This window comes from Drosophila erecta, unplaced genomic scaffold, assembly GCF_003286155.1.
Source record: "Drosophila erecta strain 14021-0224.00,06,07 unplaced genomic scaffold, DereRS2 tig00000021-arrow-pilon, whole genome shotgun sequence".
Lineage (NCBI taxonomy): Eukaryota > Metazoa > Arthropoda > Insecta > Diptera > Drosophilidae > Drosophila > Drosophila erecta.
The window spans coordinates 23796606-23934713 of NW_020825198.1; the positions used below are offsets into that span (position 1 = coordinate 23796606).

The following is a 138108-nucleotide window of genomic DNA, read 5'->3' on the forward strand; positions in this document are numbered from 1 at the left end:
TTGTTGTCTGTGATAATTTCTTTTTGGTCATTTCTGTTCAAGATGTTCCTATAGTTACCATGAGATCTGTATAACGAAAAGTGCTTGTCGGGAACGTATCTATTAATTTATGCTGAATAAATGCCATTATTGGTAGTTCGCATAAAATTGCGTTGACTACGTCTTTCTTTACCACATTATATATTCTCTGAATGAGTGTTTCTCTGTATGAGAAATATAAGATATGTCGAGTTTTTTTACCAAACATAATAACCGTTCTAACTGAAGGAGTTCCGCTATCTAGGTGTTGGCGATCCGTTAAAATATTTACATTTTTTACCCCGTATAAGTAATTTCTAAGATTCTAAGTTGGAAAGTTAAACTCCCTATCTTTTAGAGTTCTTGATATCATGGTTAAAGGTTTTACGTCCTGTGATAGGACTGCTCCTAAACCAAAAGAAGAAGAATCTGTTGTCAAATCAAAGGCCTTCTTGTAATCTGGGTACAGCAACATCACATTTTCATAAGTAAGAATGCTGGGGTTGACTTTCGTCAAAATTGACTGGTATCTTTTTGGATTGCCCAGCGCTCACCTTGCCGTTTTCGCCCTTTAGGATGTCGCTTATAGGTCTTGCTATAGATGCAAAGTCTTTAATAAAACACCCTTTGCTAGGTTGCTAAGCTCAGGAATAATCTAACATTAAATAGTGTTTTTGGCTGTTCGTAGTTACGAATTGCGTCTACTTTCTTGGCGCATGTTGGCGCTTTCCTTGAAAAAATTTGACTTTTCACGCGAAACCCTCATCTTGGCTTCATGCAATCTATTTAAGACCCATGTTATGTGTTTGACATGATCGTTTATGTTCGAGTCAATGTCCATGCAACTAACGTAATGTTTGCCTTTGGATGGGTAAATGTCTATCATGAACTTTTCGCGGCAATGTTCTGGTTTGAGTGTGGTTTTCATTAGCATGTCTGTATTACGATGCTCCGTTTTTGCTTGATTGCAAATATTGCATTCACTTAATATATTCTTGATAAGTAGCTGGCTAGAAAATAGTAAGTCTCTCCGAAATGTCGGTTAAGTAAGTATGTAATAGTTCCTTTCCAATTGTGCTGTAGTTCATTTCGTGTTCATTAATCATTCGGCTAATGTAACTAAGCACGTGTCCCTATTCTGAGAGTTCTGCACCCAAAGCGACATCACTTGCGTCTGTGGTTATTGTAAATTTCTTTCTAAAGAATTGGGTGATATTAGCTATTTTAATTTTTTGAATTCCGAGTCAATTTCGTATTCTTTTTTAAAGACTTCGTCTTTGACTTGACAATGTCCGTAACCTTCTTAGTAAGATTTCGTAGAAGACTTTCTTCAGTTGTATTTTCAGATCGCACGTTGGAAGAGTGAGAAGAGCAAAATCTATACTTTACAGGGTGGCCACCTGGTCAAATATCAAAAGCCCACTGGAAGGACAGCAAGCTGGGCAAACCCGATCCAAAAACAGTTCTATAAGTCGTGACACTGTATTTTTGATTCCTAAATGTACACCAGTGTTTGAGTGGGAGATACCATTGAGGTACCATTGACCGTCACCCTGGTCCAGGCGCTTTAACAAATGTCAATACGCTTTGGTTGGATTATTTCGGTCGTTCATCTGCTTTTATCTAATGCATGATTAGCCAAATTATGCTCCTTTTCCTTAAGGGCATCGATATCGGCTGCCTGGACTTATAAGAACACGACCCTCTGACAGTCAATTTCTTCAACTTTGGTGCAGTGGCGACGAGAAAGCGCATTGCCGTTTCCATACTGCTAGTTGTCCTTCTGGTTAAGGAAACACAAGTGATCGGTTCGTAGCTTGAATAATCGACCACATAGGTACTGATGAAAATGTTTTATGGATGGGGACTTGGTCTCTCGGCTATTTCTACTGTGTTCTACGGTCCTAAATGATTTAATGTAATACTCCACACTCCTGACCGAGTTGATGTTGACTATGCACCGCACCCGCACCATAGTTTGAAACGGGTCTGTCAAGGATAATTACCTCTTCAGAAGTCAGCTTGACTTTTAGCTTGTCTCAGACAAGAGCGCATTGACATTCCGGTAGTTCAAGCAGTGGTCGAGCGATGGTGGCTAAGATTGGAATGAAATTCCGGTATTACGAACAGATTCTCTCAAATGATTGCACTTCCCGTTTGTTTCGAATCGGTGGCCAGTCGAAGATTTCCCATTCATTTCCGGGCACGCCATTAAATCTTTGCGGCTAATGAAATGACCCAGATTTCATTCGAAGACATTAACCCACTGATCCATTTGGTCTTTGGCCGTACGGGAGTGATATCGCAGTAAACTAGTGTGGATGTGTAAGCAAGGCCGGAAAATAGGCAATCCATAAGGCGCTCAAAGGTAGATTGCGTGGTTGACCTAACGGAACGGAATCACGATAATATCAAAATATAATTTAATAAGACCATATCTCTTAGAAAATGTTTGGCTTTGCTCACTTACTCTTCAATAAGTCAAAATATATTGATCTAGTTAATATAATTAATAAGAATAAGAATCAAGAATTAAATAAGAGCATATCTCTTAGAAAATGTTTATATCTCTCTGAGGGCCTTCCCGCGCTAAATTTAGAAATTACAACATCTTTTTAGAGGCGAGTGCGATTTCTAACTGATTTCTTACATTTTTTAACGTTTTCTTGCCAAGCTTTGAGTGATTTTCAACGTAAAGTTTAAATTTTTAAATAAAAGTTTTGGATAAATTAAAAAAAATAACATTTTTAAACTACAACGCGGTCGTGAGTGCTGTTGCTCCTTCGTTTGACGTCGCTGCCGTTTGGCTGCTGCTGTCTCTTTTCCCTACGTATATTCATATAGGAAATAGGGCTCATTTCCTATACGAATATACGTAGGCTTTAAAGGCTTACTCTTTTCTATTCTATTCTATATATTCAATAATTATACTCTATAAATACGTATAATATAAATACGTATTTGTATAAAAGGACTGCAAGCGTGTCTTTGTAAAGACTTATACTTCTAATACCATTAATTTATTTAGATTGTTATTTAAAATAACAATATAAGCTTGAGACTTTATAAGTACTTATTCTTATAATATTATTTTTCCATTAAGTATTTATACCCGTTGCTCGTAGAGTAAAAGGGTATACTAGATTCGTTGAAAAGTATGTAACAGGCAAAAGGAAACGTTTCTGGCCATATAAATTAGTATATTCTTGATCAGGATCAATGGCCATGTCCGTCTGACCATCTGTCCGTATGAACACGTCGATCTCAAGAACTACAAAGGCTAGAATGTTGAGACTAAGCACGAAGCTTCCAGATAAATAGACGCAACGCAAGTTTGTTTCCAAATGTTGTCACGCCCACTCCTACGCCCACAAACCGCCCAAAACTGTCAAGCCCACACTTTTGATAAATGTTGGATTTTTTTCGCTTTTTTATATATCTTGTAACTTTCTATAGATTTGCCAAACAAAAAATTTGCCACGCCCACTTCAACGCCCACAAATCGACCAAAACTGTCACGCCCACACTTTTAAAAAATGTTGTTTAATTTTTTTATATTGTGACGATTTGTCAGTGATCGGATTGCCAGGATTCGTCTCAGGAAATTATATTTGGTTTAGGTGTGGGTCCGAACCGGTCCCATAGGAGATGATGAGGAAATTTTACAGTAATTGGATATGGGGTCTTTATTCGTGGGTAGTTAATAGGTTTACAATAGTCTTCAAGGCGGCTGCTTTCTGCGAAATGGATCTAAATGCCGTTCGGTCCCGTGGTCGTCATGCCGTGCCGGTCGATGGGTGGCTCGCTGGAGGATGCCGGCGTGGATTCGTACCAAATTCCGAGGTGGTAGCCCAAAAACCTTCTGGGCTCCCGGAGACGGATTTCCCAATGTCTGTGAACCGGACAGAAAAGCCGTTTAGGCCTACAAGTTAGAATGGAAAGGTTGAAAGGCCTTTTCGGTCTACCCGGATGAGAATGGATGGAGAGGCCTGACCACGAGTTTCTTTACAGAATTAAGGTACTGTTGGCCGGCACTTTTGCCCGCCGATGTGCAGCCAAGCCACGCGGTGTACATACATACCGGCGCCGGTATGCCGGTATAAGTGCATACGCTATACACATATGCATACACATATTTATGCATAGGCGCTGCCGACAGAGACCGCAAGCTGCCAAGATTTCTTTTCTACGTAATCACACGTAACTGGCGCGAAGGCCTGATCTGGGAATTAGAGACGAAAGAGACAAGGAAAAGGAAGCCAGAACACGTGGAGTAAGCAGATAAAGAAGACAGAGAATTAGAGAAAAATCGCCGTGAGAACCAATATGTCGTTGATATAGAGTGCCTCATGCACTCCGACCAAGGAACCCAGAGAGAGAGAGAAACCGAATCAAACTGGTGAGGTTGCTGTTGCCTACGGCTGGAGCCGTGTAAGAAAACAATAAAGTTTAGATCAGTATATTTTTGCTAAATCTTAGCATAAACTTAATTCTAGACAGGCCTTAGAAATGTAATATAAAATATATATACATAGTTCAAGCGGAGAAGAATATTCGGAGTACGAATTGAAAAGAACCTGAAATTGAAGCAAAAGAATGGATCACGGAAATTGAAAGAACTAATTGGTAATGAAGATTGAAAGTAATTGATGAAGAATAATTGAACAAGAAGTGGGGTAGAATAATTGCTCTACATTTAAAGAAGAATAGAATAGAAGAATACAATAATGGAAGAGAAATATTGAAATTGATTAGCTTATAAATTATTATTGATTACAATTGAATATAAATATTATTCTAACTCTACTTTAGCAATGTACTACCCCTTACTAAATTAATATTACTTAAATAATATCTTATAATTTTCTAAATACGTAACACCTAGAAACATACCCATAACACATATCCTTGAGTAACCCTTGATATATAGCCGTGTAGCAGTTCATTGGGCCCAACGAGCGTCTCGGCGACAACCATGAGCAAAAGGTAACATTTCTAGAGTAAAAGTAAGAATTTCTTAGGAAGAATAATTTTATCGATATTTAATAGTCTAAAAATTATGCCTAGGGAACGAAATAAGATAAATATTGGCTTGTGTGAGCTATATTAATTTAAAACTTATAATATGATGTTGTAAATAAAAAAATAATTTGTCCTATCACATAATGCCAATGAAATATCAAGATTAATGCGGTGAATTCATTTAATGTACACCAGGTTCCACACATTTCCAACGGTCGGGAGAGTACAGAGGAACGAGTGATCACTACCATTTCAATCACTTCCCAACACAACGCGGTACCCTATTTCTCAGCTATCGTTTACTCCGTTTTGGGGAAATCGCTAAATTCATATTTTTTTGTGTTTCTTCTTTATTTTGATTATAGTAGCTTCAGTCAAGTGCACCTATCTTTTTATATAATAGTGGGCAACGGAGATTATAGGGATAGGAAAACCCCGACCTGAGCGCAGAGAGCAGCATAGTGCACGAAACCCCGATTCACTCTCCAGCCGAGGCTGTAACTGAAAACAAGCAACAGTCCTACTACTATATACAATATACATACGTAAACTTCAATTCATTATAAAAATGGCGCACAACGTGGGGCCACCGAAGTTGTAAAGGACGCGCGATTCGCTGTCAAGAACTTAGTCAATCTAACATCTAACTTCTGGCCTATATCCTGTTTTGATGATCCCGAGATCATACAGCTTAAAGTCAATGGAAGATCAACGTATTAGCACTGGTGATAGCTCTCTTCAAGAGTACAGATGTTGTAGTTACGAGATTACAAATCGGTGGTCAGCTTATGAAATAAGAGTTCTCACTTAAAATAAAACATGGGGAGAACTACCCAAGAATACCACACGATTTTATCCAATTTTTTTTGTTATTTCTAGTAACTGAGTGATGGAATGAGCAATTGCAATTCGATAATTTGGATTGATTTACCTCTCCAGATCAGGATAACTAACAAATTATTTATATGCTTTATTGCCTCATACCTGGAACATACGGTATTAGAAATAATATTTGAGATTCTAGTATCTAGTATAACGCAATAAGGCATCATAATCTATATAATTTTGAGTAGCGATAGAAGTGAATCTTGATATGGAAATTGGCATTTATGGAATGGACAGATTTTAGAAACCAGAAAAAAATAAGATCAACAAGATGGAAAGCAACGATAATAGTATAGGAAATATTCTAGTCATGTAAGGCTCGAGTAAAGCGCGTGTAAACATTCCTTTCACCATGCTTGCTTGACAAATTGGCTTAGAAGCTCTCCAGCTTGTCCTACTTGTCGCGCTTTTTGTACTTCAGAACTGCTTTCGATCGATAATGTAGATCTCCAGACCGAATTGGCTAAGGCAGAAAAGGTAGAAATGTACCTTTTGAGGCAGGTGATTCAAATGGAAAACTTCTCTCATTAGGAGGAACTGAGCCAAGACGAAGCAGAGAACAAGGCCGAGGTAATAATAGAAGACAGGGCGTAACTACTAGATCCATGCAAAGAACTGGGGTTGAACCCTTAGAAATTTCTAGACGTATACAACAACCATCCAATGGCATGGGAAGTTCGCTCATTGACAGCTCGAACTTTAGGTAACGATTTTCAACTGGTATGCGATTATTTAAACTTATTGTTATCTGGAAGGGCAAGTGATTGGTTATGGCAATTTTTATGAAAAAACGAGGAGTTCACTTGGGAAACCTTCTGTTTTGCTTTTAGGGACAAGTATGATTATGCAGGCGATGACTTATGGAGAAGAACTTCGAAACGTAAACAAGTAGAGAATCTTTCGATTCATATCAAGTATGGAAGAACTAGTAAATCGACTAGTGAGATCTTTAAAGGAACCTGACTTGGTTATGCTGTTGATAGATAATTCGAAAAGTTCCCTTGGACTTGAGTTACTTCACATAGTCTCAGTTAAGAAATTGTTGGCAGAAGTACGAAAAATTCTATAACGAAGTTCGAAATAATTCAACTAAAACCTCATTCGCATATGGCTGTAATATTTCTGAAGTTAGTCAGGAACTAGATAATGTCGGAGATTCGCAACAAATAGTATCAGCCATCAATAGTCTAAAACTGAGTTGTAAGAATTGTGATAAAGTAGGTCACCGTTGGGACGCTTGCTTTAATGTCAAGACCATATTTTACTATGAGTGTTGCACAAAGAATATCTATAAGCCGAATTGCCCGAAATGTAATTCTTCGGAAAACCACAGTAGGAAAACCACAGTCCACAGTAGGCACATCCGAGCACCAGCCGACGCCGACATTCCTGTTGGAAGAAACTTTTAAGGAAGTCGGATACGAATCGAAAAACGTAAACACCTCGATTTTACCTTTTCATGAAAGATTGTCTAATTACATGAAAATTAGAAATAAGATATTTGGAAATATAAGAACCATAGTTAAACTTTTTTGATTTCTTCATTACAGAGGAAGGATAATCGCCCACACATTTCCGTTGTCATCAACGACAAGGAGTACTGAGTCCTTGTTAGACTCAGGAGCCACCGTTAGTTGCGTAGGTCATGAGCTCGATCGCTCTTGAGCCATCCACAGGTTCGTAAGTGTTCCGGAAAAGTTAAGACAGCTAATGGCAACCTATGTCCTGTAAAAGGCATCTTAGCATGCTCCTTGACATATCGGAATATTACCGTAAACATAGACTTTTTCATTATACCCGACTTAAGTCAAGAAGTAATCTGGGAATAGACTTCTTTAGAATATTTAAACTTGCAGAAAGGCTTAAGGAAAGCATCAGCAAGCTAGATTGTGGTTTTGCAGATGAAGGTATGGAATCACCAAAGTAGCACAAACTTTCCATTAGTGAACAACGTAAGCTAAAAGCCGTGATTGATATTTTTCCCTCTTATGAAAGAGAAGGCTTGGGGCGAACAAATCTGGGCTGTTAGGCAAAAGCTCTGGCCGATCTCACCTGCACAGTAGAAAGTTACATATGTTTGCCGAGATAGATAATATGTTAGCTCTTCATATAATCGAACCTTTTAGAAGTCCTTGGAGCATCAATTGCGTTATTGTGTAAAAGGGAAGCAAGGTTCGGTTTGGACTCCCGCGAAGTCAATAAACATACGAGGAGGGACGCGTACCCTTTTACCTCAAATTGACGGGATCCTGAGTCGCTTATCTCTTGCACGTTTTATAACCGGTCTCGACATGAAACATGCTTTTTGGCAAAAAACGTTAGATGAAAAGTCCCGTCAGTATACAGCATTTACTGTTCCTAACCGTCCTCTTTTCCAATACCAGGTCATGCCATTTGGTATTACTAACGCACCACAGATATTATGCCGTCTAATGGATCATGTCATACCAGCCCATCTTCGCAACCGAGTTTTTGTATATCTGCATGACTTATTAGTCCTTTCCGATGATTTTGATCCGCACTTGGTTCTTTTGCAAGAAATAGCACTGTATTTCCTACATTAATGTAGGAAAATCTAAGTTCTGCATGAGAGAAATAAAATACCTCGGATTTTTAATTTCTGACGGACCATCAAAAATTCAGGCTATTAATGAGTTTCCACTCCCAACAATAGTGAAACAACCACCAAAGTGAAGTAAAAAGTACGTGCAGTCTTTAAAAAACATTAATCAGTCAAATAAAGTGTATTAAAAGTTGTAAAACTTATACGAACAAGGCTAAAACCAAATAGTGGAGACATATTTTCGATTCCTTCCTTCGATTCCTGAAATTTAAAGAAGTGAATAGTGTTTTTGCAAAGGCAGGTAAATAACAACATTGAAAAGTGTTATTTTGCGCAGAAACAACTGACCACGAGTTTCTTTACAGAATTAAGGTACTGTTGGCCAGCACTTTTGCACGCCTATGTGCAGCCAAGCCACGCCGTGTACAAGTTAACACGGTTAATGAGTAAACTTAAGTCGGTATAAGTTCAGGGTCGCTACCCTAGTATTTTATATGCAGATTCAGCATAAAAGCCTTAGGGGCCGTGCCTGGTTCCCAACGGTTTCCCAGTATTGGGAGATATGCAGTTTTTGCTAGTGTCAGCACTTTGCTGGACGAGCGGTCGGCTTGCCGGCCGCGAATAGCTGGAGTAAAATAGAATAAGCTCAGTTTGATTTCAATTATAATAAAGAGCACACGCTCAAGAATCCTACTCCAGCGAAGGCTGCATATTTTATATTGGTTGGCTAGCCTTAAGGGCAGTCAATAACGGAGAAAGTTCTCCCAACATATACTAAATCTATACCAAGCTGCGCAACGAAACGTTGCGCATCACGAGCAGAGAAGATCTCCGCTCCCCTCCCCGATCGAGAGGCCGACCATGTCGGACTGACGTCATCACCCCTTCCCGTCGGACTGAGGCGTGGGACAACCCAGGGAAATAACTAAAACATAATTGGCACCCAACAAAAGAAGAATTCACGACCCCCAAAAAATGTAAGTGGTCTGATCAAACATAATACAGACTCAAATACACAGGGAAAAAAATAAAAATAAAAAATCCCTACTTATTATTTAACAAAAAATTTTGTTTCAATACTGATCCCTACAAATTATTTATCAAATGATTTTAACACATTAAATTTAAATAAGTGTGACTGTAAAGGTGACTCGCATATCAAGGCAAATATTAATTAAATAAATATTTTCATACGCCAAATTACCTTCTGTCGAATTGAAATATTCGGCCTGTCCATAATTGTGCTTAGTGTTACCAGGACCTTATGAGTTTTCTAGGCCCATATAGGGAAAAAAAAGCGCGATTTAGATAGTGATAGTGAAGAGGGGGAAAAAAACAAGTACACAATGAACGCGGCCCAGATTGAAATGTTAATTCAGGCCGCCTTGACCAATCAGGAACAGAGGCTCAGAGCCGAGTTTGCTGATCAAATTAGTGCTGTTAATCAACAGTTGAAAGATTGGCGTGTAGAAGTGCCAGTGATAGAGACCTACCAAAGAGTATCTGTAAAACCGAATGCAACTCCGTGTGGTATTCCGTCAATCCCCGATTTTACCGGTATTCAGGACGAATACGTGGCATGGAGGCAATCGGCCACCGATGCTTATGAACTATTCCAAGATTATACAGGTAGTAGCGGACACTTCCAAGCCGTTACAATTATTAGTTTCTAGTTTCTAGTTTCACATATCACAGTGCTTAACTTTCACGCCATTTTGGCCAGACTAGACTGTTCCTATGCAGACTAGACATCCTTGCGCCTATTACGACAGGGTCTTGAGTCGGTCCGTCAGGGCGACCAGACCCTAATGCAATACTACGATGAGGTCGAACGAAAATTGACCCTCGTTACTAACAAAATCGTCATGACATATGATGACGAAAGAGCCACATTGCTTAATACAGAGGTTAGGGCTGATGCCCTACACGTATTTATTTCAGGTCTAAAAAAATCCCTAAGGGCTGTTGTTTTTCCAGCACAGCCCAAAGACCTGCCAGCAGCACTGGCATTAGCAAGAGAGGCAGAGGCCAGTATCGAGCGAAGTATGTTCGCGGCCACATATGCCAAGGCGATGGAGCAAAGAAATCAGAATACTGATTTCCACAAGAGCACAAAAAATTCCACAAAAATTTTGGTGCCGACCACGGCCCAGAAAAAAACCCTCACTATTTCAAAAAGCCAAACAAGAATCAAAATAACGGTTCATGGCGCAAACAGGACGACTGGGTCCCTAATCCCAAACAAAATCAGTCCCCAGAACCAATGGACATAGATCCATCGTCTTCAAAGTTTCGACTCCCCACAAACTTTAGGCAGGGAAGTAGTAAACATGCCCCTAAAAGATCAAACTCTTCTGAGAGAAAATCTGACCAAAGGCGCCTGAGGGTTTTCAAGGTCGAACAAGCCGCTAACGCGGAGGAAGATGACGATTATGAAAACGCGGCTGTAGCCGCTCTCAATGCAATTGAGGACGACAGTGACTCATTGGAGTCCAACGACCTCATTAATTTTTTAGAGGAAGGTCCCGCTTGCCCTTCATTGAACGAAGGCTGGCGGGGAGAGTTTTAAGAATCCTCATAGATACTGTCAACTCCCCATTCACTGTGAGTTCCATCTATGGTAAAGTAAAAAGAATGTGCCTAATGCACATATTTGGCCTAACGGCCCCATTCTTTTTACTTGATACCATTAGTACATTTGATGCCATAATAGGTTTCGACTTGCTATCGCAGGCCGGAGCAGCATTAGATTTTCGCAACAACGCAATCAGGTATGGAAACGTATCTGAAAAGCTAAAATACCAGGAATGCGATAATGTGAACTTCACAAATATCGATGACGTGGAAGTCCCAAGTTCAGTGAAAGCTGAATTTAAAAAAATGATCCTTAAGAGGAAACAAGTGTTTTCGCACTCTAACGAGGCGCTGCCATCGATCATTGCCACAATTCGTACGGAGTCTAACGAACCCGTATACTCCAAGCTACATCCTTATCCCATGGGAGCAGCGGATTTTGTTAACACAGAAATCAAACAGCTGTTAAAGGATGGCATTATTCGGCCTTCTAGGTCGCCATTCAACAGCCCAACATGGGTTGTAGACAAAAAAGGTACCGATGCCGTCGGCAACAAAAAAAGGGTGGTGATCGATTTCAGGAAACTGAATGAACGAACCATTGCCGATCGGTACCCTATGCCAAGTATTCCTATGATTCTAGCGAACTTAGGAAAGGCAAAATTTTTTACTACCCTAGACTTAAAATCGGGGTACCACCAGATTTATCTGGCTGAAAAAGACCGCGAAAAAACTGCTTTCTCCATAAACGGAGGAAAGTATGAATTTTGTCGTCTACCTTTTGGACTAAAGAATGCAGGAAGCATCTTCCAAAGGGCGATTGACGACGTGCTTCGCGAGAAAATCGTGAAAATTTGTTACGTCTATGTAGACGATGTGATAATTTTCTCCGAAAATGCTGCGGACCACGTCATACACATTGACACAGTTCTTAAATGCCTGTATCAAGCCAACATGAGAGCGGCCCCAGAAAAAACCAAAGAAAATGTTGAATTCTTAGGTTTTATTGTCACATCAAACGGAGCCAAAACAGATCCGGAAAAGGTAAAAACCATACAAGAGTACACTGAACCAAAAAATTTGTTCAGCCTCAGGTCTTTTCTTGGATTGGCTAGTTACTACAGAAGTTTTGTCAAAGACTTCGCTTCTAGAGCTAGACCACATAGCTCCATACTTAAGGGAGAGAATGGCACTGTTAGTAAACACATGTCAAAAAAGGCCTGCGAGATATTCTGTCATCTGAAGATGTGATACTTACTTATCCAGACTTCAAACTTCCTTTCGATTTGACAACCGATGCCTCAGCAAGCGGTATTGGTGCGGTACTATCCCAAAAGGGCAGACCAATCACAATGATATCTCACACATTAAAAGACTGCGAGGTTAATTTCGCAACAAACGAAAGGGAGTTACTAGCAATTGTATGGGCTATTGGGAAATTGCAAAATTACCTATATGGCACCAGAGAAATCCGGATTTACACGGACCACCAGCCGCTCACCTTCGCTGTGTCCGAGCGGAACACTAACGCTAAAATAAAACGATAGAAAGCATTCATCGAAGAACACAACGCCAATGTTCTAAAATGTTCTATAAGCCTGGAAAGGAAAATTTTGTGGCCACCGCCTTGTCCCGTTAGAAAATTATTGCCTTGGAAAGTGAACCCCATTCCGACGCAGCCACTGTGCATAGTGAACTGTCGCTGACCTATACGGTCGAAACCACCGATAAACCTTTGAACTGTTACAGGAATCAAATTATCCTGGAAGAATAAGGCCAGCCCTCACGGCGACATTTTATTGTTTTTGGAAACAAAAACCGACACATTATCAGCTTTTATAAGAAGGACTCGCTACTTGGATCGATTAAAGAAGTTGTAAACGTAAATGTGGTCAATGCTATTTACTGCAATCTCCCCACACTAGCATGCATCCAGCATGCCTTGGTTACGGAATTCCCAGCAACAAAGTTTTGGCATTGCAAAAACTTCGTTAATGATACCACTGATGCTAATGAGCAGAGGGAAATTATTACATGCGAGCATAACCGCGCCCACAGGGCTGCCCAGGAAAATGTTAAACAAGTCCTTCAGGACTACTATTTTCCAAATATGGCAAGACTCGCCAACGAGGTGGTTATAAATTGCAAGACATGTACCAAGGCCAAGTACAACAGGCACCCCAAGAAGCAAGAATTGGGTATCACCCCAATTCCTTCATATGCGGGCAAAATACTGCATATAGACATCTACTCCACGGATAAAAAGTTATTCTTAACCTGTGTGGATAAATTCTCAAAGTTCGCCGTAGTACAGCCATTAAATTCGAGGGCCATAGTTGACGTACGCAGCCCCATGCTACAATTGGTAAATTTTTTTCCAAATACCAAAACCATATGAGGCATCCTTCAATTCGGAGACCATAACTTCGTTATTGAAAAACCAATATGACATTGACATCGTTACTGCACCCCCGTTACACAGCAGCTCCAACGGGCAAGTGGAGCGATTCCACAGCACCCTATCGGAAATAGCTAGGTGCATTAAAATTGACAAAAAAGTTGACGACACCGTCGAGCTCATCATGAGAGCCACGGTAGAGTATAACAAAACGTTACACTCAGTCACAAATTTGCAACCTAAACATGCCTTACATTCTGCAAGCGACGCTCAGAGGCTGGCAATAAAAACCAGTATCATAAAAGCGCAACAGGCTAAGCTAGCGAGGTGTAACCCTACTAGGCAAAACAGAATTTTTGAGGTAGGTGAAAAGGTTTACCTCAGACACAATGAAAGGTTAGGAAATAAACTAACCGCACTCTACACAGAAGAGCGTGTAGAAGCAGACATGGGAACGTCTGTCCTCATTAGAGGGAGGGTGGTCCATAAGGACAACCTTAGATAAAAAATTCCCTCTTGAATTTACATCTCCCACAATTTTTATGTCTTTATTCTTGCACCTTATATTTAAGCATACTTATCTTTATTAGATGCACATTCAATTTATCCTTCCGCCTTCTTACAGGATTGCCGGAATCATATTAATTACGTTAGCTATAGTTAACGCTAGGGTTACGGACTACTCTCATGCTAATTACATCCTCATAACAGACGGTGTTGCACTGGTGTGGGAACGGAGAAATTGGCTTAGGCATTCTAGTAATTTGTCCGAATTCGAAATGATGATAGAAGAGACTAGTAGGTTGTCCGAGCTGTTTCCAGAGTCGCATATGCGAAAATTGTTAGACGTCGATACCGACCATCTCAGAAGTTTATTGTCCGTATTGAAAGTACATCATAGGATTGCCAGAAGCGTAAACTTTCTAGGCACTGCACTTAAGGTAATAGCAGGCACCCCCGATGCCGCCGATTTTGAAATGCTAAAAAAATATCCGAATCTCGATTAATAGAGTCAAATAATAGGTAAGTGGTCCTTAATACGCAAACTCAAAACAAGATTAACGAATTAACAGAAGCAGTTAACAAAATTATTCGAGCAAAACAAAATAATATGGTTGACACTCCCCACTTGTACGAGGTACTCTTGACTAGAAACAGAATATTAATAACCGAAATTCAAAATTTAATGCTTACCGTCACACTGGCTAAAGCCAATATCATAAACCCTGCCATTCTTAACCATAACGATTTGAAGTCTGTATTAATTGATCACCCCACAGAAGTCCCCGTTATAAGCCTAATAGAGGCATCTAATATTAAAGTCTTCCAGTCCGATAGTATTATCCATGTGATAATTGCATATCCTAATATTAAAGCCACTTGTAGAAAGGTTACAATTTTTCCTGTATCACACCAACACATCATTCTGCAACTAACGGAGAACATAGTTGCGGAATGCAACAACGACGTTCTGGCGGTCACCGATTGCGTATCAACAACTTACGCTTCGTACTGTAAGCTGGCTAACCACGATACCGCAAAACGCAGCCCAGCCATTTAAGCCCTATCACACTGGTAGACGACGGCGTAATAATAATCAACGAGTGCCCAGCTAAAGTCAGCACTGACGACGGTCCTGAAATAGATACCAACGGCTCACATCTAATTATGTTCGAGCGTGTGACTTTCATCAACGGCACCAAATACGCTAACCTACGTGAAGCTTTAAGGAAAACACTGGGCATGGCTGCGTCCCCATTGCTAAACATCATCGGCCACGATCCCAGGCTAAGCATACCACTTCTCCAAAGGATCAACAACGAAAATTTGGAGGTTATCCAAGGGCTTAAGGAGGAAGCGAAATCGGCTGGAACTACTGACATCTGGTTTGCAGTCGGCGTGGGAATCAGCGTCTTCATTAGCTGCTCCATCCTGCTCATCTTGGTGTTGAGGAGGAGACGAGATGCGAGGGAAATATAATACAAAAGATCGTTGACAAGTTGCAGATTAATGCATAGGCGCTGCCGACAGAGACCGCAAGCTGCCAAGATTTCTTTTCTACGTAATCACACGTAACTGGCGCGAAGGCCTGATCTGCGAATTAGAGACGAAAGAGACAAGGAAAAGGAAGCCAGAACACGTGGAGTAAGCAGATAAAGAAGACAGAGAATTAGAGAAAAATCGCCGTGAGAACCAATATGTCGTTGATATAGAGTGCCTCATGCACTCCGACCAAGGAACCCAGAGAGAGAGAGAAACCGAATCAAACCGGTGAGGTTGCTGTTGCCTACGGCTGGAGCCGTGTAAGAAAACAATAAAGTTTAAATCAGTATATTTTTGCTAAATCTTAGCATAAACTTAATTCTAGACAGGCCTTAGAAATGTAATATAAAATATATATACATAGTTCAAGCGGAGAAGAATATTCGGAGTACGAATTGAAAAGAACCTGAAATTAAAGCAAAAGAATGGATCACGGAAATTGAAAGAACTAATTGGTAATGAAGATTGAAAGTAATTGATGAAGAATAATTGAACAAGAAGTGGGGTAGAATAAATGCTCTACATTTAAAGAAGAATAGAATAGAAGAATACAATAATGAAAGAGAAATATTGAAATTGATTAGCTTATAAATTATTATTGATTACAATTGAATATAAATATTATTCTAACTCTACTTTAGCAATGTACTACCCCTTACTAAATTAATATTACTTAAATAATATCTTATAATTTTCTAAATACGTAATACCTAGAAACATACCCATAACACATATCCTTGAGTAACCCTTGATATATAGCCGTGTAGCAGTTCATTGGGCCCAACGAGCGTCTCGGCGACAACCATGAGCAAAAGGTAACATTTCTAGAGTAAAAGTAAGAATTTCTTAGGAAGAATAATTTTATCGATATTTAATAGTCTAAAAATTATGCCTAGGGAACGAAATAAGATAAATATTGGCTTGTGTGAGCTATATTAATTTAAAACTTATAATATGATGTTGTAAATAAAAAAATAATTTGTCCTATCACATAATGCCAATGAAATATCAAGATTAATGCGGTGAATTCATTTAATGTACACCAGGTTCCACACATTTCCAACGGTCGGGAGAGTACAGAGGAACGAGTGATCACTACCATCTCGATTACTTCCCAACACAACGTTCTGATATCGTTTACATCGATTTGGGGAATTCGCAAAATTCACATTTCTGTTGTGTTTCTTCATTATTTGGATTAGAGCAGTTTCAGTCAAGTGCACTTATCTTTTTATATGAATGGAGGGCAACGGAGATTATAGGGATAGGAAACCCCGACTCCATTACCGCCGAGGTGAGCGCGGATTCCCCTCCAGCCGAGGCTGTAACCGAAAACAAGCAACAGCCCTACTACTTTATACAATATACGCAAACATCAATTCATTATACGTTGTAATGCTAACAGTAAGAAGTTTTAAGAATGTAGCCCAAGTGAATTCCGTATTGTGGACTCCAAACAGTTGATTCATACTCAGAAATAGGACGGTTAGGACCACATTTTTGAAAAACCACCTTTTTGACAATAGACGAAATATTATCTGAAAATGTATGCATAGGGTCCAGAAGAACAGCAACATTATCAACCCTTGCTACTCTCTCCAACGAGCACTCACTCGTTTTTATTTTCGAAGCCATGTGTTACGGAAGGTAGTAAGCTCCAATAGGTTAGTAGTTGATCTGCGTGTTATAAAACCGTGCTGACACGGTAATATAATTGACCTACAAAAGTCCTGTAAGTGAGGAGTGATAACATTTTCATAGAGCTTTGGTATAGCCGACAATTTAGAGAAAGCTCTGTAATTCCTTGCATTCAACTTGTTACCTATTTTAGAGGGGTATCACAAAGGATTCATTCCATATATAGGGGAGCTGTAAAGCTTCCAGAGATAAGGTAAACAGTTTCAGAAGAGATCGGGAATACTTTGATACCGCGTAAGAATAAGGCTGTTCAGATTGAGGTACGGTGGAATATGTTGTTTGAAAAATCTGCGCAAATAGTTTGGATATTACCTGGTCCGATTTTACCGTGGTATTTTAGCGAGGAAGGGTAAAAAGTGGTTTTGCGCTTAGTTAAAGAACTGCGTCGGATCCTGTGCGAACTTGAACTTATAACGATTTATATAGATCTTGAGCATTAAGCAAGAAAAAATTTTGCCGATCACTTAAATAAATAAAATAAATTAATTTTATAAAATGTAAAGTCTGGATATTACATTTCTTATTTGTGTCCACTCTTTATAAAAAAAAAAAAGGTTTCTTAGAAATATACGGATAATTCATCGGAACACATTAGTTATAAAATGATTTTATTGCAGCATACCAAATATTTATGACATCCTCCATTATGTTGCAGGAGTAATCGGACAAATTGAAGCCAGATATATAACTATTAGCCCCAGAAAATAATCAATGCGAAAACAATGGTTAACTTACCTGATTTTTCTTTTATTGCTGTATGTTGAAACAAGAGCTTTTTCTTGTTGTATAAATAAGAAGTCGGATGGTTCTAGTTTAATAATATAACATTTAATGATGATTCATGGGTTTGCTCCTCACCTACAACTTGTCGCGACATTGAAAACTTTAACGCAAGATTATCCTCGTGAGTAATGACCATGTCGTTAACAGCTAGTTTGGTGCCGTCCTTGTCCAGGCTGTGCGCACTTGGAGCTCGTTAATGTACTCGTTGCTTCAGCGACTCCAGATGTTATGCTTAATGGCGCTGACCTACTTCCATCGATCCAACTTGTCCAGATTGTCGTCGATTGGTGGAAGTTCTGGTAGCGTTCAGAGTGCATTAAGAAGTGGCCAGCCGTGAGAGAGACCAGATCGTTGGGATCTGATGATAGCAGCGTCAACGTGCTAGAGTTGAGGACCGCAGCTGCTTTGGCTAACACCTCAAAAGTTAATCTTGTTTCTAGTGTCTAGTAGAGTGTGGTTGAATAGTCCCTTGTCGCTTTTGAATGCAGCTTCCCAGGCGTGGAGCTCTGGGCAGAATAAGCTTTTTTATCAAGCTTTTTGCGTAAGCTGCGTTCAAGAAATGTCCACCTCGTTGGCTCATGGGGGCTTCAGCAGTATGCTTATTAACCGATTCATAATATGGAAAGTGACGTTCAACTACTTGGAAGCAATTGTCCCACGAAGGCAAGATGGTGATCGGTGGTGCGAATGCACTATAAATGCAGGCCATTTGACTTATCGGTTTAACTGTTTAACAACAGGGTGAACTTCTCGATCCTAGACATTGTTGGGTGCTGGCCAACAACTTGATTAAATGACGTGGTGAAGTTTTAATACACGCAGTACTTGCCGACGAATGTCGGCAACGACATATCCACCTCTCCTCCTCTATTTCGAAATGAGCATTCCTAAGTGGGTAAAGCAAGTTTACGATTCCAAAACCACAAACCGCCCAAACTGCAAACGCCCACACTTTCAAAAAATGTTTTGATATTTTAAAATTTTTTTTGTTGGACTTGTAAATTTCTATTGATTTGACACAATCGTTTTTCCATGAACCCTTTACCACCCACAAACCGCCCAAAACTGTCACGTCCACACTTACAGATTTCTACAGATATTCAAGAAAATAAAGAAATTTCTCGTTCGCACTTCCACTAGCTGAGTAACGGGCATCTGATAATGGGGGTACTCGACTATATCATTCTATCTTGTTTTTTATTTGGCAATGACTTGCTTGACAAGGTGTGTAAGTGCGAGAGAGTCGATAAGATGTACGGGAAAGTTTTTGCTCACCAAACTTAGGGTGCAAGTTGCGACTGAACGAGGTTTTGCTGAAGGTGCACGTGAGGGTTGAACGATATACGGAGGCCGAGATGTCGACTGCAACTATGGCTATGGTGAGATTTGGAGGATTCATTCCAACGGTGTCCAGGCTGCACGATGATCAACAGTGGCCGCGTTGCTGTGGGGTGCTCCTGGGGGTTGATCTATAGTTGGAGGACCGAGATGTCGACTCCAACTATGTCGGTGAGACTTGAAGGATGGTGTGTCCACTCTAACGACGTCTAGGTGGTGATGATCAACAGCAGCCGCGAGTAGTGGCGGACTGATGCGGCGGGAGACGCTTGAATATAGTCGGCAGATGCGAAGAGCTGCTACAAGCTGTGTGCGCGAGTGAAAATTCTACGAAGACGCTGGGTATGCAAATTTAGCAGGGCGAAAGGTCGTGAATGCGCGTGCAAAATTTCTATGTGGTCGATGGTTAGACCGGTAGCGAACGCGATGCGCTATTTTACAAAATGTGGCAGGACAAATAGGTTTAAATGCGCGGGCGAAGTTAGAGCAAAGTTAAAGTGGCGGTTTAGTGCTAGTTTAATGACGATTCTTGATTTTCTCCTAACCCACAACTTGTCGCGGCGTAGCAAGCTTCAATAAAATTTTTTATAACTTCTTATCCTATCTTATTTTCTATCTCCCACTCCTTCGTTCATACGAGTTGGCAGCATCATTATAACAGGTGTTATATTAACTAACATTCAAAAGGTGAAAAATTTAATAAAAAACAAATTATACCAATTGGGTTTTGACCGAACACTGCACATGTGTTGATTGCCACCTTAAAAATGAATGATATGGATCTTCTATACAGAAAAGCACATTCAGGATTTGTTAGAAAGCAGAGGTCCAGTAATCGACCAAGAGAATTTTGTAATATGATTAACTTGCGACAACGATATGTCGAGCAAGCCTCCAATATATTATATATATTAGTTTGGCAAATATCTCCCTTCCGCCTTTTTGTCTTTTGAATTTCGCGGCTATGTACAAAGCGCTACAGAGCTCGTATCTGGCAATATATAATTTGAAAGGTATACATAATTTGAAAGGTCTTGACATAACCTACAAAACGACGCTATGCATGATTAGTTTGGATATTGCGTTCAACAGTTATAGACGTGTAAACATGGAGTTCACTAACGCCGAAATTCGCGCTATTTTAAAGTTTTCCTTCGTTAAAGGCAAATCCGCCAGAGAAACGTTCCGTGACATTAATGGTGTTTTGGGGGATGGTACTCTATCACTTCGAACCGCGGAGGAATGGTTTCGACGATTCAGAGCCGGTGAAAACGACACCATGGATAAGCCAGCCGGCGGAAGACCTGTGACGACAAATACCGATCAAATCATGGAATACATCGAGTTAGACCGGCATGTGGCATCTCGTGACATCGCCCAGAATATGGGAGTTAGTCACCAAACCATTTTAAACCATCTGCAGAAGGCTGGACACAAAAAAAAGCTTGATGTTTGGGTGCCGCATGATTTGACGCAAAAAAACCTTCTGGACCGAATCAACGCCTGCGATATGCTGCTGAAACGGAACGAACTCGACCCATTCTTGAAGCGGATGGTGACTGGCGACGAAAAATGGACCACATACGACAATATCAAGCGAAAACGGTCGTGGTCGAATCGTCCCAAACAGTGGCCAAGCCGGGATTGACGGCCAGGAAGGTTTTGCTGTGTGTTTGGTGGGATTGGAAGGGAATCATCCACTATAAGCTGCTCCCATATGGCCAGACACTTAATTCTACCAACTACTGCGAACAACTGGACCGCTTGAAGCAGGCGATCGACCAGAAGCGTCCAGAATTGGCCAACAGGAAGGGTGTAGTGTTCCACCAGGACAACGCCAGACCACACACTTCGTTGATGACTCGTCAGAAGCTACGGGAGCTCGGATGGGAGGTTTTATCGCACCCACCATATAGCCCGGACATAGCGCCAAGTGATTACCACCTGTTCCTGTCCATGGCGAATGCCCTTGGTGGTGTAAAGTTGAACTCAAAAGAGGCTTGTGAAAAGTGGCTGTCCGAGTTCTTCGCAAATAAGGAGGGGGGCTTCTACGAGGGAGGTATTATGAAGTTGCCATCTAGATGGAAACAGATTATCGAACAAAACGGCGCATATTTGAACTAAATCCGATCACTGTAACACTTTTTATAAGGCATTGAAAAAAGAGCAAAAAAGCGGAAGGGAGATATTTTCCAACCTATTATATTCGATTAGATTATTTGATTTTTCTTCTGTGGACCTCGTAGAACCAGGTATTTTAAAATCACGTAGAACTACCAATTGGATAGCTGAAAAATTCAGAAGACGGCGAAATTTAAAAGCACGTAATATAAACAGAGTTATCGTACAATGACAGCTTTACGCATATGAATTCTACGTTACGGGACTCGTCGAAAAATACCTAATTTGGAATGCAAAGAACAGACTATCAGAATACAAATACGCAATTACTACTCAAGCCTCTTGCATGCTGATGAGACATAGCGAGGCTATGTGTTAGTTTTTGAAGAAGAAGAATAAGTAGAAGAAGTAGAAGAGGAGGTTGGTGCAGTGTTACAAAAGCAATGTACTTGGCTTTACAAGGGTCCAGAAATAACAAAGTCTCTGACGCAATAAATTATAGATTTTCCTGAGCAAGGAATTCTCACTATTGTTTCTGGTTGCACGATAATAACCAATGAGAACATATTCTTAGCTTATTCAATAAGTAGGATTCCAAGAATTGTTTTAGAATCCATAAACACCTTCTGTCATTGTCAATAATGAAATAAATAAGGAGAAATAAGTGAAAATCATTATGAATTAAATGAACATAATTAATCGCTGGAGGCTACGGCATTAGCCATTCTTGGCTAAGCAGTTTTTCCTGCACTCTCTGAAGCATCCAAGAGCAATGTTCTCCCGTAACATATTCTTAAGGCACTAAGGTTTTTCTTTAATTGTACTTACATATTATATGATTTTTAGTCGTAAGATGAACGTTGAAGAATCCAAGAACAAAAATCCCATCCGATTTCTTTTACTTGACAACAATTCAATTTTAGCGTTCCACTAAATAGACTAAAAACTAATTAAATTTAACTATAATATGTATATATTGCTTTTTCTACCACCAAGACAAGAAAAGATTTAAAAATAACTTGCATAGACCAAAAATTTATTTCATTTCACAGGACTAATTAATTGTAGTTTGTAACTTCCATAAGAAGGATTTAGTAACATTTTAAAGTGAGCAAAAAATGTTAATAAAACCGGACTACAGAAGTATGCTAATAAAATATATATGTATGTTAAAGGTTGTTTTCATTTTAATTTTTAATAACATTTTCGTCTAAAATATTTTCGTCTAAATATTAATTATAAGACTTTCTTGTGCTTTTACATAAACATATCTTATGAATTATGTAAGCGATGTAGAGAGAAACATTTTGACAATTTATAACAACTTAATCGTGAAATTTTAACAAATTCTCCATGTCTTATGTAGTGCCTGGTCGATATAGCCATAAACACCTTGCGGCAATTACAAAAAATGCAATTTTTAATAACGAATTACTTTCAAGTTCTGATAAAGAGCACCTGTACATACATTTTCAATCAATGTTATTAAAATATATTTTTTAACTGGTAAATAATACAACGGATATTAAGCACTAACAACTACCGTTAAATAAGTAAATTTTAACTTTTTTATAAATGTACTTTTTTATTTATATTGTATATAGTATATAGGTCGGAACGAGTTGGATTGATGACTATATGATATCTGGCCAAAATCTGAATGCCTCATTTCATACGTACGGGCAGACATGCGGACCTGGCCAAATCGAATCAACTAGTTATCCTCATCCGACCTAAGAGTCGGATATACTTTTCAACGGATATATTTTTTTACTCGAAGTCTATACAATTTTATGCGAGTTAAACTTAAAACAATTAGGACCGTTCTAATTGAAAGGGTATATTAACGTTGGTTTGTAATGCTACCATCCCTTCTAATTTAATTTATGTACATATTTTTATTTTATACAAAAAACCGTTTATAACATTTACATTTCTAAATTTTGATAGGCAAAATTTGAGACTTTTTATGGTAGGTTAAAATTTAAATACACTTGAAAATATTCGAATACCATGATATGCAAAATGTAATTTATAAACTTCTGAATGGCAAGAATTTTTAAATTTATTAGCAAAAATTGTTTATGGAAGGTAAGCAACCAAGGGTGATCAAACCCGCGATCTGCATACTCGGTATTGTATGAACAAACGTTTAACGATGATTGTGCAGCTTTTTATCAGTAACTTTAAACAAAGAACGCCATCTGAATAAAAACTCAGGGAAATGGCTATACCGACTTATTATTATATTATATTATTATATCCCTTGGAGATTCATAATAAAATGCTAGTATTATGGATAAGTTTACACTAGTAAATAATATGCGTCACAATTACTATTGCATATTTTAGATTGAAACATTATATAATATATTGGTATTTTTACACAGCAGTTTCACGATTCTCATGATTCTGTTTGCTTTAAAAATTACCAGTTCCTGGTGTTTTTTGATTTGAAATCTCGAATAAAATATAATATTTGGATGATATTTGACAATATTTGGACAACAGCGAGGAGTAATTTAAGTACTTCTAAAAGGTTCTGCAAATACTGATGGCTCTTTTTCCAAAAGGTTTTTAGTTTTATATAACTTTTTGGAGCACATAGGGGGCTTAAATCATGGACAGAAAAGCCTCGGTTGCACACGTACAAATCAGAATATTTGTTGTTGAAATGTTTATGTATATTGTAGTCGCCTTATAACCTTTTTACTTTAACAGTTGATGTGCCCTTTGATTAGCAACTGCTATCCGCGCTTCATTAGATTCACCCTGGAAAGAAAAACAAGAAGCATTTTAGAAAATAATGCACTTAATAACCTTGTATATATATTTATACAGTAGAGCAACACCTTTATCTATTCCCATTGTCCCCAAAATTCGTTGCCTATGAAAATAAGACTTGAGAAAGGTATTTCGTGATTTTATCCCCCACCCATTTTTAAAGGGTCCCCAAGACTGTGAAAATCGTAAATCCCTTAATGCTTTGGCACTGTATATGGACTTTCAAAGTCTTTTATAATGATCCTTTTGCTTTATGAAAATATTTAGTTAGTTAGTTGTATTTAGCCAAATACAATCCCCTCTAAGCTGCAAAAGGCAAACAAATGCAAAAAGCGAATGCACATTGATGGCTTTGGGATAACGTGCAAGGTCAACCATTCCAGTAAACTTTTGTGTCATCGAAGTCCTTCACTCAAACAAAGATTTGCTCAAGAACGCTTGCTTGTCTGGGGTCTATATGATAAAGCATATTTTAATCTTTCTGCAGTCTTCTTTTTGCCCATTGCACACAATCTTTGGTCTGCCCGGTCATTGACAAACTCCTTCGTTCTTGGTTATGTTTGTCACCGCGGGCTGCTTCGTCTGGATCGATTTTTATCACAGCCTGCAATTTTTACTGGTCAAAAATACATCTGTATTTTATTATCTGCTTATGGGGCCCTATATACATGAACTCATTATTAGCCATATTAAATGCCAAATATGACGTAAATACGTGAACCGGTGACCGATACTTCCAACTGGAACTCTTAAAAAAATTAAGATTATCGTAATGAAACTTTTGTAGATTCCTATAACATTTTCATAGGAAACATAATAGCACCTCGTTGTCTCAGGCACCCGTCGGTAGAAGAACTATGCCGTGATCACGCCACGAGAGCTTATGTTGCCCATTATATAAATGATTATGAACATAGTTTCGCTCATAGTTCATACAGTTGGGGTCCTCAAATAAAGCGCTTTCATCGAGAAAACTTGAAACTCTGCAGAGGAATCCCCAGAATTCTTCGGGCACCAAGTCGTTGTTTTTTAAACAAAAAAAGAAATTCGGACTGAAAAATGTCCGAGGTTCAGAAAGAGCGATATGAAAAAAACCATTCAATCCCTCTCAATCGACTTCTCCTTTGATCATCATTTTCGTTGAAACTCACAATTACTTAATTCTATGGGCTTATGTAAATTGTTTTCTATTAATTTTCCCGACATTTGCTCCCTCATTTTTTTAAACGTTCAAAAGGGATTAAACATTTTGATGGTGGCTACACGACTACTGCGGTGATCAACAAAAAATCAAGCAACTGCGGTATGTCGAGCTTTTTCCCCGTGCTCGGGAATTCCGATTCGATGCACCGATGACTCTCCCAAGCTTATTGTAGGTAAATTTTGACCTTTTATTACGCGCCGAGCCTAATAAGGTATATTGACTAAGTAAATGTGCCGACGAAACCCCTCAACAAAAAAACTCAACAACTGGGGCTCAGCGCTGCGTTTAAGATGTAACTTAGGTTACAACACACTGCTGTTATTTTTTTTTACCGCTTCACAGGCTGGCTATAGACACTTTTTCCCTCACCAAAGTGATGGGTGTGGGCTCGATTGCACTCTATGGCGCCTGGATCTGAAAAGGCAGATCTAATCCGTGGGGATCGTCAGAAAAAAGTTTAAAGGAACCTATGTTAAAATGAATGCCCCTTCCCTTTTTGCCACATCTTCTACGAAAAACCCACTCCTAGATGGGAACTGTGGCAACCCTTATGATTCCTCTAGCGGCGCGACCAAGAACTAAAATCTGTCAACCCACCTCAAAAAAACAGCACTATTGGGAACTCTCGCTCAAACGCTAATTCTCCGCCACATGTAAAAGGTTCCTCCTTATATTTTTATATAGAAAATAATAATAAATAAAAGATATTAACCTACGCGACGATCTTGGCATTTAAGGATGCCAAATTGGTGATCCCGAAGCTTGAATTTTGATATTTTTACGCATAACGCCAGCCGAAACACTTTACCGATATTAAGTACGATTAATACCAGAGTTGCAGTACAACAACACAATGGTTCCAAACCCGGACAATGACACGGACCAGATTCGTGAGCTTCAAAACAGCTTGAAGCTCTGCGAAGAAACGCCTACATGTGCCCTCTCAGCTTGTCTTGGTAAAGTTGCAAGTCGAAAGCTCGTTCCGCCTTCATAACATAGATACGTTCGATTTGATATCCGTCAACTCGGAGGAACACGATCTCCGGTGGACAACAAATACCTTGCTCTCAAAACTCGACTGCTGGACAAATTTTCTTCGCCAGCACAATCAAAACTAAATCGTCTTTTGCGAGGAGGCGAGACGACTGGACTTAAGCCATCGGAGATTTTAGCATACATGCGACGCTTTGCTCTTAGAGACTCCTTCTACTACTTGTGCAATTGGATCTGACAACTCTCAGCCTTTGGGTAATTTCTTATACGCAGTCAAGCAACCTGGGACTATCAAAGACGTTGCAATTTCGTTACGCGCATTGACCCATCAGTTGAATACCTTGAAAGGCAAAATAAAGAGTATCAAGACATCAACATCGAGCCCATATTCTGGTAGATCGAATAAACTGGAATCTGGAAGCAATGGAGGCCAGACAGAAACCGATTCTGAGCTTGTTACTAACTCCAAAAATTTGGCTACAACGCTATAAAGTGCAGGGAACCATGCTCATTCAGCACGTCCGTAAACTAGTACGACTGTTGGCAAATACGCTGGTTGACGAGAGAATCCGCATCACCGGCGATTACCAGGCTAAACCAATCGAGTTTTTTAACCCATAGATTGTACTTCTACGATAAAAAATTAAGAAATCGTTTTCTCATTGACTCCGGCTCCGTTCTTTCTGTGTTAGCTCGAACACTAGTTAAACAGAATCTTAAGTCAAGCAGTGTGTGGTTGGTTGTATGCTCGATTTGGACCTCCGATGCGCAGCTTCAATTGGTATTTTAATATCGCTGACGATCCGACTGCAACAATTGGTGCCGATTTTTTAAACAATTTTAAGTTTCTTATCGATTTATCGGGTATAAGAACAAGCGCCCTTCAATATTTACAAAACCAAGTATTTGTCTGAACCGTACAAGGCCCACTTCATCTTCAGCGATTAATGCGAGAGCTTGTTACCGAGACAAAATCAAACACCGATGGAACTCTACTTCATGAACTCTACTCGATTGCTGATCGAAATAGCCCTCCTAATAGAGCGCGGAATATGTCGCCGTCCATAAACCCTTGCTCCAGCCCACTCCCTATGGTAGCCAAGAAAGATGGGGGCGCCGGGCTTGTGGAGACTGCCGAAAACAGAACGAAACTACGGTACCAGATAGAGACCAAATAGCTAACTTACAAGATTTTACAGAACACTTCCACGGAAAAAAAGTATTCTTCACATTGGATTTGGTAAAAGCCTATTACCAGATTCATATGGCTGAGCGCGACATACCGAAAACTGCAATTTGCACACCATTTGGCTTATTCGAATTCCAATACTTGCCTTTCCGGTTGAAAAAAACCGCACAAACTTTTCAAAGATTTCTGGGCAACATCTTTCGGGGCATTGAATATGTTTAATGTAACATCGACGACATTTTAAACATGTCAGATTTAATTACTCAACATCAAGAACACCTTCGCAACGTTCAAGGAATACTTCGAAGACACGGCCTTTGCGCAAACATGGACAAATGTCAACTAGCTCAATCAAAAGTACGTTTCCTTAGCTATGTATTTAATAGTAATGGGATCAAACTACCAACCGATCGCTTCCACGTTATTCATATCCACGCTCGCCATGGAACTATTAGTCAGCTCGGCAGGTTCTTGGACATTGTAAATAATTATCGTTGATGTATCCCGCAAATAATCACATATCCAAGCACCTTTGTCGGAGCTGCTTAAAAATGTAAATCAAAATGATCAACGGAAAATCGACGTTCTGTGGAACAGTCAGCTAAACACGCGTAAGTCATACGTGCAAGACTATAGTCGAGGAGAGTACGGGAGCGAGCCGTGCAGACCATGCGCAGAGATCCACACGGTGAGGATATTGAAGGACGAGAAGACAAGAAGACGTGGAGTGGTCAAATGGGATTGTGGAGCCAATGGTTGGTGTCCTGCGACAGCAGCCGTCCTAACAGACGTGCTCTTCCGGGTGTTTGCAAAGGTGGTTCTGGGAAGACCTCTGGTTCGATTTAACGGACGTCACACTGTGAACACTTTTGTTGACCGCCTGGTGCGGTAACAAAGTAAGTTTTTTTCAGTAATACTTTATGCATCAAATCAGTAAATTTTTAATCGAAGAATCTTAAAAATCACTGTTATTTAACATATCACTGGTCACCGCGAAATCAAAATGATTGAAAATACCTCTTTCAATATGCGAGCGTTTCTCATGTAACGAACCGCTACACTAAAACAAGATGTTAGCATAACAATCGAGGGCACGCGGTAATATTCGGTTGGCTGCTTGTCGGCGTTGGAGTGGGTAATGATGCCCGACACTATGAGAAGGCCTATTCTTAATGATAAATACTCTCTAATTCCTATGCAATACAAGATAAATACGGGAATTAGAAAACAAATGAAAAAAAGCAAAGCTGGTAAAAACTTTTATCCAAGTGCGCCCTTCTGCATTAACTGCCTTCGCAAGAAGTAAAAAAAATTAAAATCAAAGAGGTTGACATTTTCTAATCAGCTCATGCCTTTGCATGAGACACAATCCACTTATTATGTTTTGCATTGGAAAGAGTAAATTCTTGCCACGACCATTGTGACCAAAACACAAGACCAAACAAAAAGTTGCGAGTTAGTTTTACTCTAGCGTTGCTCGATCGATGAGTTCTCCAGAGACTGCAAATCAAGCAGAGCAAAGAGAGTGCAACGTGTGTTGTGCTTGATGTGCATTGGTGGTACTAATGCATAAGCAACAAAGTGAAATACGCACGATAGTCAAGTCTCGAATAGGTAGTTAGTATTTAAAGAAATTTTCTGGATCAAATGGTGAAAAATTGAACCATTGGCAGATCCATTCCTATTTAAGCCCCAAAAAATCAAAATGAGGTGCGGACTCGTTTTTTGAACTTGTCAGTCGGCAAGATAAAGCCGAGGGCTGAGCTATGCATTCGTGTGAGGCAGATTCGCCTCTAAAAGAAACTGATAAAAATACTCAAATACTCTGAAACTTATGAAGCAATGCGTAGCCATTCTTTGATTTATAATAAAATTCCTGAAAGTCCGCCCTATTTAATTCAGGAGCAATGAGCACTGCCCCGATAAAAAGTCATGGTTTTGCCAAAGACATTAGAATGACATTATTCTACGCTGGGCACATTGTGTAACGAGGGTGTGACGTAAAAGCTCTTATAGATTCTCGACATTGTTTGGCCTGTAAACCAACACTTCGAAGAGTCGTCTGCCAAACGAATTGCGCATGTAATAGGTATCAATGAATCTCTTAAAATAAAACCCATTTGATCAGGAGAACAAATCAGATTGGTGCTCCTCGACATTGCTGCGAGTTGGGGGTCGGTTAGTGCCTATATCCCATATGAAGCCAAATACCCGTTGTTTCTACAAAACCGCTCACAGTTTGTTACAAATATTATTATGGAATTATGCCACGCCCACCCTAAAACCCACAAACCTCCCAAAACAGCAACGCGTACACTTTTGAAATATATTTTGATACTTTTTCATTTTATTTTTAGTCTTCCCAATTTCTATCTGTATAGCAACAACATTTAGGCGACGCCGCCTTCAACGCCCAAAAACCGATTAAAACTTTCATACCCTCACTTTTGAAAATATATTTAAGAGAGACTTTGAAGAGATGCACTTGCAAGCTGATGCAACATTTTGAATTTTAAGAGTGCAGACATGCGAAGCTAAGTGAAGCATCTGGGTAAGCTTTTTACAAAAATATCTCAGCGGCAAATCGAACAGATACCAGAACACTTGGTGATTTCTTAGGCCGCCAAAACAAGTAATGTGACTAGCGCTGTTCTTGCCTCAATAACAAAACGGCTTGTGTGCGTTAGAGTGGGCGTGGCAAAAAGTTTTTGGAAAATCTATAGAAATTTGGAAACTAACTTGCTTATACTTATACTAACTAACTTATACCACGATATTTAGTTGTTATGCAATAACTTTTGTTATATCCATTACAATAGCATTAAAATTTGTTTAATATTTAAGGCTCACCAAATATAATATATATTACAGGCTGCGACTATCTTTTATATCAATTGAACACCACTTTTACCAATCTCACGAAATTATTAACTATAATAATACAGAAGGAAATATTCTGATAAAATTATTCTACATTGGCCAGAAACCTTATTTTGACCCCAAAGATTCAAATTAGTCTTCAAATTGGAAAAGTTAAGGGGAAATGTAACTAAACCAGAACTTACATTAAATCGATTGTAAGCTAATAGACAAATAGGTTTATAAAAAAGCCTTTAATGTGGCTTAAATAGTCTCTTAGAAATAAATTTAAAATTTATAAACGGTTTTTTGAGGTTGTGTATAACATTAAATTCCTAAGCTGACAGATAAGTAAAGTTTCACATCTTTAATGCTTAGAATAAAATATTTGTTGTAAATAAATGTAAACTTACCTTGCGGTTTATTCTATCAATTTGACGATTTTGATTTTCAAGTTCAGAACCCATATCCAATGCCATGTTACGGAGGTTGCCTATCATAGTGTTCACCTGGCCCATATTTTCTTCCATTTCATCTTCTCTAGCATCATTTGTTATCCTAAATAAAACATTTTGTTTTTAAGCTATGTTATTTAGTTTTATCATAAGTATTATAATATAGAATTTATTTCGAATGTTCGAAGGCGTGGTTGAGGTCATATAATGTGAGAAGTTAAAAACTCCGCGCAAATGCAGATATAAAACAAGATATAATGCTATAGTCAAGTCCCCCGACTATCAGATATCCCTTACTCAGCTAGTGGAAGTGCAAACGAGAAATTTCAAAAATTTCTGGAACATCGGTAGAAATTGGGTAAAAAATAATAAAATGAAAAATAAATTTTAAGAAATTTAAAAGTATGGGCGCTTCGGGGGCTTTAGAGTGGGCGTGGCAAAAAGTTGTTTGGCAAATCTATAGAAATTTACAAGATTTATTCAAAAATTAAAAAATATCACCCCATTTTTTAAAATTGTGCGCGTGACAGTTTTGGGCGGTTTGGGAGCTTATAAGTGGGCGTGGTAAAAAATTTGTTGGAAAATCTCTAGAAATTTACCAACTATATTCAAAAATAAAAAAATTTCAGAACATGTTTCAAAATTGTGGGTGTGACAGTTTTGGGCGGTTTGTGGGCGTAGTTGGCGAAGAAGTGGGATTGGAAAAATTTTTTTTGGCAAATCTCTAGAAATTTACAAACTAATATATTCAAAAATTAAAAAATAAAACAACATTTTTCAAAAGTGTGGGCTTGATCATTTTGGGCGGTTTGTTAGAGTGAGCGTGGCAACATTTGAAAACAAACTTGCGCTGCGTCTAAGTCTCTTTTAGCTGCGTGCTTAATCTAAAAATTCTAGCTTTTATAGTTCCTGAGATCGAGGCGTTCATACGGACAGACGGACGGACAGACGGACATGACCTGTTCTACTCGGCTATTGATCCTGATCAAGAATATATATACTTTATATGGTCGGAAACGTTTCCGTCTGTCTGTAACATACTTTTCAACGAATCTAGTATACCCTTTTGCTCTACAAGTAACGGGTATAATAATGACCTTCTTGTTGCCATTTACGCAATAAGTTACAAGCAGTTACAGTACGGGAAAGTAGAGAGTTTGGAGAACAAAAATTCAGAGGAAGAGAGTGAGGAGAAAGTGGGTTTGGAGAAGGAGAGCTTGGAGAAAAAAAGTGGTGAGAAGAAAGGAAAGAAACGGCAGTCGTTGGAGCAAGATGGCGGGAAGACAGAGAGAGTGCTAATTTCGGCAAATGGGACAGACAAATGGTAAAACCAAAGACATTACAATAACAAGATTTGTGCTGGCTTTAGAGCTGGCTCTAGGGTCTCTGCAATTTTTGTTCAAGAGCCAGAGAAAGAGCGCTTTAGAGCCAGCAGCTCTCTTGTACGCATACAGCGTCTGTCGCTGTATTCATTTCAAGTTTACAAGTTTATGGACTTTCAATCTATATTATTTTTTGATTGCTTGCCACCATATAAAAGTCTCTAATTTTGCATTGCCTTAACATTATAAATATTTTAATACATCATACAACAAGATAGAATGCTATAGTCAACAAGAGTTAACTTGAGTTTCTCATATGGACAAGTCCACAGATGTGGCACTGTTCTTATTAACCACGTGTGCAGAAAGTGGAAACAAAGTGATTTACTTTTGTGAATTCGACTCACTAATTTATTTGACGATTTGCATCGTCAAGACTGCTGTCAACTGTTAAAGCTGAAAAAATTAATATATCACCACGGAAATCAATTGACTTCGACGCTATGAAGGCAATTGCAGGTGTATGATACTCTGAACTACGCGCTAGCTTGCCAATTACTTCATGGCGAATGCCCAGCTATCTTCACCCCATGTGAATTTACAACCTGTAACACAGGAATTACGACAACATCAAGCATATCCACTACACCGTCCAGTCCATTTCGACAACAACACTGAATGGTAGTGTGTGCTCTATAACGGTCAGCCCGAGCTAAATCAATGCGGTTCACTCTAGAGGATGGCAAGAAGTACCTCACAAAGAGCTGTCTCCATTCTATCCCCCAAAGTAACCCCAAAAAGGCAGGACTCATTAGGAGGACTGTAACCGCACAAATTGTTTCCAAGCCTTGAGAGATTGCGAAGTCATCCTCCACCTCGCAAGCCGCGATTGATTGTGCAAAACTGAAGCATGCAAGCATGAATACACCTACTCCCGGCGCCCCCCACTAACTCTCACTAACACTTACTAGCCCCACCAACTTTTTGACATTCTCCAGCAAGCTGGACGCCCTCATTGGAGACTCTTCCACTATAAAAACTTTAAATTGAGGTGACTGCACTATACAGTGTAACTCCTCCGACTACAGAACGGTGGCTTGTCGAAAAGGGTATACTCTTTCACCACCACCAGCTACCAGAGGATCAGCCCTTCTGCATTGTAATGCGTAATGTTCATCGGAAGACATTATCGAATGCCTGCAGAAGGCCACCACGTTCTCCGCGTATACACCTCACGCAACAAAATAACACAACTCCGACTCAACATGAGATTCATCGATTTAATAAAGGAGGAAAGCAACAATTATGTCTGGCGTCTGCAGGCATAAATTTAGCTGGGAGAAGCCGGGAAAACAGTCCAAGCCCGTTAAATATCTCAGGAGCCAGGAATATGGGCACACCAAGGCTTACTGCACAAGGCATATGCAGGCAATGCGGTAAGAATCACCTAACCAAGGAATGTAATCTCGGAACGGCCGATTCTAAGTGCTGCAATTTTAAAGTTTGCAAAAAATATCTTCAACTCGACTTAAAAATTAAGCAGCACATAAGATCATTCCAACACCTGTACCAAGTATTACTCTAACCTTTGGCAGGCAAACTTATGCGAGCGTAGCCAGGACTAATATAATGGTCGATCAAAGACCTGCATAGCCCAAGTAAACAACCCCTCCCCTCGGTCACAAGCACAAACGATGCTCTGGACGCTATGTTGGAACTGCCCTTTACGAGATTCGACAGGATGATGTCGATAATAGAGTCCCTCATGCAAGCGATCCTTCAGATGGGCCCTGTCTTCACCGTCTCATACAAGGGGTAAATTTAAAATAGCAGTCAGGAATGCCAACGAAACCTACTTGAAGGTTAACGAGATTACTGCCTTTATAGAGCTCCATGACATCGACATCCTCATGCTGTCTGAGACGCACTTCTGTTCGCGGTCCATCTTTAGAATTCCCGGCACACAATTTGCATACTGCCAACTACTCGGATGGGAGACACCACGAAGGTTCGGCAATCCTTATTAGATCTACAATATCAACCCTCCTTTTCACTCTCAGAAGATTACCTACAATCAGTCGGCATCAAGCTGTCTGCAAGCAGAGGGTCATTCGATGTTGCCTCGGTCTACTGTCCTCCAGCCTTCAGGTGGGCTGAGGCAGACATCTTGCGCCATAGAAGCTCTGACTGAGCTTTCGTCTGACCATATCCCGCTGCTCTTTGAACTGGACGAGGAGGCTCAATAATTTTTAGGGAACCCCTAGAACGCTGTCTTTGCATGTAAATGTTGCTATTTTTGAGACACACATCTAGGATGCCGTCGTGCTGAATATGCCCATCAACACTACCGATGACCTGCATGCTTATTTTCACAGCTGACCTTACAAAAACAACAACAGCAACTTCTCAGTCTGGAAGTTAACGTGAGGAATAAGGAGGCAGCCGCTCTGCCAATCGCCCGTACAGGGACACTGGCATATGGCTCAAAACGGATGGTGAAAAAGCGAACGCATTTGCTGAGCATTTGTTCTCTACCCCCTTTCCACTGACGGACGGCTTCCACTAAGAGGAAATCGCAAACTTTTTGGATGTGCTTACTCAACCAGCCCACCCCATGAGACATACCACGCCGCAAGAAGTCAGCTTGCAGTTAAAGGCCCTCCAAATGAAAAAGACACCCGGACCGGACGAAATTTAAAATCGTGCAGCCAAATACCTTCCACGCAAAGGAGTTCTGGCCCTAGTACAAATTTATAACGCCATGCTGAGACTAGGGCACTTCCCTAAGAAATGGAAACGGGCGCGGATTGTTATGATACCCAAAGCCGGCAAACCTCCAATGCAGATAGACTCATATCGCCCAATAAGTCTGCTTCTAACCGTTTCAAAGGTCTTTGAACTCATTCTGCTGAAGCGATTGATAGAACGCAGGTATCAGGCTATATACCACAACATCCATTCGGTTTCAGGAAGTCACATGGTTGCCCGGAACAAGTTCACCACCTAGTCAATCACGTAACACACGGCTTTGAGTCCAAGTTCTTTACGGTGGAAGTCTTTCTAGACGCAGCCTTTCTTAAAGCAAGCAATTGACAAGGTATGGCACGAGGGACTCTTGTACAAAATTAAGGCCGGACATTGAAGTCTGAGCATCCAAGTGGAATACAGCTATAAACTGTGCTATGTTCGCTTGTGTGACTTTCGCCCTCCGGCCCGGCACCTGCACTGGCTTTACTTACAATGGTGGAATGATAGGCGACGTGAACTCCCACTGTTACCTGGATCGAAAATTCATTTGGAGGGCCCATGTCACAGCAGTAAAGACAAAGTGCCATCAAAAGCCACAAAAGCTGGACTGGCTACCGCGGTCAAGCAAACTTCAGCTTTCGACAAAAGTCGAAACGTCATTAAGGCGATAATGAATCCTACATGGACATATGCTATCCAAGTTTGGGGAACGGCCTCCAAACACCATCTGGAGAGGCTGAGAACTGTTCAAACACGTACTGCTCGGCGTGCGTCCGGTCTTCCCTGGGACGTCTCCAATCACCGCTATCCAAGGAATCTCCGGAAGATTGTGATTGGTGATCGGATCAACCTTCACAGTAGCCTATTCGTAGACAAGCTAGTAAATCACCCAAATTCTTTGGCGAGTAGTCTCGCGAGTCCTCTTCCCCTCCGACCATAAAAATAGTAATAGATAAATAAATGTACATAATAATATCTTGCGACGTGAAAAAAGATATGAAGTTAGTGATTCTTAAAGATGCTTATGTCCGCTGGTCCTGCCTCAAGAATTCAAAATATCTTCTCGAAGTTAATTCAATTCAAAAAATTATTCATATTTCGGAATTTATTATATTAAATACGTTAACTGAAGGATTTCTACAGTTACCACCATTTGCTTGAACGTACGCAAATATATTTTCCAGGGAATCCTGGTTAACTAGTTAAAAAGAAAAAGTGGTCCGTGTGGTCCTTAAATATATCTTAGACGAGTCCCCAAATATAGCTTCACTAGTTTGGATCAAGCCATCAAGACAATATATACTATTGCCTTGATATTTAACGTTGCTTAGGTAATCATGCTTTCTTGTACTAGTAAGTTGTATACTGGTAATCTTTACTAATAAATATACTAAAATTTTATTTTATTTTTTTGACCCTCTCTGTTTCCGTGATCATCCGACTTAAGAAGCTCACTTAGTTCTCCCCTCCATATTAACATCCACTCCATCTTTGCCAACCATGCCGCGGTTTCATTGAGCATTGCTTGCATTATTTTTCTCAAAACAGCTTTGCAATTTCTGTATTGTTTCATCTTCCTCTTATTAATAACTTATAGTATTGGGGGAGCTTCCGGGAGTCTACCTTCTTGTAGTTTGCTTATCCTGTTGGGTTTCATACGTAGATTAATTGCGCTTCGTCTTGGACTCCTTTGACCGCTTTTAAATTTTCTTTATCGCTTTGACTTTGTAATCTCAACCCCCTCTCGTTGCCGTGTCCTGCCGTAACTAGGATCTGCAAGTGTGTGAGGCTTGTCATCCATTTGTGGGCACAGTTGACATATTCCCCCGTTCGAAGCGTGGCTTTCAATGGCATTCTTAAGGGGCAGCAATCTCAGCTAATTTACTAATCGTTTCGTCAATTCTGTTTTAGTCTTTATTACGTAATTGCGGGCGACTCCATCACGAAGGATCTCAATAAAAAATTCATGTAGAAAAATTATCCACACAGACTTCTGCATGTGGCAGAATGGAATCCATCGGGAAGCTTCTATGGTAGCTCCACCATAATGGGCTTAAATAAAATACGGGTTTCCTCCTCATACGCTAAAATTGGGATCGAATTGCGCAGAGAAGAAAAAAACCATGACAACAACACTTGAAATGTCGTCGCCTGTTTCACCAATACATCGTTGACATATACAGTGGTGGACACTAATTTAGCACACTATGCATGGTCGATTTTCTTTTCTTATTTTTTCAGTTGTTAAAATGATTAGATCAGTAATATTTTATTGTGCGGGTAGGTTACTAAGTAGAGAAGAAGTACCGTTATTTTCGCCTCTCTAGCTTTTGTCTTCTTTCATTGCCATTCGTTTTTATCCAGACACCCCCCAAATTTGGCTGGACACGAATTTAGCACACTTGACAAAACAGTATATTTTTATACAGTAATAATTTTTTTTTTTATTTTAATATTATGTTGGATATCTTTTATACTTGTATACTTCATGATGTCTATGTGGCAAACTCTCCACCAAAGCTGCGAATCTCTTCTGCGGTATGGTAGACCAAGCATTTATTATTGTGCTCTATAGTTCATTTAAATTGCTGGGTGTCACAAGTCCAATCTCCTTCTCAACATCAACCCGAAAATTCTCAATAAAACGCCACTGCAACGGTAATTTATCATCCGCATAGAGGATCATAACATCAGAGATTATTTTTATAGACTTGTTGATCCATCCACAGCTTTATGGTGTATCGTGGATGATATCGCAATGATAATGATATCATATCGCAAATATGAACGACCTGATTTGTTCATCACATTCACCTGCAATCCCAAATGGACTGAGATTAAGAAACAACTTTTTGATGGTTGATCGCCTGACATTAATGTCCGAGTTTTCATCACAAAATACAATGTCTTTGGCGAAACTCCGTGTCATATGTATTCATTGGAATGACACAAACGAGGTCTTCCGCACGCACATATCTTGATTTGTTTGGAAGATTCGACCAAATGAAATTGAAAACGTCATTAGTGCTGAGATGCGTGATCCAGAGGCTGTACGATGAATTGTACGATGTCGTTGTGGGCAACATGATACACGGTCCATGTGGCAACACCAATCCAAATTCTCCATGTATAGTCACCGGCAAATGTTTAAAGCGATATCCACGAGATTTAGTAACAGAAACTGTTACTAGAAGTTATGGATATACGTCGTATCGATGACGTTCACCAGAAGACAACGGAAGAACAACAACTGTCAAAGTGAACCGTTAAGATTGGAAGGACGAAAAATTTTGTATATCATTCTGTATTTCATTAAAAAGCCATGTTTAAATACAAATTTTGGGAGGGACAACGTCTGCAGGGTCCGCTAATGAAGTAATACAAATTGATATCACCACGAGCAAAACGCCTTCACAAAACAATAAATGAAAAGATTCGAATCATCAATACTGAAAATAATATTGAAACAAGAATAAAAACAATCATATACACAAACAACCATATAACTAAAAATAATACAACCAGACATATACCAGCTTACATTCTACGCTTACGCAGCTTACGATAAGCAGGCACACCCACCTATGATTTCTAAATAAACCGACCAAACTATGAAATTTACACAAAATATAGACAAGCCCCCATTATAATTATTTTAATCAGGAGTAATAAAAAATCCTATTCCCTTTATGCTGTCTGTGTCTCACAAATAACATAACACAACTTGAAGAAACATATGACAATATTATTAAAGATAGTCGGTATTACATTATTCGAAAAATGAAAACAGGAAATGAACGGCATACGTATAACAAAACGTAACAAACGAAGACTGTTTACCTTCGTAGGCTTCACAAAATACCTTTTTGGCCTTAAAAATCGCTTTTCAATGAATCGCTTTAAATGATATAAAGCTTGTTATCGATAGGCAAACATATAAAGCTTCATAGATCTTTAATCGGTTGAGCAGGATACCAACAAGTTACAATCATGTCACAATATCATGTTCTGCATTTTTAATGTGGATATTAAATCATGATCTAGCAACAGGTTTATAATTGTAGTTTTAAATTATGTAATGCTTTAATTATGTTTTTTTCAACAAAATTGTAAGCTCTTGAGTAAGTGAGGGCGAAGTGTGTATCGCACTACAGTCACACATCTGGCAATCACTTAATAATATATCACAACTAATACCTTGAAGTTCCTATACTAAATATTTTTGGTCCTTGTAGTCGAGTCTTACAAAATACGTGAAAGTTAAAACATGACTAAAAAAAGCTGGTACTCAAGTTCATAAAAAAAATTTTGTTTCTTGTTTACCTAAAATTAGTGGCTATCACAGAATTTACCAGATGCATCATCAGAAAACAAAAAAGCGCTATATTTTAAATCCCCACGAAGCATTGCAAAAACGGAAAGTGACTCACGGTATTTGCCCTCCTCAGCCAGGAGTGCTTGGAACTTTAGGTGAAATAATTTCAGGAAAGATTTAATGTTATTGTTAATGTGACATCAGCTCGGACATGTCCAGTAAGCCTTTCAAAATTGTTCCACTATTTCGGCTTATTACCGCATAGGTGGGTTGCCGCAAAAAGACATTATTACGTTACACGCGTTTCTCGTAAAGTAAAAGCGTACACTTGATTCTTTGAAAAGTATGTAATAGGTAGGAAGAACCTACCCGTAAAGTATATTTACTCTTGATCATGATCACCACGTCTATCTGGCCATGATCGTTTGTCTGTCTGTATGTTCGTCCGACCGTCTTTTTACGTGTCTGTCCGTCCGTATGAACGTTGATATCTCGGGAGCTAGAAGGTTGAGATTAAGTATACAGATTCTAGAGAAGTACATGCAGCGCAAGTGTTTTAAAAGAACTCGACAAAATAAAAATTGGTAATAACTCTAAACAAATGACAAACATTTAAAATTTTCAGAAGTGAGGGCCTGCGAGTTATAATTTATGGGCAAAACGAAAAACAAATCTAAACATTTCTGAAAGATAAGACCGTGAAGGTTTCGGGCGGTTTGTTAAAGTGGTCGCGTAACATTTTTTTTTTGGGAATTGATAGAAATTTATAAGACTTTGTGAGGAGTCTCCCCACGAATCCGGGTGCAAGGGAGTGGCCTAACAACAGCTAAGACAGATGGAATGCGAGAGGAGTCAAGGCCGGCCTGGTAGAATGGGAAATAATGAACCTTGGACCCTGGCAAAGCGGAGAGACCGTGAAATTACGGGGTCGACAAAAGATCCGTGATTGAGAGAAATCACCCGTCGATGATTTATCGGTCAGTGAGAACGTGAAGTGAGCAAGTGAAGAACCTGTCACGGTCAGTGACAGTGGAGTCATTGGTCGGCAAAGGTGGCCCTGGGACGAGCGTAGGCTTTACGTAACGGACGATACACCTCCACCGCCATAACATCCTAAGCCCATTCGAGACGGCACGGGTAAGCTGTCAAGAACGAAGGAAGGACGACTAAGGAGCGACGCCGTGCGTCCGACGGCGCACTGGACTGTAGGAGTCCATTGTTGAAGTAGTCTGAAATAAAGCTGTTCTAATCTGATACTCTGCCTTCTCTTTGGTCGGGCAATCAAACAAATCATAATATTTGGGGGGACGAGCAAACAAACTCTCTCAGCTAGCCATTGCAATTCGTAGCGAGCAGAACTGAGAAAAGCAGTTCGTGCCTAACCGTGATTGCCAGGACAAAAGAACAAAGAATAAGATGTGAAGTTTAAATACACAGCTGGTGACGAGGAGCAGACAGCAGCAGATGAGAAGGCAACTAAATTTAAGCAATTTTGATTGTTATTAATCACGGTAGGCTAAATACAAATATTCTTAGGCCAAATCAGCTTAAGAAGGAAATTGCAAAAATTCAGCAATTTAGTAATCCCAGGAAAGCGGCCAGATACGGAACTTAAGGAGGTGTGTTCGCTGTCAACAGCCAGGGGTTTATTTATCGACGACAAATTAATCATTAGTGCAAAGGTGCCTCTGTTTAGTAGGTATCCATCTAAATTGTTTAGAGTCATTCCGGTGTCAATACATAATGAAGATCAGATGATAATTGTGCATACCACTTAATTTTAAAAAGATTCCTATCATATAATGACGGAATCTACTTAAAATCAATGCCAGACATTTTTTTTAAATTGTGGGCGTGACAGTTTGCGCGGCTTGTGGGCGTTAGAGTGGGAGTGTCAAAAAGATTTTGGCAAATCTATAAAAATGTACAAAGATGTATTCAAAGATGAAAAAATATCACATCTTACAAAAGTGTGTACGTGACAAATTTGTGCGGTTTGTGGGCGTGGCAAACAGCTTTTGAAATTTACATCATATATTCAAAACTGACAAAATATTATATTACAACATTTTACAATAGTATGGGTGTGAAAGATTTGGGCGGTTGGTGGGCGTAGGAGTGGGCGTGTTAAAAATTGTTTTGGCAAATCTATAGGAATTTACAAGATATATTAACAAAATGAAAAAATGTACCTAAAGATGTTAAAAGCGAAAAGTTAAAATAAGTTAAATTTAGACTAATTATTTTTGAAATGTAAAATTAAAATATGCGCATAGCCTGGCTGGCCCTTTGGCAGAATGTTCACACATGAACACAGATATATAGAATAGTATTTAACACGATTGAACCGCTGCAGCAATGTATTGTCAAACATTTGTCTGCGTATATTTAAAGCAAACAACGCTTGAGCATTAGATATAGATATCTGGAATGATACCACGAACTCCTGTGTGGGTTCAATTAAAGACACTAGAATACGACTAGGTCGTATAGCATTTCCTTGAGGATATGGAATGTCGTGCAGTGGAAAATACCCACACTTAAGGTCTATTCCCATGTCTGAAGAACAAATAGCGTTTGTCTAGTTAGAGATAAGATTGGAATATGTTAATTCCTTGTAAGCCACCTAAGCTAGGTAAGATCAGAAATAAAATGTACACATGTGCTTTATTTGCAGCCTCTTTACATTTTGGTCAATGGAGCCATCGAAGAAATTTAACTGCGACCAAACTCTGCAGTTTCCCCCCTATGGTAAAAGACTTAGAGAAAGGTCAGCTCCTTTAAGCATTGCTTAGTTAATATTGCAGCTAAAGGTAGTAAAAATAATTAACTCTATTTTCCCTCTATGGTAAAGAACAGAGTATATATTTAAAAATAAAATTTGAAATATCAACTTAACAAATGTAGACGTTTGCTTTATTTTTTATTTTATTACTTGTTCATATATCCCTTTTTAGATTAGTACACTTACCTGCCGATATAACCCGCTTGCGCCATCATGCCATTTCTGTCATCCATCACTCTTTGTGGTTGATTATTTACAACTTTCCCATCATCATTGCCTTTCCAGGTTCCATCATCTTCTTTGAATGATTGGCTTCTGCAAGTATCAGATTTTTTTTGTTAAAATATTTATTTAGATAATAAATTTTCTTAGTAAAAAGAAAAATAATTCTTATCAATGGGCAAACTTTTTTTTTGTTATTTTGAAGCATATTATTTAACCTTTGTAAAGAAATTGAAACATAAACGGCAAAATAGGTAGCCGTCATAGAATCAATGAAGATATTCTTATACTAGTCATAGAACCGTGCGCACTTTCCAACGAAACACATAAAATCAGAATAACAGCGGTTAAAAAAAAAATATTGGTATGTAGATATGTTTTTAAAAGGAAAACAAACATATTCAAGTCAGATCAGCTAAACTTGTTTTGGGACATCGATGGGTATAAACCTAATAACTAGATTCCGACTTAAAAATTTTAATATTTTTATACCCATCACTCGTAAAAAAAGGGTTTACCAGCAAAACTATATATCAGGTTGAAGGTAGCGTATCGAAACCTATATATATACATGTATATATATAATATATATATTCATGTCCTCGCCAGATCTAGCAATGTCCGACTGACAGGCCGTCTGTCTAATCGTCGCGATCTTTGGAACTATAAAAACTTAAAATATATATGCAATGAAGCTAAGAAAATCCTATTTTTGAATTACCAAAGATTTTCGCGGTTACTGTGTAAGATGTAAATAAAATGAAATGAACTCTTACTGGACTATGTAATTAAGAATCGCATCAGTGCTCAATTATTATAAGAATTAAAATGGTTACGAAAGATAGACATAGAATTTAAACATGCGAATATTATTGAAGTTTTATTTAGAATTATTACTACTTTTAGTGAATTATAATCCATTTTGAACTCCATGCTGACCCAAGAAAATTGGCAGGGTGGGCAAATAACACCCCCAATAACATCCTGGGGTGTTCACTGAGAGAAACTCTCTATTAATCCTTCTATTTTTTTGCATAACTACCACTAGTGACGACTGATTAGGCTCGTTCGCACGCATATAGTTTTAAATCGTACAGATATGACTGAACACCCAATTGCTGCAACCTCTTAATAACACCACGACACTCGCTGACGAGATAGAGCCGGACTAAAATGCGTGCGGGTATATCAGCAGGGAAGACCATCAGCTCATCGTTGTTCGTTACACCCCCTATTATTCCTAGGATCCTTGTGATATTTCTCTTTGCGCTCAGAGCTTCTCCTTTCAGCGCCAATCATTTATCCAATTTGAACTTGTCCTCCAGATATTTTTGGCACTGATCGATAGGCTTAATCAACACTACCGAACGGTCAATTATTCGCCTATCTCTAGGCATATAATACCCCCTGATTTGACCAAATTTTTTTTTGCCGCACATTGCTCTTGTCTATGCCTGGGCCAAAGGATCGATGAGTGTGAAGAACTGTTCGTTCTGTCGAAGATACGACCGCCTCATGTGTTTGCTAAAGCGTTTCTTTATAGATGCCCTAAAGGCCCTAAAGGCATCCAGTTGGTCGGCTTTTAGCCTCCTTCTTACCGCAATTCGCCGCCGAGTGCCATGTACTCGTGGTCTGTCCACTGAACTTCGGTGCTTTGGATGAACTTATGTGTGGTTTCCTGCCGAATACTGTTTGCCAACGCTTCTGGTTCCTCAGTCCGTCCGCCCAATCTCAGGGACTACAAAAGCTAGAATGTTGAGATTACGCATCCAGGGACATAGATTTGCCTATAAACTTTTTGCCACGCCTTTTCTAACGCCCATAAGCCGCGAAAAATTGTCACGCCCTTTTAAACATTTAAAATTTTTTTTTTTTATTTTATTATTTTTTCCTGAAATATTTTGTCCTGAAGTCAACTACACTGTGGTAAATATTATCATAAAACATCGATAAAACAGTTTAGATAATCCAGTCGAACATAAAATAATTTTTCGTCACAAAACGTAATATTAAAACTTTGGTTAGTTTACTCATAAAGTACATAACAGATCCATTGAAGATTATTGAATATGTAGACGAAAACGCTTCGAGAGTTTCGGTATTCGAAAACAGTGAAACTAATTTTAAATATTTTCAAAAGAACTACGAGTAGTTCGAAATGCACTTAAATACAAAAACCCAAGTCGGTCAATAAAATAATCAATTCAATTAAAAACGTAAAAAAAACTTTGCGCAGTTCACAAAGCATTTAAACCTAAAACTCCGATTCGGTCAATAAAATATTCAATTCGTTGAAAACAAAAAGCAGAAAGCACCTGTCCCATATTAAAGAGATTATAACAGGATTATGATGGAAATGCAAAAGGACTTGTATAAAAGGACTTGAAACACATATCTGAAGTGGAATACTTATTACAATAATACACCACGCAAAAACGCCGACAAATACATATAATTTATGGATCAATTATAAGGACCATGATGGGCCCAGCCCGAGAGAGAATTAAAAAAATATGAGCAGTAGTAGTAATAAATAAGTTAGACTTAGACCTAGATCACTCAGAGAGATTACTACTGCTACCACTGCTTTAAATAAAAACTGCATTGAGATAAAACTTCCTGATAGACTTATGGGAGTATCGTGGTGGCTGTGGTTGATACCCATATCGCGGCTGGATGCGCAAAACTCGGGTGCTGTGATCCATAGATCAGTAGAGATTTTAGGTAGATCTCACTCAGCAAGGGTGAGTGCGTGTGGGTTTATAGGATGTCGTTGTTGTAATCCCTTCAATGTGGAACTCGCCACGTAAAACAAGTTAGGAGGGATCTGAATAACCCACTGTAACCCGTCTGATATCCTGTCCAGGGGCGCATTGCCGAATTAAAACAAGCTACATGGTTCGAGGCACCGAAGTTTTTGAGCTAAGATCAGCAACATTGGCCAAAGAACTGCCGAGACAACATTGAAATCGACATGGAAACTGTGCAGCTTGAGAAAAGAAAATCAGCCTTTGCTGTACAAACGACCAGTAATCAACTACTTGAAGGAATCTACAAAATTAGTTCGTATCATCGCTGCCTACTGGTACAGGTTTATTCAGTGCTGCCGTAAGTTTACACCATTCTAATCATCTTCGTCACCGACAGCAGAATCACAGTAGGTGCTACATCGCGTCGTCCAGAATATTCAAACCAATCACTCCGCTCAAGAGATGCAATCGGTCGTGATGTGAACGCAAAGGACTTAGCGCGACAAGTCGTTTGCTCATGAATACATTGTCGTCGCTATCAACCAACTCTCGAAAAGAGCTAATGGGGCAACTGCCCAAAAATCGTATCAAGCTGTATCGGCTGTTTTCAATATGCGGAATAGACTTTTGCGGACCAATCAACGTCTACTTGCACATCCCGGATAAGTCTCCTACCAAGGCTTCGTTTGCTTCTCAGATCTCATGACGGATTATTTCATCAAGTTTCCTCGATCATATTTTGTGACAACGCTACAAACTTCGCAGGAGCTAACAACAAGCTAGAAGCTTTGAAGCAGTTTCTATTTAAGGAAAAAACTACTAATTCAATTCATATTTTTGACGCACTGAGTTCATTAACTTCCACTTCATTCAACTTGAATCATCTGCTGACGCAGACCATGCGCGCTTTAAAGCCAGAGGTGGCGCTCCTCTGCGAACAATACAAGGTTGGCCCCTGTGACAAGTGGGTTTCAGACCGAACGGGCAAAGCAGCCAAATGGGTATGCGGGAAGGTCGCAACCCAGATAGTCAAGTTCGCACAACCTGGACGAAGTTTGCACCAAATCTAGCTGTCGACAACATAGCCATTGCTCATGAAGATAATCATCCCCCTACAACGGTGGCTTCTTGGTCGTATAGTAATAGTCATAGGCAGGATCGGGCAACACCATCATGTAGCCCACGTAAGCACTGCCAAGGGAATTATCTGCCGCCCTATACGGAGTCTTGCCTTATTACCTGTCTCTTGAAAGTCAATTGTATACTTTCATGGGAGCCGATACGTTGGATTAAAACCAAATTAGTATAATTTTTTTTTAATTTTAAAATTGCGCATCTTTTGAATGTTAGCTAATATCTGTTATAATATTGCTGCCAACTCAAACGAACGTATTAGTGGCAGACAGGAAATAAGTGGGAAAAATTTAAGTTTGTTAGGCCACGAGAAGTTTGAATTGAGATATTTTCCCTCACTTATCATTAAAATTATATACTCTTAAACATGCGAAAATGTATAGTCCCCCGACTATCAAATTCCCGTTATTCAGCTGCATGCCTAATCTCAATATTCTAACTATTATAGTTCCTGAGACGTTTAAAAGGCCGGGGAAACGGATAGAGGGACGGACATGGCCATATCGAATTGGCTATTGATCTAGATTACCTGTTACAAACTTTTCAGCGAATCTAGTATCTACTCTAATCTACGAGTAACGGGTATAACTTTTTATCCCCGTCTGTCTGTCTGGTTGTCTGTCTGTTTGCCCATTGTGCTATCCATATGAACAATGTTGTGGATAAAAACAGGCAGATTCTTCTGAGCCTAAGCAGCGCATGTATTTTTTAAGTGGCCAAATCTGTCTTGTCAAAATGTTAGAAAGTATTTAATTTTTTATATAAATCTTAATGGCAGGTTTTTTATGCTAGCTCAAACTTTCAATTTCTATATTGCATATAGCGAATTAAATACTAATTAGATGCATTTAAACAAGAAACATATATTGAATTGAATTGAATCATTGAAGAAACAGAAATTGAAATATGTGTATATAGTAGGTTGTCAAATATCTCCCTTCCGTTTTTTTTGCTCTTTATTCAATGCTTTATAAAAAGTGTTACAGTGATCGGATTTAGTTCAAATATGCGCCGTTTTGTTCGATAATCTGTTTCCATCTAGACGGCAACTTCATAATACCTCCCTCGTAGAAGCCCCCCTCCTTATTTACGAAGAACTCGGACAGCCACTTTTCACAAGCCTCTTTTGAGTTCAACTTTACACCACCAAGGGCATTCGCCATGGACAGGAACAGGTGGTAATCACTTGGCGCTATGTCCGGGCTATATGGTGGATGCGATATAACCTCCCATCCGAGCTCCCGTAGCTTCTGACGAGTCATCAACGAAGTGTGTGGTCTGGCGTTGTCCTGGTGGAACACTACACCCTTCCTGTTGGCCAATTCTGGACGCTTCTGGTCGATCGCCTGCTTCAAGCGGTCCAGTTGTTCGCAGTAGATGGTAGAATTAAGCGTCTGGCCATATGGGAGCAGCTTATAGTGGATGATTCCCTTCCAATCCCACCAAACACACAGCAAAACCTTCCTGGCCGTCAATCCCGGCTTGGCCACTGTTTGGGACGATTCACCGGCCTTCGACCACGACCGTTTTCGCTTGATATTGTCGTATGTGATCCATTTTTCGTCGCCAGTCACCATCCGCTTCAAGAATGGGTCGAGTTCGTTCCGCTTCAGCAGCATATCGCAGGCGTTGATTCGGTCCAGAAGGTTTTTTTAAATGGTTTAAAATGGTTTGGTGACTAACTCCCATCTCCTGGGCGATGTCACGAGATGCCACATGCCGGTCTAACTCGATGTATTCCATGATTTGATCGGTATTTGTCGTCACAGGTCTCCTGGCTTATCCATGGTGTCGTTTTCACTGGCTCTGAATCGTCGAAACCATTCCTCCGCGGTTCGAAGTGATAGAGTACCATCCCCCAAACACCATTAATCTCACGGAACGTTTCTCTAGCGGATTTGCCTTTAACGAAGGAAAACTTTAAAATAGCGCGAATTTCGGCGTTAGTGAACTACATGTTTACACGTCTGTAACTGTTGAACGCAATATCCAAATCATGCACAGCGTCGTTTTGTAGGTTATGTGAAGACCTTTCAAATTATGTATAGTATTGCCAGATACGAGCTCTGTAGCGCTTTGTACATAGCCGCGAAATTCAAAAGACAAAAAGGCGGAGATATTTGACAACCTTATATTATATTGCATATATAAATATATATAAATATAAATAGGAATAATAATATACAAACTTATTGCACGGGAGAACACAAATGCCGCAACATTTTTCCATTCCACTTAAATTTTTTTCTGCTTCTCTCATATCTGCATTAATTTGATCCATTCCTTCTTCAATACGATCCAGTTGTTCTAAAAGAAAATATTTAAATTATAGTTATTTGTAAGATAAGAAGATAAATAAATATGTTTCAATCCTAAAAATTGAGATAATTATGCTTAATTACCGCAGCTGAGGTAGGTAAAAATGTGGAAAAATACTGTTGAAGCAGCAGATACATCATATATACAGCAACAATTATTCTAAACTAAATCGGAATCTATCTAATGATTATAAAAATAAGGAAGAAAACTAAAGTCGAGTTCCTCTATTATCAGATACCCGTTACTCAGTAAGTGGGAGTGCGACGAAAAAATTTCAAAACTCGTATTATTATACCCGTTACTTGTAGAGAAGAAGGCTATAATAGAGTCGTTGAAAGGTATGTAACAGGCAGAAGGAAACGTTTCCGACCATATAAAGTATATGTATTCTTGATCAGGATTAATTGCCGAGTCGATCTAGCCATGTCCGTCCGTCTGTCCATATGAACGCCTCGATCTCAGGTACTACAAAAGCTAGAATGTTGAGATTAAGCATGGAGCTTCCAGAGACAGACGCAGCGCAAGTCTGATTCAAAATGTTGCCACGCCCACAAACCGCCCTAAACTGTCACGCCCACACGTCTGAAAAAAGTGTATATCTTTTATATGTATATCTATAGATTTGTCTAAAAACTTTTTGCCACGCCCACTCCAACACCTACAGGCCGCACAAAATATTATATATTCCAGAAAATGTTGAAATTTCTCGTTTGCACTTCCACTAGCTGAATAACAGGTATCTGATAGACGGGGAAATCGACTATAGCATTCTCTCTTGTTCTTTATTTTAATTTTTACGAGTTTTTTATTCAATAAAATTGTAATGTGATCTATTTAAGAGGGTTGCTGATGCGAAAAGTGGAGTAGTTCATATATTTTTTTTTTTTACATGAATAGCTTTTTTTTAAAAACTTTCCTAGGTGGACAATAATTAAATGTTGTGTGGGAACGTTAACCTTAAGTTTGGGATCCCTTAGGATACATTGGTAGTTTGGGGGGAAACATTCACTTGAGGACGAGTTGTGTGTCTTGTTCAGCCAGCGGGGAAGTCGATTGAGTGTCTTCTTTGTTCTGCCAGTGGAGAGGTCGAGTTGGTATCTTTATTGTTCAGCCAGTGGTGAGGTCGAGTGTGTTCTTCTTAGGCGTCTAGTGGTTCGACTGTTGTCCAGTTTGTTGCCAAGTGGTGTGTGTGGTTTTCCAGACTGCTTGCGTACTTTGCTCTGAGCCTTTTGATCTCAACTAGTACTGGTGGGTTGCCCAGTTTCATGTGGAAAGTGCCATTCACGTGGTATGGGTGTGTGTTAGAAACAATTCGCAGGCATTTGTTCTGGCACCGCTGCACTTTCCGTGCCCCACGGCTGTATCCCTTAGGTCCAGATCAGCTTGAGAATTGCCTTGTATACCAGGAGTTTTGTGTTTTATTTAAGCTTTTAGTTTCTTAAGAGAAGTCAGAGTAGTTGTCTCAGGCCCAAATCAGCAAGGTTGCGCTTAGCAGTGAGGTGGAAACGCCAAGTGAGCCTGCGATCCAAGGTCAGTTCTAGGTACTTGGGTGTGGGTAAATTAGGGATGGTAGGGAGAGACTGGAGGGCATTCTCCTCTGCGCAGAGCGAAAGTAGATTGCGAGGATTTTTTCGCGTTCACTGCGATGTTCCAGCGTTGCAACCAAGGGTCTATTGCATCCAGTTGACTTTGGATGATGGCTGTGGCTTCTTCTGGGTCAGAGGCGGTAGCAAGGCAGGCGAAGTCGTCAGCGTATGTGGCAATGGTTAGGTTCCTGGAGGGAAAACTTGGCAAAAGGCAGCGGCCCACACCGATCCATTTGGTACACGGATCGTAAGGCGTTACGATCAAGCGAATGCTAAGTACGCCCCCACAGTGACGACTGACGAACGGTACGAGAATTAATTATTTTTCAGCAAGGAGGTAAGAGGCTTATCTTTCTAAGGCTGATCTATCCCACGACTCAAATATGGTGAGCTTTCGATAGCAACTTGGTGCCGGATGACTCTTCCTCAGACCAAGTCCTTATTCAGAATAACTGAGTAAAAAATTTTTTTTTCATACTCCCAAAAGCTGAGGTTACTTATCAACTTATGGAGCAACTCAACTTAAGCATTTACTTAGAGTAAATGGGTATAGGTGATGATACTTGATAACAGGTAAAATTAAGCGTTACCGACCTATAAAGTATATATATTTTCTTGACCAGGATCAAAACCAATTAATTCCATCGGTGTATCGAAAAAGAGTGTCCCATCTAACGAATCACACCATAACTCGTTTTCCCCTTAGGTTAGTAACGCGTTTCTGATCGTTGAGATACTATATATACAATGATTTCTTGTTTTTTATTTGTTTTAGTATCGAAATTTTTGTCACTTGAAAATGGATCAAATATTAAAGAAAAAAAAAATATTTACGAGAAATACCATTAACGGGTAAAAATTGAAAATCATCTATTTGAAAATATTTAATTTATTACTTAGCCCGGGTCAGTTTGATCAAAAATTGTGTTACAATTATAATAGGAAATATATGATAAAACTAAACCTTAATAAAGTTTTCCAAGCTACTCTCCCAATACTCTACTGCAACAATCAAAAAATCTTTTTGCTTTGCTGTAATCTAGTTCATATATTTATTAAGTTGAAAGAAAAGTTATGCAAAAAAAAAAATATGGTGCTGAACTATGATTGTTGCGTGGCGCAAGTACAAAACCACTAACAACTGTAGCCGCCCAGTATAGCCGCAATAACAACAGAACAAATACGGCTACATGAAAGGATTGGATTTTATTTTGTGTATTAAAGTCAAAACACAAATAAAAAAAAAAACAGAGACAAAATATACACGTACTCTTAATACATTTCATTGTTTTAAATAAAGCTATTTTTACTTTGCATTTTTATCTTAAACAATGGCAACCCAAAAAATCTTTTTATATATTATATAAAAAAAATTATATTTGAGATTTTGAGATGACATGCAAACATGCACTGAATTTAAAAATACATATTAAGAAATAGCAATGATTTGGCGCCGAAAGAGGAAGAAAACAAGAGACAAGCCGCGTCCGACCATCTTTATGTTAAATTATATATTTCATGAAAAATGAACAAGTCGAGTTCCCCGACTATTTAATCGGAATTAACAGGTTCTGCCTGTTACATACTTTTCAACGAATATAGTATACCCTTTTTTTAGTAGCGGGTATAAAAATGTAGATTATTGTTATTTCAAAAAAAAAGCGGAACGCTATAGTCAAATTCCCCGACTATCAGATAGTGGGGGTGCCAGCAATAAATTTGGACAGTTTTCTGGCGTATCGATAGAAATTGGAAAGAATAATAATAAAACTAAATAAACTCTCAACATTTGGGCGTAGGCGCGATATATTTGGCAGGTTTCGTGTCTTTATGCTTAATCTCAGCCTTTTGGCTATTTTAGTTCCAGAGACCGACTCGGCTAATGATCCTGATCAAGAATATGAAAAACTTTAACCGATCTTTTGAAAAGCTTCATTCTTCAAAAGCCTCATAGTATAAAGTCTCCCAGGACACAAACCATTATATGATAAAAAGTTTAAGTTATCTATAGCAAACATGTAAAACTGCGTAGATCTTTAAGGTTTGTTAGAACATGAGAAAAATGTTCATAATCAGTTATTAAGGTACTCTGTTGTTACTCCAAACAAAATCTATCAAAAATATAATTATATAACAATATTTTTTATAATATATAAATGAACACGTAAATACTTCATTGGCGCAGCCGGTAGGATACCGACTAAAAAGTTTCAGTAAATCCGTAGTCCTTTGACAACCAAGTGAAAAGGTAATTTGTAGGAGGAAATTATCCTTTAGATTGTGCATGTGAATTTCCCGCAAGAAAGAAAATCGGTAGTTTATCCAGTTAAAGTGGCTCAATGGGTATTCGCCAAAAACCTGTGTGTCCTTATTATATTAAAATACCTTATTAAGGCGCCCGCGACTAAGGTATAATATAATATACTAAGGTACACTGTAGTTCACATAAATCTCGACATACTGTAGCAGTCTGTCAGTAGCCCGCTTGAACAAAAACAAGTGTGACCGCTACATATCAAAGAACTTTTTATAAACAAATAAAGCTAAAGTGGCATTATCAGTTGATAATCTAACCCAACTCCCTCGACAAATACGCCAAGTGCCGCAGATCACTGGGGATCCAAGCAAGTTCGTTTATCAGACGAATTGAATACCTGCTCAACTTATACCCAACAAAGAGGGTTTCACAACGAGTGGTCAACTTTAAGAGATGGTCTCATCGTCGAGTTCAAAACTCAAACCACCTACAAAGGTTATTTACGCAAACTTTGTGAATAATTAGAAGGTAAGTCAATTATTATTATTATTATATTATTATTAATAGGTTATTAATAGGTTGCCACAAGCAGTGGCAAACAAAATAAAAAATACTATTCAATGCTCACTCCCTGATAGGTTGTGCGTGACTCTAGCAAGGCATGACATTTTAATTATTTAAAAATTACGACAAATCACCCAACAAGAAGGTCTTTATGAAGGACCTAATCTCTAAAAAATCAGATTATTTTTAAAAGCTTAATACAAACGCACTAACCCAAATAACACCAATACTAATATAAATAAAAACAAAAACTTCCACCCTAATTCACAATTCCTTATCCCCTTTAATCCATTCATAAATCCCACGCAGATCCAAGGACCAAATATAAAGAATCTGACCTTTTATAAATAAACTTTTCCTTCTAGACAACAACAATTCGATCAAAACAAATCAAATTTATATAAAAAATTCAAAACAGACTTAAAGACTGACCAACAGAATGACACCCGAAATTATTATTAACCCCCTTAACAACCAAGAGTGGCAAATAAGCGTTTTAGAGAAGGCAGCGGACAAACACGTATGCAGACAGATAAAAGTCAACATCAATACGAGTTAGATTACAATAACATAGCTGACCAAGATAGTAACAATGATAAATAGCTTCACGAAGATCAATTACAGTATACACAAAGCAAGTCGTATACAAATCAGCAAATTCAACAAGCCGAATTTCCAATACCAGCCTGAGAGCCACCAGTACATAGAGATCATGTTCAACAGTCACAAATATAGTCGACACTGGATCAGCGATAAACATGATGAACTCAAACTTTTTCAATCTTCAAGTTCACGATAAACAAATAGTTGTCCAAAGTATGACAGGCTACTCAAAATTAAAAAAATTTGTAAATCTTCCAGCCAATGGACGATACCATCAATCACGGAAATTCTATATTCATTCGTTTACACCATTTCATGACATTCTATTAGGAAGAAAAGTATTAATGTAAAATAGCGGTTGTAAAGAAAAAGTTATCAGTGGAAAAACATTCCTTCATAAAGAACTTGTGATAAAAATCCATCAAAAAATTTAAACTGAAATAAACTACGCATTAAAAAATCACACTAACTCAGATCACACATACCGACAGACCACTTAAACAATGAAGAAAATTATAAACTTATACAATTATTGAAAGAATTGAAAGATATCCAATATTCTGATTAGGAAAACCTTACTTTTACAAACATCATACGTCACGAAATAAAAACCGCTCACGAGAATAAAAGACCCTATTCATATGCCTTCGCTTATGAAGTAGAAATCAACAAGCAAATTGAGAAAATGCTACAACAAGGCATTCTACATGAAAGCAACTGCCCCCATTGCATTCCATGACGGATTGTTACCAAAAAAAAGAATGCCTGATAAATGCTCCAGCAACTTTCTAACGTTGTATGAACTTTGTCCTAAAAGACCTCATTAACGAACATTCCCCGTATATTTAGACGATGTTATTGTCTACTCAACATCTCTCACTGAACTTTTGGACTTACTAAAGAAGTTTTTCAGAAACTTAAGAAACAATTCAGAAACAATTTTAAGCTCCATCTAGACAAATGTAAATTTTTTAAAAAACAAACAAATTTCTTAGGAAAAAGTAAAGGCAATTGAAATATTTCCCATTCCAAAAGAACTTAAATTATTTTTAGGCCTATGCGGATTTTACCGCAAGTTCCTTCCAGACTTTGAAAATAGCAAAAATTTACCTTATTTTAAAAAAAAGGAGCTCAATTTAATAAAAAGGACGAAGCATATAATAAATCTTTCGAAAAATGAAAAACGGTTGTCATGTATGAACCCATTCACCATTCAAAACTTTCACCATATAATATATTATATTATCACATACAGAATTATAGTACAACCAAATACTGTCGTCCATATTTATATGGAGTCCCTTTTGAAGTATTAAGTGATCATAAACCCCTTGTCTGGCTAAATAATATAAAAGAACCTAATATGAAGTTACAACGTTGGCGAATTAAACTTTAATACAACATTAAATTAAAATATTTTGAAGGAAAACTAAATCATGTAGCAGACGCTTATCTTGCGTTAAAATTGAAGAAAATATGGCAAATGAAGATGAAAATATTTCAACAACACCAACAATACATAGGCCATCAGAATGTAATGAAAACTATATTCAAATCAGTGAAAACCTTTAAACCATTTTAATAGACGAATAGAATTAATAAATGACTGCAAAGGCCAAGTTGACATATCCCAATATTTCACTAAAACTAAAATGACTATAAAATACACTGAAATGACTCTACCAAAAGCAAAAGACTTTTTAATAAAATACTTATTAAACCACACTAGCGTAATTTACATTGAAAATGAGAGTGACTTTTCCATTCTTCAAAATGCAAACCATTAACCTACACAATAACCTAAAAACGTAACGCTGAATTCACTATTACTAATAATATTCACTATTACTCAACACATTAAGTTATTACACCGTAGTATCGAAAAAGTTATACGACTTTTTAAAGAAACTCGCTATTTTCCCGGCTATACCAAATTAATTAAAAATATCATTAATAATTGCGGAGTATGCCTTAACTAGAATATTTAACGACAAAGGAACACCACAGAAAATCAAAGCAGACAAAGACTCAGCGTTTATGAGCAACTCATTAAAAGTTTGGCTGAATAATGAAGGAATAGAAACTGATGTCCCCACGAGCTAAACAGAAATAGCATATGTAGAACGCCTTCACAAAACAAGAAATGAAAAGATACGAATTATCAACACTGAAAATAATAGAGAAAATAGGGAAACAAGAATAGAAACAATCTGAACCACATACAACTATATAACTAAACATAATACAACCGGACAGATACCAGCTTACATTCTTCTTTACATAGGCACACCCACCTATGATTTCCAAATGATTGAAGAAAATAAAAAATAAGAAACTAAGAAACTTAATTAAAACCGACAAAAATAAGAAATTGACAAAAAATTAAACAAGCCCAAACAACACGTTAAAAATCCCTGAAAACAACCAACGTAAAGTTATAAGCTACGGATCGGATCGTGATGAAGTTAATCTGGGAAGGCTACAGGAGGAAATGAGCTTAGCCGCGGCTGAAGCAATGTCAACCTGCTCTGAATCACAAGACAATGACAATTTAGATGACAATCCAATCCCGGCAAAAAAAAAAATGGAAAATCCTACCGTTAAATAAAATAAACAAAACCAAAAGGTAACTCAAAGGAAAACCCGACAAAGTAAAAAATACTTGAACTCGACCACCAACCAATGCATTATAGCTTAAAACAAACTTAACCTACCCACCTGTCTACCTTATAAACACAAATCAGCTATTCCACCATGGTCTTTCGACATAAAATTAATAGACACCCAATTATGCAGACTAAAAAAAGCAAACACAAACAATGATATCAACAATAAACAATTCTTACAAATCAAGGATCAACTTAAGAACAACAACTATACACTATTTTACACAGATGGTTCTCGAAACAAGGAAATAGTAGGCTTTGCAACAACTACAGAAGGCGAGACACTGAAGCAAGCAGCGCTTCCAAGCTACTGCTCAGTATTCTCAGCAGAAACCATAGCCATTTTGGAAGCAATAAAAATAGCAACAAGAAGAGGAAAAAGCTGCATCCCATTCCCTTTCCACAGTAGAAGCAATTACCAATAAAAACAACACAACATTCTACGTCTCAACGATCCGCGACTTACTCATTAAATATGCTCCTTAAGTCAAAATTCGTTGTGTCCCCTCACATCGGCATCAAAGGCAATGAGTCCGCACACACCGCAGCCAAAGAAGCAACAACTTGCCCTTTAATAACTATCCCAAACTTTAATCGCACCGATATAAATAGATACATAAAGACAAACATTATTAATGACAAATCCAATGGCATTAGAAATTCATCTCTCTGGTACCAATCAATAGCCACAAATAACGAAAACATAGCTGATTATATCTGTGATATACCCAGAAGAGATCTCTCAAAAATCATAAGACTACGCCTAAGACACAGCAGACTGATTCGTTGAAATGTATGTAACAGGCAGAAGGAAACGTTTCCGACCATGTAACGTACATTCATACATTCTTGATCAGGATCAATAGCCGAGTCGATCTGGCCATGTCCGTCAGTCCGTTTGTCCGTATCTCAGGAACTACAAAAGCTAGAATTTTGAGATTAAGCATGTAGCTTCCAGAGACATAGACGCAACGCAAGTCTGTTTCCAAATGTTGTATATAGAGCTTCATCCTGGAAAACCCTTAAACTTTGAAGGCAGAACACCGGACGTACTGGGACGGCCGACGGCAACGATTTTTATGGCCATGGGATAAGTCAAGAGTGGGAAAACTTCATGCGGAACTTTCTCTTCTGTTGTCTCTTTTGTCCACTTTCTCTTCGTACTCCGCGTGCTGATTCCGCAGACAGCTGTGAAAGTAGTGTTGGTATGCGGCCAAAGCCCCATCTTGTTTAACCGCAGGTGCGCCCAAGCACAGATGGCGCTGTATCGGCACTCGTCTGCTGTCAAACGCTATCTGCTACGTGAATCGACAAACGATCGAGTCACCTGTTGTGGCATACTTTCCCGGGCTGCTGGCATCAGCTCTTGAAAATCTCGGGTAGCAACATAAATATGCAGTCGCTAGTGACTATAGGTGTAAAAGGTCAAGGAGCAGACCAAGAGCCAAAACCACAGCTCTCGCGGTACATCTAAAACAGGGGCCCTAGCGACCGAGCAGTATAACTCCCACCGGGGAAGCACTGAGCGTCTGAGCCGTATTGGCGGTAGCAAACCCAACACCTGGCGGAAGGTATAAACACGCACACGTAGAAGGTATAAAATACACAAGGTAGTTGGAATTTTTTGTGAATAACAATATTACTTACATTCTTTCGTAGTACAAATAACAAATCTCTGTAACCCCCCAATTGTTTATCACTGTATATATATTATATTGTAAATATTGTTGTAACTAAATACTTAAGTAAATACTGTTGAAGTCCGGCTGAAAGCCCCAGCAGCTATAGCAGATATCTATTGTAGCATAAGTTTAAAACGTTTGTCTACAACATAAAAATAAAAATACATTTTATTCCTGACTCTCTGCCGCTCTAAAAGCGATCAATACCAACTTTTTTAACACATAATTAGATCTTACTGATATTTACATATTTCCACGTTAATTTAGTATATCCTATATACGAGTACCGACACGGCAGCGCTTCTTGATCGGTTTTCTCGCATGTAAACAAAAAAAAAATATTAATTTTTTTATTGTCAACTCGATCTTTTTAACTGTTTTTCGGCAACTGGCATCGGGGTCTACAGCATTGCCTGTGGGTTATTCTATTGTTCTAGATTCAATTTCTGCAACATCCTCTTAAGTTCACAAGCCTGAGTAACCACAAGTCGCATCCATTCACACTAATAACCCCCAAGCTTACCAGGCACGGGATCTTTGGGACAATTTGGAAAAAAGAATACAAGACCAGAGTACATCCTATAGGATTTTAAATGTATAGACACGCTTAAGTTATAAATTGTAAGTAAAACTACAGTTATTATCTCTTCGAGCAATGCGCCGTCAACTTACGCCTCTTTAGCCCAATACACTGTGAAATTTTCAGTCTCGACTATGCTCATTGGCCAACGTTTTGAGACATTTTTTCTGCTTGAATGTTCTGTTTAATTTCCCTCTGTTTCCCAAGAATGCAGGAAATCTTTAAAGCAGCTGGAGAGCACAGCCAAAGGTATTCCTGGTACTCAAAATTGCCATCCGATATTTCAATATGAATTAAATTCAGTGTTTTACAAGGTCCTCAGTGAGCCCTAGCGGCGCTCAAAAAATTAAAATTACTGTAACTGTTCAATCCAGAGCTCCACGGGCTGAGAGTTGGCCGAGTCGTGTGAACTTTATTCGAAGGAAAACCATCCTAATTGTCTGTGTCCCCAGTTCCAAAAACTATTAAACAGAAATTTTGTCTCAACTTTTTGGAAGGACCCTTATTTTTAAAGACAAATGCTGCACATGCAAAGGTCGCATGATACTCTCGTGCTCCGCGGCGGCCCTCCAGTAACTCAACAACTCTGTATTTGACCACCACCCAGATATTAAACGTCCAAATGTATCTTGCCGTGAATACGCAAGGAGTCTTCCAGAGCGCAGCGCTCAGAGAGGTCTGACACTTGAGCATTATATACTCGGCACGAGCCCTAATTGTCTCGGAATCCGAGGCAGCCATGTTTTAATTATATTTCCATATGTCCAATCCAAATCGAAACCTTTGAATATAGTACAAAATTTGCCCGGTAATCTCCCATCCTACACGATACTAGCAGGTAAGGTAAAGAACCTACCCTTACTATAACTATCAAATCCGTCCTTTTACCAGAGTTCGCAGAATGACGTGCTCATAGGCGTTGACATTCTCCGATGGAGAAATATTGGTCCATACAAATGTTAGGGGAAGACTTCCAATATAAAAATAAAAATACATAATTTATTATCACTTTATCTACCTACTTTATCGTTATATCCGTTCCTGAGATCGAGGCATTCATACGGACAGACGGGTGGACGGACGGACAGACGGGCAGACGTACGGACAGACGGACATGGTCAGTTCGACTCGGCTATTGATACTGATCAAGATTGCATATGTTGTCTTTTGGTATGACTTCCATTTTGCGTAGGCCTAGCCATAGAGGTTGGGTTTCCGTCCGATGTGATTCCCCTAGTGAGTAGCAGCGACGCATTTCCCAAGTGAGTGACGGCAGCGGAGTCCAACTCACGTTATAATTTTTTTCAATAATTATAATCTTAAGTATTTAAGTGTAAGTACTGCATTCACTAAGCCGGTGGTATCCAAGTTGACGTCGGTCGTATTGCGAACCTTGTAGTTCTCACCGTGCTCCATTGCACGGCAAGCGGTCAGCTTTAACGGCGGATGTCGTCGTGCTAAATCGGCACGGGGTGCAGAGCAAAGGTGGAGCCAAGCAGTTAGTGCCCCACCGTTAACTTATATATTTTGTATGAAGAAGCTAGTATTTCTGCAGAAACTGTGTGTGGACAAATCTGGGTTCGGGCGAATATGCACGATTGTAAAATGATCAGCAATCGGCAAACATCGGGTTTTTATTTTCTTCAACACTCCAAAAAAGTACATCTAAAGTAATTATAGTACTATACGTAGTATATAGTACTATACGAAAAATGTCTGCGCACAAAAATGGAATTGAAATGTATACATATACACAAAGGAAATATAATTCAAACCCGAGATCGGTTGTGCTCAACGTGTTCAGTGGCCTAAATCATTCTCATGAAAATAATGGTTTCGAGACGGTCTAAATGGCGATATTTTCAGTCCAAAGCGCAGTATTGGGCTTAAGGTTGTTAAAAAAGGTCGTGAGGGGAATACTGGAACAATGAGAGAGAGAGAGAAAGAGAGAAATGAATGAATGAGAGAAAATGAAAGCAAAATCCGCTCTCGAAATCGATCTTAGCTCCTTGCGAAAAGTGGTATAAATTAAGTGCGAAGACGAGAAATTACAGACCTTGCCTAATAAAATTATTGATTTCAGTGATTTATTGATTTGATTTAATGGTAGAGTAGAATCCGGTTATAGCGTCTTTCAAGGGACCGACGATTTTACTCGTTATACCCGGTATTTTTTTTGGCACGTCGCAATATCCGGTTGAATTATGAAAAATCTCGTCGGTATAAGAGATTTGTCGCTAAAAGCGACATTCCGTCGCAATAACCGGACTGACGCTATAAGCGGAGTCGTTATAACCGGATTCTACTGTATTTTCATTTCATATTCGACATATCCAAACATATGTAAGTATGTGTAATTTTATTTTCGGCAAATAAAATGTAATTAAATCGACCAGCTGGAATCCGATGCGAGTTTTACGACAGCATATTGTACATATTGTCTGCCGCCTTTTTAATAGAGCGTGTATACAGCGTGTATAATCTCTTGAATGTTAAACTAAACTGCTAGGATTCCGGGGTAGACAGAGACACCTTAAAATGTCACTTAAGGCCTTCCGGACTACTAGAGCTTTAGCTATCGAAGGTTAACGGAGAATAAATAGTTTAAGCAAATTTGTATGGAAGTTTTTTATGCTTGGACCTCATAGAGAATAATTATGACTGGGCCTTGGAGTTATTGACAAATTATTTGCGAGCCCTGCCTCCTGTTACATCTACGCATCTACCGGCGTTTTGATCTCTTTAATGCTGGGGCTATCAGAACGAAGAGAGAGGTGGGAAGAAGGATTACATTTTTATCATTTTTGGAACTCAATTGTCGGTTGTTAGAAAACACCTATACCACAGATACTTGCTATGTATGCACAGATACATTTAAATTCGATTGCAGCACACAATTTAATTATAATTAACACTTCCATTCTGTACCCCACTCGCTTCAAGGAAAATTGCTTTAATCTTTATTCAATTGGTTTTTTGTATGTCAATAATTATAACCAAACTTTTGTGTGTTCACAATATTTGTAAATATTTTTCTTCAAGGCATTTGTTTAATTGTTTTAAAAAAAAACCCGAAACAGTTACTATATTTATTTTAGGCTTAACTCAGCTGAAGCGACAACTTCTGTTTCAGCCGAGACAAATAATCCCAGACCAAAAATTTTAATTTATAGGCTGAGAAACAAATATTACGACTTTTTATATATTTAATGTCGCAATAATTGTTGTGACTTGGATATTTTTATTATATTGGAATTTTTAATTCACCTGCAAAAGCTCACCTGATAGCTCTTGAATAAGCCGTTTTTACAAATTTTATTTTATTTTATTATCAAGTTTAATTTACTATAAGAAAACAACTTTAAGGCTGCAGTGTATGTACATATAATATATGTATAATAAATCGTAGTATAGCTGTGAAGCTCTCATATGTATATCTAAAATTATCTTACCTCCTTGCTCATCCAACATAACAATGCTTCGCATTCCAACTTCCGCGCTCTAAATAGAAATACATTTGCATTTTGAAATCATTAGAATTTCAAACAAAAAATAAAAGTAAGATATTAACCGTTTGCCTTCAAATTAAAAAAAACACATAATTAGTATAATAAAGTATTTTTTAAATAAAACTTTCGACCCCGAACAGCAAAAGCAACGTAAGCTTACAAGAAAATATAATGTAAAAAATTTTAAGAAACATTAAGTCCCATTATAATAAAAAATAAAATATACTCAAAGCGTACATGCGGACTCACAAATATAAACCCGGCACTAAGAATCAGGGATGTATGTAAGCTAAGGTGGTTTGAGTTGACCTATTTTCATAAGAATTCCTTTATACTTATTAACTACTGGAAGTTTAAAATTTTATAAGCTGCAATATGTCTCGAATATGTAAATAAAGTACTTATACTTTATTTCAAGAAATAGATTAAAATTATGGGGTACAAATTATTACAATAAGGCATAACCTTTAAAAAGAACTTTTGTCGGAGTAAGATGTGTTTATGGCGAGCTCCTCGCAAAATCAATAAATTTTGAGTGTATTGGATTGAAAAAAGATAATTAAAGCGAAAATAACGCTCTTTGCGATAAATACTTTGTGTTTGAATTAAAATAAAACAGTTTTCGATCAAAAAAAGAAGAAATATATGTCTGAGCGACATTCGCACTCAGCACGTGAGCAAGACGAGCCCCGACTCACTCTTTAAAGAAACAATGGGTGCTTCTCCTCTAAGTCTTCACCAAATCCGCGACTATTACAAATGCAGATAAGAGCGCCCTTAACACGACGAATATAACCTCACCAATCAACTCATGTAATAACGCGTTTTTGCTCTTCTTCAACACTTTCTTAGGCACAAAACGAAATTGAACTACGCTTACCTATGATACCTCATTAACCACTACAATCACAACAACAACTGAAACAGCTCGCGTAATTTCGTCGTAGATTCGAGATGCTGGCAGAACGATGAGAAATTCACAGTGTAACCCGTTAAAAATGAAATAATAACAAGCGAGCTCCAAGTTAATACCAGTTAATCAGCTATTGGGAGTGCAAACGATCGATATTGGTATATCGATAGAAATTGGCAAACAAAAATTATAAAATGAAAATTGAAATCAAAGTGTGGGATTGTTAAATACTTTTCAACTAATCTAGCATACCATTTTACTTTTTGAACAAAGGGTATCAATACAAAGCCTCCCCTATAAACATACATAAATATTAAAAACAAAAACAGACAGCCCTAACCACTCTTTAAGGTTGACCTTGAACCAGAAGACAACCCTCTTTAAAAAACGCTTAACACCCAATTTTTTACAGTAAATGAGCCGCATGAACATATATGTAGCTCCTATAGAATGTATAAACTGTTAAGAACATGCATATCGCGTACTCCGCTCGGTGTGTGTAGTTTGTGGACATCTTCACGACTCTGCACACTGTCCAGCAAAGAAAGAAAATGTAAGAGAGAAAAAATGCGGTAACTGTGGTGGGAATCACACAGCAAACTACAGAGACTGCTCAATTTCCAAATAGCCCAAAAGCTGTATTTAAAAAAAAAATAAACACTGACACCATCGAAAACAAATCTTTTTTTTAGCGAAAATGTTTATTTATAGGAAAAACGTTCTATTACCATATCGGATACTTAATCTAATGAGAAATTAATTATACACTTATTTACAGCTATTTATATAAAGTTAAATTGCATTGGGGCAACGAGTTAATAACATTACAGGGCATTTTGTTCGTACGTGTTAAATCAAAACTCGGTCAGGCAGGTTTTGAGGCTTGTGACCTTTGAGTATTCATCCCCTTCTTGTCCGGGGATCTGTAATTCGCAGTGCCGCGTTGCCTAGTCATTTTGCCTGTTATTTTTGGCTCCCTCCTGGATTTTGTCTCCTAATTTTGTGCCCTTGATATCACGTTCAATATCAGTGTTTCTTATGTACCACGAAGCACCAGTGATTTTGCGCATAGTTTTCGACTGTGGTACTCGTTTTTTTCAGGTGGCTTTTGGTTGCAATACCGTACAGTTGGATAGCATAACATAGGCCAAGAGATTAAGTGCACTTATAGATCCTATCATTATATTTCAAGGACCGCTTGGTTCTTAGTGCCATCAGCCAGGACAATTTTGCAATCTTGGACTTCGATGCTTGCTGTACCGAGGTGACAGCAAAGAAATCCTAAGGTATTCAACTCGAACCCATCAGCACCCACAGCGTGGTCTACTCCCAATAACAAAGTAACATTTGCCAGAGCCCTAAAATCAGGAATGTTGTCTCCCATCCAAAATATGCAACACCAAGTCATACAAAACTCAAATATAAAAATATATATATCAAATATATCAATAATGTTTGCAGTTACGAAAAATATTCCTCGTAGTTTGGTAAAGAGATAAGTCCCTGCGAGACCTGCCATCTGATCATTCGCTTGTAATATTTAACCTCCCCCGGTGCGCAGTAAACGTGGAGCAACCTCACAGAGTAACCTTTAGTAAAGCCCACAACTCAAGAAAGAATCTGATATAGAGAATTCCACAGCAACACTAGAATCCACTGGCAGCTCGTATTTCAACACCAAAAATTAAGAACGTTACACTTGACCCGAATAAGACTAATGTACAAAACGAGCAACACTTTCTTAAAAAACGACGCCTACGTAGAGAATGGCAATCTTCCAGGTCTCCATCTGCAAAACAAAAGCTGAACATATTCACAAGGAAACTGCGCAATGCTCTGAAACAAGAAAAGGAATTCGCTCAACGCCGATGTATAGAACAACTATCATCAACAGGTACTAGGCCGTCACTGTGGAGAGCACAACCCACTCTTCGCCCACCGACAAAAACTGTTTAGCTTATAAGAAATTCATCAGGCGGCTGGGCCCACTCACCTAAGAAATGTATTCAGGCTCGACGAGCCTACTAGTACATTCGCGTCCAAATGAAATAACAAAAATTATTAATGCCAATCTCACCCCGAAAAAACCTCCCGGCTTGGACCTTATATCTCCGAAAATTATCATTGAGCTGCCACTTTGTACCATTACCAAATTTGGTTACTTTCCTCAACGATGGAAGAAATAATAATGATATCGTTCCTTCAGCGTACAGACCAGTCTTTCGAAAGTATTTAAAAAATGGTTGCTAATTCGACGCAATCGTCGCATCTGAGGGCCGACAACAAAATCCCAGCTTATCAATTTGCCTTTCGTGAAAGCCATGAAACTATTAAGCAAGTTATTATACCACATTCGAAAAGAATACTCAGAAGTATTTTTAGAAGTATCCCAAGTATCTCAAGTTTTTGAGTCTGAGGATTAATGGTTAAAATCAAAACCGCTCTGCCCAAAACCACAAACAAGCTTCTAAAGTCATACCTCTACGACAGAAAGTTTGCAGTCCGGTGCAACAATGCAACTTCTGCTGACCACAAAATAGAGGCAATGTTCTTTACACAGGATGTCTCCTTACAAATATACGCCTAACACTTTTGCCGACGAAACAGTTATTCTTATCCGCTCAAAACCCCCGAGCCAAGCTACAAATCAACTAGACCTGCAATTTAAAGACATTGAAAAGTGGCTCTTCTACTGGCGTATAGAATTAAACGAGTAAAAGTGCAAGCATGCAAGCATAAACGCTCCCAAGAGCAGAGGACGTAAATTATCTTGGAGTACACCATGGCGCTGGCATATTGAAGCTTAAAAAAACTAATCTAACACTAAGCAATCTACACTGAAAGCATTACGCTAGAGCATGCTTAGCCTGGACCAGAAGGTCCTACTATACAATGTACTGAAACAAATTCAGATCTACGGCTTACAGCTATGGGGGAATGCCAGCAACATTTTACAACGAGCTTTCTTCGCACCAACAGTCGATCCCGTTTCCGCAAAAAGGAAAAAAATTACAAAAAAATGGTTTGGAATACCGATTGTTAAATATAAAGTCGAAAAGATATTCGGAATCTGATAAGCCCTTGTAATCTAAGAAGAAAATAATTACCGCTTTGGCCAAGCACCACCAAGATATATAACAAGTAAAGAGACTGCTTTTTAGATTGCACATCAGACCGATCATAGGGTCATTGACAATTATTATTTATTAAACTTCGACATGTGTAGCCTTTGTGGCAAAGCAAACGAAGACGTCTAGTTAAGCCTTGGTTAGAGGCTTACCCAGGACGCGTAAATATACGTTGATTGGTTCGCAAAAGACTATTATGAATCTTGAAACGGCCGAGAGGGTAGCTGTTTTCGAGAGTAGGTCAATAAAACTTGTCGCACTTGTCCCTTGCGTTCACTATCCAGAACTGTTGTCGAATAGTTTTGGGGATGGAGATGAACTGTGATACAACGGGATTCTTAGCTGGAAGCAGGCGCCCTTAGACCTTTAGCAATTGAAAACCATCAGTGACCTGAAGAAAAAGACTAAGATTTTGCAGTTTTTCAGATGGCCCTTCCGGATCGAAAACATTTCTTGAGCGAAGTGATTGTTTTAAATATAACAGACGATGCAATGTTGAGACAGCTGCAATTCTGTTGCCGTTTTCGAAGGTGATTGGAATTCCATGAGCTTGCAGCAGAGCTAAAAAAAGCAGTACAATCAAGCGATAACCTGTAGGCAGCGATGATTCTAACTGATTTTGTGGATTCCTTCCAGTAGGTGATTACTGGTCGTTTTTACGGCCAAGACTGATTTTCTTTTCTCCAGCTGCACAGTTTCCATGTCAATGTCAAAGTGGCCTGCCTCGAAACATATCGATTGTTCAAACTGATGCAGCCTGTGGACAGGATATCAGCCGGGTTACAGTGGGTAGGTACATGCCTCCAGTGGCAATCTGACGTATTTTCTTGAATTTTAGCAATTTGATTTCAGACAAAGGTTGATAATGTGGCCGAGTGTTGGCGATTCCAATGCAGAACAATTTGACAGTCGCACCATTTTTTGATAGAGTTGTGCTAAATATAGCTTCTTGGTATAAGCAACTCTGGACTTCGATGTGATTAGCTGTACATTGGTTACACCATATAACACGAGTGTGCGAACGTAGATGCAGCATTCATACTACATACTACATAACCCAGTGTAGTTTTAGAAGCCACAGCTCCTGCAGGATGATTTTTACCATGATGATGGGAGTAGCTAGTCGCAACGGATTAATCAGTGAAGACGATACGGACAAAATCGTGCGCTTGGTAACGTGGTCTGAATCCACTCTGGGTGAGAACGAAAAAATTAATGTTTCGTGTTTGATTGCAGCGTTATCGACAACCGCTCAATAATTTCAATGTTATGGTGCTGTAACTTCTCTTTTGATTTGATGTAGCTCCTCTACCGTATGCGTATCCCTCAGGGATCAATAGAGCATTTAACAGATCCATTACAGCTTTTTATGCATGAGAAAAACTACTTTATAGAATCGGTCTTTGGAAAACTAAAGCCAAAATCTGACCTTTTTTTTAATATCTGTAAAAAAAACAATAAAGTTTCATCATATTGCAACGAAATTGACAAAAACTTTAATCAAATTAGTTTCTTCGATCAAAATGGATTTCGGCCGAAAATCTTCTAGCAAAAGTACACACACATACACTCTTTATTGCTTACTGTTTTGCACTCACATAAGCAAATACTTCTATTTTTAGATATGTATGGTCCCAATTTTACGCGAGCGGTGAGAGAGCTTATAACTCCTGCATGTATTTTACATATTCGGCCCTTACATTAGGCCTTTTTAATAGGCTACGTTCGAGAGGTAAGAATCTCCTTCTGGCGAATCATCTTTAAATAGGAGTCGTACTTCCAACCGCCCATCCGAATATATAACTCCACACAGTTTCCCTTCTACAGCGTAAGTGTATTTTTTGGAAATTCCACATGATCGATCCGCCATAGCAGTTCCATTTTTTCGTCAATTTCTTCTAATGCGATAGATGAGTACTGTTGAAGTGTTCTGTTCTCGACATTGACCAGACCAGTCCATCCAAATAGTGTTTTCTGGAGGGCGGGCAGACGATTCCGTTATTTAGCTTGGGCGACTGCTATGATATCAAAGATGGGCTCCGTGCCTAGAAGGAAGTCGATGCGGCGATACTTGAAGTTTATATCGGCAAGAGTTAAGTGGTGCGAAAGTTCCACGAGAAAATGTCAAGCTGCGATTCTGGGTGATAGGCGATGTGTGATGTCTCGCAAAAATCAAGGCGAACCTCGCATTAATTGGGTCTCGACTTGATATTCGTGGTTGCATTTTGTTAGATTTGCGTTTGTGTCTTGCTCATGCTACGGATCTGTAGGTTTCGCTTGCTTTGTGGCAGTCAAAGTCCTTGGGCGAATTTCCCGGATATGAAACTCACCTGAGGGCATGAATCCAAAAGCGCTTTTCCCATTTTGTAGGAGTATGTGTGACTGCCTTCGAAACATGAAGAACGTCTGTTTTTGAACGTAATGTATACAAGTTTTTAAGGGCAAAAGGTTGTACATGCGCTGACGAAACTTAGAGCAAAGATAAAGTGGCGGGGAAATAAGCACAATCATCACAGAAATAAGCTAAAAAAATTAACACTGGTGAAACGAAAGCTTTTTCTTGTTATACTTGTCGGATGGTGATAAATTAATAATATAAATCTGTATGAGGATTCTAGGTTTTTCTTCTCACTTACAATTTGTGGTTGCGTTGCAAACTTCAATACAATTATTCCAATCTTCTATCTATCTTATTTTATATCACTCCCACTCCTTCGTTTGTACGAGTAAGCAGCGTGCCCTTAATTAGTTTTTATACATTTTATTAATTTAAAAGTTAAGTAAGCGCAAGTCCCGCAAGATGTATATATATTTTTTTGTAGCCGTTTTTTAACCGTATTACACCCTAGAAGTGACAGGTCCCTGAACTGCAAAAAAAAAAAAAACTCCAAAACGCCAAAGGAACTGCCTTGAGGAAGTACAGACGTTACTTCATACGGGTTGAACAGCTCCACTGATCTCGACATAATATGTCCAATTTACCATATATGTTTTTATCCAATTTAAAAAAAAAAGAAAGTGTGAATACCAAGTTTAAAAAGTTTCGGTCGCAAAGCGAGATGACAACAGGCTTTAGCAACTCCCACAACTTTTAAGATAAACTTTTTAAGATCGTAAGACTTTGAAGATTCACACATCGAACAGCCAAGAATCCAAAGCAGAGGAAGGTGTTCAACTGTTTATCAGTCAGTCAGACTAAAAACAACAAAGAAAACGACAATCAACGAGTGTTAAATAGCCAATCCAAAGTCCCGAATCGTTCACATGGAAATTCTACTCCAGTAATTGCAAAAAAATTCCTCAGTCGGGTATTGACTCCCAAAATAGGGGAAATAAAAAATATTACTCCTAGGTGAAAACAACCAGCCCCTACAACTAATTACGGGAGTAGACAAAAAAAGCTCTAGTCCAGTATAAAAGAACACAGTCTCCAGAGTCTCTGAGAATGACAGTCTTGGGTGGAGACAGTCTCGGGTGGAGACAGTCTCGGGTGGAGACAGTCTCGGGTGGAGACTATAGATATCGTGTCCAGGGTGGACAGAACCAAACTCAAAACAAGTACAGTTAATGAGAAATTGGGGAATCTGATAGCGGCAGCACATCTGTCACGTTCCAGCAATAAATACAAAATAATCGTTGTTATTTTTTTTATATGTATAACGTTTTTATCTATAATGTATTGACGAAAGCATACGTATATGTATGTATAGTACCAACTTCATGTTTAGTGAAACCAAGGATCCAACGCGTCGAGGTATCATTGCCCAAGAGTAGAGTGGGTTTACCCGGACGCAGTTGCCAAATATTCTTTATATCTTTTTACATATATACACGTATATTCTCGTGCCAACATTATTTCTTTTATAGACAACATATTTTTGTAATAATTTTAACAAAAGGGTAGTAGGCATAAAACCAGTTTATTGTTAGCGTCTCTAGGCAATGTAATTTTACTGTTCATAATTCAATATTTAATAGTTAATATTTTAATTAATGAAATTAATTTCTTAGCGGGTAGTATCAGCTTTTGAGGCAGTGAGGACTGACGAACTGTACGAATCTTGTTATTCTACAGTCACTTCTTATATTTATTCTCGTTATGTTGGAGAGGTGATAGGCTTACCAAGATCCACGACCAAAATACTAAGCTAGCAAATTTGTGCCTGAACATCTGATGCCTCTCGAGGACGTGGGCAATAATATGTCGACCTAAGACAACACCAGGGTATACCGAATCCCGCATAGAATATGGTATGCATGCAGTGTTTACAGAAAATGGTTAGGATGATGGCAGCTAAGCGCCCAGGCATAAACCGATGATGATTGGGGTCAATATAAGCACGAATTAGAATGGATCCTTTTTACAAACTATGCTTTCAAAAATATTGTTGATTTTAACAAGTGGACAGTTGTTTTACATTTTTACTACCATTTTTGTGAATTGGCATCTAGTAATAGAAATACCCTTCGATAATGTTTACGAAAATAGCAGTTTTTAAGAAAGAATGAGGAAACTCCATTGATGTCGGACTTAGGGGAATCATTTAAGGACAATATCGCAACAATACTTTTTGAAGGCCTTTTGTATAGCATTGCTGTAATGCTGTCAAGAGTCGATTTGACGGCCAATGAGAAGTTGTTATAATTAGTCTCAAAGCAAGCATTCAACAGCATATAGACCTAATCTAATGATAAAAGGCAATTCCTAATAGCATACATGATAGCAGTATTCGAATTAAATTTAGAAATAAAATTAGGAGACTTTTTAAAGTGTATAACTGAATATTACAACAGAATGGCTGGTGATGTACATCACAACAAGAAATAATAAATTCCGCGAGAGCAATTGAAGGGCTTACAATAGAACAATACAACTAGTATACACTAAATCCAGTAACATGTGCGAAACATTGAAAACAATATTTATTTGGGTTGGCCGTCACTCTTATATATACCATCAATAACAATGATTTCATGTGACTGGGTTACATTGTTAGGAAGCATGGATAAGGAATGCGAATCAACCTCCATAAAACAGAGTCCAATTTAAAGTCTTTAAATTTAAAGCAGCGCCTATTTCAGAGGGTATATAAGAAACCACAACAATCAGATTTCAGACGTGCCCCATTCAGTCCCTGCCAACTTATCTAAAAAAGAGTCATTGACAAAGAGTTTGATGTTAAAGCTCTTCAGGAGTACTGATTGTGTCTCAGTTATCATGCCAGCTATGTTTTAAACATATAATTTAAGTCTACTAGTCTTTGTTCTTCTGTTAGTTGCATTGGGTGGTTGGAAAGGCTGTCCGTTCGTGATAAGAAATTGAAGCGCATTCCGGGGCAGGAAGCCCATAAGTAAAGTATGTCAAAACTTCCCACTGAGAATGTTAGTGCGAATTGAGATGGGCTGCTCCAAACCATAGTTCAAGCAGCTGTCAGCGCACTTAGATTGAATGTATTCAAGCGTAGCTGTAGGATATATGTATAAAGTCAAGGAGTATCGCCAACACTGAAAAGATTAAGAAGTAATTCAAGAAGAGAGCACTTGACTGCGCAACTGTTGGTCCCAGTTCATGTCCCAGTTCCCAGTTCGACGGTATGAAGAACAATTAGAAAGATGTAATCAAGTCAAATTAAGGAGAGTGCCGAAACAAAGAAAGCGCTGTGCGGAAGGGCATCAACTTCAAATGCATAGAAAATTCATACATGGCAGACGGCAACGCCGTATGTTGTTTTTTGTAGCGCATCGAAAATAAAGCTGTTCTCTCACTTAGGATTTGAGATAAATGGCATTTGATTCGGGAATATGACAAAAGACTATAAATTGTAGTTAAAAATAGAGCGTTAATTCGTGTCTCGAATTCGAAATCGACTCACTCTAACTGATTGTGTCCAAAAACGCATTATTTTTTGAAACTTGGAATTTAACTTTAAATAAAGACTTTTTAGCTGTTGTATTTGATCCAGTCATAAGTCATTGTTTGCGAATCATTGCTCATTACACTACTATCACACTGCCAGAGTAGATTTGGCATGTTGAGCATGTCAAGTCAAGCCGTATGAAAAGTGTGACGAAATCTCGACGAGCAACGCAAAGCTTCGAAGGCTCAAAGTTAGTTAGAAGAGGCATATTGAAATAGAAAACGCGTTGGCTCGCAACGAATGCTTCGCAGTCAATTGATACCGTAGAAAAGTGATTTTGGGAGTTCACCAAAGCCAGTCAGTTAGTTAAAGACTTGCGACACTGATCAATAAGATGATCGTCTCTTGTCCTAGTCATTAACTAAATTGTCTGGTGATTAATCATCGTTGTTTCAAGAAATTGGAAGAAGACTAGACTAATACACAAGAAAGAAGCCCCGCTATTTAAGATCGGTATACAACAACTTACTGAATTAAAGGAGTCAGCTGTAACATATCTGCTTGCTTATATCTTCTTATCCGTACTTATGCACATGTTTAAAATTGATATTCATTTGGTATCCTGGTATCCATTTTTTGATCAAAACCTACTTCGTATTTTGCAGTTAAGTCGAGTTCCGGAAAGAATTTTATTATTAACAGCTAAATTCAAAGATCGAATGGAACGTTTATATACATGAAGTCGTGCTTATTTTTTGCCTACCGGACTGTCAATTCTTCTGCATCGCTTCTCAAAATGAAACTCCTGCTAGCCAAGATACAGCGAAGGATCTTTCCAAGCGGCGCTATTGGGAAGCGTTTCTGCACATATTTCTGACAATTGAAAACTTCCTTGATTAGTTTCAGAGTTTAATCGATTGAAAATGTATCTTTGCCTATAAGAAGCTATCGACAAGTTCAACTTGGGAGTCGGGCTACTGCTGCGGTACATCCAACAGGCTTACTCAGCTAAAGAGTATGGATTTCTTAGCTAGAGCAAAAGGAGCATGCTGCTTTTTTATGCCTCAGACTTCGAGCCAATCCATCGATTTTCATATAGTTGAAACCGTGCCTCTTCCAACGGGGGGAGTATATTCAGAGCAGACCACCAGCGCCTAGTCAGGTGTCCACCTCACTTGCAGCGCTTCTGTACGCTCTTCGCACGAAACAACTATTTGCCTATGTTGTCACAGTTATAAATCTCATTTCTATTTGAAAGCCAAACTGTCGACTGAGTTTGTGCAGAAAGTCCAGTCAGGCAAACAAAACACAAATCTTCACCGCTGCCTGAATCCGGAATAAAGTAGGAAATGCAGCGCAATAAAAGCATTTAAAAAATGTTCTGATTTTTATACCCGTTACTCGAAGAGTAAATGGGTATACTAGATTCATTGAGAAGTATGTAACGGAATTATAAAAGCAAAACAAGTTGAGACATAGACGCAGCGCAAGTTTGTTAAATGATGTTGCTACGCCCACTCTACCGCTCACAAACAGCCCAAACTGTCACGCCCACACCTTTGAAAAATGTTTTGATATTTTTCATTTTGTTCGGTTTCAATATCGGTTTTCCACGGCCACTCTACCAAACTAGGGACTGCCCAGGGACTGGTACTGATGGTGACATCGTGACCGTTTTGTTATCGATTTGGATAACAAATGAATCTACTAGATTGTAATCCAGTGAAGTGGTAAGAACCTGATTTTTGTTTGGTCTGCTTGTGTGTTTGTTCCATCAAAATTATGTAGGGTTTTATTATAATAGTAATAAAAAAAAAATTCGTATTTTAAAACAAATAATATACTCGTATGTAGGCTATCTGAATATAAGTTACGTTACGTCTTCACCGTTTTTCTTCGTACCGTTGCCGCTCCCGTAGCCACGCAGGCAGAACGCACAACTTGCTTCTTCCACGAGCAAACAACCACTCTCCGGTCGTCCCGCTCTCGTAGCGATGCGCATTTGCTGCTCGTTGAACGTTGTATTTGCCAATTTGCCACCTCGGTAATTCGCTACCTTCAACTTCATATGTAGTCGTTGTCTATAGTAACTTTATTTTGTACTAGTGGGATTTGGGTAAACAGCCAAAAACCAATCCCACAATTATATAAACGTGATCGCCGGTTTACCAGCAACAACACTGTGCAGTTTGCTATTGCAATATCTATATCTAGTTCCCATGGTACACTTGAAAATTCTTGTCTGATGCCAGATCCTCATCCGCATAAGTTGAACTGTTGTGACTTAGGGAGACGTCACAGATCTCAGGTGATGGGCTCTTAGAGCATCCGCAGTACTATTCGCAACGTCCTATCTCTTGCTTCGTCACCGCAAGTCCCGCAAGACGCTACAACCTAAGCCCTATCGGACTCGCCGCGTCAACGGCGTTCATCCTTTGTCTTAATTATTTGGTGTTCATCACCTGTCTTAATTCAGTGACTTGCTTTGCTCAGAACTTGTCACCGTGATGATCTTGCTCTTTTCTGACTTTTACGACTGTAGAATTTTACTAGCTCATGTTGTTTAATCAGGTTCTGGTTATTGATGACTGTCCGGTTTCCAGCGTTTGGCCCGCTTATAAAGGCATCCTCGACGTTTCCTGACACCCTACCAATAAAACTGCTCAGCAACAGTGTACCGTCAATCATGAGCTAGAACTACATGGTTGCTTATATATGTTCAAAACTTAAAAAAACAAGGGTTTCAGCTATTCTCCATCGGTGTTGCCAATGAACATGCAGGTGTTCAGGACACTTTCCGGGCGTCCATTTCCATTTTATTGCATTGTAACACAACTGTTTATCCATTACTAATCGTTACATTAGGGAAAAGCCGCGATGTACAACAGTAATAAACCATTGGAAAGAATATATGGGCGATAGAATTTTACAGCCGCGGCCCCGTTCTGGTACGAAATGCTTAAAGCTTCATATAAGCTTGTTTTAATATATTGGAATTGGCTACGTTGGATTTGTCCATTTGAAAAGATCGTATAACTTCAATTTAGCTCTAGAAGGTTTTTGTAACTTGATAGTAGCATGAAGATCGCTATCGATAATGTTGATATTGCAATCATCAAAGAATCGCGATCTCTATTTGCGTATCTGTACTCTGCAATACCACATACTGTATAGTAAAATTAAATGTCCTTTGCATACAATGATCCTGCTAACCATTGCCACGCCGATTCCAGGCAGTTGAGGGAACGCGTCAACGGGTAGGACGGTGTGGGCCAGTTTAAAGACCTCGTTGATGATAAGAGCTTCGTAAAGGAATATGTCAGGCCACCAGAGGAATTGCAATCTTGATTGAGAGAACACCAATGGAGGGAATACCATACTATGGAGGTTAAATGTGCATTAAATTATTATTATTAAATATTTTGTTTGCTGTGCATTAGTTATATCCTAATTCGGATGTCAAATGTAACCCTTTATTTCGCAAGATCATAAATTTTATGAATAGAAACTAATTTCGGAAATCCTACTTATAAAAGGTTTTACCTAACCTAATTTAAATTTTAAATTCCTTGGGCTTATAGCGCTGTTTCTTGCTTATATTAGGCTATTGGAAAAAACGATCTTGTTACCCACTCTATAGATTTCAGATTCTTACCATTTGTTTTGGGAGAGGTTGACCTTATTTTGCTTATGAAAAATTAACAACCCTACGTTGCGATTTGTAACTGAATGTATGTATGGACCCATGTAAACTTTTTTCAAACTTATTGAAAACATATTCATCAGTTTTAACTAATCAAAATTTTCTGACCAAAGTCCACTCGCGCCGCTGTCACCGATGAAAACCTTAGTTTTAAGAATAATTTTGTAAAGCCATTGCCACGTGATTATATATTAAAGTAATGTTTTTAATATACGAGTATACCGAAGCGAAAAGCAATATTCTCGCAAGTGACTACCTAAAAGGACTTAAAAAAATTCTTTGTAAAATGGAATTATTTTCTCCAGCAATTAAAGCAGATGAACAAATTAAAATCGTCCTACGTCCTTCTAGCTCTTTTTATAAATGAAGTCGACGATTTGGTCTACCATAACCCTACAACACCAGAAGCCCAACATTAAAAACTATTTGTACGTTTTTCGGATTTTAAAAGGAAAGTACGGGGTACTGAAAGTACTGAGTAGTATAGTGAGTAGCTTAAACTTCCAAACTTTTCCTTAGTACTACCTTTTACCCACAAGATACATGATTTTTTAAACGCAGTCATGGTTGAATATGCCGGCAGCGCTTATCGGAATTAAAATACAAAAATCTATCCCTTCCAAAACTAGCAACTTAACATCTTAACATCTATGCCAGATGTTGCTATTAAATTTTCAGATGGCCAATAAATATAACTTTTGGACCGTCTGAACAATTCGTATATGAATACGAGAAGCTAATTACATCTATAACGTCTGTCTTTCCAGCATGGTATTACAAATACAGAAACTGTATATTGGTATTCGTTTGTAGTACTAACTTTCCCTACGAAATATCTTGAGCTAATAAAACAAGATAATTAACCACCTCTCAGTGAGCCCTTGGTTAAGTCGACAGCCAAGAGTGTAAGCAATGATCGCCGTTCAACTCACATTTCTAGGACTCAAGTTTTGCAAGAGAAGGTATATGTAGATACAAATAAAACACACGCCTGAAGCTGAGCCGTGACTGACTTACAGTAATTTTTAGCTGGTGACACTCAATATAAAAGTTTATCTCACGAAATGGAAAACAAATGTACTTCAACGAATTATCCGACTTAAATAAAGTATATATATACTTCTTGCGCTATCGAGCACTCTAGATAGACAGCCGCGTTTTGTTTACATTTAATTAAATCTGAAAATGAGTTTTAGTAATTCATAACTGCAATTATAACTGCAGCAATTTGCAACAAAAATTTTTAATTACAATGTCCATGTCCAATGTACATTTGAGTTCTTAATAGTTATGCACTTTGTTTTAGCCTCTGGGAACGTATATTGTCCACCAAGAAATATGGCTAAATATATTAGAATTAGTATATACTTTTTGGACAGTTTCTGTTTGCCTGTGTACTGGGCCTTAACAGAAAAATGTTCTACCGCTGCAACCAGATGTAAATATAGTTTGTTTCGTGTTATGTCATACCTAGTATAATATAATATTTGGGAAAAATGCAGTTGTATGTTAAGAACTGTGATATATTGTTCTGTTAGTTGTGGACTCACCTCCTTGATCATCAAGGGCTACAAGTGTTCGTATCCCTGCCTCCTTGCTCTGATGTGCAGCAAATTGAAATGTAAATAATTTTTAAAAGTGTATAAGTATAGATATACGTGTTAATATTGTTTATATATGAAAGAAAAAAGTATTAATAGTGCGGAGTTTTTAAAAAATAATCCATAGAATACAAAAAATTTTGTTAATATCCATAGAATATACCAAACAATATTCAAATCTTAGCTTAGTTTTTTATTTTGTCTGAAGATTATAGATATGTGTGTATCAAATGTAGAAGTCAAATGATTTCAAAGGTGATTACTATAGATACTATGATTACTATAGATAGCTGTTTATAACTCAAATATATATTCCAATATTTCTTGATTTTTTATAGAGCTGTTTTATGACCCATAAATCAATTTGATAGGACCTTAAATCCAAACAAAACCTAATAATTTATACTTGATCATTAATTGGTTATACACCCAAGTAGAAGCAACAATGTCTAGATTAATTTGCAGTTGTTTTTAGTATACAATTTTAAGAAAACTACAACCGTTTAAGCCGTTGAAACGGAGCCCCATAATAAATTTAATTAAAATAAAATACGGCATTTAAGGCGATGATCTCTTAAAAGTATTTTCCCACAATTGAGGATCCAAAAAGCTACGTATGCTGGCTACGGCAAAAGTGGGGATACTAAAAAGACAGACCATAAATTTACAAACAAAACTTAACAATAGTGAGATTCGCTAGCAAGTTTCGCAGGCCAAGCTCTAGCATCTGTACAAAAAAACTCAACTTTAGGCAGAAAGCGAGAGAAAATAGGAAACTGTAAAGAAGCTTAGATCTCTCAGAAAAATTACTTAGCGAAAGGATTCCATCCCCGGTTTTTGAATCTCCAGAATTTGATTCAAAGTGTCTGCTAAGTTTACTGCTTGAACTGAGTTGAGATTACTGCTCGCTCGTTTCTGGGTAGGGCATCCGGCGGAAAGATAGAGTAAGGAGGAGAGGACAAAAGCAGTCTAAATTTACGAACGCTGCTGAACGCCCGCCTCCCTTCGGTCTAACGAGCTATTTTTTTCTTTTACATACGTGTACACATACACATGCGCCTGTACATAGCCATAATATTAAGTAAAATCAATGAATAATTATAACGTCTAAATATAAGGTTGTCAAATATCCGCCCTTTTGTCTTTTGAATTTCGCGGCTATGTACAAAGCGCTACAGAGCTCGTATCTGGCAATACTATACATAATTTGAAAGGTCTTGACATAACCTACAAAACGACGCTATGCATGATTAGTTTGGATATTGCGTTCAACAGTTATAGACGTGTAAACATGGAGTTCACTAACGCCGAAATTCGCGCTATTTTAAAGTTTTCCTTCGTTAAAGGCAAATCCGCTAGAGAAACGTTCCGTGAGATTAATGGTGTTTTGGGGGATGGTACTCTATCACTTCGAACCGCGGAGGAATGGTTTCGACGATTCAGAGCCGGTGAAAACGACACCATGGATAAGCCAGCCGGCGGAAGACCTGTGACGACAAATACCGATCAAATCATGGAATACATCGAGTTAGACCGGCATGTGGCATCTCGTGACATTGCCCAGGAGATGGGAGTTAGTCACCAAACCATTTTAAACCATTTAAAAAAAACCTTCTGGACCGAATCAACGCCTGCGATATGCTGCTGAAGCGGAACGAACTCGACCCATTCTTGAAGCGGAGTGACTGGCGGAAGTGACTGGCGGAAGTGACTGGCGTCGAAAAATGGATCACATACGACAATATCAAGCGAAAACGGTCTTGGTCGAAGGTCGGTGAATCGTCCCAAACAGTGGCCAAGCCGGGATTGACGGCCAGGAAGGTTTTGCTGTGTGTTTGGTGGGATTGGAAGGGAATCATCCACTATGAGCTGCTCCCATATGGCCAGACGCTTAATTCTACCATCTACTGCGAACAGCTGGACCGCTTGAAGCAGGCGATCGACCAGAAGCGTCCAGAATTGGCCAACAGGAAGGGTGTAGTGTTCCACCAGGACAATGCCAGACCACACACTTCGTTGATGACTCGTCAGAAGCTACGGGAGCTCGGATGGGAGGTTTTATCGCATCCACCATATAGCCCGGACATAGCGCCTAGTGATTACCACCTGTTCCTGTCCATGGCGAATGCCCTTGGTGGTGTAAAGTTTAACTCAAAAGAGGCTTGTGAAAAGTGGCTGTCCGAGTTCTTCGCAAATAAGGAGGGGGGCTTCTACGAGGGAGGTATTATGAAGTTGCCGTCTAGATTGAAACAGATTATCGAACAAAACGGCGCATATTTGAACTAAATCCGATCACTGTAACACTTTTTATAAAGCATTGAATAAAGAGCAAAAAGAGCATTGAATAAAGAGCAAAAAAACCTATTATATTCGACCTGTGTTTACTCTAGCCTGGAAACCCCTCTTACAATGACCTCTTGTTAGCAATATACATGGGGACACTACTATACATGGTGGACCATGAGGGGAACCTGCAAGTGCAAAACTTTAGATTCGACTGTGTTTTTGAGTGTAAATAGATTAGGTTAGAACGCGGCTGCGTAAAGTTTGCAAATCGACTCGGCGAATTGCCTGAAAAAAAGACTGCGATACATATGCGCAGCATGGGCTGCGTTGCAGAATCTTAAAAAGGATTCGCAATCGAGGAAAACGAGAATTTAGAGAAGAACTAGTAGAAATGAGAAGAACTAATTCGGATTCGGAAGGGTTCGCGGGATCGAACTATGTCGCGAAGAATTTCCAGTCGGAATTCGAGGAGCGTTATATGGATGCCTATCGCATTGCGCCATCGCAGAGGACTTGGATAAACTTCCATCCGAGAATCCTCCGTCGCCACCACCAGTGGGCGGGGCCGCCGATACGGAACATGGCACAGATGTGTCAGTTCCCTAATTTACCGATGAATGTGTGTACTGGCCAGGCTACTATGACGCCTTCACAAGCCTCATACACAACAACAAGAATGTCGGTAATGTGCAACGGTTGCACTTTCTCAAAGAGTCGTTGCCAGTAGGGCGCGATAATCATATCCGACCAATGCAGCTCACGGAGACAAATTATGGACTGATGATTAAGAGGTACAATAGTACTCGCCTCGTTATTTCGCACCACATGAACGCTATCTATTTGCCCAGGCAGCAAAAGAAAAATTCAGAATTAATACGGTCTATATTAGGCACGGTCAATTAGGCAAACGCCTGACTGCATTCCACCGCGTTCAAGCAACCTTTCTGGCCTTGAACTGCTACAGGAGGGAGGATATAGTGAGCAGGGCAAAATGATGTACCAATTGCTTAATCAAATCGCATGCGCTATCACGCTGCACCAGCAATAAAAGTTTCCAAGTTTGTGGACAGCGCCATCATATACTGTTGCATTTCCCAGTGTGGGCTCATAAACAATCCTCAAGTATCCGATCTGGACTTTAGCGACGCCTCTTAGTGCACCTGCAGCCTTGGAGAACGCATCTCAGTAAAGCCTGTAGGCATCAATTTTTGGGGTGGGTCCCAGGTGACCCGTTAGACTCGTTGGAAGTACACAGTAAATTTCGTAATCTGTAGTATTCATTCAGCAAATGTTCTCAATTCGGTTCCTGTCTGCCATGTCTAAGCTTCACGACACAGGATTGGGATCATATTCAAGGGCTTTCAATGGCGCACCCCCACTACGCGCGGTCGAAGCGAGTCGATTTCATTTTAAAGTGGTCATTCATTTAAGGACGATCATGTTGCACGGCAAGCCCACAGCTCAGAATACGCACTTCGGATGGATCCTCTCTGGACGATCGGAAGGAGTGCGCTGTTGCAGACAGATCTCTGGTGCGAGTCCGTTTTCCAGAAGATTCACGTGCGGTTGCCCTTTAAAACCTACCGGGATCCAATCATGGTCCTAGGAAAATCTTATCAAATGGTGCCTAATTGGTTCCTGCAGCTGGAAAGACGTCTGTCTATCAGTCCAGAAAGGTGAAGCAAAGGCATACTTTGCGCTCGGGCAAATAGCGCCGGCGGTGGGCAATGAAAGCCACGAATAGGCACGTAGCATCTTGTGTACTCCCGCATCACGCTGTTTAAGAAGGATCTTCAGTCTACCAAACGGCGAAGCGTTTTCGATGCTTCATCAAGTACTAGCAACGGGCGATCGTTAAACGACATTCTTTGGACTGAGACGACCTTTCAGAACGACATGTCGGCAGTCATACTCAATTGGCGGAAATATCGTTTAGTTTTCAGTGAGGATATACAGAAAATCGATGTGCACCGGGAAGACGCCCAATATCAGCGGATTTTATGGCGGGCGGCGGATGGATCCATTGTTAACGCTAACATTTGGAACGGCTTCTGCACACTTCGTGGTATCAGATTCATTCAACAACTAGCGAATGATGAGCGGCGTTCATGTCCTAAGGCGAAGGATGTGTTGATGAACGAGATATACGTGGACGACATTCTTTCCGGAGGGCATACGACAGAAGAGCGGCAAGATAAACGGACTCAGGTAGAGGGTGCAATAAAATCAGCTTGCACGGAGTTGCGGATATGGTCCAGCGATTATTGTCCGCTCGATTCCGATAGAGCATCAGTGCAGTCGGACACCTTTAAACTGGGGCACTACAGGACCCGGCGCAAGTAATGTAGCCAATACATTCACTACTTCAAATTTTGAGATACCAGCCAAAATGACGATCCACTGGGTCGCATCGCGCCAGTCATCATCTCGGGAAAGTTAATTTTGAAAGAGGTAACCATGGCCAAGAAAACGCATGCAGACGGCAATCAGACGGCCCTGGATTGGGACGATGAGGTTCCTAATGCTCTTGCGGAAAGGTGGCAAGCTTGAAAGATGGAAGACTTTCGTCGCTAACAGGTTCTTCATTTTGGATCAGTCTTAAGCATGTTGGAGACATGTTGGTACTAGCGAGAACCTTGTGCAACAAGAGGACTGCCTCCGAGTGAGCTGATGGACTTCGACTTTTGGTGGCGAGGCCTGGAGTGGCTTACACGCAGTCAAGGTGACTGGCCTTCGACGGAGATCGGTCAGATCGACAGAAATAATGCCGCGCTAGAGGCAAAGGCGGACAAAGTAAGCGTTCACCACGCAGTCCCAATGCTATCGCTTATGAGCGATTTTCTAGTTTCAGCCCGGTGGTACGAGTCATAGCATATAAAATGCGGTTCAAACCCAATGCTAAACATTCAGGAGCTGGACTTTATTTGCTATCGTGCGTATCGTTCAAAGGGAGTCTTTCTCGTCTGAGCTGACCGCTGAGCTTGAGGTCTTAAGCTTATCACCGATCTTAGTAGTAGGCGTTTTACGAGTAAGGGGACAGTTACGCCATTCTGGGCTGTCACACGAAAGTCGTCATCCAAAAATCATTTCAAGTTCTCATCTAGAAATAGGGTAAAGCTAGTAATACGGTACTGGCACGTGGTGACCCGGCACGGAGGTGCGCAGCTGACTTTGGCGCACACTCGCCAACGGTTCTGGATACTGACAGGAAGACGAGCCGTTCGAACAGTTGTTCGGAAATGTGTGATGTGCTTTCGGGCCAGACCAATCACTTCGACACAGCTTCCTGGCGGCTGGTGTTGACTACACAGGCTGAAAGCTCTCTACAGTGACAACGGAACCAACTTTGTGGGCACGGACAATTTGATGGATGCTTTCTACGGCAAGTTACAGGAGTATTACGGGAAGCTCATAGCCACCAAGCTTGCTTCGCAACGGACGACATGGCACTTCAATCCACCTCAGTGAAACTGTATTGTTTTTGTTGGATTGCCCTGAAAAGTATGTAACAGGAAGGAATCGTTTCCGACCATATAAAAAATATATATATTCTTGATCGGAATTTATAGCCAAGTCGATCTAGCCATGCATATTCCAGAGACTCCACCGCAAGCGGTGAGAGAGACATTATTGCCACCATCAAAAAAATGACTGCATTGTGTAAAACCAATGTATGTTATGTATGTAACTTGTATGTTATTTTTTTTGGTGTTTGTCTTTGGTTCCCCTGTCAAAAAGCCAACCGACAGATAGTGTGTGACTCACAGCCTCGGATTAAAAACTTAAGTAAATAGTTTACAAATGGCGATTCAAGATCTAAACTACCTTTAATTTATTCGCGTGCAGTTTCGGCTTTAATCTTTTTAATAATTAAATTTTTAATTTACCAGTCCCTATTAGTTTTTCTAGTTCTATCCAAGCCTCGTACAACCTCTGTAGCCCCAACGTCACTTTTAGTAGAATACGATGGTAAACGTTAACAAACTAAAGTAGCCAAATATGCAGTATCTGTAATTGGCATACATAATACAAAAAATGTTTCAAGTACTGTTTCAAGTTTTATGGCATTTGCTGTGAATCGTTCTTTCAAAAAGGTTCATGGCCATTTATTGTAGTCACTATTGAACAGTTATATGTCAACTCGTTATGCAGATGTTTGATTTTTGATTGATTTTTTTCTATCCAAGCCTCGTACAACCTCTGTAGCCCCAACGTCACTTTTCGTAGAATACGATGGTAAGCGTTAACAAACTAAAGTAGCCAAATATGCAGTATCTGTAATTGGCATACATAATACAAAAAATGTTTCAAGTACTGTTTCAAGTTTTATGGCATTTGCTGTGAATCGTTCTTTCAAAAAGGTTCATGGCCATTTATTGTAGTCACTATTGAACAGTTATATGTCAACTCGTTATGCAGATGTTTGATTTTTGAGCTGAGCTAACCGCTATAGCTCTTGCTGTTGATATAGTAAACAAATAAAGTTTTCGTTTCCTGTTCTTGATGCTAGTGATCCCAATGCTTGAGTTGCAATCTCCTCTCGGTTTTAAAAAGCACCGTTCAGCAACGGAGAGCGAAAGCTACACTTAGGAGAAGCTAGCTGAAACTGAAAAAACGTAGTCATGGAAGAACTTTATTTTTTAGATCAAATCTTTTTTTTTCTACTTATATTTAGTGAAAGAGGGGAGGGTCGGAAAAATCTGAAAATATTAGTTAGACATGGGCAAAAAACTACATTTATAACAAATTAAAAAAAAAAACAAACACCAAACAAAAATTTGGTTTAGTTAGGTAGCGAGGTTACACTGAAATGACACAGCAAACTAACGTCTCATGTACACAAATGATTATCTTTGTGTTCGTCACACGTAATGTAAAACGATATACAAGGATAGTTGAAAATTAAGCAAGTTAATTGTTTGCTAAGTGAAGTAAAAACGGCTTTATTCATTTAAATCCAATTAAAACTAAAATACCTAAACTGTCTCTAACAAGCTGTGAGTTTTTAGCTGTCGGTAGCAGTGCCCTCATAGGAAGAGGATCGACATCGCTGCTTCCAATAGGCCACGACATCGGCTGAAGTTTTGTTGGTTGAATTGGTGCAGTTTTTCTAGATTCACATGCGCTGGTGGGAGCGGAAGCGTTTTTTAAACGGCGCGTGGAGAATATTATGCAGACGCTGGGCTTGCATATTGGAGCTCCGTGTTGTGCTTTGTTATTCTAAATGTTAGCATTATTGTTGTTACTTCTTCCTCCTCCTATTAATGCTGTTGTTGTTACACTGAGATAGTTGATGTTGTGCCTCAGTAGAATATTGCTCTTAGGTTGCTCTAGGTGAACTAAGTTTGGAACTTTTAAAAGATACATTAGAGCTGTTTTATTGGAAATTATTGTTTATTATTATCTCCCTTCCGCCTTTTTGTCTTTTGAATTTCGCGGCTATGTACAAAGCGCTACAGCTCGTATACTATACATAATTTGAAAGGTCTTGACATAACCTACAAAACGACGCTATGCATGATTAGTTTGGATATTGCGTTCAACAGTTATAGACGTGTAAACATGGAGTTCACTAACGCCGAAATTCGCGCTATTTTAAAGTTTTCCTTCGTTAAAGGCAAATCCGCTAGAGAAACGTTCCGTGAGATTAATGGTGTTTTGGGGGATGGTACTCTATCACTTCGAACCGCGGAGGAATGGTTTCGACGATTCAGAGCCGGTGAAAACGACACCATGGATAAGCCAGCCGGCGGAAGACCTGTGACGACAAATACCGATCAAATCATGGAATACATCGAGTTAGACCGGCATGTGGCATCTCGTGACATCGCCCAGGAGATGGGAGTTAGTCACCAAACCATTTTAAACCATCTGCAGAAGGCTGGATACAAAAAAAAGCTTGATGTTTGGGTGCCGCATGATTTGACGCAAAAAAACCTTCTGGACCGAATCAACGCCTGCGATATGCTGCTGAAACGGAACGAACTCGACCCATTCTTGAAGCGGATGGTGACTGGCGACGAAAAATGGATCACATACGACAATATCAAGCGAAAACGGTCGTGGTCGAAGGCCGGTGAATCGTCCCAAACAGTGGCCAAGCCGGGATTGACGGCCAGGAAGGTTTTGCTGTGTGTTTGGTGGGATTGGAAGGGAATCATCCACTATGAGCTGCTCCCATATGGCCAGACGCTTAATTCTACCATCTACTGCGAACAACTGGACCGCTTGAAGCAGGCGATCGACCAGAAGCGTTCAGAATTGGCCAAAAGGAAGGGTGTAGTGTTCCACCAGGACAACGCCAGACCACACACTTCGTTGATGACTCGTCAGAAGCTACGGGAGTTCGGATGGGAGGTTATATCGCATCCACCATATAGCCCGGACATAGCGCCAAGTGATTACCACCTGTTCCTGTCCATGGCGAATGCCCTTGGTGGTGTAAAGTTGAATTCAAAAGAGGCTTGTGAAAAGGGGCTGTCCGAGTTCTTCGCAAATAAGGAGGGTGGCTTCTACGAGGGAGGTATTATGAAGTTGCCGTCTAGATGGAAACAGATTATCGAACAAAACGGCGCATATTTGAACTAAATCCGATCACTGTAACACTTTTTATAAAGCATTGAATAAAGAGCAAAGAGGCGGAAGGGAGATTTTTGCCAAACTATTATAATATTAAAACTTTTTTTTTTGTCGGTTTCTGTTGGATAAGAGTAGTTTGGCAAATTTATAGGAATTTACAAGACTAACAATAAAAATTTTACAATTTACAATACATGAGCATACGTGTATGTATACAGTGGTCAAATGTAGCTGTATGTGTCCAAGAGATCTGCTGGCTCTAGAGCGCTCTCTGTGCTCTCTCTCTCTCTGGCTCAAGCACAAAAAGATCGTCTGAAAAAAAACGTATGACGTTACGCATCATTTTATTCTAATGTTATAGCGATCTGATTTTATTGGTCTTCTCGATACTAGAGCAGCTATCTCAGAAGATTCTGTGTACTCATACCACCAAATTTATATTAAACGTGATCACCCAGTAACAACCGGGATACCAGTAACAACACTAGCAGTTCTAGTTTCCTTGATCTTTATATGTCTCGTGTTACATTTTGATTTGATTCCCCGTTGTGGGGTTCTCCTTCGTCGGGGAAGTGCTTGGCGAGAAGGTGGTCTTAGGTAAGCGTTACCGTTCGAAGACCAGGGTGAACAGGTGCTGGTACCTCAAGGCGAACGCCGTGCTAGCCGCAACCTCTAGTTTCTTGCTCTGTCCCGGCCGGTCCCGCCAGACGCCTGTTCAGTTCCCACCACTTGCTGTCGTAGGAAGACTCCAGATAGCTAACGTCTGCGTCACAGGCAACTGCCGGGTGAAACAACAACACGGCAACCGCCTGGTTTACGTACGCAATTTCCGAAACAGTAGAGCGGGTCTGCACCCAATTGGGCCCGAATGCTCAATGACTATCGGACTCGTCGGCCCAACGCCAAAGTCTAGTGTGGTGTAGGAAGGCGTCTCAGCCTAGCCGTGCTTTGTTTTAATGGACGGCTGTAGCTCCCTTGCTGCTTGCATTTCTTCGCGTTGTTCACTCTTATTCTCGTTCTTCTTGACTTTCCCATCAAAGTCCAAAGTTTTACCGTTTGCTTGGTCCAAATTCCACGGTTTGGTACCGTTTCTTCCATTAAATCGGTACGCAGACACTCTCTGTTCTGCTGTTGTACTGCTCTAACGTGTGTCGTCTTACTCCTGCTCTCCACACTCTCTTTCTTCACACTCTATTCCTCCGGACTCTCGTTTTACAATTGATCTCCAAACTCTCTACAGATTCCGTTTCTCTAAACTGTCTTTCTGTACTACGCTTTGATATGTTGGCCTCCTTCCACATTTAACATCTTGAGTTAAAGGTCCGCACAATGTCTTTGCTAAAAAGGTCTGTAAGTATGTAACAGTTTCCTACAATATAAGGACCATATGGAGATCCCAGGAACTATAAAAACCGGAAAGCTAGAAAGCAGATTAGGCATGCAGGTTCCAGAGAAATAGACGCAGAGCAAGTTTGTTAACTGATGTTGCCACGGGCACTTTAACGCTAATAAAACCTCCCAAACCTCCCAAACTTTAAAAAATGTATTGATTGTTTTTTTTTTTTTAATTTTTTGGTAATTTTGTAAATACCTATCGATTTGCCAAAAAACTTTTTGTCAAGCCAACAAATTTTGAAACAGTTTAAAATTTTATTTTATAATTTTTTTTCCAAATTTCTACCGATTTTTCTGAAAATTTTAAAATTTCACGTTCGCACTTCCTCCAATTGAATGGAATGTAAATATGTAAGATTCAATATCTAAATATTGAACGTAAGATATTGTTTACTACACCGACAGCATTTTCTACAATAACGTTTGTCATTTTTTCCCAGTTGCACCAGTTTCGATTGAGGAAGCACAGTCCTAGAATGCAATTGAATTATAAGAAACCTCTTCTGTTCTTAGAATAGTACTTTGCGTAGGGTGTGATACGAATCAAATTCGCTTTTCATGCATTCTGTTTGGTTACTCATTTTGCGTTAGAAAAAATATCGGTAATGTTTAATTTACTTGAAGATTTTTTTTCTTTTGTGATACGTCTTGTGACTGATTAATAATTCTTGGGATTACACCTAGGGTTCCTATATTACACAATCTACATTCAATTCACATAATAATCTTGATAAGATTTCACCATTATTATTATTATTATACTAATGATTATTATGTTTGACCTTCTCCTCCTTTTAAAGTGAAGAGTATCAAAAACCGGAACAGCAGAAGTTTCGAAAGTTACTTTATATCCACGCGAATCAGAATTAATATTGTTTCGTTTGGAGACCATATAAAAGGGTAAAACTCAATATTTTTAAACTGAATATTTATTTATTTTCCGTTATAATGCATTAGATGACGACATCGACATACCTTGGTTTGATTATGTCAGTGTAAATAAAAATCAATCCATATTCAGGTATTTTCCACAGAGACGTATCGAAATAACGGAAGTAAGCGTTTCCGACCATATAAAGAATATATATTCTTGATCAGGATCAATAGCAGAGTCAATATGGCCATGCCTGTTGTCCGTCCGTCCGTCTGTCTGTCTGTCCGTCCGTATGAACGTCTCGATCTCAGGAACTATGGAATGTTGAGATTAAGCATGCAGCTACTAGAAGCATACATATATGCAGCTCTAGTTTGTCACGCCCACAAACCACCCAAAACTGCAATGCAAAAACTTTTGAAACATTTTTAAAGATTTGCCAGAAGACTTTTTTTTATTTGTTTTGCCAATTTCTATCGATCTCGGTTCCCGATCGGTTTATACCTCAACACGGATAGATTTTTATTTACCCTGACATAATCAAACCGAGGTATTTCGGTAGTAAAAGACCTCGATGTCTTCGTCTAATACGGAAAAGAAAGAAATATCCAGTTTAAAAATATAAAATCTTACCCTTTTGATATATGGTCGCCAAACGAAATCTCAATATTAAGTCTGATTTGAGCGGATATCAATAACTTTTGAAACTTCTGATGTTCCGGTTTTTGATACTCTTTACTTTAAAAGAAGGAGAAGGTCAAACATATAAATAATATCCCAATAATGTTGACTTAGAATCGTAATCATAATCATCATCATGGTGAAATTATATATTATATGATTATATGATAAGACTGATACTGATAAAATTAAAGAACAAAAATATATATAGGCAGATAACTATTTACACTAACCTGCGACGCTTTGTACCCAGCATCTACACGTAGGTGTTACTAAAGCACTGAGTCCTAATAAAGAATCTGTTTGAATCTGTTAAAATTTAATTTTCTTTTTTAAGTTTTTGTTCTCCGGTTTTTTCTTAACAGAGTAGATCAAGTTAATCAGAAACGAACATGCCACATACAGCATTTGAGGAACGTAGCTTTGGAGACTCGTCAATTGATGCTGATCAAGAATATTTATACCTTGTAGGGCAGGAAACATATTCTACATTTTTGCCACATTTTCACTAAAATGATCAATTATCTTCAATAAAAACTGTACTAATGTGAGTTTATCGCACATAATAAATCGTTCATAGTTAAAACCATGGAAAACCATGGAAAAGCGATGTTTAGAAAAAATATCAAAATAAAAAATTAAACCAGCAAAATTTTAAGCTAGTTACGAATTATTACACACACAAATTCTTACTTTTGTTCATATATAATATATATATTCATGAAACTTTTTCTTTTTTTGAGCGGTATGCAATCCCGAGGATTTTTTAATAATATTTTATATACATTTTTCATTGTGCTTTTTTCATTTCACAAAAGCTCGAAAACATTACAAATGTAATTTAAGTAATCTTATTTTTATAAACATATGGTGAACTCATGTCTGAAAAGGACCGCATGAAAACGGCAAAATTTAATTTTTGTAAAAATGTGAAGGTGTGCATAGGGGTTAATTAAATTATAATTATATGTAGTTATCAAGCGATTTATGAATTTAAATTTATTTATAAACATAGACTGAAAATTAAGACTTTAAAAACTATCCGTAATGGCCCTAACCATTAGGTAAATCGAGTCAACTATCTTTTAGTGAAATTCAAAAATAGGAAGTGACAAAAGCGGTAACTCAGGAATACATAACATATTTTAGTATGTTTGTGCCATTATTTCTTATTTCTACTATTTAAATTTAACATATTACATATATTTTTATATTTTCTTACCTCCTCACACAGAGCAAGCATACGTCGCGTACTTTCCAGGGACTGAAACGAAAAATAAATTGTTACCACTTTTACAGAAAATTTCTATACATAAAGAACGGTATAAGCATTATATTTTTATGAAACTATAAATATAATATATATTTTGTAAGTGGTTGAGTTTAAATTAAAATATTCTTTTTAGAGATATGTTTATAACGGAAGAATAAATATAGTGTTTTTTTTAATTTTGAAGACATTTCAGCATTTTTTCTACCCTTAAATTCTATTGTTTTGTAAAATTTGTATATTATTCTCCGTGACAGAAAGTTTGCACTACGAAGACAGAATGTGCACAAGTTCTCTAAACGCACAGATTGATAGATAGGCGAGCAAGGAGACAGACAGACAACGGATATGCTATGTTGTTTGAGATAATGATGTTGTTCATGTATTACAGTTAAAAGCACTCTACGTAGTATTGCCAAGGAACATCGCTGGTGTCGGTGGAGGTCTGGTGCAACCGAGGCTGCCACGACATTGACCCCGGACTACTGGTTCTTTTTCGAGCGCCTATGGATCCCCAGCTGGGATACACACCCGCTTCCAAACTATTAAGCGCAAGATAATACCAGGCGCTTCTCCAAATTTTGAGAGGAAATAAGTTAACCTCGTCAAGAAGGATGACATCAAATCGTTTCGGATTTCTCGCGGACACGCCAGCTAATTTAGAAGCTACCAGCTTAAGGAGGACAGACCGTACAGAGTCTGCATAAAAGGTCTGCAACACAGCACACTATCCAGCCAGATCAAAGAAGAGTTTACTCTATGCCATACGAGAGTGGTAATAGAACCACTTCGCAAGCGCACTGCTTCGTGCAATGCCATAGATGCCAGCAGTTTGATCACACGGCCAAATACTGCCGGAGAGCTCACATCTGTGTGAAGTGCGGTGGTGGAGCATTATGCCAAGGATTGCACTCGAGCACGAAGTGAGGAATGCACTTTCTACAACTGTGGTAAACAGCACCCTACAACTATTCGGGCTGCACAAAGTACCAGGAGTATCTACAACGCTCGAGGCCCAAAGGTGGACTTGGAAGCAAAACCGAAGGCACTGAGTGAAGCTTGCCACACTACACCACCGGAAAAAGGCCGACTGCTACCCTTCAAGGCGGCGTCTCCTATGCAGCTGTAGCAAGGCAGCACCAGCAGCAGACCCAACAGCACTGTAACAACCGGAGCCGCACCCGACAAAGGGCAACGGGAGAGCTACTACAGCACCCGATGGACACCAACAACAACATCGAAGCCAACCTCAAGTCGCTGAGTGATAGCATCAACTCCCTCCGGGCGTTCCAAGAAAAACAGATGGAGATCATTATGATTTTGCTAAGCCAGCAACAATAAACACAGCAGCAAGGGCAGATTCTTAATCTGCTCACTGCCCTCCATGCACATCAAGCCCCATAATGATGCCGCTGCGCATCGTAGCGGGGCAGCTATCATGATCAAATTATCATGGGCCTTGCCCACTACTCGCTAACACCAATAGCCACTAATAAGGTGTTACTTGCGCCGGCAGTTATCGAAAGAGCGCATGGCCCTATAAGCTTTGGAATGGTATACTGCTCCCCGAGATTTGCGTGGACTACGGAAGAGTTAAAGGACATTCTGGAAGAGTTCTGGAGTAGATTCATCGTTGCGGGCGATTGGAATGCTGCCCACTGGCTCTGGGGTGCGGGAAGGAGCATAAAAAGAGGTCTTGCCCTAGCGAATCTCGTCCTAAACTCGGAGATGAACTCGAGCAACAGGAGGACCAACGAGATACCCGTACGGCAGTAGAGGCTCTCCAGGCTACATTGATTTTGCGCTGACAAGGGGTGTGCTGGGCATGCACGCTAGCATAAGTGCGGTTGTTGAGCTTAACTCCGACCACCTGCCTCTGGTAATTACGCTGGATACGGGGGCAATATGATACCCTAAAATGGTGCGGCTAATCACTAGGCGCACTAACCTGGAAGTATTCCAATCGCAACTGGAGTCCACTCTGCCTCTCAAGAGGACGTTGATGATGCAATTGATCTGTTCACGAACAAAATAAAGACAGCAGGTAGATTGGCAACTCGCAGCATATCTCTGCAGCCCGCGGCAGATCGAATCCCAATAACGAGGGAGATCCTGCTGCTCATAGCTGAGAAGAGGCGCTAGTAATAGTAAGTCGATAGTAAAGGGTCATACACTTTTTTGATACAATCCTATAGTTACATACTATACATCCAAGTTGATTATAGCACTCGCTTATATAAAAGTTGTTTGTTATCTATTGTGAGCTTGGAATACTTCCCCATTCACGAGCTCTTCGCGTTTTTTTCTAAACGTGTGTTTTCCATTTGAGCTTCGCTTCGAGTGTCATTCCGCGGTATTTAACCTCTTTACTCCATTTATAAACACTGGAAATTATTTATTTTCCTATAGGTAAAGTTTACATGAACAGATTTGGCTTTGTGCAATCAATTACGCGATTTATAGTACACTGCAGTTAATTCCTCAATCGTTTTACCCGTTTCCAAAATGGGAGTTTCATTAGCAAATGTGACTAATATGGTACCGGGGTATATCACGAGTATAAGGTGAGTATATATTACCAGCCCTAGGACGCCGCTATGACTTGTTGGTGGTTTTCCTGGTTTTAGTACAATTATGACTTATGCCATATTTCACTGGGTACATATTCCAATCTTAGCGCGTGTAACGGCGCCTGAAGCGTTTTGACCCATATATAAATATTTGGCCTGAAAGTCTGCACTTTAAATAGTTCGTTGCCAATTATTGCACTTAGGCTGCAGCTGCATCGGAGCAACCGATAATGAGCAGCTGTAACAGAGTCGCACTCCAAGACTCAGCTTTGGAACCACGGCCATCTTCACCGGCCTGAGATCAAATTCCGGTCTCATTCTTTTCTTGGAAAATTCCGAAGCGACTACACGCGTTTTAATCGAGTGCGGGTTCAATATAACTTAACATAACATCAGCGACTTTTCTCAATTTCTAATAAGTTGGCGAAAGGCAAGGTAGGCCACAAAATGCCCATAGTTTTCTGTTGTAATTCTGTTGTATCTTTGTTTCGCGACCGTTCGAATAGGAAGTGTCCAGAGGAGCACCCCTTTCAGACCAGCGGACAAGACGGCAGAGCGCCCCCTCCGCCATTGCTGAGGAATCAACGGACTACGTGTTCCAGAAGCAGCAGCGCCGGACCCCATCGCCGATTGGGATTTTTCCCCCCGTCCAGCGGAGCACCCCTATCGCAGGGCAGCGGGCACCAGCAACACCATCGCCTAGAAAGGCGCAGCAACTAGCTCGGCAGCTAAGGAAGCAGAGCTAAGCCTCTCCGTCCGGCGGAGCACCTACTACGGCCAGCGGAGCATCGAGGGAATTTAATCTCAAAGTGTTGCCAGAAGAATAAAAAGGAGTAAATAGTACGAATGTAGTCCTTCAGTGTTCTCAGTGCAGTCGGCATAACCGTAAAGGTAGCCAAAAGTCAGATTTAAGTCCCATACTCGTGTCCGAACCCAGGCTGTTAGATTTGGATTTGTAAAATGTGGGTTTTTCGGCCCCATACAGTGATCCCTCGATAATAGAGACGAACAGTTATTAGAAGCGAGCCACACATTATTTTTATAAGCGGTCACGAGTTCCCTAATTTCGGCGAGAGCCATGCTGCCAATGCTTGTGTTTGTTAATTACACTGCGAGAAAGAATTTTGAAATTCATTAATTTGAATTACAAATCGAATTATTATTAACTGGAAAAAAAGAGAATCATTGAAATGAAATGAAATGAAATGGATTGGAATTGAACAAAACAAAAAAATTCGTAAATTAAATTAATTTTGTAAATTTAAAAGTTTTGGAAGTTAAAAAATTATATCATAGAAATGATTTAGCCGTCTCGTTAAAATTTTATTAATAATTAAGCAGTCGTGAACTAATGGCTTTAAGTTTTAGAGAAAGGTTTGAATGATTTAGCTGGCTACATGTTGTGAACCCTATTTGTTTAAATTAACCACCCATGGCGATCTTAAGTCGCATTCGTTTACAGCCATCGCTCGGGAGATCGATCTTTCGTCGCTGGAAAAATTATTTCACTGTGAGTAATAACAAACAAAGAATATAATTATTGGCTAGTATTTTGCCAAACACTTTAATTTTAACAAAAGTCACTTTGCCAATTAAACGCTAAAATAAATTGATAATTAAAATCAAGATGAATTTAGTTAAAACTACTTAAAACCGAACCAAATAAAACCGACTTCTCTTCGTTAAAAAAATAAATATTTTTGAATATAAAAATTAAACTAAATCTAGTTAGAAAACCAAGTACACGATGAACACTGAAATAAAAGCTTAGGGAATTTATAAAGAAAGTAAATTTAATGAAGATTTAGTCATGCCCACCGAAATTAAAATATTAATGTAAACTATTAATTAACCTAAGAGACACACAATTAATTATTATTTTGTATCTTTTGCTTTATATTCGGCTTATTATTGGTGATCTAAATCCTACTCTTAGGCATTGCCTAATCCAACCCATTTTGTACACATGCAGAGGTTTGTGATATTAGGAAGAAAAATTTATTATGCTATTAGACTTAATTATTATTTTTAAAATAGTATAGTATCGAAATCATGGAGTAATTATTTTTTGTTTGAACTCGGCAGATGGTTCAGCAGTCGTAAGGGGTATCAGAAGGGATCACCCGAGTGAGACTCGAAGATGGTGATCATAGGTTGGGCGGGTCTCCGATGACGTAATAACACCTACGTCTCATTACCAAATTTCCCTCCTTTTTTCTTTCTCTAACCGCTTTAACCGTCTCTTTTGGGATTTGTTTACATTTCTCTACCCGATTTGCGATATCTTTTCGTATGCCGTCGTAGCACGCTCAATTCTTGATTGATAAATAATAAGCAAATGCCAGATCAGACTGAGCAAGACCTCCACCCCCAAACGTCGACGAGCTAGAGCTGGACCCTATAGCGTGCCCCGCAAAGTCAGATCATGGTCGAAACAGTGCTTTACAAACGTTGAACGTTACACGCGGCATGTATAAGAACGAGTAATTTAAGTAAGGCTTTTCATGGATCTCTCTTGACTTGTTTTAGTTTAGGGAACCTAGCACTTTCTACTAATCCTACCCATTATTATTCTCTTTGGCGTTAAATGCTTATCCTCATTTGCCCAATCGTCTTGATTTTTTTCTGATTGGTGGCGCCTAAGCTTTCTAAGACCATTAACAGCTTTCCAAAGCAAGTAATTGGATTCTTTTCCCGATGTCAAGTTTTCTAAAATATGTTTTTTAAATGCATTGATTTTTTAAACGATTGATAGCCTTTTAACTGATTGCACTGATTACATAATGCTGAAGAGCACGAGGTTTTTGCCACATTTTTCGTGCTTTTCGTTTCTGCTGAACCATTTCTCTGATTTTCGGCAGAATTAACAGAGGTTTTGGTTTGGTAAGGACTATTATTCCCAGCTGCATCCTGTATGTGGAAAACTGTGGAAATAGATCGGCTATTTTTAAAAAATAACGAGGAAGGGAAGAGGTTGTTCTGCACTTAGTGTTAACGAAGCTAAAAAGCGGATCCTATGCGCACTGGAACTTACAACTGGAATAGTTCTTGGAAAACTGAGTACAATTTAAACGAACACTTAAATATTTAGAAAAGATAGACTAAACCGGTAAATTTAAATTTTTAATAAAGTCTGGACTTCACAACTCAACTCTTTATTAAACCAATGAGGTTCATTGGAGATAAACGGATAGTACATTGGAACATAATAGCTAAAAAAATTATTTAGTTATATTATACCTCCTCTGACGTGGGGATTGACCTAAACGCAATTAAGACTCCACCTCCCCGCCTGTAATAAACTTCAAGTTTAGTATCTTTGGCTTTAACCAAGTCCTTGTAAACATATGGGATGCATAGGAAAGGCTTTCAGTACACAATTTAGTTAGCATGCTACACAAGCCTCTTTCCTTTTCATAGGATATAGTGAGACTAGATGCTAGTTTTTAAAAGAGAAAGAAGTAGAAGAAAAGGCAGTGGTTTTTTCTCTTTCACCACCTAACTATTCGGCCAAAAATCACCAGAACATTTGGTCGAAAACAGCTTATTAGGGACAGTTATCTTCAAAGATGACATAAGCATAGCGTAAGAAAAGTTAAATTTTTCCACTTTTATGCTATCGGCTTTTGTTTTGTCTTGTATATAAGACAATACATCAGATGATTTTTGATCAGCGGAAAACCGAGCAAATAAAAATTTGTTTCATTAGTATAACCATCGTGAGGGGTTTAGGCACTGCAGATTGTGTTTCTGATTGAGTAACCAGTGCAGCGAATCGACGGACACAGTTCCCTGATTCCCTTATTATTTGTTTACATACATATACGTGTATTTTCGTTTCTTCGTAAAATGGTTGACGTAAGTATATTAGCCATTTAAAAGACATAATTTTTAGCCTCTTCCAGGCAATGCAATTTCGCTGATTAATATGAAATGTTTAGTAATTAATATTTTTATAAATAAAGTTAGATTTTCAGCGTCGAGAATCTGCCTTGTAAATGCAATTACGATAAAATAATAGGTGAACACATTTTCAAAGAGGATGCTGACTCGAAAGTGGAGTAGTTAAAAAATTATGATATAACATTTGACGGACAAGCTTGGCAAAAAGGGATCGTATTGTGCGGCTTGCGACGATCCATTTGACATACGGACGTGTGAACGGGAGGAAACGTGGACAAAAAATTGCCGTTTTACATCGTTTTACGATGTGTACGTACGAATCTAATTATTTTTCAGGCCACGACCTAAATTCGGCAAGCTTATACTGGCAGGCTGGTGCCTGAACATCGGATGACTCTTTTATTTTTAACGCGTACAATCTCGCCACAAATGCTTGTATGCGTAGTTTCGCATTTCTTGTCACATATCCTAACCATTCGATTAAAGCGTTCTGTAATGCTTCTGGGTACTCGATTCATTATTGTAAAAGTTTCAAAACCCTAACTCCAGCAAATCGATTTCGAGAAGCAAAAATACTCACTCTTTGCATTAATTACCTTATTACCATTAATTTTCATCACCTGAAACAGTATAACTCCGGGAAAACTTTCCGGCAAGTCTGGGAAACTTGGCCGCGTCTTCATCACAAGAAGAATCCCATCTTATAAAAAAGCTTGCCTCTGACTCACTTTATTATGCCGTAGTACCAAAGACACTAGAATAATAAGATGCGTAACGGCCATACATTGGTTTTGCACTATGCAGCCACTTTTTTGGTGGCGGCAATAATTGCTCTCTCCCCGCTTGCATAAAATTGAGAGTATAATAATGTAAAAATATAATATAATTCACTTGCTTGTGTGAGTGAAAACAGTAAGCAAAAAAGTGTGCATGTGTGCGCAGTTGTGCTAGAAGTCGATTTCGGTCCGAAATCAATTTTGATTCAAGAACCGAATTTGATTATTGTTTTGGTCAATTTCGTTTTAATATGATCTAAAAAATATATATAAAAAATATAAAATATATAATATATTCAATAAAATATGGACATTTTATTAAAAAGATATTTTAATATTTTTTTTTGTGGATATTTTAAAAAAGTAGCAAACGATGAGCTCTATCTATTTGTCACCTTTAAGCAAACGGATTAAGAGGAACTAAAAGAAGAAACAATAAATTTGACGCCCTTTTTATCCACCCAAAATTGCGAGGTTTTTAAAAATATCAAATTAGAATATAACAAAAACATTCAACAAAATAATATTTGCATTTTAAATACTGAAAATTGGTAATTTACATTAGTTTGGATTTTTTTTTTTAATTGTGTGCTAATATTTTGTTCAAATAAATAGAAAACTTTATATGCAACCTGTTTATTGCAAAATTGAATTCTTGAGGCAGGAACAGCGCGCCTAAGAATCCCTAACTTCAAGTACATTTTGCACGTCGCGAGCTGAAAACTCTAACGTCATATTTTCTAGTATAAAGTAATCTTTGAAATTAATTATGTACATTTATAGTTTTATATTATGATTTATAGCCTGGAGCCAGCACAAAAAAATCGTGTTCAAAAAAATCGTATGGCGTTACGCATCTTATTATTCTAGTGTCTTTGGTAGTACCCTCCTTATTGTCTTGGACGTCTGTTGTTCTTTTCGCACAGCGTTATAGTACAGATGCTATACTCGACTCTGGCTTCGAACTATGCCGTATAGCACGCCAAAGTCTAAGTCATCCGCTTAATGGGTTCTCAGTAAATGCGATCTCGAACGTGTGTATACTTACTACTATTATTATATACAATAATTCCAAATGTTGGCCCATTAAACATTGAAATTTTAAATGTAATTAAATATCTTAAGCTCGTGGATCCAGATTTCCATCTTCCGCAAGGAGTAGACTTATTGATTTGCGCCAGTTTCATTTACGAACTGCTTTGCGCCTCTAATTCTCTATATTGGCAACAAGCAAGAGCGTCACGAGTTTTCAAACAAAACCAAATATACATATATACACATATACGTATACCAAAAGAGCGTCTCGATTATTTTCATGTATATGTAGTCACTGGCATAGAATTCCATTGCTCCAAAAGATTGGGGCGTGCATTAAGGCTCCTATGAAAGCCTACGTTGCGTTTTCATTTGCTTCGCAATGAAGGCGAAGCTCATTTAGAGCTGATCAAGGACCTGTCTACAGTTGCTTCAGGCACGGTCACATTCAAAAGCTCAATGAGGAGGCCACTAAGACTTACTTTTCTCAGCAACAGCCACACTAAATCATTGTTGGATATTGGCTGCAGTAAAGTGGGTCGATCGTAATTTTAATCTTTCTGTGGGTCCTTCGGTTGTCTTTTGATGAGCTGAGAGCCCTCCTTCGCCACAGTCTCGATGTCCTATTTCCTGCATATTTCATCGTTTATCGAGCTAGAAGTTCAGTTCAGATTTCCTCTTTACCGCTGTTGAGCTAATAAGCTATTTTATTAGCTAATTTCTTACAGAATAAAAATACCATTTTTATTCAGCGATTTCGGACGAATAGGTTTATTTGTATTGTTAGATCGAGAGTCTGCATCGATGCGGCTGCATAACTTAAGTGGTAGTGCGACAGAGACGAATTTAAATAAGTAAAGATAATCGCACTGCTGATGTAAATATAAATTATGTCTCCAGTGTTGACAATAAACAAAAACATGAATTTAGTAACTGCTGACAGCTGAGAAAGTCGATAACCGGTTTTTATATGGGTGAATAAGAATCTAAGCTCGCCTCTCTCTCTTTCTTTTACTCTCTTGTACTCATGCGATTCCACTTATTTGCTCAGCAATATAGCCTGCTCATCGTCACCTAATAAATAAGCTTATTAGGTCAGCCACGTAATTTTAAGTACTGTAATTTGCTACAATTAGTATAGGGATAATAAATAGTCTATTGATAGCTCGGTTCAGGATTTTTAAACTATTTCATATTTCAAATTTTTGTCCTATTTCATAAATTTTCATCAAGCAGATTAAATAATATTGAAAAAAAGGAAGCATGGCGACTATTTTATCAAAGGTACATTGGGATCGTAAATGTAGTATCCTATAAACTGCGCGCCTCACGAATACTAGGGAATATCATCCTAAGAATGTACTTTGACATCGGCTGGCCAAGTAGGGAAACAAAGAACAATTGCACGTTTGCCGTGCAACACCAGAAGAACTTGAATAACTTCTAGCGTAATTGAGACTACAGCATTCATTCAAAAGCGCTATTTTATCTCTCTTATATCTACAGAAGGGTGTTGTTAGGACTTGAAAACTCCGCAAAAATACAGAAGGAGGGCTTGCCCGATGCCAGTTACGGAACGATTCAAAGCGTAGTAACGGCATTGTGAAACGGAAAGTTTGGAGAAACGGAATCCGTAGAGAGTTTGGAGCAATTGAATCTGTAGAAAGAGCGTTTGGGGGAAAAGAGTTTGGAAAGAGAGAATATGGAGAGCGAGAGTGAGACGGCACGAACTAGAGCGGGACAGCAGTAGAACAGTAAGCCTCGGCGTGCCAGGTTAAAGGAAGCGACGATAATAAGCTGGTCCTTGGACCAGGCAAATCGACAGATTCTCGAAATGGACTGAGTTAGTACACTTGCGAAGAACCACGGAGTTTCGAATGTGGTGTTCAAGTGGTGATATGGGGAAATCAGCAGTTTATGGTACAATAGAGGCCGAACCGCTAGTGAAGACCATGAAAGTACAGTTCGCTGGGCAAAACCAGAGGAATTGGAAAGAAAAATGGCCGAAATCATGCTGGCGGTAAATTCCAGTGTGTCAGAAACCATTGGCTACTCACCGAAATTTTTGACACAAGGCCGCGAGCCAAGGCTACAGAACACGCTATACGACAAAGAGACGCTAGGTACACGAAGGTAGACGGAGTCTCCGGTAGGAAAAGCCGAGAAGATGGAGAATTTCGAAAAAGTACGATGAAACCTGGATAAAGTTTCCCAAGACCAGGCAAGGCATTAGAATCTGCAAAGAAGGCAATGGAAGCCAAGGATTGATGATGTGGCTTGGGCCAAAGAGCACCCTTTTGTCGAAAGCGGCCGAGGGATTTTGCTGCCAAGCTAGCGTCGAGGCTCGATGGGCCGTACCAGATTGTGAATTTCGTATAGCCAGTGATCGGTTAGATCCGCCACTGGAAAGACGGAAAGGAATGCGCGGTACACATCAGCGATCTGAAGCATCAGGGTCCGGTGGAAGATGATACCAAGAACGGGGATGCGAATCCGATGGGGGAGTAAAACCAACAGGGCTCCTCCATTGGAGAAACGGAATCCGCAGAGAGTTTGGAGAAACGGAATCTGTTTGGAGGAAAAGAGTTTGGAAAGAGAGAATATGGAGATCGAGAGTGAGACGCCACGATCTAGAGCGGGACAGCGGTAGAACAGAAAGCGTACCACGGTACCAAGCTGGACTTTAGACCAGGCAAACGGTAAAACAGTAAACTTTTATCCGGGAAACTGGAGACATCAAAGAATATCGGATGAGAATAAAGGAGGCCTTTATAAGCACGTCGAGCGCTAGAAGCGGGACGCGAAGTAACGAAATCAGCAAGGAAGCTACAGCCGTAAAAGTCAGCAAGGGGCAAGATCGCTACGTCCTGACTTTCGGGATAAGACAAATCTCCGACCCAGGTAGCTGAGATCCATAAAGACAAAACACAGCTAAGTTGAGACGCCGTGTTCCCCGACTATCAGATACCCGTTACTCAGTTAGTGAAAATTTTAAAATTTTCTGGAATTTCGAATATGAAATTCCCCAAGAAATTAGGGAAAAAAATAAAAAAAAAATGAAAATAAATAAGTTCGGCCATGGCAGTTCTGGGCGGCTTGTGAGCGTAAGTGTGGGCGTGGCGAAATTCGAAAATGAAGTTGCGCTGCTTCTATGTCTTTTTTAAGCTGCATGGTTAATCTCATCTTTTTAGCTTTTATAGCTCCTGAGATCAAGACGTTCATACGGACAGACGGACATAGCCAGTTCGACTCGGTTATTAATTCTGATCAGGAATATATTTACTTTATATCATCGGAAAGGCTTCCTTCTGCCTGTTACATACTTATCAACGAATACGATTCTACTTTTTAATAAATCCAAAAACAATACGTACGAGCGCAAACAACAAAAACTAGAGTATTACCCTAGTATTACTATACGAGTAGCGGGTATATGCAGCACGAATGTATCTTTATATGAACCAATACGATTCTTAAATCTATAGAAACCCATTAACAAAAACAGGAATTTCAATTTATAAGTTGGTTTCACTCATAATATTAATTGTTATAATTTGAAGCATGGACAATTCCATAATATTAACTTATAGGGACATAACAAAGAAAAAAAGTTTTTGTTAAATTCAACAAAGATGTTGAATCTTCTCATGGAGAGCGAGTGACGTATATGGAAATACAACAAACAAGAACCTGTATATGCCGAGATACCCATGCTTTGTCAATAACAAAGTCCGAAGCCAATTATAAAAGTTAATTAAATCATTTTCCTTAGGTGAAAAAAATCATTCTAATGCTGTCGATCGACGGTATTTACCGTATTTACCGTCTTTACTGTCTTTACGCCTTTACCGTCGACAGCAGACATAAGCAATTATTAAACTTTTAAACAAGGGTACCAGCCTGTGATGTTCAAAAACAAATGTATCTAATTTTTTGCATTTTATACGTATTAAAGCGCTTACCAAATGGATAGAGTTATACGTTCTAATACAATAGAAGGGAAGACAGGAGCATTGTTTGACGAAATGGTGTTGAGCCCTTCTGGCTACTTTTATTAGAGTACATATGTATATTAGTCGTACTTACTTCATCGGCTACGCCTTGCGCATTAATTTGCAGTTCTTCTAGCTCAGTTTTTGGGACCTGAGGAGGGGCCACTTCTTCGGATGGATCCGCCGGCATTCTAAAAATAAAAATGATTACCACAAATAATTAAATTAATTTAGGGCACAGATTTTCTTACAACCTGTACAACAGCTTTTAGTTTTGTGTTTACTTTTTATTACGATTTAGGCATCAAATAGTATTATTTGTGGCTTAAATAAATGATATTAACAATAATAACACAAAAGCTAAAACACAATGCAAATTAATTGGATATTTATTTATTTATATCTAAAACGCGAAGAAATGCATTGTACGGGTGTCAAGAAATAGCTCTATTTTAGTAGAAAAGATCCTAGATCCTAAAGAATAGAATAACGGAGCAACTCAAATCGCTAATGAAGAATCATATCGGAATAAAAATAAAAAAAGCTTCTGCTCGCGGGACATATTCTGATCATAGATTTCAATCTGTGTGAAAGTGTTCGATATAATAAACTTTAGTTATATTTAAAACTAATATAATCACTAAAATGCGCACATTAGTGCCGCACATTCGCTTTGTGTATGCAATTGTTAGTACCAATATTCCATGCCAGGAATTTTCCTCGCGAATGTTCGAAAAAACAAAATATAATTTTACAGGTTTTTATCGAAGTTTCGAACACAGAATTCAACACGGACCTCTGCCGCTCGAACTTCATTGTTGTTGTATTTTTCGAAGAACTTCAGAGCAGTAGCCGAATATAAGATAGATAATAATAATAATAGTAGGGGAGAATATCAGAGTCAAGTGAAGAAAGCACTGAATAGACCTCTGAATACCCTTTAGAAAATTTGTAGAAGTTTTATATATTTTTAAGTTTTTATTTATATTTGTTGATTTAATGATTTAACATTTTGTAAACGGTCGCTATAGACAACGCTAATGAATCCGAGTTAAATTATTTGTCCAATGTAATTATAATTACTAGGAATCTTTGTGATCGGAAATACCCTGGTACGCGCCTATCAGAATTTTCGTTTTCGTTTCCCTTCTTACCATTCCCTTTGCATATGCATTCGATTGGCACGAGTCGAGTACAGTGCTTTTTTGCAAAGTTATTTAAAGTTCATTATATACATCACTTAAATAAATGGTTTGGAATTAAAAAATTTGTAAATTAGCATAGCCAATTGTGTTCCGAACTAGTTGACTTTGTGATTGATATGTATATTTGTAATTTTGCAGATATATTATTTAAATATTTTTCTTTACAGATAGCATAAGTTCGTCGGAAGGCCAGCAGCCCTCGGAGAAGGCCTGGCCCACGCAGTTACATGCGTCAATAACGCAAACAAAAAAAAAAAATCGTTATCAATTAACAAAAAAAATAAAAGAATTGTATACTGTGTATTGCAATTCTTCAAATATCAGATAAACGTTTCTCATCTATATGAGTATACTTTTTTCAAAATTTAATAAAATTTCAATATAAATAAGAAAGAAGAAAAAGCTTGCGTTGGCAATTTATAAAATTATAAAACTAGGAAAAGAACACTTTAAATTTTTATTTCCTCTGTAATATATTCTATTAATTTTTCCAACTGGTTCTATTGGAACTAGAAGATATAGTCATATGATTTCGATTACATTAAAGTAGAAATTACAAGGTGCGTTCCAAAGTAAACAGGACTTTTGGAATCTAGCTATTAGAATCTTTTGGAATGTTTTTGTCATCGGTGCGAAAATATGTAAGCTTCAAACAAAGAGCCAACATTAAATTTTGTTTTAAAATTGGAAAAACTTGTACAGAAACGTTTTAATTGATGAAACAAGTTTATAGTAATGATTGCTTATACCGAATCAACGTGCTCGAGTGGTTTTAACGTTTTCAAAGTGGTAAGGCGAATGACGCTGAACATGTGGGCCTACCAAAAACCCTTGATCACCTAAAATTCCATAGACACTGTGCGTGAATACATAAAAAATCAGCCGAAATCATCATTGAAATTCATAGAAATAGAATTAGAATTGAAACATCGATTTATCGCATTTTGACCGAACCTTTGGGCTAACAAAAGGTGTGCACGGTTTGTTACGCACAAATTGACTGCCGATCAAAAATTTCTCCGAATTCAACATTCGAAGGACATCATTAAAGAGGCACTTCCTTTACAAGATTGTGACTGGTCACGAAACGTGGTGTTTTCAATATGATCCCGAAGCGAAACGCCAGAGTGCTGAATGGAACGCGCCGGACAAGCCGAAACCCAAAAATCGCGCCTGGAGAAGTCAAAAGTGAAGACAATGCTGATTTGTTCTTATGATTCCAAGGGTATTTTCCACAAAGAATTTGTTCAACCCGGCCAAAACGTTAACACGGAATTCTACCTTGGAGTTTTGAAGCGTTTTGTGCACCGTATTCAAAGTTTTCGGCCGGTAAATCGCGAAGATGAAAGTTGGCGTTTGTTGCACGATAATGCGCCGTCTCATCGATTGACGCTTGTGGCCGATTATTTGACTAAAAATCACTTTTCAACAATCAACCACTCCCCTTATTTACCTGATATGGCAGCGTGCAACTTCTACCTTTTCGGAAAAATGCATTTGCCGTTGAAAGGAAAGCGGCTTGCAGACGTGGAGGCCATTCAAAAGGGCAACGAGCTAAAACACTCGTTCGACTTGCTTTTGGACCGCGAAGGACCGTTAAAGCAGACTATTTTGAATAAAATTAATTGATTTTGCCGATAAAACCATTTGTTTACTCTTTTTTTTAAAGTCCTGTTTACTTTGCAACGCACCTTGTATTTGTCATAAAAAAATCAAAACCAATTATATTTAAATTAGCTAGTAATTTTCGGACTGTGTCTATTGCAGTATTTATATTACATCATTATATCATAAATTACATCTTAGATTTTCTATACAAAAAATTCTATGTCCACTTCAGGTATTTGAAAGTAGTTTTAAAGTTACTGCAGAATTAATATGTAATTTTGGTTATTGTACGAAATTACCAATATAAATTACTGGTGTAATTAAATACGGCATGGCACTGAACGATTACGATTTAGTGCCAATAAGGAACTGGCCGACCGAGAGGACTGGACTGATTGCAGAATTCAAACTCCAAACTACAAATTAGACCGTCAACTGCTTATTTCAAAATTACATTTAGAAGGTAACCAGGCAAAGTAAAATATCCGAAATACAACCAGCCCATACAAAATAATCAAAATTGCCAAACAACGCACGTCATAACATAATCTTGACCAGGCCAATGACCAATAAATAATTATCTCTATGAATGTCGATTATTTTAGTTGTTTTTATGGCTTTAATTGGCATCGATACGCATATGCATATTGCATATCTGCATATCTGTGCATATTTATGTGCATAGGAACTACATAATTGCACAACTGAGATAACGCCCAAAACGTCAACATGTTTGGAAATTGTCTTCATATTTTGAAATTTTCTTATAAGTAAATTAGTAAAATTAGTAAATTAGTAATTAGTAAATTTCAATCGATTTGGCAAAAAAAAACTTTATACAGGCTTCGGCTTAAAACTTTCCCGCCCACGCTTTTGAAAAACTTTTCGATTTTTTTTATTATATTATACAAAAACATGTTGGCCTTCTAAGCGACCACAAGCTGCTCAGAACTGTCACACCCACACTTTTTTTTTTAATTGCATTTTTGTATGCTAATTTCTATCGGCTTGCCAAAAAAGTGTTTAATTTCCTACTAGTTGAGTCGAACTCGTCATGTCTGTCTGTCCGTACGTATCAACGTCGAGATGCCAGGAACTATAAAAGCTTGAAAGATAAACTTTTTGCCACGCCCACTGTAACGCCCCCAAACCGCCCAAAACTCTTACGCCCACACTTTTAAACAATTTATTTATTTTTTTTTAAATTTTTTTATTATTTCTACTCTTTACCGTTTGCACTTCCAGTAGCTGAGTAACGGGTATCTGATAGTCGGGGGCTTTTATTTAATTAAAATTTAATTAAAAATTATATTTATGTAGTTATATTTTATTTCTCTTGTCTGTTTTTTTTCTTAACCAGGATTAAGACAATCAAAATATACCCCACTGCTACTGATACGAAAATTTATACAGACCTATTGTAGTTAAATTAAAATTCCTTAATTGCCTCAGAGTTTCCACTCGAAAAAGAGTTATACAAGAACGTGTTCTAGAATAATTTCTCTTCCGACTGCGTAGCTGCTCTAATCATAGCTTAAATTTATTGGAAGTCTTTTAGACACCTAGTTTGATACGCTATAATCCTTGAAGTGATCTCTAATACTTATTTCTCTTGGATATAATCGTAAGCAACAGTCCTATAGACAAAATTTCATGATTGATATACTTGTACATAAGCATAGAAATAACCAAAGGTTTTTAAAAAAAAATTCTGTACAAGACCAGCTTTTCTTTTAAACATTCAAAAATACCATACATTTTTAAATTGATACTAGTGTTTGCCTTGTCATATTCTATCAATTTCCAATCACCACTACGTGACAACATTTTGAAATAAACACGGACTTCGTCTATATCTCTGAAATTTAAACTTACTAGCCTTTATAGTTTCTGAGATCGACGCGTTCGTACGGAGAGACGACAATGGCCATATCGACTCGGTATATTGAACCTGATCAAGTTATATACATTAGAAGTCGGAAAAGCTTCGTTCTATCTGTTACATACTTTTCAACGAATCTATTATACCCCTTACTCTATGAGAACCTATATTTATTCAAGCACGTTTTAGGACAAGATTGCTTTTCGTTTAAAGTGCAACAACTTTAAAACTTTTTGTTTCATTGTAAGCTTGTTATTCCCGTTAAATATAAATATATTCTTTTTATTTCGAAAGATTCCAAGATTATAAAAAAAATAAATAATTTGAGCACACCTAATTTTGGACAACTAGTTTTGACAAGCTTAGTTTAATGCCATGCCGTTTTCAGTCAGTGTTTTACATTGCTATGTACACAAAATAAATATAAGCATTTCCTTTTGGTAGTACCTGACTTCTTAAATAGCTGTTAGAAAAATAGAAATAAATTGTTCTTCCGTATCTTTTGATATAGAAATACACACAACTGTATAAATATTAAACACCAAATTGAAACTAAATCAGGTGGTTTAGCTGTGGTTTTTAAAGCACTTGCGCGCGCAGGGTTTATACGAATGTTTCAGTGTATGAATTATATTGTTTCCACCACGATAGAACGCTATAGTCCAGTTCCTCCACTGATATATGATTGTCGAGGTACTGACTATAGCGTTCGCTTTTTCAAGCGTGTGGGCGTGAAAGTTTTGGGCGGTTTGTGGGCTTTATAGTGGGCGTGGCTAAAAGTTTTTAGGCAATAAGGAATATTTCCTAATTTTTTTTATATACAAGACTAATACAAAAAAGAAAATACATAAAAACATGTTTCAAAAGTGTGGGTGTGACAGCTTTGGGCGGTTTGTGGGCGTAGACCTTAACAAATTATATAAAATAATGAAAAAATATCACATTTTGTGGGCATAAGAGTTTTTGGCGGTTTGTGGGCGTGGCCAAAAGTTTTTTGGCGAAAAAAATTGGAAATTTACAAGATATATTGAAAAATTAAATATCACATTTTTCAAAATTGTGGGCGTGACAGTTTTGGGCGGCTTGTGGGCGTGGCAAAAAAATATTTGTCAAATCTGTAAAAACTTACAAAATATATAAAAAAATGAAAAATATCACAACATTGTTTAAAATTGTGGCCGTGACAGTTTTGTCAAGAGAAATAATAAAATGAGAAGAAACCAAAACATTTTTCGAAAAGTTAGAGTGAGCGTGGTCAGCGTTGGCATATCGATAGAAGTAGACAAAACAAATAATAAAATGAAAAACGAAAATCAGAAAAATTTTTCCAACTTGAAGTGGGCGTGGTCAAATATTTTAAGCTCATCTACAGAAATTAGCAACAATAAAAAATTAAAAAAAATATATATATGTGTCAAACGCGTGACCGGGTCAGTTCCACTATGAGAAATTTTGCCATTTTTTCTAGCCAAAATGAATAAATCCAAAATGGAGAGAGATATTAATGCATTTATACCAAAAGCGTGTGGCACCGTCCCTAATATTTTTTTTATAGTTTATAACTCATGCTCAAACGCCCACAAACCGCCTAAAACTGTATCTCCCATACTTTCGAAAAATGTTGTGATATTTTTTCCATTTTTTTATATATTTTGTAAATTTCTATAGATTTGCCAAAATACTTTTTGACACGCCCACTCTAACTGCCATGAATCGCCAAAAACTTTCAAGCCCTCGACTATAGCATTCTATCTTGTTTTTATAGTCTTGTAAATTTCTATCGAATTGCCCTAAATCGTTTTGCCACGCCCAATAAAACGCCCATAAACCACCCAAAACTGTCATGCCCACACTTTTGAAACAATTTTTTTCATTTCCTGACAGTTTTGTGCGATTTGTGGCGCTAGAGTGGGCGTGGAAAAAAGTATTTTGGCAAATCTATAGAAATTTATAAGATATAATATATAAAAAGTGAAAAATTACAGTTTTGGTCGGTTTGTGAGCGTAGAAGTGGGCGTGGCACAAATTGGTTTCCCTAGCTGCAACTTGATAGCATGGCTACGATTGAGCTATGATTTGCATTTTATCATGCTCCCCGCCATATTCCTAATCCTCTCCAAACTTGGATAATTGGATTCCATTTAACCAATCCAGGCCATTTATGAATAATCCCTGAGCGAACCGGGATTAGGTCAAACGGCCAGACCGCCCAACAGAATTCCCAAAGGGGGGCGCCCCCATCGATAAGGCCCATCAACGACTCCCACCGCAAAGGAATATGTAATCTTTATGAATAATATTTCAACATTCTTTAATATTCCGAAAATATCGCTTCAGATATCGCATCCTTCTTGAGAAACCTTAACGATACAAAAGATACAAGACGATACAAAATTAACGAATGCAATGTTAAATTATTTGCTATTGAGTAGGAGTCATCCCAAAATAAAAATGGGAGGAAAAGATTATGAGATTTTGGTGCTTTGGTTCGAGTTCGAGAAAGTATTAAATCGTCGATATCAGCATTTATCAGCTGAAAAATCGGCAAAGCAGAAGCAAACAAAATATTGTGTTCCTCCTTTGAAGCAAGCCTCAGCAAACTTGTAGCAGATCATTTACAACAGAGCTGCAGCCCGTTTGGACGTCGAGATTGTTAAGTCTGCTTCCTTATGTCTGAATAGTCTGCGAAAAGAACATACTGTTTCAAATGCAAAGGCAAAAAGTGACGAGCCTGTGACCGCTCACACCACATTCTTCTACATGGATACACAGTTTTTCCTCATTTTACCCAAGATCAGCCTTCTACGTCTCATGTTATGCATGCCACGTATCAACTTACTTGGTATTGGCGAGTCAAATTCTCAACTCAAGAAAAAGGTACACACAGTGGTGAAGTCGAGAATAAATGGTAGTGAATTCTCTTTCAATTTTTGGTTACTCTCCGGTTACTATACTGATCAATCGGTAAACGCTAGTGATTTGGAGATCCAGAAGAACCATTAACATTAACAGACCACTTTTTCTACAAGACACAAATAAATTGATAGGTTGATAGGATGATTTTTGAATTGCTAGCTGTTCCTGACTATACAACATTACTAAATACCCCTCTTGGTTGGGTTGTCTCGGGCAGATACAAATCTTCGGTCAAGTTGTCACAAGTCACAAGTTGTGAATAGTTTCGGTTGTAGTGAAGAACCGTTTGAATCGATTGACAGCACACTACAAAAATGTTTGTCACTGGAGGAAATGACAAATCCGAGGAAAATTTTGTCGCCTGAGCACAAGTTATGTGAAGACCATTACAGACCATTACTCAGGTATTGCCATCAGGTCGGTTTGAAGTGAAGCTGCCGTTTAAGTCCGATCCTAATGGGTTGGGCAACTCGTTCGAGGTTGTCTTGAGATCCTAAAATGAAGACCATGTACTTGGAATTCATGGAAGAATTCTCCCTCTAGGTCATCTGTCGCCTACAGGCAACAAAATCCCTTCCACTCCACATTGTGTCATTCCCCATCAATACGTGTTAAGGCCCCAGAGTACTTCAACAAAGTAGCGCCCCGTGTTCGATGCTTCCTGCAAAACAGCGTCTCAGCTGGCCTTCAATGACATCCTGATGATGGGGCCGACGATTCAAAAAGAGTTATACTCCACTCTACTCCGCTTCCGGCTGCACAGATGTACCCCGACTGCCAATATAAAAAATATGTATCGTTAAGTGATGGTTCATGAAGCGTATAGGAAGTTTCAGCTCATAGTGTGGACAAGAGCCCCTCTAAGTCCGTGAGATTATACAAGCTCAACACCGTCACATATGGTACTGTACCAGCCCCATTTCTCGCTATTCGGTGCTTAAAAAGGTTGAGTGAATCTGCAAAATTTGTATTCTCTAGAGACATCCGATTTTTACGTCGATGACATGTTAACTATTGCTGCATGCGTAGAGGAGCTAAAGGCAATTAAGTCTAAAGTGTCTCATGTTCTTCTCGGATTCAGAGTCAACTAGGAATGTTGCCTAGCGGAGATGCCTTTAAGTTCAAAATTGACACTTCTGTCATGGGTCTGCGAGCGACAAAACGGAACATTCTATTAGTAAAATCGAAGCTCATTGACCCCAGCGGCTTATTCAGATCCAATTGCAGGGACTTTTGCTTAATAAGTTAGATTGGGATGAGTCAATTCCGATGCCTTGGAAACTGCTTGGAACATGCTAAATAGCACTCTGTCTTAACTGGATCAGCAATGCACGAGTTAAATGCCTTTGTCGACGTGTTTGATGCTTGATTCTATATTCGTAGTAAAACTTCCGAAGGGTTTAAATTATCGTTGTTGACTTCAAAGTAAACCAAAACGCTCCCAAGGCTTGAGTTACGTGCCGCTCACCTCCTTGCAGATCTCTGCCATAGAATCAAACCTTAGTAAAACGAATTCCCTATCGAACCAATTGTATACTGGTCGGATTCTGAAGTTACTCTTCACTGGATTCGATCTCATCCATTTTCGTTGTCGACATTTTTTTCGAACAGCTTAGCGGAGATTTAAGATAACCTGCCGCCTCAACAGTGGCTGGAGGGAGGAGTCAGGGGAGGACTGCATGGTCAGAGTCGTCGATCTAAGAAGGAGCGACGGAGCAGATTTTTGGAGGAGGATCAGTTTGTTGAATCCGTGGAGACATTCAACGGGGTCGGTGTTGGCTGAATCTATATGTTGAAGAACGAAAAATTTTCAAGTCTAGTGTAAGGTAGTTTAGGGCGAAGGCATAATAAAGCTCTCTCTCGCTCTTTGCGAATTCGACCCGCATTCGCCAACCTTCGTTAAACTAGGGTCTAAGTACGATCGTGTGAAATTTAAGTTGTGAAATCGTCAAGCGCACATGCATTCTTTTCCTCTCTCTTCGATCGCCGCCCATTAAATTAATTGTTTCTTGCCACAACGTTCAATTATTTTTATTTTTTTTTAAAACACTAATTACAAAATTAAAAATAATTGTGTTTTTTTTTAATTTTTTTTATTTGCAAAATGAAACGACGATTTAAATTTTGCGATTTCGAACAAACGATTTTATTTTGATTGTTTAAACGAAATTTGGCATCAATGCGCGCATGCGTGGGTTACGAAACAGACTGTATCTAGGACTTAAGAACGAACAGAAGAAAGATAACCAAAAGGTGCAAGCGCGAGAGAAAAAGAGAGAAAGAGCGCGAGAGAGCTTAGATAACGAAAGATTATCGCACAGCTGAGGTTCCGTAGAGTTTAATGTATGCCAAAGCTGGCATACATATTTACACTTATCAAACTTATGAGCTGCTGGCGGGTGCGAGACCCGACATATTCCCCCGACTTTCAACAGAATCCTTAAGGGGTAGCAGACGCCGCTCATTCAATGCCGTTTATAATTGGGCTACGGCCATTAAAATCCAATGAAGACTTCTTCAGTCGACCATCTATTCGAAGAAGTCCATCAGGCACGACACTTTGACGAAATTCCAGCACTGGCTTCTCTGTTAATGTATTAAGCGGCCATTGTCTCAATTGCTGATCACTTAATGCAATTTAATGCAATGATCTTAATGCAATTTATACAAAGAGTCAGAGTTTTTGCTTTTTGAAATCAACTTGCTGGTAATGAATTGGGTGTCCAGAAGCATTGCAGAAGGCACAGGTCGAAGGGCTAATGATTGGCTGGCGCATAGCTTCCCATGGCGAATTCCATATTCTCCAGCGTCCTGCATCGCTGCTCCAGAAATTGTACCATGGATTCCCACGTTGGAATTAAATTGTTGAAGACTGGGTCCTCGCCTGACTCGCTAGATCCAGCTTCTGAAGATTGGGACGATTATGCGTCGAGCCCATTCCGAAGCTTTGAAACTGAACCCCTCTGCACTGCCCTTAGCCCCAAAATCTCAGCAATGTGTGCCTGAAATACCAAACGACGATTAGAAAATATGTTTGGTAATAAATCCAATGCTATAGCATAGTTGCCATCCGATATTTTCAATGAGCGAATGATTTGCAGTCTCTAGAAAGATCGTAGATACTATAAGATTTCTACAGAGGTGGTCAAAAGTATTTACACAACGTGCTTTTTTTTCAATTGTCAACTTTGATTGCTTATTGCTGCTGCTTTTGTACTCAGAAACGAACATAACGGTATTTGTCGTGCTTCTACATCTATACAGAAGCAAACGAAAGAAGAAGTGGAAAAAATAACTGTTCATGGGCTAAAAATAGAATCATTGAACTGATGATTAACTGATTTTTAATTGATTTTTGCGTTTTTTATTGAATTTAAACGAAATATTTTATATTATTTTAATATGTGATTATGTTAAGCCAACTAATATCTAGTTACTCCGCCTTTGGCATCAATGACTGCTTGGAGCCTTGCTGGTATTGACCGGACCAAGTTGTGCGCAAACTCAAGAGGTAATTTTGACCAAATTTCCGTAATTTCGGCTATAGTTTCATCGCACTGGCGATCTCTTTCAAATGTCCTCTGACTCTTAACATAAGCCCAGACATTTTCGATAATGTTCAGATCGGCGCTTTGTGCGGGGCATGGAAGTACCGCCTGATTTATGTCTTTCAAGAACTTGGTTGGTACTCGGCCCTTGTGGCATGGAGCATTGTCCTGCTGCAAGATCCAGTCATTCGTGGAGAACAGTATATTTCCTGAGGTTAATGCGTGCTCATTTAAGATATGGAGGTATCCTGTTTGATTTAGTGTACCCTCTATCGGTACCATGTCTCCAAATCCATAGTAGCTTAAACAGCCTCAGAACATCACCGTGCCACCACCAAACCGATTGATTGGCTGGTCGGCATTACCCTTTAGTTGTTTTGGGAGATGCATAAATTGCTTGCTAAATTATCCCTGAAACTGAAACGCAACTTCATCAGTCCATAAAACATCAAACCAGAACTCGAGAGGCTTCTCTTTATACTCCAAGGCAAATGCGAGACGTTTTTCCTTGTTTCTTGGGGTAATATCAACTACTGCACGAACAACATAGGAGTTGATGTCAACTTCCTTTATTCTGCGACGCAGTGTACTATCGCTAATATGTTTTCCAATTCAATTTTTCGAAGCTGCAATAATTTTAACGGTACTTATGGTGGGATTACTTAGTACAACTCCTATAATGTGTCTGCAGTCTCTTGGGTTCAATACAACTTTTCGGTCAGTTCTCTTTTTATTTTCCAAATTTCCCAATGTGTCCATTTTTTTTTAACTAAATTGTACACAGTTTTACGTGATACGTGTACAACTCAGCTAATTTGGATGCAGAAGTACCAGCCTTAAATTTAGTGACAATCTCGGCTCGATGGTCAACTGATAGCTCCTTTGTTTTTGCCATTTTACAAATTAAATGCTTAGTTTAATCTATTAATTTAACTGTTAACAGTTAGTTTAAGTTCCAATTAAGCGATCAACATCAACTAGAACTTCACTTACTCAATGCAAATCAAAGACTAATCTTCAATTTGCACTGTGTAAATAATTTTGACGCGTAAAAATTGTGTGTAAATACTTCTGACAACAGACAAGCATCCGTTCAATGCTTCTATTTTTAGCCCATGAACAGTTATTTTTTCCACTTCTTCTTTCGTTTGCTTCTGTATAGATGTAGAAGCACGACAAATACCGTTATGTTCGTTTCTGAGTACAAAAGCAGCAGCAATAAGCGATCAAAGTTGACAATTGAAAAAAAAGCACGTTGTGTAAATACTTTTGACCACCTCTGTATATTTCTGAGGCTATCTCTGATCGTGGTAAACATAGTATAAAAATCTTGTCCGCTAAACGTTCCACTCTATTATATATTCCAGCCGCCTTGCTCCTTAAAAATTTCACCCTGTTTGCGGCAGTTTCCGCAGAATTTTTGTTTCCAGAATTTGCATCAGCCATGGCAACAGAAACAACAAAAAAACGAATGATTCGTTTCAAGCGGGAAGATGGGCGCAAAGAGAATTAGTGGTAGCTTTCGTTATTCGGCTATATACGCGCACAAGAATAACTGCTTGTGTATATATATTATATGCAATATACCAACGGAATTCCTTTTTTTGCTCAATGTCTTTAATCTTTTCTGAATATTGCAGGCAAATACTGTTGGTCGACAATGCACTGTACAATTATAATTAATTTTAAAGCTTTAAACAGCTTTGTATGATTTGCACTAAGTAATGTTTAAGCAGAAATCACGTCAGGGTCACCAAATGATGAGCTAATGAGCTTTTTTATTAGCTTTTTTTTTGCGAAATAAAAATACGATTTGTGTTTAGCGATTTCGAACAAATAGATTCCATTTTGATAGAGAAAAATTTGGCATCAATGCGCCGATGCATGTGTTACCAAAGTAAGTGCAAATTTAGGAGACGCTGTCAGCTGTAAGACCCGGCAATATGAATGTAAGAATAAAAAAAGTAGAAGTGCGAAAGAGAAATTTCGTTAGGAAATGAAAAAAAAAATTGTTAAAAAATTGAGAAAATAAAATTAAGAAATGAAAAAAGTTGTTCAAGAGTATGGGCGTGACAGCTTTTTTGTAAAAAAAAAAAGTTGGCCAATCGATAGAAATTTGAAAGACTAATACAAAAAATTTAAAAAATATGCATACATTTTTCAAAAATGTGAGCGTGGCAAAAAGTTTTTCGGCAAATCGATAGAAATTTACAAGATCATTTTATAATTTAAAAAAATGAAAAAACATTTTTCAAAAGTGGGCGTGACAGTTTTGGGCATGACTGTATCATGCTCATTGAGCAGAAGATTTACTCTATCGGCCGCTGAAACTAGGTGGCCAGAGGTACTAGAAATGCTAAGGCGCAATGTGGATCGGGATTAGATAAGATAAGAAGAGGAAAAGGCGCTTCTTTCAGGGTAAGACAACCAATATGCCACCCTTAAGGTTATAATTAATAAGAACGCACAAATATGTTATATTAATGTATAGGGGGCAGAGTGCCTAAGCGAAAGTTTGGCTTCAAAATATAAACCTTTATAAAAAAATTAGATATAGTAAAAAAAATAAAAAATTAAACCTAAGCTCACAAAGTAGTTAGTAGTAGTTAGAAGTTACCTGAATAACTAACGCGACAGCTTTAGCGAGAGAAGAACGAAGGTCGGAAAGAGAGACTCGAAGAGCGCTGCAGGTACAGTGGTACACCTATGCGCGCATGACTAGGCGCTGACGATCTGTTCCGAGCATACTCCACCCATTGGAAGAGATACGGTTCCAACTATATCGGAATCGATGGGCAGAACGGTTAGTTTCCAATGAAGACTTCTTCAGTCGACCATCTATTCGAAGAAGTCCATCAGGCACGACACTTTGACGAAATTCCAGCACTGGCTTCTCTGTTAATGTATTAAGCGGCCATTGTCTCAATTGCTGATCACTTAATGCAATTTAATGCAATGATCTTAATGCAATTTATACAAAGAGTCAGAGTTTTTGCTTTTTGAAATCAACTTGCTGGTAATGAATTGGGTGTCCAGAAGCATTGCAGAAGGCACAGGTCGAAGGGCTAATGATTGGCTGGCGCATAGCTTCCCATGGCGAATTCCATATTCTCCAGCGTCCTGCATCGCTGCTCCAGAAATTGTACCATGGATTCCCACGTTGGAATTAAATTGTTGAAGACTGGGTCCTCGCCTGACTCGCTAGATCCAGCTTCTGAAGATTGGGACGATTATGCGTCGAGCCCATTCCGAAGCTTTGAAACTGAACCCCTCTGCACTGCCCTTAGCCCCAAAATCTCAGCAATGTGTGCCTGAAATACCAAACGACGATTAGAAAATATGTTTGGTAATAAATCCAATGCTATAGCATAGTTGCGAATGAGCGAATGATTTGCAGTCTCTAGAAAGATCGTAGATACTATAAGATTTCTACAGAGGTGGTCAAAAGTATTTACACAACGTGCTTTTTTTTCAATTGTCAACTTTGATTGCTTATTGCTGCTGCTTTTGTACTCAGAAACGAACATAACGGTATTTGTCGTGCTTCTACATCTATACAGAAGCAAACGAAAGAAGAAGTGGAAAAAATAACTGTTCATGGGCTAAAAATAGAATCATTGAACTGATGATTAACTGATTTTTAATTGATTTTTGCGTTTTTTATTGAATTTAAACGAAATATTTTATATTATTTTAATATGTGATTATGTTAAGCCAACTAATATCTAGTTACTCCGCCTTTGGCATCAATGACTGCTTGGAGCCTTGCTGGTATTGACCGGACCAAGTTGTGCGCAAACTCAAGAGGTAATTTTGACCAAATTTCCGTAATTTCGGCTATAGTTTCATCGCACTGGCGATCTCTTTCAAATGTCCTCTGACTCTTAACATAAGCCCAGACATTTTCGATAATGTTCAGATCGGCGCTTTGTGCGGGGCATGGAAGTACCGCCTGATTTATGTCTTTCAAGAACTTGGTTGGTACTCGGCCCTTGTGGCATGGAGCATTGTCCTGCTGCAAGATCCAGTCATTCGTGGAGAACAGTATATTTCCTGAGGTTAATGCGTGCTCATTTAAGATATGGAGGTATCCTGTTTGATTTAGTGTACCCTCTATCGGTACCATGTCTCCAAATCCATAGTAGCTTAAACAGCCTCAGAACATCACCGTGCCACCACCAAACCGATTGATTGGCTGGTCGGCATTACCCTTTAGTTGTTTTGGGAGATGCATAAATTGCTTGCTAAATTATCCCTGAAACTGAAACGCAACTTCATCAGTCCATAAAACATCAAACCAGAACTCGAGAGGCTTCTCTTTATACTCCAAGGCAAATGCGAGACGTTTTTCCTTGTTTCTTGGGGTAATATCAACTACTGCACGAACAACATAGGAGTTGATGTCAACTTCCTTTATTCTGCGACGCAGTGTACTATCGCTAATATGTTTTCCAATTCAATTTTTCGAAGCTGCAATAATTTTAACGGTACTTATGGTGGGATTACTTAGTGCAACTCCTATAATGTGTCTGCAGTCTCTTGGGTTCAATACAACTTTTCGGTCAGTTCTCTTTTTATTTTCCAAATTTCCCAGTGTGTCCATTTTTTTTTAACTAAATTGTACACAGTTTTACGTGATACGTGTACAACTCAGCTAATTTGGATGCAGAAGTACCAGCCTTAAATTTAGTGACAATCTCGGCTCGATGGTCAACTGATAGCTCCTTTGTTTTTGCCATTTTACAAATTAAATGCTTAGTTTAATCTATTAATTTAACTGTTAACAGTTAGTTTAAGTTCCAATTAAGCGATCAACATCAACTAGAACTTCACTTACTCAATGCAAATCAAAGACTAATCTTCAATTTGCACTGTGTAAATAATTTTGACGCGTAAAAATTGTGTGTAAATACTTCTGACAACAGACAAGCATCCGTTCAATGCTTCTATTTTTAGCCCATGAACAGTTATTTTTTCCACTTCTTCTTTCGTTTGCTTCTGTATAGATGTAGAAGCACGACAAATACCGTTATGTTCGTTTCTGAGTACAAAAGCAGCAGCAATAAGCGATCAAAGTTGACAATTGAAAAAAAAGCACGTTGTGTAAATACTTTTGACCACCTCTGTATATTTCTGAGGCTATCTCTGATCGTGGTAAACATAGTATAAAAATCTTGTCCGCTAAACGTTCCACTCTATTATATATTCCAGCCGCCTTGCTCCTTAAAAATTTCACCCTGTTTGCGGCAGTTTCCGCAGAATTTTTGTTTCCAGAATTTGCATCAGCCATGGCAACAGAAACAACAAAAAAACGAATGATTCGTTTCAAGCGGGAAGATGGGCGCAAAGAGAATTAGTGGTAGCTTTCGTTATTCGGCTATATACGCGCACAAGAATAACTGCTTGTGTATATATATTATATGCAATATACCAACGGAATTCCTTTTTTTGCTCAATGTCTTTAATCTTTTCTGAATATTGCAGGCAAATACTGTTGGTCGACAATGCACTGTACAATTATAATTAATTTTAAAGCTTTAAACAGCTTTGTATGATTTGCACTAAGTAATGTTTAAGCAGAAATCACGTCAGGGTCACCAAATGATGAGCTAATGAGCTTTTTTATTAGCTTTTTTTTTGCGAAATAAAAATACGATTTGTGTTTAGCGATTTCGAACAAATAGATTCCATTTTGATAGAGAAAAATTTGGCATCAATGCGCCGATGCATGTGTTACCAAAGTAAGTGCAAATTTAGGAGACGCTGTCAGCTGTAAGACCCGGCAATATGAATGTAAGAATAAAAAAAGTAGAAGTGCGAAAGAGAAATTTCGTTAGGAAATGAAAAAAAAATTGTTAAAAAATTGAGAAAATAAAATTAAGAAATGAAAAAAGTTGTTCAAGAGTATGGGCGTGACAGCTTTTTTGTAAAAAAAAAAAGTTGGCAAATCGATAGAAATTTGAAAGACTAATACAAAAAAATTAAAAAATATGCATACATTTTTCAAAAATGTGAGCGTGGCAAAAAGTTTTTCGGCAAATCGATAGAAATTTACAAGATCATTTTATAATTTAAAAAAATGAAAAAACATTTTTCAAAAGTGGGCGTGACAGTTTTGGGCATGACTGTATCATGCTCATTGAGCAGAAGATTTACTCTATCGGCCGCTGAAACTAGGTGGCCAGAGGTACTAGAAATGCTAAGGCGCAATGTGGATCGGGATTAGATAAGATAAGAAGAGGAAAAGGCGCTTCTTTCAGGGTAAGACAACCAATATGCCACCCTTAAGGTTATAATTAATAAGAACGCACAAATATGTTATATTAATGTATAGGGGGCAGAGTGCCTAAGCGAAAGTTTGGCTTCAAAATATAAACCTTTATAAAAAAATTAGATATAGTAAAAAAAATAAAAAATTAAACCTAAGCTCACAAAGTAGTTAGTAGTAGTTAGAAGTTACCTGAATAACTAACGCGACAGCTTTAGCGAGAGAAGAACGAAGGTCGGAAAGAGAGACTCGAAGAGCGCTGCAGGTACAGTGGTACACCTATGCTCGCATGACTAGGCGCTGACGATCTGTTCCGAGCATACTCCACCCATTGGAAGAGATACGGTTCCAACTATATCGGAATCGATGGGCAGAACGGTTAGTTTCCAATGAAGACTTCTTCAGTCGACCATCTATTCGAAGAAGTCCATCAGGCACGACACTTTGACGAAATTCCAGCACTGGCTTCTCTGTTAATGTATTAAGCGGCCATTGTCTCAATTGCTGATCACTTAATGCAATTTAATGCAATGATCTTAATGCAATTTATACAAAGAGTCAGAGTTTTTGCTTTTTGAAATCAACTTGCTGGTAATGAATTGGGTGTCCAGAAGCATTGCAGAAGGCACAGGTCGAAGGGCTAATGATTGGCTGGCGCATAGCTTCCCATGGCGAATTCCATATTCTCCAGCGTCCTGCATCGCTGCTCCAGAAATTGTACCATGGATTCCCACGTTGGAATTAAATTGTTGAAGACTGGGTCCTCGCCTGACTCGCTAGATCCAGCTTCTGAAGATTGGGACGATTATGCGTCGAGCCCATTCCGAAGCTTTGAAACTGAACCCCTCTGCACTGCCCTTAGCCCCAAAATCTCAGCAATGTGTGCCTGAAATACCAAACGACGATTAGAAAATATGTTTGGTAATAAATCCAATGCTATAGCATAGTTGCGAATGAGCGAATGATTTGCAGTCTCTAGAAAGATCGTAGATACTATAAGATTTCTACAGAGGTGGTCAAAAGTATTTACACAACGTGCTTTTTTTTCAATTGTCAACTTTGATTGCTTATTGCTGCTGCTTTTGTACTCAGAAACGAACATAACGGTATTTGTCGTGCTTCTACATCTATACAGAAGCAAACGAAAGAAGAAGTGGAAAAAATAACTGTTCATGGGCTAAAAATAGAATCATTGAACTGATGATTAACTGATTTTTAATTGATTTTTGCGTTTTTTATTGAATTTAAACGAAATATTTTATATTATTTTAATATGTGATTATGTTAAGCCAACTAATATCTAGTTACTCCGCCTTTGGCATCAATGACTGCTTGGAGCCTTGCTGGTATTGACCGGACCAAGTTGTGCGCAAACTCAAGAGGTAATTTTGACCAAATTTCCGTAATTTCGGCTATAGTTTCATCGCACTGGCGATCTCTTTCAAATGTCCTCTGACTCTTAACATAAGCCCAGACATTTTCGATAATGTTCAGATCGGCGCTTTGTGCGGGGCATGGAAGTACCGCCTGATTTATGTCTTTCAAGAACTTGGTTGGTACTCGGCCCTTGTGGCATGGAGCATTGTCCTGCTGCAAGATCCAGTCATTCGTGGAGAACAGTATATTTCCTGAGGTTAATGCGTGCTCATTTAAGATATGGAGGTATCCTGTTTGATTTAGTGTACCCTCTATCGGTACCATGTCTCCAAATCCATAGTAGCTTAAACAGCCTCAGAACATCACCGTGCCACCACCAAACCGATTGATTGGCTGGTCGGCATTACCCTTTAGTTGTTTTGGGAGATGCATAAATTGCTTGCTAAATTATCCCTGAAACTGAAACGCAACTTCATCAGTCCATAAAACATCAAACCAGAACTCGAGAGGCTTCTCTTTATACTCCAAGGCAAATGCGAGACGTTTTTCCTTGTTTCTTGGGGTAATATCAACTACTGCACGAACAACATAGGAGTTGATGTCAACTTCCTTTATTCTGCGACGCAGTGTACTATCGCTAATATGTTTTCCAATTCAATTTTTCGAAGCTGCAATAATTTTAACGGTACTTATGGTGGGATTACTTAGTGCAACTCCTATAATGTGTCTGCAGTCTCTTGGGTTCAATACAACTTTTCGGTCAGTTCTCTTTTTATTTTCCAAATTTCCCAGTGTGTCCATTTTTTTTAAACTAAATTGTACACAGTTTTACGTGATACGTGTACAACTCAGCTAATTTGGATGCAGAAGTACCAGCCTTAAATTTAGTGACAATCTCGGCTCGATGGTCAACTGATAGCTCCTTTGTTTTTGCCATTTTACAAATTAAATGCTTAGTTTAATCTATTAATTTAACTGTTAACAGTTAGTTTAAGTTCCAATTAAGCGATCAACATCAACTAGAACTTCACTTACTCAATGCAAATCAAAGACTAATCTTCAATTTGCACTGTGTAAATAATTTTGACGCGTAAAAATTGTGTGTAAATACTTCTGACAACAGACAAGCATCCGTTCAATGCTTCTATTTTTAGCCCATGAACAGTTATTTTTTCCACTTCTTCTTTCGTTTGCTTCTGTATAGATGTAGAAGCACGACAAATACCGTTATGTTCGTTTCTGAGTACAAAAGCAGCAGCAATAAGCGATCAAAGTTGACAATTGAAAAAAAAGCACGTTGTGTAAATACTTTTGACCACCTCTGTATATTTCTGAAGCTATCTCTGATCGTGGTAAACATAGTATAAAAATCTTGTCCGCTAAACGTTCCACTCTATTATATATTCCAGCCGCCTTGCTCCTTAAAAATTTCACCCTGTTTGCGGCAGTTTCCGCAGAATTTTTGTTTCCAGAATTTGCATCAGCCATGGCAACAGAAACAACAAAAAAACGAATGATTCGTTTCAAGCGGGAAGATGGGCGCAAAGAGAATTAGTGGTAGCTTTCGTTATTCGGCTATATACGCGCACAAGAATAACTGCTTGTGTATATATATTATATGCAATATACCAACGGAATTCCTTTTTTTGCTCAATGTCTTTAATCTTTTCTGAATATTGCAGGCAAATACTGTTGGTCGACAATGCACTGTACAATTATAATTAATTTTAAAGCTTTAAACAGCTTTGTATGATTTGCACTAAGTAATGTTTAAGCAGAAATCACGTCAGGGTCACCAAATGATGAGCTAATGAGCTTTTTTATTAGCTTTTTTTTTGCGAAATAAAAATACGATTTGTGTTTAGCGATTTCGAACAAATAGATTCCATTTTGATAGAGAAAAATTTGGCATCAATGCGCCGATGCATGTGTTACCAAAGTAAGTGCAAATTTAGGAGACGCTGTCAGCTGTAAGACCCGGCAATATGAATGTAAGAATAAAAAAAGTAGAAGTGCGAAAGAGAAATTTCGTTAGGAAATGAAAAAAAAATTGTTAAAAAATTGAGAAAATAAAATTAAGAAATGAAAAAAGTTGTTCAAGAGTATGGGCGTGACAGCTTTTTTGTAAAAAAAAAAAGTTGGCAAATCGATAGAAATTTGAAAGACTAATACAAAAAAATTAAAAAATATGCATACATTTTTCAAAAATGTGAGCGTGGCAAAAAGTTTTTCGGCAAATCGATAGAAATTTACAAGATCATTTTATAATTTAAAAAAATGAAAAAACATTTTTCAAAAGTGGGCGTGACAGTTTTGGGCATGACTGTATCATGCTCATTGAGCAGAAGATTTACTCTATCGGCCGCTGAAACTAGGTGGCCAGAGGTACTAGAAATGCTAAGGCGCAATGTGGATCGGGATTAGATAAGATAAGAAGAGGAAAAGGCGCTTCTTTCAGGGTAAGACAACCAATATGCCACCCTTAAGGTTATAATTAATAAGAACGCACAAATATGTTATATTAATGTATAGGGGGCAGAGTGCCTAAGCGAAAGTTTGGCTTCAAAATATAAACCTTTATAAAAAAATTAGATATAGTAAAAAAAATAAAAAATTAAACCTAAGCTCACAAAGTAGTTAGTAGTAGTTAGAAGTTACCTGAATAACTAACGCGACAGCTTTAGCGAGAGAAGAACGAAGGTCGGAAAGAGAGACTCGAAGAGCGCTGCAGGTACAGTGGTACACCTATGCTCGCATGACTAGGCGCTGACGATCTGTTCCGAGCATACTCCACCCATTGGAAGAGATACGGTTCCAACTATATCGGAATCGATGGGCAGAACGGTTAGTTTCCAATGAAGACTTCTTCAGTCGACCATCTATTCGAAGAAGTCCATCAGGCACGACACTTTGACGAAATTCCAGCACTGGCTTCTCTGTTAATGTATTAAGCGGCCATTGTCTCAATTGCTGATCACTTAATGCAATTTAATGCAATGATCTTAATGCAATTTATACAAAGAGTCAGAGTTTTTGCTTTTTGAAATCAACTTGCTGGTAATGAATTGGGTGTCCAGAAGCATTGCAGAAGGCACAGGTCGAAGGGCTAATGATTGGCTGGCGCATAGCTTCCCATGGCGAATTCCATATTCTCCAGCGTCCTGCATCGCTGCTCCAGAAATTGTACCATGGATTCCCACGTTGGAATTAAATTGTTGAAGACTGGGTCCTCGCCTGACTCGCTAGATCCAGCTTCTGAAGATTGGGACGATTATGCGTCGAGCCCATTCCGAAGCTTTGAAACTGAACCCCTCTGCACTGCCCTTAGCCCCAAAATCTCAGCAATGTGTGCCTGAAATACCAAACGACGATTAGAAAATATGTTTGGTAATAAATCCAATGCTATAGCATAGTTGCCATCCGATATTTTCAATGAGCGAATGATTTGCAGTCTCTAGAAAGATCGTAGATACTATAAGATTTCTACAGAGGTGGTCAAAAGTATTTACACAACGTGCTTTTTTTTCAATTGTCAACTTTGATTGCTTATTGCTGCTGCTTTTGTACTCAGAAACGAACATAACGGTATTTGTCGTGCTTCTACATCTATACAGAAGCAAACGAAAGAAGAAGTGGAAAAAATAACTGTTCATGGGCTAAAAATAGAATCATTGAACTGATGATTAACTGATTTTTAATTGATTTTTGCGTTTTTTATTGAATTTAAACGAAATATTTTATATTATTTTAATATGTGATTATGTTAAGCCAACTAATATCTAGTTACTCCGCCTTTGGCATCAATGACTGCTTGGAGCCTTGCTGGTATTGACCGGACCAAGTTGTGCGCAAACTCAAGAGGTAATTTTGACCAAATTTCCGTAATTTCGGCTATAGTTTCATCGCACTGGCGATCTCTTTCAAATGTCCTCTGACTCTTAACATAAGCCCAGACATTTTCGATAATGTTCAGATCGGCGCTTTGTGCGGGGCATGGAAGTACCGCCTGATTTATGTCTTTCAAGAACTTGGTTGGTACTCGGCCCTTGTGGCATGGAGCATTGTCCTGCTGCAAGATCCAGTCATTCGTGGAGAACAGTATATTTCCTGAGGTTAATGCGTGCTCATTTAAGATATGGAGGTATCCTGTTTGATTTAGTGTACCCTCTATCGGTACCATGTCTCCAAATCCATAGTAGCTTAAACAGCCTCAGAACATCACCGTGCCACCACCAAACCGATTGATTGGCTGGTCGGCATTACCCTTTAGTTGTTTTGGGAGATGCATAAATTGCTTGCTAAATTATCCCTGAAACTGAAACGCAACTTCATCAGTCCATAAAACATCAAACCAGAACTCGAGAGGCTTCTCTTTATACTCCAAGGCAAATGCGAGACGTTTTTCCTTGTTTCTTGGGGTAATATCAACTACTGCACGAACAACATAGGAGTTGATGTCAACTTCCTTTATTCTGCGACGCAGTGTACTATCGCTAATATGTTTTCCAATTCAATTTTTCGAAGCTGCAATAATTTTAACGGTACTTATGGTGGGATTACTTAGTGCAACTCCTATAATGTGTCTGCAGTCTCTTGGGTTCAATACAACTTTTCGGTCAGTTCTCTTTTTATTTTCCAAATTTCCCAGTGTGTCCATTTTTTTTAAACTAAATTGTACACAGTTTTACGTGATACGTGTACAACTCAGCTAATTTGGATGCAGAAGTACCAGCCTTAAATTTAGTGACAATCTCGGCTCGATGGTCAACTGATAGCTCCTTTGTTTTTGCCATTTTACAAATTAAATGCTTAGTTTAATCTATTAATTTAACTGTTAACAGTTAGTTTAAGTTCCAATTAAGCGATCAACATCAACTAGAACTTCACTTACTCAATGCAAATCAAAGACTAATCTTCAATTTGCACTGTGTAAATAATTTTGACGCGTAAAAATTGTGTGTAAATACTTCTGACAACAGACAAGCATCCGTTCAATGCTTCTATTTTTAGCCCATGAACAGTTATTTTTTCCACTTCTTCTTTCGTTTGCTTCTGTATAGATGTAGAAGCACGACAAATACCGTTATGTTCGTTTCTGAGTACAAAAGCAGCAGCAATAAGCGATCAAAGTTGACAATTGAAAAAAAAGCACGTTGTGTAAATACTTTTGACCACCTCTGTATATTTCTGAGGCTATCTCTGATCGTGGTAAACATAGTATAAAAATCTTGTCCGCTAAACGTTCCACTCTATTATATATTCCAGCCGCCTTGCTCCTTAAAAATTTCACCCTGTTTGCGGCAGTTTCCGCAGAATTTTTGTTTCCAGAATTTGCATCAGCCATGGCAACAGAAACAACAAAAAAACGAATGATTCGTTTCAAGCGGGAAGATGGGCGCAAAGAGAATTAGTGGTAGCTTTCGTTATTCGGCTATATACGCGCACAAGAATAACTGCTTGTGTATATATATTATATGCAATATACCAACGGAATTCCTTTTTTTGCTCAATGTCTTTAATCTTTTCTGAATATTGCAGGCAAATACTGTTGGTCGACAATGCACTGTACAATTATAATTAATTTTAAAGCTTTAAACAGCTTTGTATGATTTGCACTAAGTAATGTTTAAGCAGAAATCACGTCAGGGTCACCAAATGATGAGCTAATGAGCTTTTTTATTAGCTTTTTTTTTGCGAAATAAAAATACGATTTGTGTTTAGCGATTTCGAACAAATAGATTCCATTTTGATAGAGAAAAATTTGGCATCAATGCGCCGATGCATGTGTTACCAAAGTAAGTGCAAATTTAGGAGACGCTGTCAGCTGTAAGACCCGGCAATATGAATGTAAGAATAAAAAAAGTAGAAGTGCGAAAGAGAAATTTCGTTAGGAAATGAAAAAAAAATTGTTAAAAAATTGAGAAAATAAAATTAAGAAATGAAAAAAGTTGTTCAAGAGTATGGGCGTGACAGCTTTTTTGTAAAAAAAAAAAGTTGGCAAATCGATAGAAATTTGAAAGACTAATACAAAAAAATTAAAAAATATGCATACATTTTTCAAAAATGTGAGCGTGGCAAAAAGTTTTTCGGCAAATCGATAGAAATTTACAAGATCATTTTATAATTTAAAAAAATGAAAAAACATTTTTCAAAAGTGGGCGTGACAGTTTTGGGCATGACTGTATCATGCTCATTGAGCAGAAGATTTACTCTATCGGCCGCTGAAACTAGGTGGCCAGAGGTACTAGAAATGCTAAGGCGCAATGTGGATCGGGATTAGATAAGATAAGAAGAGGAAAAGGCGCTTCTTTCAGGGTAAGACAACCAATATGCCACCCTTAAGGTTATAATTAATAAGAACGCACAAATATGTTATATTAATGTATAGGGGGCAGACTGCCTAAGCGAAAGTTTGGCTTCAAAATATAAACCTTTATAAAAAAATTAGATATAGTAAAAAAAATAAAAAATTAAACCTAAGCTCACAAAGTAGTTAGTAGTAGTTAGAAGTTACCTGAATAACTAACGCGACAGCTTTAGCGAGAGAAGAACGAAGGTCGGAAAGAGAGACTCGAAGAGCGCTGCAGGTACAGTGGTACACCTATGCGCGCATGACTAGGCGCTGACGATCTGTTCCGAGCATACTCCACCCATTGGAAGAGATACGGTTCCAACTATATCGGAATCGATGGGCAGAACGGTTAGTTTGGCGACGGATCTCTTGATTAGACCCGTAGCTGTACGGACCATAGCATGTGATGCCGTCCCCGCCGGTGTATGACTCCTGGATTCTCCCAAGCTGCCACCTCAACGGTGGAATGTTGTCCTCCTTCGTCAAAACTATGTTTTCAACCCTGATGTTAAACGCATCGACGCCGTCTCCGCCGGGAATGACTTCCTGGATGCGGTCAAGCTGCCATCTCAACACTCAACGGTAAAGGTATCGGATGCCTTGTATCGTAGTCCAAGTTTGCGTTCTGAAAACTTCCTCCGAATCGAAGCAACTCATCGAAACCGAGTATAGGCCTTAGCGAAACCAGCTTGCTTTTCTGTGGAAACGGCTAGCCCTGGCTAAGAAATCCATACAAGTGAACCTGCTGGACGCTCCTCAGAAGAAGAACAGTTCCCGAGTTTATCTCCTCCACTGAAAAATGGCCTTTTAATGGCATAGATTTGGCTCTGAAATTTGAAATGAAACGATGAATGTATGCAAATAGGAGTTAAGGAATTTGCTCATTGATGCAGTCAGACTCTCCTTCCAGGACTGCCGACTTATTCGAACATAATTTACGGATTGTAAAGTGGCCTCGCGACAGTAGTTCCTTCACCTGAGGACGGATTTCTATCACCTCCTCAACTGAGTCCCCTCCAGAGATTAAATCATCCACATAGAAATCCTACGAACAATTTTTGCTCCAACTGGAAAAGATTTCTCCTCATCACAAAAAAAAGAGCTGATGTATGGCTCCTATAGCCAAGAAGGCAGTTGGTTTGGTTCCATAAGTCACAATGTTCAATTTAAAAAAAATCAACTCATCCGTGGCGTTCTCTCGCCTAACGATAAAGTGCCAAAAGTCATCCGGGTACGAAACTCGCACGCAACGGTATATTTTGCTGATTTTGCTCGCATCCCAAGTCTTCTGGCAACAAAGATGGCTTTGACGATGTTAAGTATTCAATTTCCCAAAATCGCTTTACTATTGCGGTGTGTCATCATCACAATGATCAGCAGGGTCGTTGATGGTATTTTTTGGCTTATGGTTATACTCAACATCCCTCCAGATACTATCCAACCAAGTTTGGTATTTTGAAGAGTTGGCAACGTGCTGTCCAAATGAATTTGTCCCACAAATTTATTTTGAAAAACAGACCAGCGGCAATAAAAGGTCAATTCGATTGTGGTATCATCCATGATGTTGCATTTATATTGAAATGGGGCTGTTAATCCGTGATACTGTGAGTCACAACAGCTGCGAATGAAGCACGATAGCCTGCATCCCGTGATTCTGCCTTATCAGAAATCATGTAAGATTCTCCGATACCAGAAATCGAGGCTTGTGATCTTCTATGATTCAAATTCAGTTGTCTAGCTAGCAAGAAGTTATGAAGTTTTGCTGAGAGGCTGAAGCCAGTACTCGCAACGCATGGAAGAGAATGGCATTTTGGGGTTAATGGCACTCTTCTTCTTTAAAGCTGTGTCCCTAGTACGCGTAATGCGGTCTATCTCTTTGCAAAACGCAGCGAAACCACGTTCTGAAATAAATAAGCTACAAAAAGGGTACGATTCCCACTGGAAGCTTTGGTAGCAAAGGAAGCTTAGGCAACGTGCAACTAGAACAACACCAATTGGTGCCGCAAGTATGCTGGCTTATTGGCTACGATCGAGAACAGCGCAATACCACCAAGCAAAGGGCGTTGCGCAGTATTCCGTTTCTGGTATACGCCATGCTTGCGCCCAACTGGCTGATACCTTAATCATATGACAGTGAAACTCGTAGCGACCGGAATCTTTACCACATTGATGAGGTAATGAGTACATCGTGAATTTTAGCAGCTACCGTAAGTGATCGCAAACAGGGTGCTTCACACATCGCTTATAATAATTTTAATTTAGCCAAAAGTTCATTTAGAATCTTGAACCAGACGTCTTAAGCAGAATTCGACAACGATCGAGCACACGCAGAGTTCATACCGAGATCTAACCTCAGTTGCAGTCGTTCTGAGCGTTCATGACTGTGGGGAAAAGAAGATCATTTCAACAGCAGGATGTTGCAATCATGGATCTAGGTGTGCTCTAAGTTAGGAGTGTGAGAAGGCATGGCGAGCAGTAGGCGAGGCTCCCTCGTTATCTTAGCGAGGATAGATCAAAGATCGGCAACAAACAACCTTACCTGGAAAATCCAAATTTTGTAAACTGAGAGTTAACTGGGAGTTAAACTGTGTCGAGGCCCTAGATTAGGATACATTCACCTTTTATATATTATAATCTCCTACAGTACGTCGTTAACTCAACGTGGGAAGGCCATCATCACAGTTGCAACGACAGGGTGAGTGCATAATATGTAAGCCTGATTTTGGTTCCCTCTTAGTGAGACAATGAATAACCCAAATTTAAACATAAGAAGCAGTTATCCAGATTAGAGTTGATTCATTGCTGATCTAATTCGTGCACTTAAGCAGAAATTCTAACCATCAATTTTGTTAAGTAAATACCGATGTATTGTACGCTGAAGTCGCTATGATAAACAAGTAAAATATATTTAGAATAGTGTAATTTAAGTTATCTTTACTCTGTCATAATAAGTGACCATGGACTAGCTGTATAAGTTCAATAGTATGCCCCACGAAACCGAATGGCATGCACATTAAGTAGGTGTTGCTAAATATGTGGGTTTAAATAAGGTTTTAAAACATGAATTTATAACGCTTTGAACAAAAAAATATTTGATCTTGATATTAAGGAGTAGTAACGGAAAAAGGTCTCCTTCACAGTACGAAAGGGTAATCTATATACGTTTGGGAGTTCTCACATATACATTCGCACCAAAGGGCTCATTGATAAGGTGGGCTAAGATGCGATCTCTACGAACAACATCCTCGTAGAATCGCAGATAGGGGGCAATAGCAATTTGAAGACTCTATTCAGACGACGACCCACGTAAAATAAATATTAGGCAAGAATTTCTTATAATATATATATCGTGTTCTGGTGTTCAGGTGCCCATAGATCATGCAGACTGACATTTTCAACGAACCCCGCCACAGGCTGTTTGGCTAGCTGTTTTTTCTTCTATGAAATTCATCACGAAGGTCGTCAGTCCGAAAGAAAAGAAAATAATCAGGGAATAGCTCCGAGGACGATGTTAAAATCCTAATCAAGAGAATTCACGAAACGTATGGCACATTTCAAAATCCGAGGCTTCCTATAGATGTTGATTTGGTAGCGGTTGAAGCCCGCAATTGCGATTTGCGATGAGTTGCTTATCCTCGGATTAGCTTCGCCTTCACATCCATGAAAACTGCGGAAAATTAAAACCGATGGTCACTTGAGATCTCCGTAAAATCAAATTTTTCCAACGATGTCTGCGCCGAATCAAACGCTAAGCATAGGGAATTGATCCATCCCACTTGCGCTAGTAATTCAGCTTCTTCAAACTGATTAACCGAATCAGGGTTCAAATAGAATTTCATCGAGTTCATTTGCCGGAACAAGGATTGGGCTTTGGCTCAGTAGAAGTCCACATCACTTGGGGATTCATTTTCAGAACCGCTGGCTTAATAGAAACATAACCATTTAGGTGCGCTAGATATCATGACTAAAGATATAGAGAAGTTCTAAAAACTATGAAAAAACCTGAACGTGTATTAAGTAATCATTTCGTTAATATCTATTGGCAAGTTCAATTTTAACTAGGAGGTTCACGTAATATGAATAGCAAGTTTTGATTGAATGAGGCCCACGAGAGTTTTTTTGTTATCGATCTGTTTGTAAGTATGGGTATAAATAACCCAGATTTGTATATTGAAACCAAAAGCATACGCAAAGGCATTCGTATCCTAAAAAGCTGCGGGGCCAATCTCTTTGTCGATCCGGTATTCCATACCATCCTATGCTACGGACGGAGCAAATAAAAATGTATGTCTTCATCAAGAAATCTTGAAAATATTTTGAGACTTCTTACGTCGCAGTCATGAAGATGATATGATAAGCCATTTTAGAATACTCTCGATCATGTGAGTCTCAGTTACCAGGAATACTTGTACATATCTGCTAATAGGGAATGTTTTTTGAAAAACCACAAATTACTGAAGAAAACATTTTCTGGAATTCAATTTTATGCTTATGAAAAACACATTCGTTCTATTCAAAGGGCAAATATGGATATCCAGTTAATATCAAACAATTTTATTTCTGGCACTGAGATATCTCTTTAGAAGCTGTATATTGCTGGAGCTATCAGAAGGTAGTAATAAATGCATTTTTATAGCAAACACCAGATGTCTATTTTCCGGTCCGTGGTGAAAGTGGGAAGTATAAAGAAGAAATAAGGCTAGCATTATTAGGTATAGTCTTTTTAATATTAATACAGTTTTCTCCGTGGCGAAACGCACAGAAAGTATGTGTGAAGAAAACATGATTTTTATTCTCAGAGTGAGGACGCTATTAAAGCCAACTTTGAACAACTATACAGCCATAGATATATTAAATGGCGCGCTTAGGCAGATTGTAGACAAGAAAATACAGAAGAGGATACCGATTTTAATGAGGAATTTAGGGCGTTATCAATTCCCGAAATATCGACTGAAATTTATGTTTTAAGCATAAACAACAATGTGCGAAATTTTTATCTGGATAGAAATATCGGGATAATAATATTCCCCCCTATATATCCACTAAGAGCAAAAGAAATTTTGTCATAACTATAAACTTCGAAGAAAACATTTCTCACACATGTATTGCACAATGCATAATGTGCTCCGACAGGCAACGAATTCCGAATCTAAGGATCCACCTGAATATTAGGCTGGGTCTGCATATAGAAGTTTAAGCCCTGATTTGTTAAATACAGTGTTACGTACGCCCTATTCGTGAATTCATAAGACTTTCTATAGAGTTTCTATTGATTTGCTTAAAACTTTTTGGAAAATATTAAATTTTAATTTTATATTTTTCGTCCCCAAATTCTACCGCATTCCAGTAAATGTTGACATTTCTCGTACGCACTTGTACTAGCGAGTAACGGCTATCTGATAGTCATGGAAGTCGACTATAGCATTCTCTCTTGTTTAGACTGTTCTTATGGCTGTAGCTGCGGTAGAATCAACAGATTTCTATAACATTATGTGTTGTCAAAAAACTGATGTTTATAACGCGTTAGAAATTTTTATTATTAAGAAAAAAGAAACTATGAGTTCTTTTCTAATATTATAAATGAATTTTCCGATTGCTTTTTGGGTAACTATATAATTGTAGCTATTGGATGATCGTCGTGGATTATAAATTGTCAAAATACTGGTGTATACAACCAGACAAGGAACGAAAGAAACTAGATCGGTTGTTGTCAGGGTTTCCATTGGTCGCAAACGAGAAGAATCGTTATGGAATTCGAGACAAAAAGTGTCGGGTTCTAGATAGTTATAGTGTGTTTTTCCGGTAACAATAGACAAAGTGAGAGGCATACACATTTTTTTTGCGAAAAGTGTTATAAGTATATATAAATACGTTAAATTTTTTGCCGCGCTCATTAAATTAAGGCTTATTTATCTTTGTGATAACGGCTGCGTTGATGTGTTCATACGTTAAAAAAAAAACCCTGTGCTGACATACGAAGCAAACATTGCTTCAGTTTATGCATATGTGTTTATTTTATTTTATTATTTTTATATTATTAGTTATTTTATTAAATATATATATACCATATTTAAATACATATATAATATATTCTGCCAATTTCTATTGATATTTAAAAAAATGGAAATCGACTTCAACGTTATCTTTTCTTTTATAAACTACATGGTAGTAAATTTTTGTCTTTTTAAAGACACGCTTTAAATATTATTTATTTAGAAAAGTTGATTTAAATACTAATATTTAGGCTTAAGTCTTTTAAAGCATGTTTTTATAATTTTTTTTATTTTCCACATTTAGATTTAATCTATTCTATACTATTTTGCATTTATATAAAAAGAATTCGACCTTTTAAATTGAGAATTAGTCGAAAGTCGAGTTAAATCGTTCTTAAAGGCGTCTAGATCCTAAGATTCTCGCATGTAAATTATCTGGAAATAATCGGCGCCATTAGCTAAGATGGCTAAACCATGGAAAGACGCTGGGAGCAAGCAGCCAATACGTGTCATCGTTCAGAAAGGCGATAAAACAGATTCGCACAATGTAGTAGGAATAAAATACTGTTGTAGTCAATAAAAATGTTACGCTTAGCCCAGATCAGATTTGTTTTGTTGCAAGGGATTGGGGTTTTCCAAGCAAGTAAGCTTTCTAGATCCTATTTGGAAGAACATTGCGAGTTCCGGCAAGAGATATACCAAAATGCAAGCCATGTTCACTGGTAATTTTTTTAGGTTTTGCAATCTCGTCGCAAACTCTACCAACTCTACTTTTCATGTATGCCACCTTATGCTACTCACAAACAATATTTTTGGCGAACATGGAACATTCTCTCGTTGTAACTCAACGGAGGTCTTAGCATTTGAGCCCGTTGGTCTGGAAGGAAGTTGTTTAAATAAACGCATTTATGTATATAGCTTCTGAGTTGTAATTGCTTAAATTGAATCTTTTGTCATAAGCTGTCGAAATACTCCATTGGAATTTGCTAATAGAATTAATAAAAGCTACTAAAAGCAAAAATGTAAAAAATTAACACTTATCCATATTTGCTCTTTGCATAGAAAAGATGTGTTTTTTATAAGCATTACTTGAATTTCACTCAACTTGTTCTATTCAGTAAAATTTGTGGTTTTTTCAAACCTTCAAACCTTGCATATAATATATGTAATCCTGGTAACTCAGACCCGCATCGTCGTGAGAAAGAACATTTTAAAATATGCTAAAGTGGCTAGTCATATCACTTGCATGACTGCGAAGTAGAAGTCTTAAGCTATTTTAAAGTTTTCGTGATGAAGAGATAAATTTTAAATTGCTTCGGAAAGTGGATTCAATATTTCCGTCCGGGGCATTGAAAGTTTTGGAATACCGGATCGACAAACAGATTATCCCCACACCCTTTTAATACACGAGTGCCCGTGCTTATGCATTTCGAATTCAATATACGGAACCAAATCTGGATTTGTAAGATCACAGTGAAAAACTGATCAATGAAAGGTATTACACAAGACATAAACTCTTTATTGTTGAAGTCCACTTTCGGGGCATCTTTCAGTCACAGCATATAGTAGATATGAGGTGAACTTCTCTGTTGAAACTCAATTCGCCACCATTAGGTAGTAACGAAATGACTGCCAAAGACACTCCTGATTATTTCATTAGCTTTAAAGCTTTACATTATATATTTTCCTTTCTTTATCTTTATCCTTTATATGATTAATTCCAACTTCTAATTAAAGAATAATTTATTAGTTAGTTATTATTAGTCTATCTACATTCCTAAGTTCAGGAATAACTATGGTTGTGTAAGTTTATGAAGATGGTGTTTTAAACCATGGGAATGCTAGGTAATGATAGTTCTTCAGAATCAGCATAGAGAATTACGTCGAGAGGCTTTTGGCCCTCACCTTATTCTCAAGCAAACTTTCTTGTCTTCCAGAATTTAGTTCTTCCGCTTCTGTATTGTTGTTCCTCTGTTGTTGTTCCTTCCGCAATGGAGCATTATCCGATGTGAAGTCAGAGATCCACTGCTCGTTAACTGACAAATTGTGCTTTCTATAAGGCTGACTATTAACTAAATACCTAGAAGCATCAGGTATTTTAGCAGGCCTTATGGCTTCTGCCATGAAATATATATTCCATTCTTCGTTTGAGGTGGATCTGAATTACTTCAGACTTATTGAACGTCCCCATATTGCTTACTGGAGTAGGGATATTAAAAACTGCTCATTTAATAACACGCTGACGCCCTTTGGTCATTGGGCCGAGTTTTATAGTGCTGCGACGAGATTGCAAAACCTAAAAAAATTACCAGTGAACATGGCTTGCATTTTGGTATATCTCTTGCCGGAACTCGCAATGTTCTTCCAAATAGGATCTAGAAAGCTTACTTGCTTGGAAAACCCCAATCCCTTGCAACAAAACAAATCTGATCTGGGCTAAGCGTAACATTTTTATTGACTACTACAGTATTTTATTCCTACTACATTGTGCGAATCTGTTTTATCGCCTTTCTGAACGTTGACACGTATTGGCTGCTTGCTCCCAGCGTCTTTCCATGGTTTAGCCATCTTAGCTAATGGCGCCGATTATTTCCAGATAATTTACATGCGAGAATCTTAGGATCTAGACGCCTTTAAGAACGATTTAACTCGACTTTCGACTAATTCTCAATTTAAAAGGTCGAATTCTTTTTATATAAATGCAAAATAGTATAGAATAGATTAAATCTAAATGTGGAAAATCAAAAAAATTATAAAAACATTGCTTTAAAAGACTTAAGCCTAAATATTAGTATTTTAATCAACTTTTCTAAATAAATAATATTTAAAGCGTGTCTTTAAAAAGACAAAAATTTACTACCATGTAGTTTATATCTTATAAGAGAAAAGATAACGTTGAAGTCGATTTCCATTTTTTTAAATATCAATAGAAATTGGCAGAATATATTATATATGTATTTAAATATGGTATATATATATTTAATAAAATAACTAATAATATAAAAATAATAAAATAAAATAAACACATATGCATAAACTGAAGCAATGTTTGCTTCGTATGTCAGCACAGGGTTTTTTTTTTAACGTATGAACACATCAACGCAGCCGTTATCACAAAGATAAATAAGCCTTAATTTAATGAGCGCGGCAAAAAATTTAACGTATTTATATATACTTATAACACTTTTCGCAAAAAAAATGTGTATGCCTCTCACTTTGTCTATTGTTACCGGAAAAACACACTATAACTATCTAGAACCCGACACTTTTTGTCTCGAATTCCATAACGATTCTTCTCGTTTGCGACCAATGGAAACCCTGACAACAACCGATCTAGTTTCTTTCGTTCCTTGTCTTGTTGTATACACCAGTATTTTGACAATTTATAATCCACGACGATCATCCAATAGCTACAATTATATAGTTACCCTAAAAGCAATCGGAAAATTCATTTATAATATTAGAAAAGATCTCATAGTTTCTTTTTTCTTAATAATAAAAATTTCTAACGCGTTATAAACATCGGTTGACTCTACCGCAGCTACAGCCATAAGAACAGTCTAAACAAGAGAGAATGCTATAGTCGACTTCCATGACTATCAGATAGCCGTTACTCGCTAGTACAAGTGCGTACGAGAAATGTCAACAATTACTGGAATACGGTAGAATTTGGGGACGAAAAATATAAAATTAAAATTTAATATTTTCAAAAAAGTTTTAAGCAAATCAATAGAAATTCACAAAATATTCAAAAATGCACTTTTTTAAAAGTGTGGGCGTGGCAGTTTAGGGTATTTTGTCGGCATAAGAGTGGGTGTGGCAGCATTTGGAAGCAAAAATTCCGCTGCGTCTATACAAGAAAATTATTTTTCTTGTTTTACTCTTTATTCGTAGAGTAAAAAGAGTAAGATAAAAGACCGATTTCTACCCTATAAAGTATATATATTCCCTAATCTCAATTTTCTAGCTTTTATAGTTCCTGAGAACTCGACGTTCAAACGGATGGACAGACAGACGAGCACACGGATAGACGGACATGGCCAGTTCGACTCGGCTATTGATACTGATCAAGAATATATACTATGTATGTTATATACGATGCAACGAATCTATTATACCATTTTACTTTACAAGTATATACACACACACAAAATTTAAGTTGTATAAACAAATCTAACGATTTCGCCAATACTAAAGCGTAGAAAACGAAAAAATTTTCTTGAGAAAGAGATCGATAAATTTGTATAAGTAAGAATATAGGAAAGGAAGTATCTAGGAAGTGTCATAAATATCCGATTTGGTAACAATTTAAACATTTATTTCTTAATAAATATAAGCGTCAAATAAATCTTTATTTGTGCCTTTTTGCGGTTTTAGAGGCGTGGACTAAACTAGTGACATTAAACTTTTTTTTTTTTTTTAATGC

General features: G+C 38.4%; 1 protein-coding gene across 7 annotated transcripts; it reads right to left on the reverse strand.

Annotated features, from left to right (window-relative positions):
• Positions 1-24148: 24148 nt before the first annotated feature.
• On the reverse strand, positions 24149-107820 carry LOC6544436 (synaptosomal-associated protein 25). Of its 7 annotated transcripts, XM_001973770.3 has the most exons (8): positions 107676-107820; positions 102628-102724; positions 90210-90251; positions 77122-77170; positions 48393-48510; positions 42284-42412; positions 30886-31030; positions 24149-24215 (listed from the first exon to the last, which is right to left on the reverse strand). In XM_001973770.3, exons 2-8 carry the CDS (start codon positions 102721-102723, stop codon positions 24153-24155), a joined length of 642 nt encoding a protein of 213 aa, XP_001973806.1. In that variant the 5' UTR covers position 102724; positions 107676-107820; the 3' UTR covers positions 24149-24152. The 7 variants fall into 7 exon arrangements, with proteins under 7 accessions (XP_001973806.1, XP_026833219.1, XP_026833221.1 ...); XM_026977418.1 differs by lacking the exons at positions 77122-77170; positions 90210-90251; positions 102628-102724; positions 107676-107820 and adding exons at positions 61913-61961; positions 62850-63052; XM_026977420.1 differs by lacking the exons at positions 77122-77170; positions 90210-90251; positions 102628-102724; positions 107676-107820 and adding exons at positions 61913-61961; positions 62668-62842.
• Positions 107821-138108: the final 30288 nt, after the last annotated feature.

Coding starts and splice junctions, on each gene's coding strand:
- LOC6544436 (XM_001973770.3), bottom strand. CDS start 102,723: ATGCCGGCGGATCCATCCGAAGAAGTGGCCCCTCCTCAGGTCCCAAAA. Junction 90,252..102,627: donor CGCAAGGCGTAGCCGATGAA/GTAAGTACGACT, acceptor TTTTCGTTTCAG/TCCCTGGAAAGTACGCGACG. Junction 77,171..90,209: donor TGCTTGCTCTGTGTGAGGAG/GTAAGAAAATAT, acceptor GCTGCACATCAG/AGCAAGGAGGCAGGGATACG.